This window comes from Phyllostomus hastatus, unplaced genomic scaffold (assembly GCF_019186645.2).
Source record: "Phyllostomus hastatus isolate PE091 unplaced genomic scaffold, TTU_PhHast_1.1 phas_scaffold_345, whole genome shotgun sequence".
Taxonomy (NCBI): Eukaryota; Metazoa; Chordata; class Mammalia; order Chiroptera; family Phyllostomidae; genus Phyllostomus; species Phyllostomus hastatus.
This window is the reverse complement of record NW_025334024.1, coordinates 4,240,867-4,349,294: the sequence shown is the minus strand read 5'-3', so window position 1 is coordinate 4,349,294 and position 108,428 is coordinate 4,240,867. Positions and strand designations below refer to the sequence as shown.

The 108,428-nt window shown below is 50.3% G+C and overlaps 1 protein-coding gene across 1 annotated transcript; it reads left to right on the top strand.

Annotated features, from left to right (window-relative positions):
* Positions 1-36,175: 36,175 nt before the first annotated feature.
* Positions 36,176-100,248, top strand: CRISPLD2 (cysteine rich secretory protein LCCL domain containing 2). Its single transcript, XM_045819112.1, has 15 exons — positions 36,176-36,339; positions 54,622-54,935; positions 58,229-58,347; positions 60,966-61,098; positions 61,547-61,662; positions 67,269-67,369; positions 73,021-73,155; positions 74,781-74,841; positions 77,823-77,889; positions 78,360-78,490; positions 80,287-80,330; positions 81,558-81,630; positions 84,061-84,136; positions 89,644-89,777; positions 97,728-100,248. Exons 2-15 carry the CDS (start codon positions 54,696-54,698, stop codon positions 97,780-97,782), a joined length of 1,485 nt encoding a protein of 494 aa, XP_045675068.1. The 5' UTR covers positions 36,176-36,339; positions 54,622-54,695; the 3' UTR covers positions 97,783-100,248.
* The last annotated feature ends 8,180 nt before the right edge of the window (positions 100,249-108,428 follow it).

Below are 108,428 nucleotides of genomic sequence, written 5' to 3'. Positions count from 1 at the left end.
AGAAGAGGTGGGGAGGAGACGCAGGCACACTCGGGTCAGGCCACCCCCAGTGGCTCTTGTGCCACTGGGCCCTGTGCAGACGATTCATAGAAATGTCCTTGGACCCCCAGAGAGGCAGCTGTACATGGTCCGAGTCTGTCTCCTGAGCTCTTCCCCTTCCCACCCGGTGTTCCCAGTTGTACCCCGTACCTGCCACTGCCAGCCCTCTCTCCCCCACCCACACGCTCAGAGCTCGCTTTTAAATCACTGTCCTGTCCATTACCCCGCTCATTCCGTTGTTACCCTACTCCGATTCACTTGCCTGGCTTACCAGCCGTGTTACAATTAGCTTCTCATTAGAATTACGTACGATTCTTTTGGAAGATGTGGTGCTTGGAAGCTGAACTACCTTTGGAGGAAGCAGCCCACCCCAGCAGCAACCCGGCTGAAGGTGAAGTGAAACCCTGTTCTGAAGCGCTGCACTGAGCTCAGGGCTGTCATGCTGTGAGCCCTGTCCTGCCTCTTCCGCTGGGCATGGCTTCTCTGTCCTGAGTGTGCCACTCGGCCTCCGGAACTGGCGTTGGTCGTTGGCACCCAGCAGGATCAAGTGGCTTTTATTATTTAAAGTTATTCAAGTGTCTCCTGTGAGTCAGTCTCACACTCTCTCAGCAACAAGGCGCTCCGTTCCCAAGTGCCTCTCACAGGAATCGGACAGGAGGCCAGGCAGTGCTGTCGTTGGTACCCTGACCTGCTTCCAAGTCTTTAAAGCGCATCCAGCATCTTTAGATGAGAAGTGTTTCCGTCAGATCCCATTCAGGTGTTTCTCCATAATCTTTAAATTGTCCAGCCCAAAATGCATGGGAAATGACAGATACTGAGAAACTTCCTTTGAAAGATCACCCAAGTTTCTGTCAAAAGTGGAGAGATTAAATCCAGTGGGACATTCGGGTGTCTTGGTCAATGTGTACTGTGTGATACTGGTCCACCCTTGAGTTGCTATCATCCGTGGTACGCCCGGACCTATTAATTCAGTCGTGTAATAGCCCGCAAAGGGCTCCACTGTTCCCTGCAGGTGAGGGTGCTCGGTCTGAAAGGTGGGAGCGAGCTTTGCTTGAAAGAGAGCCTGCATAACCCCATAGCACCGAGCAACTCCAGTTGTGTGTGTGACAGACGGAGCTTCCCAGTTTTGTTGGACCAGCACGCCTGGGTCAGCAGACAGAAGGGCCTGACTCAGGAAGGGACAGAATATGTAGCACGAAGAAGCCAGCCTGCAGTTACGAATCGTCTGCACTTGGCCCTTGGAGTGAAGCATTGGATCATTCCAGTAAATCCAGCATTTTCTGGGGTCCCAGGTGAATTGTGGGCTTCTCTATGTTATCTGTTCTTGAGACTTTGAACTCAATGTTTAGTATTTTGTGCTGCAATGTTTAGGGGTTGTTTTTGTTTTTTGTAAATTTCATAGACTGTTTCTCTGGCTTTAGTTAATTTATGGAATAGAACTGTGCCCATTAACAACTTGGTGGTGTTGATATAAACTTTGAGTGAGTTTTCTTTATTAGCATTTGATATGTCTTTATAGATGACTCAAACTAATGTGAACACTGAGTTATTGTCAGAAGTTTATTACAGGGAGGTTTTTCTTTAATGTGTCAGTTATTGTAAGACTTGGACGTTCTCTTCCAGGGAAGAATGGGATGAGTACAGTGTCTGTTGGCCCAGGAGCCAGGAAGGTCGTTGCACGAGCCACTGCAGGTTTGGCTGTGTCTCCTGCTGTACACTGATCATATTCAGGGATAATTTGCCACATACCCATTTGCCCAGCGTGTTGTCAGGTGGTCTTTCTGTGGAAACGACCGGAGGTCAGCTTTTGAATCACTGTCTTTGCATTCAAGGGAACTGCCCGATCCTGGTGGCTGTGGCACTCGTGAAGTGTTTTTTTTACTAGGATTTCATACTGACATAAATCTTAAGATGGTTTCATTTTTTTTTTGTGAACTCTGTTTTGTCATAGACTCCCTCTTAAGTGCTTGCTTTTAATTAGTCTTATTTATTATTGGGAAAGGATTGTTTGTTTTCTAACAAGTGAAATATTAAGGTAGCTTTGTCTAGTCCACTGCATCAAGCCAATAAAGTATGTGTCTGTGCGTTTGAGGAGTTCCTGGGTGGATGTCCTGCGCATTTGGGAACCAGATAAACCTCAACCCTAAGTTTCTGGGTTTTGTTGTTGTTTTTCTTAACACCTAAACCCATCCGGACTGTGTTTTGTTTTGTTTTATGTTGTCGGCCATCTGCGTGGCTTTCAAAGCATTGGTGGCCCTGGGTTGAAGGGGTTGGGTCTGGTGAACCTGACCTTGGGTTTCCCACCTGTGCTTCAAAGAAAGCAAATCTCTTCACATGTTTTCTGATTATTTTGGGATTCTCTGTGTGATTTAAGAAAAAAATTATTGCTGTGCTTTAAAAACATGATTGAGCCCTGGCTGGTGTGGCTCAGTAGATTGAGCACCAGCCTGTGAACCAAAGGTTCGCCAGTTCGATTCCCAGTCAGGGCACATGCCTGGGTTGCAGGCCAGGTCCCCAGTAGGTCCCCACAGGTCCCCAATGCACTGATGTTTCTCTCCCTCTCTCCCTCCCTTCCCCTCTGTCTAAAAATAAATAAAATCTTTTTTAAAAAAGAAGATTTAAAAAATGAAAGTCATGTAAGATATGGATATACTTCTTTACTTCCGGCCAAGATGGAGATGTAGGTAGATACACTTTACCTCCTCACAAAACCAAGGAAGATCAACAACAAATTTAAAAACAAAAAATAACCAGAACTGTCAGAAAATTGAATTGTATGGAAGTCCGATAGCCAAGGAGTTAAAGAAACATTCACTCAGATGGTATGAGAAATGGAGACAGGCAGCCAGGCGGAGAGGACTCTCGGCAAGGTGGCGGCTGGAGGACCGAGGTGGGCCAGGCAGCGCTGACAGGGCAGGTGGTCCCACATTTGTGTGTGGATAGACTGGGAGGAACAACTGGGGAGCGAGACAGACTGCACAACCCAGGGTGCCAGTGCAGGGAAATGAAGCCTCAAAACCTCTGACTGAGAAAATCTGTGGGGGATGCAGCGGCAGGAGAAATCCTCAGCCTCACATGAGAGTTCGTTGGAGAGACCCACAGGGTCCTAGAACATACACAAAACCACCCATATGGGAATCAGCATCAGAAGGGCCCAATTTGCTTGTGGGTAGCAGAGAAGGTGACTGGGAGCTGAATGAGAGCTGAGCAAGTGGCATTGTTCCCTCTTGGGCCCCTCCCCCACCCACAGCGACACAATGCAGCCACATGGGTTGCCCCGCCCTGGCAAATACTGTAGGCTCCACCCCTTACTACATAACAGACATGCTGAGATTTAAAAAAATAATATATATATATATATAGCCCAAATGAACAGCTCAAAGCTTCAGAAAAAAATACAACAAAATGATGAAGAGATAGCCAACCTATCAGATGGAGAGTTCAAAACACTGGTGGTCAGGATGCTCACAGAAATTGTTGAGTATGGTTGCAAAATAGAAGAAAAAGTGAAGGCTATGAAAAGTGAAATAAAGGAAAATGTACAGGGAACCAACAGTGAAGGGGAGGAAACCAGAACTCACATCAACGGTTTGAAGCAGAAGGAAGAAATAAACATTCACTGAAACAGAATGAAGAAACAAGAATTCAAAAAAAATGAGAAGCTTAGGAATCTCTGGAACAACTTTAAATAATCCAACAGCCGAATCATTGGGGGTCCCAGAAGGAGAAGAGGAGCAAGAAATTGAAAACTTACTTAAAAACATAATGAAGAAAAACTTACCTAATCTGGCAAAGGAAATAGACTTTCAGGAAGTCCAGGAAGCTCAGAGATTCCCAAAGAAGCTGGACCCAAGGAAGCACACACCAAGTCACATCTTACACTACCCAAGATTTAAGAGAGAGAGTCTTAAAAGCAGCAAGAGAAAAGGAGACAGTTACCTGCAAAGGAGTTTCCATGAGATTATCAGCTGATTTCTCAAAAGAAACCTTGCCTAGAAGGCACTGGGAAGAAGTATTCCAAGTCATGAAAGTCAAGGACCTACATCCAAGATTGCTCTATCCAGAAAAGCTATCATTTAGAATGGAAGGGCAGATAAAGTGCTTTCCAGATAAGGTCAAGTTAAAGGAGCTCATCATCACCAAGCTCTTTTTATATGAAATGTTAAAGGGACTTACCTAAGACAAAGAAGATAAAAAGTATGAACAGTAAAATGACAAACTCACAACTATCAACAACTGAATCTAAAACAAAAACAAAAACAAAAATGAGCTAAGCAAGCAACGAGAAAAGAATAGATTCAGAGAAATAGAGATCACATGGAGGGTTATCAGTGGGGAGGGGGAGGGGGGGAGAACAGGGGAAACGGTACGAGGAATAATCATAAATGGTAGGTACGAAACAGAGAAGGCAGGTTAAGAATAGTATAGGAAATGGAGAAGCCAAAGAAATTATATGTACAACCGTGGGCATGAACTAAGGTGGGAGAATGATGGTGGGAGGCGGGGTACAGGGTAGAGGGAAGTGAAAGGGAGAAAAAAAAATGACAACTGTAATAGCATAATCAAATACATTTTTAAAAATATGGATATACTTCTTGGTCTGAGAATTGACTCTTCATCCTCATTCATTCCCTGTTTTCATCCGTGGGACTGGCTCTGGGCTCTTGGAGCTGTTGCTATGTATGCCTGTCTTAACAGGCAACCACTAAGCAGCTTCTGAGACCCATAGGGCTGGATTCGCTTTCCTGCCTATCTTACCACATGCAGCCTGAAGCAGTCAGCACACTCCTGTGCCTCAGCTTTCCAGCAATGACCCACCTGTGACATCCAAGGTCAGCAAGTGGGTCCTCCTAGGGGGTCATGCAGAAACATGAAATTTATTCCGTTTTTGAAAAGGGGCACTGATTAACTTTGCAGTGAGTAGCATTGCCTTTCTAGGAAGACATCTGGGCATCTGTGGCTGCAAGTGCTCCTGCCTCCCGCTGAGAGAAACACAGACTCCGGTGGAACCCTCTACCCAGGCTCGTGACCTGGAGCATGGCCGCGGGTGTTGGGACCAGCGACTCAGCAGTGGCCACTCTTGGGGTGCTCCTGCTTGCCGGCCCCTCCCCTCTCCAGGACACAGGGACATCGTTTCTGCTTTAGCTTAGGGCTTGGCATGTGTTCTTTTGAAGGTGCTCACAGTGGCTGAGACCAGGCCCACTTCTGAGCTCTATAGGATTTTGGCCCTCGGACAGCCCGTGAGTACCTTCTCTGCACAGTGTGCCGCTGGGGAGTCGGCGCCGGCTTCAGTCTGCTCGCAGCCCCTGTGTGCCGGTGCTCGCCCTGCATCCACGTGGCCTGCCTTCTCACCCAGTTCGGCTGTTGGCACGTGGGCACACACCGGAATGGCAGACAGAGGCTGGTAACATTGCAGAGAAAGAGGAAGGGCAAGCCTGGATGAACTCGCAACGCTTTTAGCATTAAAACAAAAACTAGAGTAATGACATGATTAAAAACTGCCCGCAGAAGCCACAACAGCCTGTGTTCCAAACTCACCCTGCAGTAGTCAGCCATGTGACCTTGGGGAGCCGGCCCAGTGTCTGTGAAAGGGCTGGAGGTGGCGCTGCCACGCAGGACCAGGGACAGGATTAGGCGAGGTGGCAGGTGTGATGTTAGCACAGTGCTGGGGCTCAGTGAGCTCTGGAACCTGGCGGGTCCTTCTGGTGTCATCACGGGGGCTGGGGCCCTATTTCTGGCAACTTGCCTTTTGAATTTCCATCTTTTACCTGTGTTGACCTTTGACCTTGCCTGTCCATCTCCTCATTTGAGTTCCTGCCATCTTGCTGGATCTGGATGTTTCTTTTCAATTCAGACAGCTGGGCTTTGCCTCTTGCCTGGTCAGGGCCCATCAGAGTAAAGAGCTATTTGGAGCTGGCTGAATTTTCACTAAAAAGTGCGTGTTTCTGGGTAGTGGGCAACCCAGTCCAGGACTGCCCCATGGGTGGGGATCCCGAACAGCTCAATGGAAAAGTTCATTACTCCCACTGTCATCTTCGATACAGCGTGCAGCCGAGGGCTGGCTGTGCATACATGCCTTGCATTTTTCTGTTACTACTCCTTTACAGCTATAATGGGACTTTTATTAAAAACTAAAATTCACCAGTGCACAGGACAAATAAAGCAGTCAAACACAGGTCCAACCTAAGATTTGCATCTAACTAAGATTGGGAGCAGCCTAAGATTGTTTTCAAAGAAATGAAAATATAAAACTTCAACTCACCCACAATACAACTAAGAAGAAAGCTTGCAGTTCATTTAATAAACACAACCAACAACTTAAAATTGCGCTTTAATCCTGTATCACGACCAGTTAAGGGCACAGGAGGGCCGAGGCTGTGGGGAGGTAAAGGAGCTGGCGGAGAGGAGGGCGGGCTGCGGCAGGGAGCGCTTTGGTCTCGCTGGTCCTCCCTGGAGGGAGGACAGACAGACGGCGTCCGGGCCCTGGGCTGGCCTTGGTGCCCCCCAGCTGCTGGACATCTTTAGCACCCCTCACCTCTACAGAGTAGTTATCTCTCTTCCGGAAACGTTTACTCTGCAATTCAGAAGATCTCAACTTCGATATGGTTTGCATTTTAGAAATTCGTTTTGGAAACTTGGGGCCGTCCGTCTGCTTGGCCTGCGATGCTCACGGGCGGGCTGGCTGCCTCCCTTCTCTGGGTAGGTCCCCGGTGCTTGAAGGGTGCACTGTCAACCCACATTTATGCTGATTTCTGCGTCTTGTTCTCCTGAAACCAAATCTGTTTCAGAGTTTTGGTTGTGTTAGTCCTAATGGCGACAGGACATAATATGAATCAAAGGGAAAATAAAATTCACTGAAAGAAAAATAGAATACATCGGGGGACATTCCTTTACGGCTTGGCTCAAAGCCTCAGAGCTCACTCTTCCCGGAGCCGGAGCCACGGCAAGTTGCCTCGCAGGCCCTGGCTGGAGCATCACTTTGACGCAGTCCTGGAGGCAATTAAGTCATGGCTCCAAACTTCAGCACCAGCCAGCTCAGCCCCTGGCCCACTGGGCAGGTGACCCAACCCACTGGGTCTTCAGACACCCCACAATGCTGACACCCCCAGAAGGTTTGCAGCTGGTTGAGCAAGAAGCAGTAGGCCAGGCCCAGCCCGCTTTTCACGGAAGTGATGAGCTCTCCGAGTTGGAGTATCAGAGTGATAAAACCTGGGAGTGGGCTGGGACTGTAAACCAGCTGCTGCGTGCTCTCGCTCGCTGCGACGACGGTGGTTTGGAAAATATTGTGAAAGAATGGAGTGGCTACCAGGAGTCTGCACGTTCATATGGTTCACATTTGACTGGGAATACCCAAAACCAAACCCTTTAATTTCCCTTGAGTAAAAGTGGTACATTGACTAAAATGTCTCGTTCTACTTAAGTGAGAGCCGCAGCAAGGACGTGATATAAAACACTTAATTGGAAACCATGACTGTGCTGCAGCGCGGGCTGGGTTTGGATATGAGAGGGGAAGCATGACTTGACGAAGTGCACAGACTGTGAACGGTCAGCTCAGTGGGCTCTGTGGAGTCACACGCCCACGGAAATGCATGGTGCATTTCCAGCACTCCGGGGCCCCCGTTCCCTCCCTGTCACCCCCATCTCAGCACCAGCACCTGGCGTCTGCTGTACACCAGTTTCCTGCCCTCAGCACCGTGGACATCAGCAGCCAGTAATTCTATGTGTCGGGGGCTGTTCTGTGGGCTGTGGGGTGTTAGGAGCTCCACCCACTGGATGTTGGTAACACTCCCTGTCTGATTGTGATAACCGAAAGTGACTCGGTACACTGCAGATGTCTCCTGGAAGACAAAACCAGCCCTGGCTGAGAACAAGTGCCAAAGATCCCTTTGACTGTCTGGGACTTCACGTGAATGGCACCACACAAGATGCACGCTATTTTTCATGAAATAGTATTTCTCTGAAATTCACCCACGTGGCGATTGTCCCGTGTTTTGTTGTTTTTCATTGCCAAGTGGAATTGTGTTACATGGGTAGACTGCGGTGTGTCGGCACATTCTGTTGGTGGATAGCCTGTCGTGCGAGGCGGCTAATACTACGAAGGTTCTCCTACCTGTCTCCTTTTGGTGCGCGTGTGCACTTCTCTTGGGTGCACAGTGGTAGACACTCACACAGCTGCCAGAGTAGCCATATCAGTTTCCACTCCTACCAGCCAGGTCGGGGATGCCCGGCCTGGGGCCCTGGTCCGGATTTTAAGTGCACTCACTGCAGGATGAACGCAGTCCTTGTGATGGGTTCCAGGTCACTCTGTACTGAAATCCACAAGAATGAGATTCAAGCTCACAGAAACACATCTATAGAGTTTGCCACTTGTAGTAACAGTGTATGCACTAATAAATTATTCTCAAAATGATCATTTCAACAGTTGATCCACCTTACAGCTCACCTTTCGTAGTTCAGAATGGTTTAAACCCCTTTTGCTTCCTGATTACCATTTATTAAACGCCAGGCAGGTAACACTGAGTCTTTGCACAATATCTTCCTAGTCCTCGCCAGAATCTTAGGAGGGGGTGGGATTGGTTCCATTTATAACAAGGAAAGGGAAGCTTAGCTAGTAGTTGTTCGTGAAGTCACCATGTTTTATCCACCACGGCACAGTCCTATCTCCCCTAACTTGCTCCCACTCCACAACCTCTGAGACAGATACAGAGCCAGTGCCCACGTTCTCTGGAGGAAGTTGGTTTGAGTGACAGGTGCATGGGGCAGGAATCCTGATCCTGGTCTCCAGGTCCCTGCTGCTGGCTTACCGCCGCCCCTCACCAGCTGCCCGTCAGGAGGGCCACCCAGTCCGTCTCAGGCCTAAAGCTTTTTACCTGAGGGGCCAACAGCCGATTCATCTCACAGCTCCCCCTTTCATTTCAGGCACACACCTGCCCCCTTGAATCCAACTCCCAGAGCCCAGGACAGAAAAAGCCGAAAGGAAACACCGTTATCCAAAATATCACCAGGGCTTGTCTTTGTAGGTTGCATATTTTTTTCTTTCAATCTTCCTATTTGTGTGTTTCAATTTTTCTACAATGGGCATTTTCCCCCTAAATTTAGAAATATTTTCTTGCCTGTGTCTCCCATGCTTGGTGTTGCCAGCCCAGGGCTCCCACGCTGGAGCCCCTCCCATCCCCCACCAAGGGCCCCAGGTTCTCAAGACCCACAGTTTGGTCGTGTTGACACTCAACGAAGGGGCCCATCTTGATTCCAATAACTAGGGGATACGTCTGCCAAGTCTGTTCCCCCTTGGAATTCAAGCGCTGGTTTGAGAATGTGAGATTCAGTTGCGTGCACCCGGAATGCAAGTATCTAATTCCCTTTTTAAAATACAGAGAGTGCAGACCGCCGTGGCACCGTGCGCCGTTCCATCGGGGTGAGCTCATCACAGACAGATCCTAAACCTAAGGATTAAATTCTCTTTTAAATATGTACGGGTTTCCAACTTCTGGGAAAATATGCCCTGGAGAAATGTCTTTGGGGTTTCATCAAACACTTGGAAAATAATCTGAAAACATTTTCCCAAACCCTGACTGGCTCCTGCCTGAGTCCTAATTGACACTTAATAACTATGGCTATAGGGACGTTCTCAGTCTGTTTTTATTGCTGTAAACAGCGAAGGATACCCCTCTCCATGCTGAGAATTCATACTGTGCAAGCGGGGATCCCTGGGAACACTGTTGTAGCTGATCTGTCTCCACCGTCACAGAACAGCCTTTTTCCCCCGTTGCAGACATACTTGCCCAAAGTTTGCAATTAGTCTTGACCAGAATCAGATCATGGGTCAATTTCAAGTGCATTTATTCATTCACTAGACTGCTATTGAGCATCGGCTTAGTGCCAGGTTTTTCTTGTAATTATAGGGAGATGAAAAACGAAAGGAGGTGAGGATTTTGACAACTCCAATGGAGTTCACGGTCAGTGTGAGAAAGCAGGACCCGGGCACTGGAATAATGTGGTGAGCCCTTGAGCTACAGAACATACAAAATAAAACATACAGTTCATATAAGAGTTTTGTTAGATTTATACCTAAGTATTACATTTGGGGGCAGCTGCAGTAACCAGTGTTGTTATTATTTTTTAAAGATTTTATTTATTTACTTTTAGAGGGGGAGGGAGAGAGGGGGGGAGGGAGAGACTTCAGTGTGTGAGAGATACGTGGATCAGTTGCCTCTCACATGCCTCCAACGGGGGACCTGGCCCGCAACCCAGGCATGCGCTCTGACTGGGAATCGAACCGGCAATCCTTTGGTTCACAGGCCAGCACTCAGTCCACTGAGCCACACCAGCCAGGGCTGTAACCAGTATTATTTTTTAATTTGCAGTTATTGTCTATTGCTAGTATGTAGAAACATGATTGATTTTTGTATGTGACCTTGTATCCTGCGACCTGGCTAAACTCACTGTTTCTATAAGCTTCTTGCACAGGTTCCGGAGGGTTTTCTGCACAGACAGTAGCACGTGCGAAAGGGCAGCCCTGTGCCAGCCCTGCTGCCTGTGATTCCTTTTTCTGCAACATCTCACTCTCAACAAAATGTGGTATTGGAATGGGAAGAATGTGTGTATTTGCCTTGTTTCTGATCCTAAGGGAAGGCATTCAGTCTTGCACCATTGAATAGAATGCTAGCTGTGGAATTTTTATAGATATCTTTTATCAGATTAAGGAAGTTCCCGTCTATGCTCAGTTTTTTAGTTTTTATTGTGAATGGGTGTTACCTTTTGTCAAATGTTTTTCTGTACCACTTAATACACTCATGTTTTTTTAATCTTTTTCAGTCCATTAATATGATGGGTGACATCAATTCATTTTTAAAAATACTCCGTCAGCCTTGCATTCCTGGGCTGCACTCCATTTAGACATGGTGTGATATTTTTTAAATGGTGCTGGTGCTGGACTCAATCTGCTGATATTTGTTGGCGATTTTTGGATCTGTGACGATGTGTGATGTGCTCTGGTCTGTGCGCATGTCTTGTACTGTCTTCATCTGGTTTGGGTCTCGGGAGGACACTGGCCTCAGAAAAGGAATCAGGAGGCATCCCTTCCCCTTTTATTTTCTGAGAGACACTATGTGCGTTTGCGGTTATTTCTTTAAACGTTTGGTAGAATTCACCCATGAAAGTGTCTGAGCCTGAGGATTTGGGGAGGGGGGATGTTTAACTATAAATTCACTTTCTTTAGTAGATAAAGGGCTCTGGGATCATCTCTTTCATCCTGGGTGAACGTCGGTCATCTGCCTTCTCAGGAAAAGTTCATCTAAACTGCCGAGTTTGCATGCACGGAGATGCTCGAGTGTCCCTCGCCCTTTTACGTCCGTGTGGGCTCCCTCCCTCCGGGGACAGCTCCTGTTTACTCGGGATAGCGGTCATCTGTGTCCTCTCTCTGTCAGTCTTGCTAGGTTTGTCAAATTTCATTGGTCTTTTTAAAGTACCAGCTTCTGGTTTCATTGATTTCCTCTCTTTTTCTGTTCTCAGTGTCATTGATTGTTGCTTTTTATTATTTCCTTTCTTCTCTCTGCTTTGGGTTTATTTTACTCTTATTGTTCTGGGTTCTCAAAGTGGGATTGCGAATTAAGATTTAATTGGAGGCTTAGCTGGTTGGAGCATTGTCCCATTGTCCTGTAAGGTTGCTGGTTCGATCCCCAGTCGAGGCTTGCCCAAGAGATAACCAGTTGATGTTTCTCTGTCACATCCACGTCTCTCTGTCTCTCTCTCAAGTCAATAAACATATCTTTGGATAATGATTTAAAGAAAAAGAGTTAATTGGGGGTTAAGATTTCATTGGGGAGACGTATTTTTTTCGATTGCATGAATTTCCCTCTAAGCATGGCTTTAACTGCATCCCACCAATTCTGATACTTGGTGTTTTCATGTTCAGCTCAAAACCCTTTCCTAATATTGCTTGAGACTTTCATGCATGTGCAGCTCAGGGACGAGCCTGGGAGCTTGTATACACTTCCTGGGGTTGCTGTCTTGAGCTCCTCCCCATCCCCATCTTCCCTAACAGGGGTCATCCTAAGCCCTGCAGTGGCCAGAGGGTAGGGCACTGGTTCCTCGTCCTGCTGTGTTCCCCCTGCCACTGTTTGCCTCCAGGACCACGTGGAGAGGACCAGTGAGGGAAAAGCTACAGAGACCTGCACTTCCTGGGGCCACAGACCTTCTGATCAGAGAGGAGCCTTTTCCATTTCGGAGTTTCAGGTGCCTGCCCCGTTGTCTCCCTGCTGCATTCCCTCTGGGGCTGGCCCAGGAGCCGGTGGAAGAAACACGACGAAGGGAAAACAACCCAGGGCATCCCTTCTCCGACTCTTCAGAATCTCCCTTTGGCGCTGCTTGGTGCAGAAACAGAGGGGTTCTGTGGGGCTCTCACTGCCTCCTGTGGTGCACAGTTCACATCCAGAAGAGCATGGTGGGCAGGAGAAAAATGGCAATGCTCTGCCTCAGCTCAGTGCCGTGGCCCTGGGGGTGCTTTGAGTTCTGGTTCCTTCCCTGTGTGTCTGCCTCCACCTGCTTCTCGTGCCTGCAGGGGTTGCCGCTGTGTTCAGTGGGAGAGCGGGAGGGACAGTGCTGGGCGCTCGTGTTTGTCCATTTGGGCAATGCAGTTTTGTTTTTAATAACAATAGACTGTGGGAACCAGCGGCAGCTGAGCGTCTTGTGGATCTCAGCATGTCCTGGCCTCCCAGGGACCCAGGAAGTCAGTCCCACTTAAACTGAGAAAGCCATTTTCCTTCACAAAAGTGCAAGTTTCCACCGACTTCAACTTTTCTGGGCACACGTGTGTTCCTCAGCTTGACTGTGCACTTTGCACATTGGGCTGAATTTTGGCCTCTTCACAGGAAAAGTGGAGACGGACAGGGTGGAAGAGTTCTTGGGGAGCTTGTCAAGCCCTGCCACATTACAAACGGAGAAAGCACAGTGCAAGGAGGCGGCAGAGCTGAGCATCCCACCGCATCTCCTGCCTCCCGGGGCCATGCTGCCATGACTCTGGGCGGTGGTGTGCACGCGTCCCAGCTGACCTGAAGTACGCTGACAGGGGTGCCTGGGGTCTTGACTGACGGCTGCGAGTGTGACTCATCTAGGGAGTGAATGTTCTCGGGCCAAGTGAACACACCACCCAAAGTCTGTATTTTAAATATGAATGGTACAAACTGCCATTTATTCCATACCGTTAACAACAGTTATTACTCCTCTCATTTATCTTGACGTGGCCCTATGAGCTAGATCATGCCTAGCACCCTCATGCAGAGGTGAGAGGACGGCGGCCCAGAGAAGGGAAGTGACTTTCCCAAGGGCACACAGCAAGGACGTGCTGTGGCAAGGATTCGAACCCAGGCCCATGTTTATGGTGTGTTTTAGCCAGAATAAATTGAAAAATAAAATTCTGAAGACACATCTTCCAGGTAAATGCAGGGGCCTGGCTTATCTTTTTATGCTGAGCTTTCAGAATCTCAGTCTTCTGCCGATCACAGCTTTCCTGACGAGAAGCCACCGGCAGATCGGCCAGTGTGTCAGCCAAGGCTCCTCGCAGAGGCTCAGCAAGTGGCTAACAGTCAGTGCTCTCCCAGATGACTTTAATTTATTGGCGGGAAGTGTTAGCAGAGAACAGTAACCCTTGAAAACTGTGTTTGTGGTGTTCTGTTTTGATTAAGAATTCTGGGAAGCCAGAGACGTCTTTCTGCGTAGAGAGCTGCCATTTCCCTGCCAAACTTGGCTCCTTCTACAGATGGAGCAAGAGCACGTCACTCACGGGGACTTTATGACCTTCTGTTCCGCTGACCTGTTCTGGTCTCGGTCAGCAGGACTGACTCAGAAGTCCGAATTCCCACCCCTTCCTTAGGGCTTGTGAGAAGGTGGAATCCCCCCAACTACCCATCATTTTGATTAATCTCAGAAACAGGCCACAGGGGAGCTGCCCTGTGACCCCATTCGGGCCGTGGGTGGATGCCAGAGACACGTCATCCCTGTCGGTGCTGGCATGCTTGCACAGCCGCGAGAGGTAGATTTGGTGGCAATTTTCAGTTAATAAACAAGTAGCAACACGCTTCCGTCTGCCCTCAGCGCATAATGAGTACAGACCATTCGGCCACAGGTGTGGACTGTTGAACAGGTATATTTCTTCTTCTCCAAGTTCACATCCGAGTTCAGGATGTCCTGCTCTTCCAAGTCACCTGGCAGCCACTGTCCCCAAGGCAGGGGAAAGCCGCTGGCTTACAAGTGCCGGGCAACCCCCTCCTCTCTCCCTCCACAGGATTCTCTGCCAAGTGCTTCTGCTTCCTCCTCGTGCCCTTCCTCATTTCTTTTTTCCTTCCTCTTCCCTCTCATGTTTCTTCTCATTTTCCTGTTTTGCACATTTTCCCCTAAAGTAACATGCATGCTCACTCTAAACATTTTTGTTAGGCATGGGACAGGGAAAAGAAAAACCCATCATCTCATCACTCACATTTGTGCATATTTCTCTCTGGCCTTTTAATGTTTTTTTCTTTCTTTATATATTCAGGATTGTACCTTTGGCGCGATGCTGCTTGCCTCGGTGTTTGCTCAGTATGTTTCCCCAGGCCATGGGAAACATCATCACTTTTGGTGGTTGTTCTAGAGCTTGCTGTGTGCACCTTTTAACTTATCACAACCTACTTAGGGTTAATATTCAATTACTTCAGGAAAATAAAGGACCCTTGCCACAGCATATGTCCATTTACCCCTCCCCATGCTTAATGCTGTTGTACTCACATGTATCATTTCCCTATACATTGTAATCCCAGCAGTTCAGTCTTATAATATTTGCTTTAAACAATTCAGTATATCAATTTGTTCTTTTATAGATTATGCTTTTGACATTGGTGTTGTTGTTGTTTTTATCCTCACCTGAGGACACGCTTATTGATTTTACAGAGAGGGGAAGGAAGGGAGGGAGGGAGAGAGAGAGAGAGAGAGAAACATCAATTGGTTGCCTCTTGCACATCCCCCCACCGGGGACCGGGCCCACAACCCATGCATGTGCCCCAACCAGGAATTGAACCGGTGACCCTTTGCTTTGCGGGATGATGCCCAACCAACTGAGCCACACCAGTCAGGGCTGGTGTAGACTTCATAAGTGCCCATTGTTATGCTGAGGCGGTTTTCTTCTATTTCTAGCTTCCTGAGAGTTTTTACCATGCTCGAATGTTGAATTTTGTCAAATGCTTTATCTGTTGAAATGATCATCTGGTTTTTCTTCTCTTCTGTTGATGTCATGAATCACACTGATTGACTTTAATAAGTTTTTAACTTGGAATGATTTTTAGATTTTACAGAAAAATTGAAAGATAGTGCAGAGAGTTCCTCTCTACTCTTTGGATTATAATCCAATACTGTATAATTTTGTTGTTCATATCATTACAGCTTTGGTCAAAAAGTCTTTGAGATTCTGTGTGCCTTGTGGCCACGCCCCTGTCCTTCTTTCCCCTTCCTGACGCTGCAGCGTGCTCCAGGCTCAGCTGGGGTTTCCCTCCCGCAGCCCCGGGGTCAGCCCCGTCTCCGAGGAGCCCTGGCTCCTTTTACTGGAGAACCGGACATGGAAACCGAGGTCTGGGTGCTGGGAGGGCTCTTTCTATGTTGCTGGATTTGGTTTGCTAATATTTTGCTGAGGACTTTCACACCTATTCTTGTGTCAGTTATTGGTCTGCAGTGTTCTCTTTTCTTGTAATAATACCCTGGTCCGGTTTGGGTATCAGGGCAATGCTGGCTTCTTAAATGAGAAGTGTTTCTTCCTCTTGTGTCTTCTGGAAGTGTTGGTGTTAGAATTGGTATGATTGTTTCCTAAAGGTTTTGTTGGATTTATCAGTGAGCCACATGAGCCATGAGTTTTCTTTGTAGAACTGGTTTGGACCACAAACTCAGTTGCTTTAAGTGCCGTGGGGCCGTTAGGGTTGCCCGTTTCTTCCTGAGTGAGCTTCGGTAGTTTGGGGGTGAGCTTCCAAGGAATTCGTTCATCTCATCTAGGCTACCAAATTGATTGCCATAAAATTGTTCACATTATTCTCTTATTATCCTTTTAATGTTTTTAGGATCTCTGGTAATGTTCTGTCTTTCATTACATTGGTCTGTATTTTCACTTTTTTATCTTGAGTAGGCTGGGTAGAAATGTGTCCATTTCACTGAGATTTTTGAAGAACCAGCTGTTGGCTTTTTTGGTTTTCTCTGTTATTATTTTGTTTTCAATTTCATGACTATTACTTCCTTTTTTCTTACTCGACATTTAGTGTGCTCTTCTTTTTCTAGTTTTATAAGAGAGAAATTTAGGCAGCTTATTTGAGACCTTTCTTTTTCCCCAAATATAAGCATTTAATGTCAGTTTCTAAGAGCTGCTTTAGTTGTGCGCCACAGATTTTGACGTGCTGTGTTTTAATTTTCATTCAGTTAAAATACTTGATATTGTCCCTTATGATTTCTTCATTGACCCATGAATTAATTTTCAAGTATTTGGGGATTTTTAAGTTTTTTAAATTGATTTTTTTTAAGTTTAATTCCATGGTGGTCAAAGAACATATTTTGTAAGTTTTCAATCTTTTAAAATTTGTGGAGATACAGATTTTGAGTTATATTATGATCTACTTTAGTGAATATTTTATGTTCTCAAAAATGTGTACCTGCTGTGTTTGGGTGGAGAGTTCTTATAGTATTAATTCGCCGGTTAGTTGATAATTTTGTTCAAGCTTTCCGTAACCTTTCTCTCTTCTCTCTGCTTCCCTTAGTCAGCGCAAGGGGAGTGTTATAGTTTCTAACTGTGATTTGGATTTATCTATTTTCCCTTTTAGTTCTATAAGTTTGTGCTTTATGTACTTTAAAGACCTATTATTTGGCACATACATATTTAGGAATTTTATATATTCTTGATGAATTGGCCTTTTTATCATTATGATAAATTCCTCTTTATCCTTGGAAATATTCCTTGTTCTGAAGTCTGCTTTGGTACTGTTGTCGCCACTACAGCTTTCTTTTGATTAGTGTATGTTGGATCGTGCACATTTTTGCATCCTTTTACTTTTAATACATCTACACCTTTGTGTCTAAGATAGTTGGGCCTTGCTTTTTTATACCATCTGAAAGCCTCTGCATTTTAATTGGAGTGTTTAGACCATTTACGTTTAATATAAATATCAGTATAACTGGGTTAAAACCAATTATTTTGTAATTTGTTTTCAATCTTTTTATCTCTTCTTTCCCCACCCCATTCTTCTTGTCTCCTTTCAGATTGATTGCGCAGTTTGTCTTGTCACTGGCGAGGGACCAGGACTGGGGTGGGCCTGCCCAGCAGGGTCTGGAACATGTCAACCGCTTGCTCCTGAGTATCCTCTGTTAGGACAGATAAGACCCTGTGATTTATTATCTGGCTGTCAATTGTGCAGTTTGTTAAATATGTCTCAGTTTTCCTCATTCCACTTGGCAAGGAATTTTCCTATCCTGCATCAGTCTGATTCCAACTTATCTTTTATTATTTGTTTGCAGGTATTTAAAAAGTGAAATTTTCATTAGGGATATATAGAAAGTGGAGGTTTTCCCTAAAATAAAGGTAGCAATCATGAGATGACTGGTTAAGGAAAAACTCAGGAATAATAATGCATTTAGATGTACCTCTGTTTACCACTAGGAGACCGAATAAACCTACACCAGTTTATTTCCTAAGTTCACAGTTGCATAGTCTATGATTTCAGTCATCAAAGGAGTAAAGTGGAAAGTTCTAGAAATGTGGGAGAAATGCAGTAATGGGCTACCAGCCCGGCCATCTGGAATGACGTGCTCACCTCTGCTCCTCTTGCCTGTGGTCCTCCTTCCTTCTCTCACACTAAGCCTCTCTCTCTGGAGCCGCATATTCCGTGCTCCAAAACTTTCCTAGCCCCAGAACACCTCCCTTTAGTGTTTTCTATTCTTATCTTTGTTAAGAACAGTCCTTGGGTGAGCTTGCATGTCTCTCCAATGTATCAATTTTAGATAGCATTTTGGAGGGGCTAACAGTGCGCAAGGCACCATACTCAGATTACCTCCATTAGTTCACCCAGTCCTCCCAACAGTACTGTAAGGTTCCCACTATTGTTAGCCCTGCTTTATAGCTGATGGGACAGAGGCTCAGGACTCTAAGGAAGCTGCTGGAATTCAAGCTGGGCTGTGCAGAGATCAGGACCCATACTCTTGACCCCTGAGCTGTCCCAGAGAAAGCCCATCATGCTTGGATCTCCTCTCCCTGTCTTTTCTTCCCCCTGGCTGAAATGAACAGTATGTTATTGCACAAGACTTCTGAAACATCTTCCCCTTCAGATGTCAGCCCTGTGCCTGTACTGGGGAGACAGAGGGAGTGAGACATGGTTTCTGTCTTATAGATGCTTATCATTAAAAAAGGTGATGAAACCATTGTAACAGTTAGCTATTGCCACAGTGATGCTGAGTCACCAACCACCTATGACTGGCTCCCATGTCCGCAGGTCAGCTGGGGGTGAGGGGAGTGGGGCTACCTGATCTATGCCAGGTCCAGCTGGGCTGGCCTCCAAGCTGCAGGCTGTTTCCAATTCTATTCCCCACATCTTCATTCTGTGCCTGGGTTTCCAAGTGTGCCTGGCCATGGCAGAAGCTTATTGGTCAAAGCCAGTCACATGGCCAAAGTTGAGAGGAGACCGAAGAGGAGAGGAAGTACTCTGCCCACCATGAGGCTATGGGAAGCCCCAAGGCCATTGAGCATAGAACTGGTCTTCTGGCAGAGTGAAGAATTGGGACCAATAATTCAATTTGCCTCATTCATTTTGACAAGTGAAAAAAGTAATTTACATGATAAATGAAAAAAACAAGGAAGCAAAATATGCCATTAAGGAAGACAGAGATAAAGCAACTGTGACCTGCCAACCACACATCTTCTCAGAGGAGGTCGCATTCATGCTGGGTCTCCAAAGGTGGGGTGGCCTTTCCCCGATTGAGGGGGTAGAGCATGTGCAAAGGCCCAGGGGCACAGAAGGCCCTTGTGAGCATGGAGGGCCATGAGGCTGGCACTTAGGGTGGGTGGGGCAGAGAGTTGGGGTAATGGAAAGAGCTGACCCCAGAAAGCAGCCAGTACAGAAGCTAATGAGATGTCTTGGTCAGGCTTGTGTTTTCAGATGATAATTTCGGCTTCAAATTGGAGAACAGAGAGTAGGCACAATAATGACTATCATTTGTAGGTTTTTAAGTAAGTGCCTGGCACTTAATACCCCTAATTGCATTTGAATCTCACAAGAACCTATTGAAATAATACCTATTGAAATAGGTATTATTTTTTAACACACAGATCAGTGCATTTTAATTTTTTTAAGATTTTATTTATTTGTTTTTTTAGAGACAGGGGAAGAGAATGAGAAAGAGAGAAAGAAACATCAAAGTATGGTTGCCTCTTATGTGCCCCCCACAGGGGACCTGGCCCACAACCTAGGCATGTGCCCTGACTGGGAATCAAACCCGTGATCCTTTGGTTTGCAGGCCCGCACTCAATCCACTGAGCTACACCAGCCATGGCCATTTTTATTTATTTAAACATATTTCCTCATTGTAAAGCTTGTTGAGCTGGAGAATTGAATGTGCTCTCCTGTAGGGAAAGGGAAGGAAGGGTCAAGAGTAACTCTTACCATGCTGGATGATTAATTACCATTAATGTGCTGTTCTTGAAGTGGCAAGGCAAAGAAGGGGGTGTGGGAGGAGTATGGGAATGAGAGAGGCATGAGGGTTGACCTGGGAGGGGTCTGAGGTGGTGGAAACATTCTATAGAGTGACTGTGGTTAAGCTGGTGTAGATGTTTGTCAGAGCTCATGAGGCTGTGCGTACTTTATTGTATATAAAGTCGACCAACCACCACAAGTTTGACTTAAAAACTGCCTCTGAAGCCTCCTGCTGTTGAGATTGGGTTAGAGTGGGTGCCATTAGTCAATGGAGGTGGATTGTGTTTTTACAACACGTGCATATGTTTTCCTCTTTTATTTTGGAGAATGTGACCTTTTCCCTCATCTGCCTTGGGGGAGACTAGGAATGCTTAGCAAAAGCGAAGCAAGAAAGACATTCACCCTGGCTGGTGTGGCTCAGTTGGTTGAAGCATCATCCTATAAACCAGAAGGTCACAGGTTCCATTCCCAGTCGGGGCACATGCCTGGGTTGTGGGCCCTGTCGGGGCATGTACCAGAGGCAACCAATCAATGTCTTTCTCCCTCTCTCTCCTTTCCTTCCCCCTTCTTTGAAATTCATGAGTGTGTCCTCAGATGAGAATTTAAAAAAAGAAGCAGGAGTTTGAATTTAGCTTTGAGAGTTCTTTTGGGATGATAGCCCAAAAGATAAAAAGGGTTTTCTAAATTCTTTTAGCTCTCACTTATGCATCAAGAGTCATGCCTGTTGTCCTTGACCTTCAAGCTATCAGCCAAAAGGGAAATCAAATGCAGTACTTCATGAAAGGGGTACCTTTGCAACAAAAGAAGGGGAGAAATCCTTTCATCTAGCTGGGTAGGGGGGAGATGGATATTAAAGAGAGATGCGGAGAGGCAACATGCCCTGAGCTGGCCCCCCTGCATCTGAATCCTGGAGTTGAGGGAGGCAGCGGAAGGCCGAAAGCAAAAGGCTAAGAGCCGCCCCCCAGTGCAATGTGAAGGGAAGACCCGCATGAGTGGTGCTCCAGCTCCAGCACAGGTGGCACAGAAGCCCAGGCTGCTGGCGTGGCCTGATGTGGCCTGGAGAGAATGACCAGACTGAGCCCGAGCTTGATGAAGAGTATTGGAGGGGGGCCACTAACGTAACATGTCCAAGTGCTGATCCCCAGAACATGTGACTGTGACCCCGTCAGAGAAGACATTCTGCGCATGTGATCAGGTAGCAGATTTCAACATGAATCATCTTGGGTTCCCTGGGTGGGCTCTGAACGCAATGACCAGTGTCCTTGTAAGAGGAGAAGGCCACGTGAGGATGGAGGCAGAGCCTGGGTGATGCAGCCACAGGGGCCCCCGGACCCCCGGAGCCCCCAGGAGCTGGAAGAGGCAGGAAGGGCCTCCAGGCCCTTCGGGGGGAGCGGGCCCTGCTGACACTTTGATTTCAGATTTCAGGTCTCCAGACGCAGGAGAAAGTAAGTCCCTGTTAAGACCCCTGTTTGCGGTCATTTGTTATGGCAGCCCTAGGAAACTAATGTTGGCTCCTGTGTCTTGTAGAAGGATCTGGGGGTAGGGGTGAGCTCCCCTCCCCCGCCGCCACCATGTAGATCCTAAACTTTCCTCCCCACCGGATGGCCTCTCAGGAAGGGAGAGTGGAGGAAGACACTGCTGCGAGAGGCTCCAGATGACACGTCTGGGGAGTAGTTACCTGAGACTTTTCAAATGTGCAGAGATGATGCCAGAGAGAAACTGAGACGCTGCTCATTGTCAAGTTCCAGTGAGGTACGGGCCCCCACACCACCTTCCAGCCGCCCTGTTAGAGAAAACAAACGCACATCCCCAGGTAGACCTGGGTGTAAAGGCAGCTGCGGTCCACAGGAATGAGACGTGCCCCAGGTGGTGGGGGAGGACAGCTCGGGGAACCTCTAGGGTGCACTGGGCTCTCTGCCCATGGCCTCGGCCACTTGTGGGTGTGGCCTGGTCAAATATTCTGCAGGCGTTTCCGGGCTCCCCTGCTCGGAGGCCGGGCAGCCGCTGCCCACCAGGACACGCAGGCTCTGAGGGCACTGGCGATGCTGTGACGGTCTCCCAGGCTAAAGTACCCACCCGAGGGGCCCTGTGTGGACCCCCAGACCTCACAAAGTCTGAGACTGGCCACTGTCCAACTTGTGCATCTGGAAAGTGTTACTTGATCGCTCGAAAAATAATCAGGGCAAACCCAGGGCATTTCTGGTAAAGAGGCTGGAAGGAGGGGCCTCTCGGAGCCAGATGACTAAGGGCCCTGCCGAGCGCTGTGTGGTCTGTGAGCCGGCGGCTGCTTGGAAGCGTTCATGCGCGCTGTCTGATTCACGGCGGTTTCCCCTTTGAGGGGCAGCGCAGAAGCCTGCGGCCCAGCTCCGCAGCCACCCTCTACGTTTTTGCAAACACAACCAGTCATGGATCTGTGTTAGCGTCTTGTGGCTGCTGTAACAAGTGACCATAATCTTAGCGACTTAACACGAATTTACTGCCTTACAGCTCCGGAGGTCAGAAGTCCAAAACCGGGTCTTACCAGGCTGACATCAAGGCGTCGGCAGGGCTGGTTCTGTCTAGGGGCTCCAGGAGAGAAGACATTTCTTTGCCTTTTTCAGCTTCTAGAGCAATGGTCCCCAACCCCCGGGGCCACAGACCAGTCAGTATCCATCTGCAGCCTGTTAGGAACCCGGCTGCGAATGAAGCTCACCTGGCTTCCACCTCCTGACCCCCAGTCTTCCACAAAACTGGTCCCTGGTGCCAAAAACGTTGGGGACCACTGTTCCAGAGGCCATCTGCTTTCCTTGGCTTATAGCTCCTTCCTCTGCCTTCAGTGGGCGTCACTCCAGCCCCTGCATCCATTGTCACATCTCCTTGTCTGACTCTGCCTCCCTGCCTCCCTCTTACAAGGACCCTTGTGATCACCTTGGCCCCACAGGATAATTCAGAATAACCTCCTCATTTCAAGATCCGTCATTTAAACATAATAGCAAAGTCCCTTTTACAATGCATAGCGGATCAATAGTGTCCCCCCTAGCCAAACTCATGTCCAGTTGGACCCTCAGAATGTGGCCTTATTTGGAAATAGGGTCTTTGTAGATGTCATCAAGTTGATGCCATACTGGGTTAGAGAGGGCCCTAATCTACAGCTGGTGTCTTTGTAAGAAGAGGGGACTTTGGGCACAGTCACAGGGAAGAAGGCCACGCAGACAGAGGCAGAAACTGAAGCGGTGTGGCCACAGGCCAAGGAATGCCAATGATCACCAGCGGCCAGCAGGAGCTGAGAGACAGGCAGGGGATCAGTCTTTTCTAGAGCCTTCAGGGGGAGCAAGGCCCTGTCGATGCCCTGATTTTGGACTCCTGGCCTCCAGAACTGTAACAGCGCACGTTTCTGCTGTGTTAAGCCACCCCATTTGTTGTCCTGAGTTACAGCAGCCCCAGGAAGCTAATGTACCACGTAAAGTTCTAGGGATCAGGATGGGGGACATTATTCAGCTGACCTCCATGGGGGAAAACCTCCATGCTGGGAGGACCCGGAATGCTGGATGCTGGGATGTGGGAGGAGGCGTGGCTGGGGCTTCGAGTCCCAGCCCTCCACTTAGCTGTGTGCACGTGGGGAGGTGGGGCAGCCCCTCTGGGCCTCAGCTCCTTCCCCAGGGAGAGAGGGACAAAAATAACACATACCCCTGCAGAAAGTGTGAGGATTGCCCGGAAGACTATGAGGGCTCAGCATATTGTAAGTTCTTATTTAACTAGTGTTAAGTGAGTGCCAGGAGTGCCCGGTGAGCTTGGGACTGGAGGCCCATTTTGGCCCTTGGGGAAGGGAAATGGTCCCCTCTCCTGAGATGACAAAGCAGGAGCTGAATAAGCTCAGTGCAGACTTCCAGCTCCGAGATGTGTGGAGGCGGAGGCAGCCCTCAGCCTGAGCTGCTGGGACATTGTATCAGCTTGCTCGGGCTGCCGTAACACGTACCACGGACTGTGGGCCTCGACCAAGAGAGAGAGTTTTCTCACTGTTCTAGAGATTACAGGTGCAGGATCAAGGTGCCAGCAGGGATGGTTTCCCATGAGTCCTCTCCCCTCGGCCCATCGACGGCCGTTTTGTCCCTGCGCCCTCACGTGGTCTTCCCTCTGTGCATATCTGTGTCCTGAGGACACCAGTCATGTTGGGTTGGAATTCACCCTGATGGCCTCCTTTTCCCTTAGTCACCTTTTGAAAGATCTGTCTCCAAGTACAGCCACATTCTGAGGCGCTGGAGGTCAGGACCTCAACATAGGGCTTTGGGGGACACCATTCAGCCCATGACAGAAGGATGAAGTATTCTCAGAATTTTTCCCTGGACAGTTGGCTGTTCAGAGGGAAACATATAGCTTTCTCTCTCTGACAAGGTTTACTGTTCCATGTCTGTTAGTCTTCGCTGTGGAACGAAGCATCCCAAACTATACAGGATCCAAACAGTGACAGTGTACTGTTCTCATGGTCTCAGGGTGGCAGTCGGTCGTCCCTCTGTGGTCTCACTGGGGCTCACTCATGCAGCTGTGGGTGACTGACAGCTTTACCAGGACTGAGGGTCCAGGGCTGCTCACTCCTGCTCGGTGGTTGGTGCTGGCTGTCAGCTCAGGCACCGTGGTTGGCCTCCGTGGGTCCCCCCCCCACCCCCCAGTAGGCTGGACTTGGCTTCTCTACAGCATCTCATCTCTAGGTCTGAGAGCATGAGTGTAGAAACGGCAGACCTCTTGAGTCTCAAGCTTGGAACACATGCCCATCACTTCCACCATAATCTGCTGGCCAAAGCAAATGGCATGGCCAACCCAGGTGCATGGGTGCAGGGACCTAGACACCACCTCTTGATAAGATGAGGGGCAATATCACATTGCAACAGGGTGAGGGCACGGAGGCAGGGGTCACTGGGAGCCATCATGATAATGATTTAACATGTCATTGTTCTGCCGAAGAGACATGTTTAGCTTTGGCTTTGGTTGAAAGCAGGACCCGGTGAACAAATATCCCAATTATCCAATGGATGACAATGATGTGGAGTATGTGCACGCAAGATGAGATCATTCCTGCAATTGTCTTCAGGTAGAAGCACCCGCTAGGACTTGCACATCTACCAGCCGCATGGACTCACGTACACACCCCACCAGAGCCTGCCAATGATTCCGGATGCGCTGTTCCCCATTAGGGGCCAGCACCACCTGTTTAACAGGAACACTGAAGCTACCCCGTTGTGTGAAAATAAACATCTCAATTTATCTTGCTGTGCTCAAGAAGGACAGAGCCTGGCATGTTCTGTGTAATAGATCACTGGGCGTCCATGACTTTTGTTGTCACCATTGTTGAGCAGTTTCTAGGGAGTCAGAGATGGTTCTGTCCCGGTCGGCAAACACTTGGCGAGCACCTGCTGTGTGCCCAGCACCGACATAACAGCAAGGAACTAATTGATCATACCTCATCCTGTTACCTTTTGCTGCATGAGAAACCACCCCAAATTTTAGTGGCTTAGAACATTAGCAATGATTTCTTTTGCTCACATATCAGCTGGGTCTGGAGGACCCATTCTGGATGGTTCACCCTCACAACTGCAGGTTGGTGCTGGCTGTTGGCCTCTTTCCACACGGCAGCTTGGGCTTCCAAGAGGAAGAAGTGGGAGCTGCCAGTATCTTAAGGCATAGCACAGCATCTTTTCCTCCATATTCTTGGTCACACAATTCAAAGTCAAGGGAATAGTGTCTTCCCAAAATTCATGTCCACCTGGAACCTCCAGATGTGCCCTTATTTGGAAATAGGGCCCTGTAGATACAATAAGTTAAGATGAGGTCATACTGGATTAGTGGCCGCCCTGATTCATTAGGACGTGTCCCTGTAATGAAGAGGATTCAGGAACAGATCAGAAGCTGGAAAGGCAGCAAGGATCCTGCCCCGCAGGCCACAGAGGGCACTGTGAGAGAGCAGATTTCTGCTGCGTTAGGCCCCACAGGTTGTAGCCATTCGTTCCGGCAGCCCCAGGACACTAATGCTCTCATTTACCCTGCTTTTCAAACTTCGACCACAAACTGTACTTGATTGCTTTCTGGGGTGGGGGTTATAGGGGAGGGTGTCCCTCAGTGCTCAGGCTCATCAGGACAGTATTTCTAGAAAGAGGAGAGGTGAGATCTTGGAGAACAAAGATAGAAGGGATGATACGGACTAAGAATTCTCAACAGTTGACTCGTCTGCTACAAATGCACTATGAGGTGGGTCTGCTATTATTCCCATTTTACAGAGGAAGAGACTGAGGGGCAGAGGAGTCAAGGCACCTGTCCAAGGTCTCAGGCCAGGAAGTGATGAGCTTGGATTCAAGGCCCCACAGGGGATCTGGAAGCTCAGTGCCCTGAGATGTGTGAGGGCCCCTCTGCAGCAGGAGGGGTGGGGGGAGCTGTGATACCCTTGCTGGGGACTGGGAAGAAGACCAGTTTCCACTCTGGGAGCCCTCCTCTCCCCCAGGCTGGCATGGAGGGATCCAGCTCACGCCCTGGGGACACCACCTGTGGGAGAGGCGTGGTTTCTTTCCAGGCTGACAGAAAGCTTTAGAATCTTTCGGAAACACCACACCCTAGGCGTGAAAGCCGGGGCTCAGCCTCATCTGGAAAAGTTTGATTGTCACCCAGGGAGAAACCAATCACCCTGGCAGCATTTGCCAAAAGAGCTGAAGTTTCTGAGGAATTCCCAAGCATGGTCATCAGTGTTCTCTGACTCTTCCGCTGGGTTATTCCAGGGAGGCCAGGGGATGCGAGTGGGAACCCAGGCGTGTTTCAGACATGGGTTTGGCTGTTCCGGGTTAAGGACTTCAAAGGGTGAGAGCAAGGAGCCTCATAAAATTGTGAAATGGAGTCTCCCCATTTTTGTAAGGAGATCATCATACTTCCATTTTATCATCCCCCCCCACCCCAAAATGAAGAGTTGCCAGACGGGTGATTCAAAGGAGACAAAAAAAATTTTAATCAAACATCAGAGGAAATCCCTGGCAGAGCCTCCTGCTCTGACAGATGTGACATGTGCTTTTGTAGCACATCTCTTTTCACTTTTAAACATGTTATCAGGATTAGAGACTATGAAGAACAAAGACCACACCTGTCCTTTCCACATAAATAGGAATAGAAATTACTTCTCTTTTATGTAAAAGAAGTCTGATCCAGGTAGTGGGACTGATGTAGAGACCTACAGAGTCATGGACTTAGGTGCCAACATTTATGCTTTCTGTTCCCAAGGTACCTCATAGTTCTAACTGGCTGCTGCACTCCAGCCATCACACCCTTATTCCAGGCAGGAATGAAGAAGAACAATGAAAGGTAAATCTTCCCCACCCTTTAGGGTGACTTCCTTGAAGCCACACATAACTCTTTGGCTGACATGTAGTTCCGTGGATAGGAGTAGCTGCCAGGCAGGCTGGGGAGTCTAGTGTTCTAGCTGGGTGACATGTACTCAGTTAGAATTCAAGAAGCTTTCTGTTTCTTCTAAGAAAGAGAAGAGATAAGGTATCAGGAGGCAACTTGAGCAGTTGGTGCCACTGCTGGAGAATTTGGTGGCAAAAGGGATCTGGCACAGAGATGGAGAGCTGGGAAGCCGGCACTATTGTCCCAAGGTGGCCACCAACCGTGTCGCCCCAGGTGTTGATGATTTGGCATCACTTTTTATAAACTTTCCCTCGGCCAAGGAAGAAGGGTTTGTGAACATTCCAGGATAGTTGCTTATACTTCAAAGCCATAAAAGTGTTTTCATCCCAAGTCCCATGACAACCAGCTCCCTGAATGTTCTAGTACTTTCTAATCAAAGAATTCAATAGGATACCCTCCTGACTGCCCCATCCCCTCAGCAGAGATCCCTTACTAGGTGAAAGCTCACAATTGGAATCCAGGACCCAAATAGATTCAGAAAGAGGAGGGGAGAGAGGGACAGACCTGCATCGGACCTATTAACACTTAATACACAAATAACAAAATTACTCAAAGCTCAGGTTTTAGAGTCCACTGGGTTCACAGCCTCTGTACTTCTTGCTGTGCGATCCATCCCGGGTAACTTACTTATGCATGTGAACCTCGTTTTCTTCTTGGTGTGGTGGGGACGCCATAGCTCCCACCTCACAGCGCTGGCCTAAGGCTGGAATGCAGGATTACCATCCAGTGCTCAGCAGACGATGAACTTGGAGTTCCTAGTTCCCTCCGGAGAGCTCAGGCCAGGGCTCACCCCAGTGCCAACGGGAAGCGAGCTGTTCTGGGGGCTACGGCTGACCGTTCTTGTTTTGCTGCCAGGAGCTCTCCCCCAAAACATTCATTTCATCTCCCCACCACAGGCCACCCCCCCCAGATTTGGAAGGCTTGCCTTTTGGGGGCTCCCAACTCTCGTCCTCCAGGTTGAAGTCTGCTTTGCTTAGCAGGCTTCTCTAAGGCTCTCACCTCCCCACTGTGATCCCTGCTGGCATGTGCCGGGGTTCATGCTTCTGGTTTTTGCATGCGCTGCCCTCTGCCTAGAGAGCCCTGACCTGTCTCCTGTTCACCTAGATCCATCCATCTTGGCTGTCTCTCGGCCTAGCCCCCTTTCCCTGGGGCAGATGCCCCGCCCCTGCTCCGATCACAGGCTGCCCTGGCCACTGAGGGAGCCAGGTTAGCCCATCCTGAGGCCCCATTTCCCACCCGCGACAATGGCTGGGTATCTTGCCTTGGGTTCCTTTCAACAGACTCTGTGACAGGACAGGATGTGAGTACGGGTAGTTTCTTGGAGGGGAGGATTCCAGGAAATACCAGGAGGGTGAGGAAGCGAGACAGGGACAGGAAGAAGTGAGTGGCCAATGGCTGTTCCCCGGCTAGCACTGTGGCCCCTGGAGTGCAGTCCCCTGGGGTCTCTGGGAGCCGGCGTTGTCCTGCCTGAGAGAGGACGCAGCTGGGGTGTCTGGGCTGCGGTTCTTATTAAACTATTGGTGGGTGCCACTCAGAGGCGTGGAATTCCACGTCGATGTAGGCCTGCCGGGATGTCCTGTGCCGGAGTAAACTCGGAGGCAAAGGACTGCACGCACTGGACCCCCGGGTGGCGCACGCCAAGGCCGTTGTGGTCGGAGGGCCAGGGCCCGGCATGACATCTGCCAGGGTGGGCCTGTGGCCTGGGTCTGGCCAGTCGTGTCTTTCCCTGGGATTTTATTTCTCTGTTTGCAGCCAGGTGGGAGGTGCCAGCCTGTTGGGTCTCAGAGTCGGACAGGGTTGAGTTGTAGCTGTCAGGGGCCACCTTCTCTACCTCGTAGAGGAACAAGAGGGAGCCAGGCCGAGCCCAGAGAGGAGCAGGGAGGTCAGGGGAGAAGGAGGAGGGAGACATGACCCTCTTGTTTGAGGTCCTGGACCCAGGTGTGCCTGAAGTTCCCTCTTAACTTCCCACTTATAAAAATCGAGACATTACCTCTTTTTCTTCCTTCAGTCTATCCTAGTTAAGCTTCTGTAACAAGCAACAAAAGGGCCTAGTTAATGCACTGGCCCTGCATCACACCTGTGACGCCTCAGTCCACCCCTGGGTCCAGACACCCGCCCATCTCCCGGGCTCCTTGGAGCCCTCTGGACGCCTCCGCTACTGCGCTCAGCACAGAGGACTGCATTGAGCACTCACCCGGGGCCTCCGTTAAACGCCTCGTCTGATGTCTGCCTTATTCCTGTCTTTTGCCCCAATGCCTGGTCCAAAGAAAGTCCTCAGTAAATGTCATCAAACAGAATAAAAAATGAACTCCAGCATTCATTTATTTTTTAAGAAAGTCTATTTAAATTTTCTGCTTGTATTACTTCTTGTGGGGTAGCTGAAGTTGGGTAAATTTGCTATTCAGTGTTGGATGAAGAATCCCTTTAATTTGCCTGAAACCACTTCTCTCACACTTTAAGGGGATGCCCATCATATTCTGGGATTTGGTGTCCACTTTTCCTGCATGAGTCATAGTTTTTATATGGTTAAATTGCCCCGCAGCTAAGCCTTGGCTTTTCAAACTCTTGTAAAAAGCCTTCCTGTCTTTATATGGCTGTTCAGTCCTCCTCAGTTCTTTCCTATTTTACTCCTATATTTGTCAGCGTATTCTGTGGCATGTAGTAGATGCTCAGTAAGTACTCAATGGTCAGATGATGAATGCACAGGGATCTGAGGAGAATAGAGGGACTCTGGGGACTTTCTCCCCAAACTTTGGGGTCCTTGTCTTAGTTTTAATTCCTAGAAACAGACCCTGACCTGAGGATTTGAGGGCGGGCGGGTTATATGAAAGGTGCATGGAATAGAGAAAAGAGGTGGGTTAGTGAGACTGGAAGAGAAGGAACCTGATACATTTGCATCATTAAGCCAGCTACTATGTGGCCAACCAGAGAATATTTTTGGGGGGGAAACACTCACCTCTGAAGCTTTTCAGCTGAGAGCATGGCACCTGGGTATTTATATCCACGACTCTATTAGCGATTGTTAGCCAATGCCCCAGGGGCATTAAATCCTAGGCACTTTAGGGCCCCATGCTTGTGGGCTCCCTGGGTTCTGATAGCTCAGGGGCTGCCCTGCACAGACGCAGGTGTGGCTTTCGGAAGTCAAGTGGGCGTGCACCGAAATGGCTGGGGATCCCAGGGACGGGAATGGGATGCTGCTAAAGTCTGCTCCAGCCTTCTAGGTAGAGTTTTTACCCCCAGCTACCGGTCCCCTGAATCCTGGGCCTTTTTCTGGCTGTATCCATAGGCTGTGCTGTGGATCATCCCCATCCATCTGGCCTCTCACTGTCAAGTTCATATTTTCTCACGATGTTCCCTTGGTCTCATTTGCTTGGCCAGGAATAGGCATCTGCTCTTCACGGGGCCGATTAGATTCTTCTGTTAGAAAGTTAGAACTGGGGTATGGTTGGACACAGCCTCAGCTGGTCCCTGCAGCAAGGGAGATGTGAACTCCCACTTGGTGGGATGGTCCTGTCCACAAGGAATAGGGAAGGCCTGGCTGTGGAGTTCTCCAAAAGGGACCCCTGTACTGAGTAGGGGAAATGCATGGTGCTGCCCAGATACCTGATACCCTTCCGGGACTAATTCGAGTTCTTTGAAGGTCTTGACTGTTCTTAGGTTCCACAATAACCCAGGATCCCACTTAGAAGTCCCTTCCTCTGCTTGCACTAACTTGAGTGTGTTTTCCTTACTCGTAACTTTAGTCCATCAATATCTCGGCCCAGATCTTCCCTCCAGCAGGTCCTGCACTGCCCCCAGGAGTTGCCTGCCAGTGGAAGATGTAGAACTCACTTTGTGACCAGACACGGGCCTGGCTTTGAGCGGGGCTGCCCAGGTTCAGCTGGAGAGTGTGGGTTCAGCTGCAGCTTGACTTGGTGTAGGAGAGGTTTCACAACGTGATTCCAGGTGGCTGTGAGGGCACGTTTATTAAAGCTTTGGACAGTGAAACACGGAAGGGCTTAGCATGGAGGAAGCAACAGGAGAGCCCAGGCTGGGCTGCCTCAGCTCACTGGGCAGTCAGAGAAGGGAGGTTTGGGGGACAGGTTCAGGGGATCAGCCTGGGACAAGCTGCCACCGCCCACTTCCTAGAGTTTAGGAGACCCGTGCCTGTGGGGGAAGAAGCGGGGGAAGAGAAAGGGAGAGGAAATGGTGCAGGCTGCTCCCAGAGGGAGAGCGTGTGTGCTAGGTCCTTCGTCTTGAGGTTTTTATTTCTCTCTTGCAGGCGGGAATCTTAGGGGAGGTCTCAGGGAAGGGTTTCATCATTTTTCCAGGTGTGTTCTTTCAGGGTCATGGTCTCCACTGATTGGTCAGTGACAGGGCAGGGGGTCTTCAGTCATTGCAGTTGGTTCTGACATTGCCAACCTGGTTTTGCTGCTCTTCTGGGCCTGGAGCTGAAATATAACTGAGGTCTAGATGTTATCTCCAGGGAGGAAAGGCCAGGGGAGGAAAGGTCACCCTGGGGGTGAGGTCCTTGTGAGTTTTCCCCCTGCCTGGCAGCGCTCAGGGCCTTCCGCCCTAGTGACCATCTGCACCTGGCTGTAAATTGCTTGGCCACTTTCTTCAGCTATCTGTCTCAGTTTTTCTATTCTACTTGCCAACGAATTTTCCTAGCTTCCTACTATCCTGTCTCAGCCCTTACACCCTTCCTTTCCAATAAGCCAAGCAAATCCTTCCCACTGAGATCCCGGATGACTACATGATTGGCACCTGTCAGCACAGAGTTGTCGCCATCTTTCTTTGCCTTGTGGTTCCTCTTTCTAAGCTGTGCCCATCACAGAACAGGGCCCGAGCGTCTCCCTGGCTCACATCATTAGTGGTCTTTGATGCCAATATGTGGCTTAGTGACATCCTGCAGCTGCTGAATGGGTGTGTCAGGAGCAAGGGAGAAGCTGAAACTCCCGGCCTTGGCACTTAATGTCTAAGCTCGAGACTCCAGTGAAAACGTGTGGTGTGAGTTCAAGACCCCTCAGCCCTGTGACAATCACATTGAGATAAGAAAGAAAGACCTTGATCTTTGCTTTGAATGATTAAACCTTCAGACCACCTGGTGCGACTCCACCATTCTGCTCTCACGTGTGTGGTCCCACCATCCGCCCACCTGGGTTTCAAGAGCGCAGCTGGACAGAGGTGTGGAACCTCTCCGGGACGGCATGACCAGGCCCACATGCTCCAGCTTCAGGTTGGGCTTCATTACGGTTATTCGGGAGGACCTCTTCCTTGGTCCAAACTCTCCATTACTTAACTCTTGCCTGGGTAGCAACCAGGATCTTTTGCTGGGATTTCCAAGGATATCATGGCCAGTCCCTTCCCACAAGGACTCTTGGGTGCGCCTTGGTCCCTTCCCACTCGGGACCTCCCAGAAGCCAATGTTGCCCATGACACACCGTCTTATTTAAGGTCAAATGTTAATTGTTGGAAATTTTTTGGAAATCTAAGATTATACAATGATGGAAAAATTGATCAAAATTAAGCTTTTCTGTCTCTTTGTTGACTTAATTACCAATAATATTAACTAATGCTTGCTATGTGCAAGTATTCTAATTATTTCCTATATAGTAACCATTTACTATTTTAATAATAGTAAAAATGTTACTATATTTTTAGCCCGAGGGGAGAGAGAGGCCATTGTCATTGCCTCCATCACATAGACAGGGAGCTGAACACGAGGCCAGCAGCATGGAAGTACAGGAGCTGGGGTTGGAACCCAGCCTGACTGGTTCCGGACAATGACACCAGCCAGCAAGCTACTGACTCAGTCTGCCCTGAGGGTGATCCAGCCTGGGAGGTAACTGTAGCTCAGAGAGGTCAGGCCACTGAATAAAGACACACAGCTGGTGCCTGGTGGCGTTAGGGTTCAGACTCATCTGTCTAGATGCAGACAAGGCGCTCCTCCCACTGGGCTAAGTTAGACCCCTATGAAGGACGAATTGTCTTGTTGAGTGCTCAGTACCAGGCACTGACCTGTGTGTCTTTACGTATCTTGTCTGCAAAGTCTCTGAGCTCTGCCCACTGGGAAGTGTGCTCCATGTCCCTTCTCCCTGATCCTAGGTAGACTCTGATTTGACCAAGGGTATGGCAGAGTGATGCTCCATGACTTCCAGTGACAGTCCATAAAAGGTCATGCACCTTCTGCCTGGTTCTCTTGGGAGGCTTGCTCTTGGGGAAGAGAAAAGTCTGGCTTCCCAGAGACTGTCTTCCTGGACAGGCCACGTGCAGGCACTTCAGTCGACAGCCACAGCCGAGCTCTCCCACATGGGTGAACCAGCTTCGATGTCCAGCTCAATCCAGGCCACACGTGTCTGCAGCCCCAGCCAACATCTGACTACAACCACGCGACAGACCCCCGAGGAAGAACCATCCAACTGGGCCTGTTGCAGATTCCTGACCTACAGAGTTATGAGCAAAATAGAGTGATTGAAGCCACTATGTGTTGGGATACTGTCTGACACAGCAGTAGTAAGTATAACATTCCTTTGAGAAATGTTAGCCTGACTGGGCTATTGAAGAGAAATATGAAGTAGCTCAGAAACGGCCAGTGGGTTCACACTGCAGCAAACCTGAGCTCCCTAGTCCCTTCTGGTCACCTGGCTTAGAGACCCAGGTTATGAGCTCTGGGCTTGGAGTGCCTAAGCTGGAGTCTCAGCTGCATCACTTAGTAGCCAGGTGAACCTGTACAAGCATTTCACTTACCTGAGCCTCAGTTTCCCCATCTATGAAACAAGGCCAACAATAGCCCCTTCCCTCATTGGTTTGTGAGAGGCTGATGCTGGTGAAGCCTCGGGTGCAGCACCTGGCCCATGGAGGCACCTGCTGGAAGCCAGCAGGCAGGGTGGACACGGTCAGATGCCAGGCCAGGGAGGCTCAGTGGGGTCGACAAGAAGCAGTGGGACAGATGAGAAGAGTGCAGGCAGAGAGGAAAGCAGAAACTGAAGGAGAAGGGGGTGGTGAGGGTCTGGAAGTTTCTGTTGTGTGCAGGGTGCTGGGACAGGGGCTGCCAGGCCAGGTGGGCTTTGGGAGCCCAGTTGGGGAATGACATTGTTAAGGTGCCCTCAGGTGGCAGCTCTGCTGACGATGCTCCTGGAATACTTGGGCTAGGAAGAGTGTCCACACAGCTGTCCTGGATGAGCAAGGAGCCTGAAGAGTTGCCCTAAAAAGCATCATTAAGAAGGTGGAGTTCTGAGTTAGAGTGGCGAGCATTTTCGTATTAACCACCCCCACCCCCACCCCCACTCACATGCTGGGCCATGAGAAATTCCATCCTGCTTAGCTTTCCTTCCCCTCTGCTGGGCTGGGGACCCAGTGTATTCCACTCCCCTGTACCCAAGGTATAATGGTACACAAAGTGGTGGCAGCTGAGTGGGCAAGAACATGAGTTCAAAACCCAGTTCCTCCACTGAGGAGCTGTGTGGCCTGGGGAAAGCTACTTACACTCTCTGTGCCCTGTTTCATAATGATTACAGCAGCAGTCTCAGAGGATTGTTGTGGGTGAACAGGATGATGTGTGTGCAGCTGGGTACCTGAGAGGTATCTGTTAATAATACAAGTCTTCTCCATTTGGGTTTGCCCTTTGTCAAAGTGAGGATTGTTGGTCTGGAACAAGTTGGTTCACCTCTGAATACTTCAGTACTTGGAATAGAGCCCACTACGTAGGTGCTTAATGAGTATTGAATGAATGAATGTTGAGCTGAGAATGATATGCTTCAAGAACTGAGAGAAGAGAGAAAAAGAAAAGAAATGAAAAGAGGCAAAAGAGAATGTGTACATTATTCTTTATCCGTATTTGAGCTGCATCAAAATCTGGGGAGTTTCTGGTTTTCTGAATCCATGCTCCACTGCACCGAGGGATCATCTTCTCTCATCCCTGCCCTGAGCATTCTCCATCTTTATTCCCACAAATGCTCTCACCTGTCCGGGTACTCCAGGCCCTGAGGTCCTAGAGGGGGCTTGTCTGAGCCTGCTTACCACTGCATAGCACAGGGCCTGATTGTGTGAAGGAATGAATGATGAATGAGCTGATTCCTATGTCTTCATGCAGCAGGAGGACAGGCTCCTCCTGCATGTGCTGGCACATAGTAGGTCCACACTATGTGACTGAATGGGAAGCACAGGAAGTCCTTTAGCTCCTCCCACCTTGGTTTCTTCACCTACCGGCATGGTCCTTAGGTTTACATGTTTCAAAGGCTATTCCTTCTGGCTCTAAATTGGTTTGTTACAGATGCTAACTGCCTGCAGGCAAAATGTAGCTAAAGCAAGGTTTGAACCTGTGCTGCTGCCCACTAGCTGTGGGGACTCCCTTCTCCAGGCCTCAGTTCCCCAGTCTGTGAGATGGGATTATTTCCATCTCACTGGATTGGATAACAAAGATAAAGATGCTTCACCTGGATCGCGCCTGGTTTTACTGCCCTCATCCAGTATAATCTCCTAGTTTTCATCTGCACAGTGAGAAGAGAAAAAAAGGGAGGGAAGGAGGGCAGGAGAAAGGGAGGGAGCGGGAGAGAGAGAGATAGGAGAAGGAGAGATTAAGTCAGGTGGCAAGAGTGAATTTTCTACCCACGTGCAGAGGATGAGAATAAATTTAGCAAGTGCGTATTTTGCGCCAGTTTACGTGCCCACGCCCTTCCCGATTTTATTTCTTAGAATCCTGGGAAGACACCTCCTTATTCCCATTTTCCATTTGAGCCGCAGAAACGGGATTTGGTAAATTTGCAAACCCCTGGTGGAAAGTACTTGGCACCGTGCCAGGCAACTGGTAAGCGCTCAATGGAACTGATACTTTTATGGTCAAGATGAGGAAACGGAGTGCGTCCTTCTAGTAGGATGCGGGTGGTCCTGGCCGCTCTCGGGGCTCGAGGGCCAGGGCGGGGCGGAGAGGGGCGGGGTGAGCCAAGGGGGGCGGGTCCTGAGGGGCGGGGCAGAACAGGGGCCGCGACTGCGCGGCCCTATCAGCTCCGCCGGTTCCCGGGGGGCGTGGCCTATGGGCTAAGGGGGGAGCATACAAGAAGAGGAGCATCGAGCCCCCGGATTCACTGCTTCCTTCGGCGGCTCTGCTGTCTGGTATCCTGCTACCGTCCTGTCCCGCTGAGCCAGTGCTGCCGCTGCTACCGACACCTCCGCTGCACAACGCGGGAGACGCCAGCGAGCTGGTGATTGGAGCCTTGTAAGTGTGACTTAGATTCCTTTACTCTCTCCGAGCTTTGATCCATTCCCATAATCTCCGAGGAGCTGAAGTAACCAGGGCAGAGGCCAGCTCTTGGGGCTTACTGTGTGCAAGCACTAAACTGAGCGCCCACTTGCATCTCAAAACTGGGCTCAGCAGCCAGCCGGTTCACAGCGGGAGAAACCGAGACTTCCAGGGCAACTCAGTTGCTCAAGACAACAGCCAGGAAGGGAGGGAGCCAGGACTGAAAGCCAGTCTGACTGCGGAGCCGTACTCCTGAAGGCTGTGTACTCTTGCCTTCCTGTGCAGTTTGCTAGCGTCTGTTGTGTTTCTGTGTACACGCTGGGTGTCAATCAATGGAAAGCTGATGGTGTGGATGTGGCATGAGTTTGAATTTGTCTACCCACATGTGGCTGGCCAGTTCGTTTGCAACACACCTGCCAGGTAGCCTTCCTCTTCCCATGTTTCAGATGAAGACACGGGATTAGAGAGGTGAAGCGAGTTGTCCAGGCAGAGCTGGGGCTGAAACCCACCTCTGTCTGTCTCCGAAGCTCCAGATGGCCGTGGATGTGTCCGGGCCTGGGGCACCAGAGTTCTTGCAGGTTCGGGAACATGTTCCTGGGTATCTTCAATTGGAGTGGACATTTGCATAAACTCATGGGGCAAGAATTGTGCTGGGAGCTGAGGGCTTGGTTCTGCAGTCCTGAGGAGATGGGCTACCTTCACGTGGGGCAGACCCAGAACCTCCTTTGCCAAATGCTAGGATGGTGGACAGGCTGGAGAGGGTTTAGCTGATACTTGCTGATTGAAGTCTAACTTGAATCAGGCATCTTTCAGCCGAAAGGTGAGTTGCTGCTCAAGAGAAGCAGATGGGGGCCTGTGCAAATGCCCAGCTTGCCCTGCAACCTAGAGCAGGTTTGTGAGTTTTCACCTCAAACATTTGGGCCCCTGATTCTGGCAGAATAGGGGGAGCTACTGTTTCCAGCTGGGCCAGGGCATCTAGGGTCTAGAGACTGACAGGTGAAAGACTAGGGTCCTGTGGAAAAGGACAAAGGGCAGGTTCCCTTCCCCAAATAGGCTGAGAAGGGACCTTCCAAGGGCTCTTTGTGTTTTGTGCACCTGCTCTTCTGCTTCTGATCTGGCCGTTTGCACGTGGGGGAGGAGCAGGAGTTGGGGGGGCTATCCTGCTGGTGTGGCAGGTGTGAGGCCCTGTGCCATGCACTGTACCTGCATTATTATCCCTAAAACACATCTGGGCAGCAGGCCTCCTGATCCCCATTTCAAAGAGGTGAAGTGCATGTCAGGGTCCCCTAGCTGGTGTGCCATGCTGTCACTCCCAGGTTTGTCTGGCTACGGACCCTGCACTTAACTGCTAAGCCCTTTAGACAGTTCTCTGCCCAGCCACTAACTCCACCTCTGAATCTGACCTTCACACAACGTGTCTGAGGTGTTGTTTTGTCTGAGAGGGGCTCCAGGTAAAACTGCTATCAGCAGAATTGATCCCAAGCCCCAAGTTTTCAACCATGTATCCTGGGAGGACAATAAAGAGGGTCACTTTCATTTTTACAGAGTCTCTTAAGATATAGGAGTTGGAGTAGTAATGATAACATTTGTAATCATACCAGCCTGACATTTACTTAGCACTTAGTATGGGTCAGCCTTGCCCAGGATTTTACATGGATGACCTCACTGACTTTTTTATGGAATGGGCACTGGCCTGTCCTTCTTTCTACAAGGAGGGAATTTGAGGCTTGGAGTGACGAAAGCATGTACCCAGCATGACACAGCCAGGGCAGGGGAGATCTACCCTCCTGGCTGGGTCCTGTCCCACATCCTGGAAGAAAGTACTCATGCAACAGCGAGCCACTTAACTGTCACAGCAGAGCTTGCTGGGGGAAGTCGAGGCTTCCCATACCCTGTGGGATCTAGGTCCCTGGCCTGGGTTAGGGGTGGACCTGCAAAGGGGATGCACTGACATGGGGGCTTGGGCCCCACTCCGCCAACAGGTACTGGTATCAAGGCAGAGAGCCCTGTCCCAGGACCCAGATCCATGCTGGCTTCTGGAGTCCCGTTCCCAGACTGGCGAGAAGAGCTGGCTGGCTGGGGGCAGGAATGGAGCCCCTGCAGAAGAGCACGGGGCCTCTGAAAGACCCCACATTTCATCTCCCTCAAAGACCTCATGTTGGCTGTCTGGCCTTCGGTCAGTTGCCTTTAGTCAGCTGCATTTGAAAACTGGCTTTTAGAGGTGGGACCCCCAACACTGACCTCTTCAGCCTTGTGGGAGCTGGAACATTTCTTCTCTCTGTCACCAGTGTAATTTACTATGTATGGGAGGTGCCTCTGTGTCTGCTTGCTCCTGACCTATGAGGCTTTTTCTTTTTTCTTTTGCAAACTCACTGGTTTTTGATCAGTCCCAGATGTGCAAACCCAACATCAGTCAAAGGGGCTGATGGCTTGTCAAGGAAGGAAACTACGACACAGGCATCATTTTGTTCCATCTTCAGTTCATGGAGCTGAATAGATCCTCAGACCTTCGTGGGGCGGGGGTCCAGAGCCCCTCAGAAAGTCCCAAATGGAGCATGCTTTGTTCTGGGACAGGGAGGGTTGGGTGGTTGGTAGGGCCAGCCATGCCCCCCTTTTTTTCCTTGGAAAGAAAAAAGTTTTATGTGGTAAAATATGCATAGGCATAATGTTGGCCTTTTTAACTATTTTAAAATGTACAGTTCAGGGACAGTTAGGACATTCACAGTGTTGTGCAGCCGTCACCACTGTCTGAGTCCAGAACGTTTTCACCCTTTCAGAAGGGGGCCCTGTCCGCATCACAAGGAGTCACTCCCCTTTGTCTCCTCCCCAGCCTCTGGCAATGACTAAGCCACTTTCTGTCTCTATGGATTCACTCTTCTTGACATTTCATATAAATGGAGTCACACATGTGTGGCCTTTTGTGTCTGGCTTCTTTCATCTGGTCTGATGTTTTCAAGGTTCATCCATGTGTTAGAGCTCCAGTCCTTTTGATGGTTCAGTAATGTTCCGTTATATGAATTGACTACATTTCACTTATCCATCCTTCCATTGACGAAAATTTGGATAGTTCCTCATTCTGCCTATTGTGAATAATGCTGCCATTAACATTTGTGTACATGTTTTTTGTTTAAACACCTAGTTTCAATTGCTTTGGGCCTATACCAGGAGCGGAATTACCAGGTCACATTAACCTATTGAGGAACCGTGTTCTCTTCTTGACTCCCTTCTGAAAGAAACATCAAGTCAGGTCATCTCATTTCAGAATCGGCCAAGGCCCTCTGCTCTGGGTGCAGGGAAGTCTGGCATCTGGGGGTTCTGGGGGAGGCGTTGGCATTCCCCCCAGGGTCCCAGCAGCAACAGGCAGCGAATCCTGACTGAGATGTTGCCCTGGAGGGGCTGCGCTTTGTCCCGCAGTCTGTGCAACTGTGGGCACCGGCAGGCAGACGCCCCCCTTTCAAGGCTGTGAGGACAGACAGTTTCTCGTGGTTGAGGCTGAAGGAGATTTATCTTCTCCGTTGTCTCCAGTGCTGTGTCAGCTTAGACAGAAGCCACAGATTCGGGGGGAAAGGAGAGGATTATGCAACTGCTGGATCATCATTTAAAAAATATTATAAATTATGAAATCCTACATTTTCAATCTGAATTTCTGGAATGTACTCCATTATGAATGCAGAGTGACACTATCTCAGCAGGAAAAAGAATCAAGCTTCTGTCTCACTTGCAGTCAAGTGGTCCTGGAACTGACCCTGGCCCCAAGTTCTTTTGGATTGGTCAAAGCCCCCCCGGAACTCTCTAGGAGTGGCTACTTGCATCCTGCCGATATCTGCTGAGACTGGCTTGAGAAGAACCTGAGAAATCCTTCTGGAGCAAAGAGGCAGTGTTTTCTGGCAGGGAAAGGTGATCGAGGGTGGGGTGTTTGCAAGGGCTCACCGAGTGGAGGCACCACGTGTGCGTGCAAAGGCCTGGAGGTAGGAAGGGGCCTGACACTCACGGAGAAAGACAAGAAAGTTCCGTGTGGCTGGAGTTTACTTTAGGGGTCAGATTCAGGAACATCAAGGGTCTGCGGTGCAGGTGCGGTGAGCCCTGCTGAGTTTGGATTCCCTGCTACGGGCTGGGCTGCGGGGCTCAGGAGTATAACAGGGTGGTGCTTTCACTTGAGAACAGATCACTGTGGAATGAGCAGTGTCCCCCAAATTGTGGGGAGTCCATCCCTGCTGGTCTCCTAGATGACTGAGTGTTAGCACAGACACAGCAGCAGCAAAGCCCACCAGCCCAGGGGCTTTTTCCTCCGTCTGCCTATGGCGGGGCCAGCGTTTCAGGTGGTAGTCAGTCCCTCATGTTGCTCCCGCACCCCACCCCCACCTCCCCTACAACAAAGAGAGCACTTTCTGCAACGAAGCCTCTGGCCAGTTTCGGGACCCAGCTGGGAGGTCCTCGCTTGGTTCTGTTTTCATTGTGTTTAATTCTATTCCGGCCCCTATTCAAGGTGGAGGTGATCAAGTTCTCTGCAAATGGTGGTAATGGAAAGTTACCTCTTAAAAGTAAAATTTTCTGAGCCCTCAGACTGGGCCAGCTCGAACAAAAATACAAAATACGCGCTAGTCCACGTAGGCGGTGAAGCTGGACGAAACTGGGGAGGGGCTGTGCCAAGGACTGAAGATGGGGAAATGCCGGGTTGAGGTGGGGAACGAGATTTGAGCGGCTGTTACCACCTGGAGCAGCGGTTCTCAAAGTGGGGTTTCACTGAAACCTGGGGGATGATGCACAGCAGCCCCTGGGAACTCATTAGAAATGTAGATTCTCAGGCCCCTCCCCAGACTTCCTGAATCAGGAGCTGTGGGAGTGGGGCCAGCCATCTGCCTTAATGAGGCTTCCAGCACTTTCTGGCGGAAGTCCATCCGCCAGACCTACTCAAATGTGAGACCTACTGCCCTAGAAAGCCGATGAAGCCTCACCCTGGGCCCTGACGCAGAAGGGGTGGGGGCCCTGGTGAGTGGGGGTAGATGGGAAGCTGTGTGGAAGGTTCTGCATACAGGACCTGGTGTGACCAGGCAGAGTCACATGGCAAGAGTGGCTCAGGAGCTAAAATGACCGCCAGGGTCAGAAGCCGGCTGAGAGTCGGTTGTTGGTGTGTCCGTGAGTCTGTCTTCCGGGAGAATGCTCAGCTGGTTGGCACTCTTGTTCTGGGCCCAGGCAAGTGTCCTGAGCATTCCAGCACCTTCCTTCAGAGCATGTTTAGTGTCCCTATATGGCCAGGAACTTGCGAAGGACATCTGTTTGTAACCCCAAAATGTCCCCTTGGAAACCATGAGTCGTTTCCGGGATAACATTTAAAATACATCTGCATGTGTATGTATTATCTGCTACCAACCCCTCTCTCCCTCCTGCCCCAGACTGGCTCCCAACACAGCCAGTCTGTTCTCCCAGGGAGAAGCACCCGGCTGCTGAAAACACTGTTTTATTCCCAGAAACCTTCAAGACCTGGGCTTCCCTGGGACTGGAGATATTTTCAGCCTTGGCATCGTTGGACAAAGTGCCCTCTCAGACGCGGGATGAACCGGGCCCTGTCTGGGAGAGCCGGTGTCTGGTCCAAGTGGGAGGCCCCAGCCAGCCGCAGGGCTTTATCTGGGCTCCGACTCGAAAGTGCGCTTTGAAGCGCTGTCCGAGCCCAGGCTCCAGCCTTGTCTTAGTCCTGGGCCCCCTGGGGAGAGAGCCCTTGAGGATTTTCTCTTGCGTAATGGTGTTCCCCGTGTAGCCACTCATGCTTCTCCCGGTCCATCCTTCAAACAGGAGCCAGAGAGATTTCAAAGTTTTATTAAAGTTGAACGTCCTAGAGGGGACTGCACACTCACTCGCGCACTGGCAGATACGTTTTCTCCAAGTGCTCGTGTGCATGCTAGGACCCCGGGCAGCTGCAGGACCTGGCCAGTCCCCCTGGGGCCTGTCCCATCCCTCCCCCAGTGGGTAACCGTTTCCGGACTTCTAATAGCACAGATTGGTTTTTCCTGGTTTTGAACTTTGCATAAACAGCACCGTGCATGTTTAATCACTGGAGTCTGGCTTCTTTAGTTCAGTGTTATGTCTGTGAGCTTTGTCTGCTCGTTGCATGCTGACAGGCTTTCAAAGCATAAATCAGACCCCATCACCGTCAGCTTCACTTTCCCACCCGCATGTTTGTTTTTGCTTTTAGAGTAAAACCATGACTCCTTGGTGTGGCTTCCAAGGCCCCTGACCACCTCGCCCTCCCTGCCTCTGTGACCCTATTTCTCCCTCTTTCCACTGGCTTTGCCCCTGTCCTGGGTCATGCTGGGACAGTGACCCTCTCTAAGCCTTTGTGCTTACTGTTCCTGCTGCCTTTCTTCTCCTTGGGATCTCAGCGGGACTCCACTGTCCATCCTGGCTAGAGTGGTCCCACCCCGACCACCGCTCAGCTTCCCCATCCTGTTCCCAGGGGTGCTTTCCTCATGCCGTCTGTCTTTAGTTGCTGCTACGTCTCCTTCCCTTCCATTCCCAAGAGTGGACTGTCTAGTCCCCTTGCATATCCCAAGGACTCTGTGGCCACTTGAGGATTTGCACTGGGGATTTTCATCAGCAAAGCAATGTGGAGATTCCATAGCCGGGTGCTAGAGAATTTCTGAGCTGGTGTCTTTGAGCTTGGTTCAAAATCAGGGATTGTCACTCAACCTGGCAGATACCACCTAGTACCAGTGAATCATGCAATTCAGGCAGGAGGCTGGTCCAGGTGCGGCCAGCCCTGAAGCCTGGAGCAGAGGTGATCTGAGATGCCTGAATTCACCCAGGGGGACAAGGGAAAGAAACAGCCATTAAACACCGCTAGCTCTTAGGACTTTGCTGCTGGGCTTTTTAGAACCACTAACTTTGTAATCTTCATATCTCTCCTTCATCCCTGGGGGAAATTCACTGAAGCCCTGGGGGTGGGGGGCTTTAGCGTGCCCCTTAGGAATTGGAGACACTGAGAGGTAAAGGGTCTTTCTGTGTAGGGTCTCTCTCTACATGGTGGAGGCAGGATTTGAACCTGGGTCTGACTCAATGCCCATGCTTTTCCACACGCCTTCTGGCAGGCCTTGATGTCTTGCCCTTTGGAGATGGCTGTCTCCTGCTGTTCACCTAAAGCTTTGCTGAGAACATTGGACCCAAGGAAACATTCAAACATTTGTAAGAAAAAAGAAAAGGGCCCCAGGAGTTATGTGCAAAGTATTTTTTTCAAAATTTTTAAAAAAAAATCCTTACCTGAGGAAATATTTATTGATTTGAGAGAGAGAGGAAGGAGAAGAGAAAGAGAGAGAAACATCAGTGTGAGAGAAGCATCAATCTGTTGCCTCCAATATGCACCCTGATTGGAGCCAGACCTGCAACCTAGGTACATGTCCTGACCAGGGATCAAACCTGCAGCCGTTTGGCATACAAGATGGTGCTCCAACCAATGGAGCCACGTTGGCCATGGCTGTGCTGGGAATTCCAAGCCCATGTTAATTTATTATCCAGTCCCTTGAGAGTGGCTTCTTTGTTACATTCTCTTGGCTCACGTTGAATGCACCTGGTTTTAGTTCTTTTTTTTTTTTTTTTTGCACAAAGGAGATTACGTGTCTGTTGAATGAGGCTTTTTTTGTTGTTGTTCAGAATTTTGTGTATTCTCTGTGTGATACTTAAAAATGGAATGAGTTTGTATATTATACTTGTTCAGTGTATATCCCACAAGAGCATGCCTTCTGCCAAGGGCACAGGAGGAAAGAAGGGGCCGTGGGGTGGGCATTTCTCGTAAGCCAAGTGGACTGCTGGCCAGCCAGCCTGGGTTGTGGGGAATCCAAGGTGTCTGTTTCCTCCCTGTCCAGCCCCAATCCTGTGGGGAAGGGTTTAAGGAAAACCGACACGATCGCCTGCCATCCCCACCCCTTGGTGTCTGGTACTGACCCAGACACTCTTCCTGAGAGGTTCTGCCGAGTCCTGGCATCTGCCCAAGACGTGCCTGCTGGGGAGTCTTCTTCTCTCTTCCCATATCCACCACTCCATTCCTGGAATTTGTGGGTGGTTTGTGGTACGACTCTGATCCGTGCCTGGCCTCGCTCATATGTCAAATTCTCCTTTGTGCTTCTGAGGAAGAGCAAAGCCCAAAGCACCCAGGTCTTAGCTGCTGTCCAGTGGGTGGGGTGACTAACTGAGTGAGTGGGGCTGACATGGGGCTAGAAGTCCGAATAGCCCTGACGTTTTGGGGAACCACTGCCTGGATGAGCCAGGACTGCTAAGCAGACGGAGTGTGGTGGATGCATCGGCATCATCCACAGGCCTGTGTGACTGTGAGCAAGTTGCTTCTCCATTTGAGCCTCAGTCTCCTCCACTGTACAACAGGGCTCGTAATCACAGTGGCCCCATCTGTCTGTGGAGAGGATGAATATGCAATGCTAGGAGTAGGGCCCAGCTGTTTGGTCCACACTCATCTCTCTTTGGCCGGGTTATCGGTGATGACTATTCATTGAGCATTGAATCCCCACTGGGGTCTGAAGTCAAACAAGCTCAGTGGCAGCCAGTGGTGTACCGGGGCTGGCTCCCTAGCTCACGTTTCAGAAAGATCATGAGCCAGTTAAGTGCAACCATCCTTAAACATTAAATTATGTATGTTTACAGTTAAATAAGTCATATTTTAAACAAAGGTAATAACCACTCAAGACTCATCATGCCCTAATTTTTTATTGCACTTTACTTTTATCTCTGCTCTTGAGGTTATTGGTATGCTAGCACAAGTCTTTCCAGAACCCCGTGTTCAGTACCTCATGTTGTGTGCTTGAAATTGGCCACGGTGGAGTATTTACACCAGGGAAATTGGCAAACACTACAAATAAGGGTGGGCTTAAAAATTTTTTTTGAGTGTTGGTTATTAAACATTTACCAGCACATCACTGATTTAAGCCCTCAAGAAGCACATAGTCTACCTGGCGAGGCAAATAGTACGAACAGATGCAATGCAGGCTGGTGAGTTCTAGGACATCCAGGGGCCAGTCCACTCAGCTCAGACTGAGCCCTAGAAGGACATAGTGCTCCATGGCAGCCATGGCGTCTGAGCTGGGTCATTGTCATCAGTGTGAATTGCCATGCACATCTGCACAGATGGCTCCTGGACTATTGGTCAGCTTTAGTGCTCTAGATCTGATTCATGACATCTCAGCACCTTCTTCCCCATAAGGTGGGAGAAAGTGGCCGCAGTTCAAGCCATGTGCTGAATAAAGTGTGTTTTATTTTATTTTTAAATATATCTTATTGATTATGCTATTACAGTTGGCCTAATTTATCCCCCTTTGCCCCCCTTCACCTGGTACCCCCCATTCCCTCTGGAAATCTCCCCCCTTAGTTCATGTCCATAGGTCATGCATAAAAGTACTTTGGCTACTCCATCTCCTATATTGTTATCAAGATCCCCGTCTACTCTGTACCTACCAATCTGTACCTCTTAATCCCTGCACCTTTTTTTCCCTTCTCTTCCTTCTCCCTCCCAACTGATAATCCTCCAACTGATCTCACTATCTATGATTCTGTTTCTATTTTGCTTGTTTGCTTAGTTTTTTTTAATTCAATTGTTGATCATTGTGAATGATTGGCATTTTAATGTTCATAGCTTTGATCTTCTTTTTCTTAAATAAGTCCCTTTAACATTTCATGTAATAACGACTTGGTGATGATGAATTCCTTTAGCTTGACCTTGTCTGGAAAGCACTTTATGTGCCCTTTGGTTCTAAATGATAGCTTTGATGGATAGAGTAATCTTGGTTGTAGGTCCTTGCTTTTCATCACTTTGAATACTTCTTGCCAATCCCTTCTTGCTTGGAAAGTTTCTTTTGAGAAATCAGCTGATAGCCTAATGGGAACTCCTTTGTAGGTAACTCTCTGTTTTTCTCTTGCTGCTTTTAAGATTCTTTCTTTATCTTTAACCTTTGGCATTTGAATTATGATGTGTCGTGATGTGGTCTTCTTTGTGTCTATCGTGTTTGGGATTCTCTGTGCTTCCTGGACTTGTATGTCTATTTCCTTCACTAAATTAGGGAAGTTTTCTTTCATTATTTTTTCAGATAAGTTTTCAATTTCTTGCTCTTTCTCTCCTCCTTCTGGCACTCCTATAATTCGAATGTTGGTATGCTTGAAGTTTTCCCAGAGGCTCCTTAGCCTATCCTCATTTTTTCTTCTTGCTGTCCTAATTGAATGTGGGTTTTTTTCCTTATGTTCCAAATCATTGATTTGATTCTTGGCTTCATCCACTCCACTGTTGATTCCCTGTAAATTTTTCTTTATTTCATCTAGTATAACCTTTATTTCTGCCTGGATCTTTTTTATGCTGTTAAGGTACCCAAATGAGTTCCTTGAGCATCCTAAAAACCTGAGTTTTGAACTCTGTATCTTATAGATTGCTTATCACCATTTTGTTTAGTTCTTTTTCTGGAGTTCTGTTCTGTTCTTTTATCTGGGTCATGTTTCTTTGTCTCCTCATTTTGGCAGCCTCACTGTGATTGTTTCTATGTGTTAGGTAGAGCTGCTTTGATGCCCTGTCTTAGTAGTGTGCCCTATTGTAGAAAAGTACACCAGTAAGTTGGGTGGGGTTGGGTCTTGGGTAATCACCAGGGTGGGGCAACCTGTGTGAACCAGGTTGATGGAGTTTCTTACATGATGTTCAAGCTCTGTGGCTCTGTGTGGGGAAGGGCTCAGAAAGGGGACAATGGCTGTGGCCTGGCCTCTGGAGTTTTGTCCAGGAGGAGACTATTCCCTGGCACTTGCCCTGATGCCAGACACTTCAGTTTCTCCCCATCTGCCACTGGTGCCCTTTCAGCTGCTACCTCGGTCCTGGAGCCCAGAGGGAGTGAATCTGCGTAAGTCTCTTATGGGCCCTTTGAGAGGACATGCCTGAGAACCCCGCAGTTTCTTCCATTGCTCCACCCCTCATTGGTTTTTACAGCCAGAAGTTATGGGAACTTATCTTCCTGGTTCTGGGACCCTAGACTGGGGGATCTGGTGTGGGGCTGGGATCTTTTGCTCCCGAGGTATACCTCTGAATTTTTATCTACCACACGTGGGTGTGGGGACACCCGTTCCATGTCTCCATGTCTCTGCCCCTCCTGCCCATCTGGACGAATGTGCTTCTTTAATTCCTTGGTTGTTGGACTTCCCATATAGCTCAATTTTCTGATAATTCTGGATGATGGTTGTTTTGTAGTTTAGTTGTAATTTTTGCTGTGGTTGGACAAGGAAGCCCTCTGTGTTTACCTGTGCCTCCATCTTGATAAGAAGCCCCTAAAGCAGGTTTTAAATTTAAGAGAAGGTTCTTCCCTCTCCTCCTTAAACATTAGACATTTATTAGGATTTTTAAAAGTTAAATCTCATCTCAAGGCAGAGATGAGCCTTTGAAATAATGTGGTGAAGAGAGAAGAGTCTTCTTTACTGCATTCCCCATTATTAACACCAGCCTTCTGAGAGTCCCTTCAAACAATGAGTCTGTAGGGCATTCAGCAGCAGCATCATTATTATAATAGCTAACACTGTATAGTTGTACACTACATAGCTAACATGGTCATGTTTACTCCCTCCTTCATTCCTTACTCCATAGCTCATCCCTAGACCCTAACCTGCCCCTCCCCTGGGCCAGCCTGGGTAGATTAATCCAAGCTCATTGGTGAAGATTCAGCTGAAGAGTTACTACCTCCCTGATGCCTTCGGGAGCTTAATCATGCCTGTAGACCTGCTGGTCTTGTTCACCAATGTCTGACAAGTGCTATAATTCCCTTCTCCCTTACAGATACTTACACTGGAGCCCAGAGTAGCCACATGCCATGTCCAAGGATGCTGCCCCTCACTAGCTACATACAACTGGTGTGGGGCAGTGTCACAGATTAAACCCAGATTTCTATTCCCTGAGGGTCCAAGCTTCAGGCCATAATAAAGAAGCCAACATCACATGTATTTTTTTATACAGCTCTTCTGATCTAGGGAGGAGGAAGAGAGTCACACATCCATTCTATGAATATTTATTGAACACCAACTTGGCAGACATGGGTGATTCAACTGTGAATGAGCCTGACAGATCTGCAGGCATGAATAAGCAGCGATCCCAGAGTTGAGTCTTAAGTGAGGAGCAGGAATTAATCTGCCTACCCTGGGCCAGCGGGGTGGGGGGAGGGTAGCTCAGGTTCATAGGATGAGCTGTGGGAACAGCATGTGCAAAAGCAGAGAGTTTGGCACAGCCTTGGAGCCAATGGCTGACAGGCTCAGTCCTAAGATTCATCTTTCTGGCAGACTTTCCTAAACACAGGCAAAGGCAGCCGGGTGAGATGACGCATCGAACTTAAGCAAACCATGTGCCCTTTCTCTTGCTCGCTCCTGAAGGCTGAGTTTGGTGGCAGCATCTCCCAGGAGGTGACCATCAAGAAGACCCCTTGCTAGACTGGGAACCTGAGGATCTGCTGACCTGCTATGGACCCACAGAGCCTTGGCCAGAGGAGGGGGCAGTTGTAGCAGGTTGAAAGTTCCCAAGCTTTCAGAAAGACTTGGTTCCATTAGCTGCACAACCCCACAAATACCAGGCAGGTCTCCTGGACTGAGTTTTATTTTCTGTAAAATGGGGTTGAAAGCAACAACCTCCCTGAGAGATCAAAGCCCATAGAAGCTTTGGGCAAGGCTGCAGTAATTTAACTCCTGTGACTTTCACTCACCAGGCTTGGGTCTCCCTGTTGACCCTGGGGTTTGAAAGCCCAGGGACCTTGTAGGTCCCTTCCCACCTCTCCATTGGCCTGGTATCTGGTGTATTCCCATGAGACCTTGCTGACTTTACCATATTTGTGGTCTGCTTAATCATGCCTGCAGGCCTGTTAGGCTTGGTTTTGCAACTTTGGCAAAGAAGAACAACATCTTTCAGAGAGCATTTCTGCTGTGTTATAGAGCCATCCACAGCAGATGTTTCAAGCTGTTGATAAGAGGCCAGGGGTGACAGAGCTGAAGAGAGCTCCTCTGGAAAATGCCCACCTCTTAAGCCACCTTGACAACCCTAGGAGAATTGGGGAGCAGGAGTACAGAGCCAAAGAGTGTGGGCCTCACTGTCTGGGTGTGATGTGTGAGCTCCTCCAGGATGTTGGGTAAACAGCCAGAACCCCAGCAGCTGGAGAGTGCTCTGTACAGAGCACCCATCAACGCCAGGGTATGAGAGGTCAGCGGGTCACATTTGAGTCAAAGGCGCATTGGCAGATGGAGATTGGAGGGGTGTCAAGCCCAGTAACAGGGGCATGTTTGGGTGAAATGTCACCATGATGTAAAGGTTTCGGTCCCATGGGGTGACACATTGGTGCCTGCTCATCCACAGAGCCACCATCTGACCCCAGGGGGCCAGTGCCTCAGCTCCACTGAGCCCGGCAGTCTTACCAAGAGGCAGAGGAGGGTAAAGAAGATTGCAGAGGGAGATGGGGTTGTTGGTGGGGGCCCATCCCTGCGTGGGTGGTGACAGGAAATCCATGGGGTAGCAGTGCGAAAGGGCTGGGAGGTCAGATGAAGCTGTGTTTCCACCTGGGGTGGAATCTTGGGCAGGTTTCTTAAACAACAGAGGCCTCAGTCTCCTCCCCTGTGAAATGCGAGAGTGGAACCCAAACCCCTGGGTCACTGGGACGTGAATTGAGAAATGCAGCGACTGGCACACAGTAGGTCTCCCACAGTGTACACCCCCGCCAGCCTCCCTGGGGGGAGCATGTACTTGTCATTGGAAAGCTTCGGGCAGCCTTGGGCAGTGTATATGTCTCATTTGTAAGAAGTTTTTGCTTTTTATTGTAATGGAAAAGGGACCAAAGTACTTTGGCCTTAAGCTCTGAATGAGCCGTTTGGGTGGCAGAGGCTGAATGGTCTGAGCAGGTGAGGGTGCTGGCATTGGCCATGAAGTGGGCCCAGCCAGTGGGCTTGCTGCTTTGACAGAGCACCGACTGTCACTGCTAGGTCCCGGCTGGAGCCTTGCCTCCGCCTCTTACCTCCTAATTTGCCTCTCTGCTTCCACCTTGCCTCCTTCCAGATAGTGCCCAGTGGGATGTTTGGAACATAACCCTGTTCGCCCACTTACCTGATGCATGTATCAGTGTGGTAGGGCCGCTGCAACCAAGGACTGCAGGCTGGGTGGCTTAAAGAACAAACAGTTTTGCCCCACAGCTCTGGAGGCTGAAGTCTGAGATCAAGGTGTCAGCAGGGCTGGTTCCCTCTAGCACCCCTCTCCTTGGCTCGTAGACAGCTGTCTTCACCCTGCATCCTCACATGGTGTTCCCTCTCTGTGTGTCTGTGTCCTAATCTCCTCTTCTTATAAGGACAGCAGTTGTATTGGATTAGGGCCCACCCCGTGACCTCATTTAACTCAATCACATCTTTAAAGGCCTGATCTCCAAATACAGTCACACTCAGAGGTGCTAAGGGTTGGGGCTTCCACATATGAATTTAGGAGAGACACACACGCTCAGCCCAGAGCCCTGGGCTGGTTCCCCTGTGCCAGCACCATGCTGGGCTCTGGGAATGCAGATGTGAGTGAGACACAAGCCCTATCATTGCTATGATTCTGCTTCAGTCTTCAGTGCTCTGCTGCTTAGACTTAGCAGGAACATCAAGACCTGGGCCTTGCCCCTCGCCAGCATGGGCCCCCAGGCACCCTAAGCTCCAGTCAGACCACCCACTTGCAGACTCAACAGAATACTGGACGTGCCGCCCAGCATGGTGCTGCAAATGGGGTGACCCAGGGCAAGCCTGTGTGTCCCAGGCCAGCGATTGGCGCAGATCAGAGAAGGTCTCAAAGAAACTTTTTCTCTTCCCTCCTTTCACGGTGTTTTCTCCCAATGGGAGGTTCCAGGAAACCCCATGGTTCTCCCAACTCTAAAACTCCCACTAAGGCTTTTTCAGGTCCCTTTGGAACCTTCTAGGGAAGGACAGTCTATAGGCCCTGGAGTGTGGGGCTCCTTTAATGTTCAGTGTGAATGAAGATGGCTTCACTTTGGAATAAGGTCACACTTGTTCGGGGGAACATGCCAGAAGGATACGCTTGGGACCCGCAGTTGTTTCACTGCCCTTTCACACGTTGGCATTTTGCTTTGTTTTAAAGTGGACAAGTATGAAGGACAGGGTGCATTCACCACCTAGGTCCAGACTCAGAGGACACCCTCACTGGCTACAGCGTGGTGTAACTGCTTCGCAGTTTCTGCCAACTCAGCCTGTCTGCCTAGCTAAGGTGAACAGGAGTTGACACTTCCAAATGTGTTTGCAATTTTAAAGTAGAAATAACATTCTCCTTCCCAGTTCCACTGTCCTCAGCCCCTGGAGTCAACCATCACCATGAACTTATTCTGATTCAGTCCTGGATTTACCATACAAACACACACATACACAAGTGTGTGCAAACACAAAGATACAGACATGCGTATATGCATATATATGTAATATATGCATATAACATATACATATAGATGTTTGTATATACATGGACATGCATATCCAAAAATATACAAAATATTTACATGTTTTAAAATGTATATAAATAATACAATTAGCATAATATCCTACAACTTGCTTTTTTAACCCAACACAGTATTTGAGTTTTATGCTGACACCCACACAGCTCTAGCTCATCCCTTTTGCCTGCTGTATAATGTTCTACCTCGTGCCTGCCCAACGACTTATTTACTGATTATCCCTACTGATAGTTGTTTGAGTTGTGCCCATTGGCAGTATAAATCAAGCCCAGGTTTTAGTCTGGCTGAGCCACAGTTGAGTTATATAAGCAGTTCACATCTCACATTTGCGGGTGCCCCTCCCTTCCAGCTGCATAAGCGTAAAGAGCAAGTTGAGTGTGGTCATGATGCCAGTGTGGACGATCTGTGATGTCAGTCCTCGCTCACTTCGTCTCGAATCTTGATCCAGCGTCAGTATGTTTGGCATTGCTTTCAGCCTGGCCTTCTGCAGCTGGGAAATGCTCATATATGGTGGTGTGACTAACCTGAGAGAGAAACGGGGGACCCCGAGGGGTTCTGCATTACTGGGTTGATTCCCAGTGGGGCGAGTGAGCACGCAGAAGTCCTCCCCGCCGTCCCCGGGGCCCTGCCCCAAAGGGAACTCCGTGGCAGGAAGGCCACATGCAGCCCATGCCAAAGAGAGCCCGGCCTCCCCTCTGGATGGCGGCTATTTTTATCTGAAGCGCGGGCTCAGTCAGGACCCTGGAGAGTTTCCAGGGTCGGAGATGGGAACTGCCTCTTTCCCATAGCTCCTCGGCTCTGCCCAGCCTCCTGGGATTCCCGGCTCTGCTCCTCTGCTCTTTCAGGCGACTCGTTCCCTCCCTGCCCTGCTGTGTCTTGCCCCTGAGGATGTGCTCTCCTGGCTGCCATCTTTCAGTCCCAGCTAGCCTGACTGGTGAGCACTGGTGAACACTAATGTGGATGAAGACCAGGATCGAGGCTCCCAGGATTCTGAGTGGGTCAGCTTGGAGGCACGGCTGCCACCCTTCCCACCCAGGGAGCCCCCTCCTCCAGCTCCCTGTAATTTCTTCAGTCATCTCTCACCCACTGGCTGGGGACTGTGGCTCTTCTCACCTGTCTCCTCAGGGTCTAACACACAATCAGTGCCCAGTAACGGTCATCGGGTGACTGACCGACTCTCCCTTGGGAGTAAAGCAGAGGCGAGAGATATAAATGAACACACTCAAGCCCTGCCTGGATCAGCTGACAGCCAAGAGGAGGACCACAGCTGGTGGCCCTATAGTGGAGGTGAGACCCCTCGGAGCTGTCACACCTGCATTCCAGTCCTAGCATCTGTGCCTACCAGTACAGAGCCTGGTGCCTGTGGTGTCACTACTCCAAGACTCAGCTTTCGCATCCGTGAAACAGGAGTGAAGGCAGGCCGATCCCTGGGTTGTCCTGCGATTGGGGATGGTGTGAATGATGTGACCGGCCCACGTAGATGCCCAGGAAAGATTTTTAGAATGAATAAAAGGCACAGTGAAAGCTCATCTAATCCCGGCCCTTGGAATTTTCAAGTGAGTAGGTGTATTCAAAGACTAATGTAGCTCTTCCTCAGTTGAGTGCCGGGGAAGAAATGTTAGTAAGAGGATTATTTGGGGACTTGCAGAGCAAAGGCAAGGAAAGGCCATCAAGACCCTTGAGAAAGAAAGTGAGAGCACTTTCTTTCCTGCAGTTGGCACCATGGATCTCTGGGACAGTGAATCCCACCAATGCGACCCCACAGCCCCACAGCCCCACAGCCCTGACAGATGTCAGGGCTGGGCTTCCAGGGACGCACTTCAGGAAGCATGGCTCCAAGATGAGGCCCTGAAGGTCTGGGAGTTCCAGCCCACCCTCTTCTTCTGTCCCCTGCAACTGCTGTTGGCTTTGTCAACCAACAGGAAGTAACCATCCTGATGCGTTTGTTGGGAACTGATTACCCACACAAACTGCTAACTGAGTAGCCAAAAGGGAAGCACCTGCCAAGTGTCTGGAATGGGCTCATCATCAGACAGGAGCGGTGAAGGGAGGCCACGTGCTTGGTTGGTGAGTGGGTTTGCCAGGCAGGTTCGAGGGTGAGACTGGGGGACATGGCACCCCTTGGAGGTCTTCCCTCTTTCCCCTGTCACTTCCTCCAAGGGTCAAGTCAACAGGTGCCTTGTTGCTCGGTGGAGCACGCAGCTGGGTGGGGCCCTGGCTGGGCCTGGTGGTGCGCTGGAGTGTGTGACTACTATGGGGGTGGGGCTGGTGGAAGGGCTGTGATAAGAGGAGCCTTGTGCAGCCATGAGTCTGGGGATGCCTGTTAGGTAACATGGTAAACCACCTTAGGTAAACTGAGTCTCACTTCACGGGGACCGGGAAGTTGGCTACCAACGTTTGTTCAGGGCAGGTCCTTTGGGGATGTGAAATGACCGCATCAATGTCCTTTGGGAGCAGGGGACAGAACTTAACTCAGGCTGTAGGCCCGCCTGAGTCCTGAATGAGTAGAAACGCTGGCTCGAGATGACAGAAGATGGTGATGGGAGAAACGGGGTTCAGGAGAGACTGTGGCAAGATGTCCTTTGTGGAGTCCAGCAGCTAGCCTCACTGGAAGCCCTTCCTGTCAGTGGGACTTTGGTTACTGAGCTCCCATGAGCCTCAGTTTCCACATCTGCAAAGAGGGAAGAACGTTGCCTACTCCATTCACTGCTGAAGCCATCGCGAGAGCTGGTCTAATACTGGCTGATGTTTTCTCCCGCTGCCCTCTGCTTCCTTCCAGAGCTCCCGAGCACCCAGCTCTGCCCCCGGAACCCAGGCTGCCGTCCCTCCTGTTCTTGCTGCCAGAGAGGAGCCATGAGCTGCACCCTGAATGGCCTCATCCCCTTGGGGCTGCTGGTGCTGGTCTGTGGGGCCCGAGGCTTTTTCCTGCCCAATGTCACACGCTTAGAGAAGCTGCTCAGTAAGTACCAGCAGGACGAGCCCCAGGCCCGGGTCCGCAGGGCCATCCCCAGGTCGGACCAGGAGGAGATCCTCATGTTGCACAATAAGCTGCGGGGCCAGGTGCACCCTCCGGCCTCCAACATGGAGTACATGGTGAGTGCTGGCTCCCCAACCGGGGCGGGAGGCCCGAGCTCTATCTGTCCTGTCCGCAGTCACTGGGTATGTGGCAGGCTTGGGGGCTTGGGCGGCAGAGGGCCCTTTGCCCCTGTTCTTGACCCCCCACCGAAACAGCACCTGTGAGTTCCCCAGCAGAGGCTGCTTCGTGGCCAGCTCCCCGTGGCACCCCTCTGGGGCTCAGCCCCCAAACCCACCCTGAGCCTTCTACCAGGCCCTCCAGGAGGTGGGTGAGGAGAGTCTCAGGGCTGGGCTCTGCCACCTCCTAGTGGTGTGGCCTGGGCATCGGCCAGTCTGAGCTTCAGTTTCCACCTTGAGGGTATGTCCTGTCACAGTTCCTGCGACAACAGAGCACAGACCCCCTTCAACGGCACCTTCTCTGTGAGAAGCGAGTGTGGCCGAGTCTGAGATGAGGCGTCTGTAGGAAAGGAAAAGGCACAGAAGGCCCAGTGGGGTGCCCTTGGACCTGGAGAAATCCCACTGAGGAACAGAGGGGACAGGCAGCTCTTCCAGGTCCGGATCTCCCGCCCTGTCTTTGCTCACGTGTTTCCATCCCCATCAGCACCTGTTCTCATCCCCTGCCCCAGGAAGTGGGCGGGGTTATTTTGCCCATTTAATGGGTTAGGAAACTGAGGCCCAAGGCCACACGGCTGGCAGTGCCAGAGCCAGAGTCAAACCTGGGTCCAGCTGGCTCCAGGACCTGTGCCCTCAGCCACCACTCTGCACCCAGTGAAGCACCCCTCCCACCAGTTATCATTCCTTTCCAACCCATCTTCCCATCCTGCTCTGGTCTCACCTTGATTAATGGGACAGCCTCAGCGCTGGGGGAGGGGGTTGCCACCCCTCATTCTGAATCCTGCCGTCACGTTACGCTCCCTGAATCTTCATTTTTTCCGCTCTTTCTCCAGCTCAGGAGCTTCCAGGGCCCTCTGTGCCCAAAACGAGGCCTGGGTGCTGCTTGCCTGGCATCCGAGGCTTCTAGCAGGAGCTCCGTCTCTTCATGACCTGTTTCCCTCCCTCCCCTTTGGCCAGAGAGGTCTTCTGGGTGTCCTCTGATGATACTGTGTGCGCAGCCACTGCCCCCTCCCCCGCAAGAGCACTTTCCCACCATCGTTTTCCTCGTCCTGCTCCTCTGCAGCCCTCCCCACCGGCCACACTCCTCCCTGTCCCCTGGACTAAGCTGTCCCTTTTCACGTTGCCGTGTGCCCCGGCATGGGTAGTGCCCATGGTTGGGGAATGTCCCATGTGTCTCTGAGCCCCTCACTGTCCCTGCATGTGCCCACACTAGGTGGCCCGTCACCAGCTGTAGGGAAGAAGAATGGGCCATTCTCCTGGGCAGAGCCCTGCTAGTAAGGTTTTGGGAACTCGTGACAAAACATTCTTTCCCCCCCTCAAGAAAATTGGCCAGGCATTTATTCTAAAGGGGCTGTGCTAATTTTAGGAGGAAGAAGGGGTGACCTTTCTAAATGCATGGGCAGCTTATGGAGACCTTTTTAGGGGTAGAGTTGTAGGAAATTAGGGTAGATTTCTTTGCAGCTTTGGAAAGAGACTTCTTCCCCGTCCTTCCCTGGACATGATGCTTTGGCCTTGGTCTCCATGGGGAAAGGACGCTCTGTACCTTTCTCTGCATGGGTCATCCTGCACCCTGTGCCCTTCCACCCTGGGGCCCGAGGGGTGCCCCTAGGGAGCATGTACTTTCCCCAGCCCGAAGCTCACAGAACCCCAAAGTCCCAGGGTCCTGGCTGCCTCCCACCTCTGCTGGAACGGGCTGGGTTTCTGCTGGTCTTCTGGTGGCACTGAGCTTATTGAGAGGTTGTACGAAAGATTGGGGCAAGTGAAGGGAGCTTAGGTGGGCAGCAGGCGAGCTTGGGCTTCCAGGACAGCCCATGACGAGCCTGTTTACTTCTCTGTGTTTACTTCATGGTGTTTCAGGATTAGAGTTGGGACCTGGGTCCTTAGGTCTAAATAACCCGCCTGTCAGGGACACTGGGCCTTCAGGGCCATTGTCAGGGTCGCCTCCCTGCAGGGCCATTCAGCAGGGAAGGTGGTCAAGGCTCAGCCCTTCCACCCCAGCATGTAAGGCCCAGTGTTGACCCCTCCCCACTCCTCCATTCAGGCTTTTCTCGGACACTGGAGAGATCCCAGGCAGCAGTAGTCCAGGGCTTGGTGGGCACAGAAGGTGCGTGCCGTCGGGGGGGATGAGTGTGAGCATACCACTAGGTCCACTGCAGCTCAACGGGAGGTGGGTCGGGGTGTGAACAGGTCCTCGGGGGCTTTGCCCAAGGGTAGGACCTGCCCTGGGGTGTTGAGGAGTCTTGGTTCTCTTGCTGGGGAGAGGCAGGAGGAGGACAGGGAAACAGGCAGCTTCATGACACTCCATCCTGGGGTCTCACGGCTGGTTTACCCAGCCTCCTATTCCTGGATGGGTCCCAGGGCTCTGCCCAGACAGCCTGTCATTGGGCACCTACTGTGTGCCAGGGGCCGGGGCTACCCAGAGCGGGGACGGCCCCTGCCTGCCCGTGAGCTGGAGCATCTGTCCCGTGACTCTGGGAGGAGGCGTCGCAGCAGCTGGTTTGCAGTCGGCTCCGTGGGCCGCTTGGCATCTGTTCCTCTGCAGAAGAGGAATGACCCCGCTTGCTTTGTTCTCTCTCCGTGTTCTTTCCTGAGGAGTTATGTGTGTTCCCCAGGCCAGCTGGGAGGCGGGACCAGCTGCAGAGCTGTCTTCAGATTCTTTGGCCCAGCCCCCTGCCCAAGGCCCCTGATTTGGGGTGGGCATGATGCCAGAGGGGAGCAGTGCTGGGCAAGTTAAAAGCATTTGTTGCTACTTATTTTTGAAAATAATGGTAAAATATACATAACATAAAATTTACCATCTGAACCATTTTTAAATACACCGTTCCGTAGCATTGGGTACATTCACGTTGGTACGTAACCGTCACCACCATCTGTCTCTAGGACTTACACATCCTCCCATTTCACAGGTGAAGAGACTGAGGCTGAGAGGACAGGGACTTACCAAGGTCACTGGCAAGTTAGAGGCGGAGCAGGAGCTCTGAGGACGGCCTTGGAGACAGGCTCCTCTGAGTTCTTTGCCGACCTTCCACTTCCCACTTGCTGAGCTAGGGGCTCAGCCATCATATGCACATGACCCAGTGCCGTAGGAGCTGAACCCAGCCCCTGGTCTACCAGGAGCCACAGTGGGAGGCGACAGTGTTTTTGGTTCTTATACCCATCCTTGACTCTGAAGGTGCTCGCTTCTCCTCCCCCTGCAGACCTGGGATGAAGAGCTGGCGAGGTCGGCGGCAGCATGGGCCCACGAGTGCATCTGGGAGCACGGGCCCACCAGTCTGCTGGTGTCCATTGGGCAGAACCTGGCTATCCACTGGGGCAGGTAAGAGCCGTGTGGTCCCCTTGACTTGTGAACTGGCTGCCAAGGCTGAGCACCTACTGTGTGCTGGACTTGGTGCTCAATGTCCATGATCACATTTAGCCCTCATGATCACCCACTAAGAGAGAGAGACCTCCTGTGTCATTTACGGGTGGGGAAAACTGAGGCTCTGGGCCCCAGAACACTTCCGAGTAATTGGTGAAATGGGCGTGAGCCTGGGTGCCGACTCCAGACACTGATCATTGACTTGGGGTTTCTAGGCTGTGAGCTTTCCATTCCATTTCCTTGAAAGGGTTCGTGAGTCAGTCGCAGCTGGCCAGGAAGGAGCTGGCTAGGCAGGCTGGGAGGATGGGAATGTTTGCTCCTTCAGCGGCGGGTCAGTGCTCTCTTCTCCATCCCGGCACGTCCAGGTTCTGCTCACTCTTTAAGGCCAGGCCAGGTCCCACCTCCTCTGGGAGGTGCCCCTCCTCCCCTTCTTGTCTGGCCACAGTGGGGCTCGTTCACACCGCTGAACCTCCGAGGCCTCCTGGCCCTGCAGCGCCTTTGTCCCCTTGCCTGTGGGAGGCACTCGGCAGTGGTCAGTTAAATGTCATTGCCTGGCCTTCCCCAAAGTCAACTGGGTAACGTACCCGCGCAGCCTGCCTGGCTGAAAGTCCCCTTCAGCCTCGGGGCTCGCTTCATTAGAGGAGGTAGAGAAGATGACCTCTGACCAGTTAAGACTTACTAACCCGCGGTCAGCGTGCAGTGCCCACAAGTCCTCTGCATCGGGACCCAGTGGTGGCCAGGGTCTCAGGGGCCGCTTTCCTTTTGTCCTATTCATCAGAAAGTCAGACTGGACTTGAAATATCCCCCCAAAATACAGGCCAGAGTCTGTGTGACTCTAACCCAGATGTCTCCCAGCTCTGGACGCTCTGGAGTGGAGTCTGGCCACGAGCAGCTGCACCTCCCACAGGGCAGTTCCTTTTCAGGGCCATACCTGGGCCGACGTCACGGGGGATCGAAAGAGATATGACTTCCTAGAAGCAAACTGACACAGTATTGCTCTCCTCTGGTGAATTCTGCTTTTTATAAAATCAGTCTGCGATAGCATGAGACGAAACTGTCTGCGGGGGAAGAAATCCATCATTGCACTGTTCTGGTTCCCCGGCTTTCGTTTTCTGGGCTCCTGTGTAGCATTTGGCTGCGGGCCGGAATATTTTTACATAGTTGTAACTGTGGCCAGGACAGCTTTTAATTCATTTTTTTCCTTCTCATATAATACCAAACAGTTTTTCTATTACATAATCATTGTGGTTATCGTCTCCTAAAGGCTGCCTATGGGCTATCGAGCGGACAGGCCAGAATGTAGTCATTCTATCCTCACAGCCTGCTTTTTTTTGTTGTCGTTGGCTCGTTTGAATTATTTTATTAGGATAACTCTGAGGAGTGGCACTCACGTGGCACCAAGGTTTCCCCCTTCTGGGCGAAAGCTGCTCACTGGCTTTCCCTGGAGGCCCCCATTCTCAGGGCCCCCACGGCACCCGCCTGTCCCGAATCTCTGGAGCTTCTTCCCTCAGCTGGCTGCAGGCAGACAGGCTGGTTCCCCGGCCACGTCACTGACCACTGCCGCTCGCCCTGGGCCCTGACAGTAATTGTTACAAGCCCTCTAAGTGCCCATTCACTGCAGCGCTCTTAGGCACGGCCAGTCCCCCTCGCCGCCTTTCTCTTTACTGAAACCGCTTTGTTTACACTTACTGGAGAGGGCGACCTGGGATTTGCACCCAGTTTATTTTCTTTCCTAAGAAAATAACCAGTGCCAGCCTGGTGGATGGGGCCGAAGCGAGGGGCAGCGGCCACCAACGATGATGGCCCTGGGCCCTCCTCACTGCTGGGGCGAGGGAGGCTCAGTGAGAAATCCTAAATAGGAAGTTTTCTAAAGGGTTTGCACACTAGACTGCAGAGCTCTGCATACCTACAGGTTTCCATGCCCTAAATGAGTTTCCTGCCTTGCATTTGAGTCTTTGGGTGCCCCCACACTGGTGGCCAAGGAACAAAGCTGGTCATGACCATCCGTTGGTGGGTGACGGGGGCCCATCGGCCTGGCCCCCATAGCCAGCCACTCCCCAGCTTCCACACCCTTCCCTGCCTGCCATGCTGGGTGTCTCATCTGTGCGTCACCTGTTCAACTATTTATTCAATTTTTTTCTACATTGGCTTTGAATGGATTCATGTCTTAAATCGTTTTGTCTTAAGCAATAATACCTTTGGAATATGGGGTTCTTGGGCCGCATACATTTTCTCAAATGCACATGAAAATAAGCACATAATTGTGTTCAATTGTTTATTTTCAGTGAGTCAAAAAGGACTCATTGGGGGTCAGGTAAAAGTCTCCTGAACACACAGGTGGCATGTGGGACACCTGAGGGACACTCCTGGAACCCAGGAAGATTCCAGGGATGCCCACAGAAGCTCCTTGGCAATTTGGGTTGTAAGCATTTTTAACAGGTGCTCGGTGAGATTTGGGGCTATTGTCCCTGAAGGAGCCCCTCCTCCAGTCTACCCCCCGGGTGGTGGTGCCAGCTGTGGTCTCCATTGTTGGGTGTGTGGTGGCCAGGACATAACAAGCTGGTCTCTCCCCACAGGTATCGCTCTCCCGGGTTCCATGTGCAGTCCTGGTATGACGAGGTGAAGGACTACACCTACCCCTATCCCCATGAGTGCAACCCCTGGTGCCCAGAGAGGTGCTCTGGGGCCATGTGCACCCACTACACACAGGTAACTCGGGAGGAGTGGACCTTGGACTCAGTCCAGCATCCCCAGACCCAGGCGCTCTTTGGCCCTGCAGGACGGTTGCCCAGTAGGAAAACCTCTACTGTCATTGCCTTAGTATTTTCCTTTAATTTGGTGCTGTTCGAAGTATAGCTGGTGGATCGCGTGGTTTGTGACCGATTCACAGCTAGAACACTGAAACTAAGCTCTAGAAACTTCTATGGCACTTTTACACACTGGGACATTTTCCTCATGTGTGGTTTGTTTGTTCTGTTTTTTGTTTTGTTTATTTTTAAACAAATGTATAAATCTTCAGTGGGCTGGGGGGAAATCTGGCCCTCCATCCCTTCACCACATACCCCTTTACCACCAGCACCCTACAGATCCAGGCCAGGTTATGACACCCTGGTGTGCCTTGCCCCTTAGTTCTGATGAATGCATGTTGCCTTTCCAGATCGTTTGGGCCACCACCAACAAGGTCGGCTGTGCTGTGAACACCTGCCGGAGGATGAACGTCTGGGGGGACGTTTGGGAGAACGCGGTCTACCTTGTCTGCAATTACTCTCCAAAGTAAGTACAAGTTGCCGTGGTGGTCTGGGGTGGGATGTTTTTGCCAGCTGTGGAGGACCCAACTAAGCCTGTCTGACACAGTAAATCTCTTCATTATTTCACATAACAAGGAGTCTAGAGGTTGTGTTTCAGGGTAAGCTTAAGAGATCAGCAGTGTCAACCAGGACTCAGACTCCTTTCATCTTCCTGCTGTACTATCCTCTCCTCATTGGTGTCAAAGTGGCTGCCAGGCACTGTGCATCATGTCTTCCCAAGCAGCAGGAGGGAGAATGGTAGAAAAGAGCTCTCTCCTTGGGTCTTTCTCACCCCTGGCCCACTTTCTCCTTATGTCATTGGCTAGAACTCAACCACTTGCAGACAAGGGGGAAACAAGATTGGCCCATTTGGCTTTGACCAATGGAATTGCCCCGGATGACTTTGCAGGTCTCCTCTGGGACCACCTGAACAAATCAGAAGCAGCAATAGCTCTGACTGGGCAACAAGTGGGGTCTGTCAGTGGTATTACTCTTATTTCTTTCTCTGAAAATATGCAGCAGATAGCACTCTAGAAAGCAGGTAGTATTCATGTAGACTGAGTTTTTGCATCTTTATATGTCCCCCTCTCTGAAGGGACCACATCAAGTCTTTATATGTCATAGCCCTTCTTCCTCCTTACACAGCCTGGTGCCATTGGTGTGTCACTTATCCCTTTGCTCATTCGCCTCCATCACTCATCAGACAAATATGTGCCGGTTCTCGCAGAACTGCTCGCCTGGCTAATGGCCTGCGGTTAGCACGCTGGCCTCCCTCCGAGCACCATGCCCTGCACGCTGTGGGCCCTCGAGGTGTACTTGCTCAGTGACTGCATAAAATGGCAATGACTTCATTTATTTGGTTTGGGCCATGAGTGGCTATGAGAAGGGGCGATGCAGGGGAATCGCTGAGCTTGGAGGAAAATGGAACTCTCTGTCCACCATCTGCCTGCCTGTGGCGGCAGTGTCTCAGCAGCCCACGGGGACAAGGGGCTGCGTCACCGATGGGGAGGGATGCAGCCCATGGAAGAGCAATCAACTGGTCCACCGTGGTGGAATTCCTCGCAGGGTGGCAGGTGGGGAGTAGGAATAATTCAATTTGGCTCTTTATATAAAAAATGCACCGGAGCCCTGGCTGGTGTGGCTCAGTGGATTGAGCGTCGGCCTGGGAACCGAAAGGTGGCCAGTTTTATTCCCATTCGGGCACGTGTCTGGGTTGCGGGCCAGGTGCCCAGTTGGGGGTGTGCGAGAGGGACAACCAATCAACGTTATCTCTCACACAGTGCTGTTTCTCTCCCTCTTTTTTTTCCATCCCTTCCTCTCTCTTTAAAAATAAATAAATAAAATCTTTAAAAATATACTAAAAGACCCTATCAAAAATACAATCCTTTCCTTCTTTAGCCCCCACTCCTTTTCTTGAAAAAGGAATAACCTATGATAGTAAAATACACTAATCTTAAGTGCACAGCTCGATAATTTTCACAGCTACATACATGTATTTGTCTGTTCTGGCTGCCATACCAAAACACCAGAAGCTGCGCACTTAAACAACAGACACTTTTTCTCATAGTTCTAGAGGCTGGGGGTCACAGATCCCAGTTCAGCAGGGCCGGTTTCTAGTGAGAACTCTCTCCCTGGCTTGTAGGTGGCTGCCTTTTCCTTGGCTCCTTACCTGGTGCATGCACTCAGTGGGGGCAGGGGGAGGAGAGGGAGAGCCAGTGAGCTGTCAGTGTCTCTTCTTGTAAAGACACTCTCATCCGAGGCCCCGCCCTTTTGACCACATTTAACCTGTATTCCGTCCAGAGAGGTCCTATCTCCACCTAAGCCATAAGGGAGGTTAGGGCTTCCGCATGTGGATTTCAGGGCACACACGATTTAGTCCATATAGTATCTGTATACCCGTGTAACTACCACCTGGGTCAAAATAAGAATGTTTCCAGTGCCCCAGGATATCCCCCAGAAGTGGCCAGTGCACTGACATCTCTCCCTGTCTGCAGTCTGTCTGTTTTAGACCCTCACAGGAAAGGCATGGACGGACATGCCCTCATGTACACCATAGCTTCCTCTCAGTACCGTGTCTGTGAGGTTTGCCTGTGGTATCGTGTGTTCGATGGGCCGTTTTTTTTTTTTAATCATTGTATGTATACCATGGCCTCTTCCTTGAACGTGAGCCCCTGGCCTTGCAGTGGGCAGTGGCTGAGCGGGTAGGCCCCGGGGTAGTGTCTAAGCTCCATCCTTGTGGGTGGGGGTGGAGGGTCTTGTACCTTGGTGACCCTGAGCATTAGGAGAGGACACTTACTTCATGGGCTGTTGGAAGAGTAAAGAGCCTGTCCACATACGGGACGTCGGTGTGGAGCCTGAGCCCTAGCCGGCCCTCCATGAATGCTAACTTGAGTGTTATTATTCCCGGACCATCAGAGGTGTGGTTTGCCTTTGAGGAGATACGAAGCCTTTGACAGGCCAGTGATCTGAGCCTGGTGACAGTGATGGACCCTTCTGGGGGCTCACACAGTCTGAAGAAACTTACTGAGTCTAACCTGGCAACAGGACAGGCTCTCAGGCCCTTGGTCTGCCTGGTGGTGTTCTGTCTGGGGGAGTCATTGCAAAGGCCCCCACGAATCCCCAGCCAGCCTTGCATGTCTGAGTGGAGGTGGTCAGCAGAATGGGGTCTGTGGCATGGTTAGGACGCTACCACTTGTCACCCGTGGTGTGCAAGGATTGAAGTGATGGACATATTATAATGGGCCCCCTGCCCTCCATCCCCAAGCCTGATGCCCACACAGCCCTGGGTGATGCCATCCCGCTATTTTGAGCCGTCGGAGGTTACACAGAGAGGGTGCTTTTTGCAGTTTGTCTTCCAGCCAACACCAGCAGGGCCCCTCCCTGGCCTCCTTGGAAAGCTGTCAGGAGCATCACCTGGAGAAGCTTGCTGGTTTTGGAGGTGCACAGAGCGTGTGACCTTCACCCTGGGCCGGGCCCTGGTCTGAGGGTTCCATGTGGTCACTCACTCACTTCACCCTCACAGCAGCCTCCTGTCGTTACCCCCAGTACAGAGCAATGGGCTCAGGGCTGGGGAAGTTGGGGTCACCCAGCTGGCAGGGCTGGGGTCAAAGCCAGGGCACCTGCTCTTCACCACTCAGTGGGAGGAGGCAGGGCCCAAGGGGGCCTAGCAGTGAGGCCCAAAAGCCTTCGCTGGGTGAACAGATGGATGGCTGGGCGACCATGAAGGAAGTTTCTTCCCTCCCTCCTTTCCTCCCTTCTTTCCTCCCTCCCTTTCTTCCTTCCTGAGGGACTGGTTCTTTCATTTTAAATGACATTTGTCAAGTTTCAGTATCAAAATAGTTGCACTATTGGTTTCTCTTTCTCCCAATCGGCCCTCAGAGACCACACCAGGGGAGAATCCTTTTTAAGCCAGGAAGCTGCAGATGCACACCTAACAGACCTCACAGAAACCTCAGCAATAAGGGGGCCCCAGGTAGGGAGAGGACCCTCGAGATCAGCACACCGCCAGCCAGAGCTTTCACAGCCAGACGGGGTGGCCAGTGTGCCCCAACCCCAAAGAAGCAAAGTCTCAGAATAATATACAATTTAAAAGCAGTTTTGTACATGAACTATTCAAGATTTCTCCGGCACTAACTGATACGAAGCACAATGAGAGGGCACTTTCAGAGACAGCAGTTTCAGACCCGGAAAAGGGTGATGAGATGACTTCCTGTGGCGAAATCAGTGGCAAAGCCACTATTTTCTTTCTTTCAAGGAAGCAGGAGAGGGAGTAACTGGTCACTTCAACATAAGGGACATGTGGTCCATTTAGTGAACCACTGAGAAGGGAGTAGAGATGGGACAAGGATTTGGTCGCAGAGAGGTCTCACCATTTTCATTTATTTGGTCACTTCTTTCCTTTTTCAAGTGTATTTTATTGGTTATCCTATAGAAGTTGTCCTGATTTCTTCCCCTTTGCTTACCTCTGCCCAATACCCCGCTTTTCCCCCACCTTAGCTCATGTCCCCGGGTCATGCATGTAAGTTCTTTGGCTTCTCCATTTCCATGCTGTTCTTAACAGCCCTCTGTCTGTTTTGTTCCTACCAATTATGCTTCTTAGTCTCTGTACCTTTTCCCCCCATTCTCCCCTCCCCGCTCCCAGCTGGTAACCCTCCAAATGATCTCCATATCTGTGATTCTGTTTGTGTTCTGGTTGTTTGCTTAGTTGGTTTTTGTTTTTTTAGATTCAGTTGTTGATAGTTGTGAGTTTGTTGTCATTTTAATATTCATAGGTTTGATCTTCTTCTTTTTCTTAAATAAGTCCCTCTAATATTTCGTATAATCATGGCTTGGTGATGATGAACTCCTTGAACTTACCCTTCTCTGGGAAGCACTTGATCTGCCCTTCCATTCTAAATGATAGCTTTGCTGGATAGAGCAATCTTGGATGGAGGCCCTTGCCTTTTATGACTTGGAATACTTCTTTCCAGCCCCTTCTTGCCTGCAAGGTTTCTTTTGAGAAATCAGCTGATAGTCTTATGGGAACTCCTTTTTGTAGGTAACTGTCTCCTTTTCTCTTACTGCTTTTAAGATTCTCTATCTTTCAACTTTGGCATTTTAATTGTGATGTGTCTTGGTGTTTGGTCACTTCTGATTTTTTTAAAAATTACACAAAAATATACCTTAAAGCTGAAACCTGAACATCATCATCATTATCATTTATTTGTCTATTTTTGGCTAACTCCTCCTGGAATCACCGTCCTGGTCCGCCTGGCGCTCTGCACACGGCGATGACCCCCCACAGTGGGGTCTTCCTCTGGGCTCTGCTTGGCTCCCAGTGAGGCAGGCCCATACCTCTCTCCGTCCTCTGTGGGGAAGGAAATATGGATTAGGCTGAAAAAATTATCTCATGAAGAAAAGTTCCAGAACCAATTACAGAGCCTGGTCCTTGGTCACTGATGGCTCCAGTTTGTATTGCCAAAGACCCAGGTGCTGTGAGGACGTAGAATTCCACTTGCCACCTGCTCCCTGGCCCCTGGAGAAATCTCGCTGAGCAGGAACTTCAGAGGGAGGCAGATGGTGCCCGGGATGCTCAGAGGGACCTTAGTCTCAGTCCCAAGAGCAGAGTGTGGTCGGAGGCCCCGAGCCCCACAGCCTGGGTTCAGATCTCGCGGTGTGACCTCGAGCAAGTCACAGAGCCTCTCTGAACCTCAGTTTCTTTCCGGGCAGAGGGGTGCTGGACGGATGGAGTGACCTGGGCTGGGTCTGTGGTCCAGACTTGGTAAATGTGAGGTGCTCCATGAGCACACTGACTTTTACTCATTTGGAAAAGCTTAAAGGGGGCATCCTGGAAGCTCTCAGTACAAAGGCGTTCGGGCTGGGTGGGGCCGGACGATGGCCGGAGTTGTGTGAGGGGAGCAACAGGGGTAAATGTGGGCCAGTGGGGTGCGAGGCATGTGCTCAGGAGGGGCCCAGGGCAGCTCCTCTTTCCCTTTACACAATCCCCACCTTCCTCCCTCCACGACTGTGTTCCACCCGAGTGGGACCAGGAAAGGCATGACTCTGGGCCCTTGAGTGGCGGCCTCACCTGACAGCGTTTCTGGTTGTCTTCAGGGGAAACTGGATCGGAGAGGCCCCATACAAAACCGGCCGGCCCTGCTCCGCGTGCCCGCCCAGCTACGGAGGAGGCTGCAGGAACAACTTGTGCTACCGAGGTAGGAGATGACTTCACAGGGCGCCTTACGCAAACCACAAACCGGGAGAAGTGAACGGTGGGTCCCAGGGGCACCCCCAGCCCTGTTGCAGCCGCCCTCACGCTCCCTGCCTTCCTCTCTCCTTCCTCCCACCTGTGCATGAGAAGACTCGGGGTTCAACTCCCAGCTCCCTGGGGAACCACAACCTCCCTGGGGTGCCCCCTAGGGAGCATCTCCCACAGCCAGGTTCTGAGCTGGTCTTGGACTGCAGCTTCTACTCAGACGTGTCCACGTCCGTGTGTCTGTTGGCTGGTGCTCACAGTTCGATATAAAACAGACAACAAACAAGGAATTAAAAACAAATAACTAGACTGTGATGTCCCAGGCTAGGCAGGGTTGTCTCTCAAGGGTATGTTTCCCATCCTTGTCCCCGCCGCCGGCCACCCACCCACCCACATTCCCGTCTTGTCCATCCTTCCCCGGCCTGTCATAAACATTTACATTTGCCTTCTTCCGGCACACCTGGAGCTTCCACAGGCTTCCACAGGCTTCCACAGGCTGTGCAGTTTCCCGCTTCTCCCCCATGTGTTTATTGTGGCCACTCAGAACATTTCCACTGGCCCGGCTACTATAAACAATGCACATTTTTCATCCCTAAAGTGGTCCTCACATTTCAGTGTTTCCTCGGGCTCCCTCCCAGGAGAGGTACAGCTAGGCCGAAGGGACTATCTGTGTTTTCGCAGTGAAGATGAGTTTTTCACATGCCCCCTTCACAGGCCTTGTGATGGCTCAGAGGGCCGTGTCAGGAGGTCTGGGCACACAAGGGAGAGCCACCCTCTGTGCTGGGAGCAGGGGACGCAGGGTCAGTCCCATGGGCTCTGGGGTGAAGAAACAGGTGGGCTAGGGTGGGGTTCCCACACCCTCTCGGGGGTTGGGGTATTCTGTTGTTCTGGCCAGCTGTTTACTGCTGATTCTGCCCATTGGGGAAGTGGCGGGGGGCAGGAAAGGTGACAAACCTGGTTTTGAGGCTGGCGCTCAACCACACGATCATATCAGCGACATGGGTGTGGTAACGCCATTCTTTCGTAACGTCTCTCAGGCTCAGACAGGGGTCCATGCCTGCGGTGTGAATGTGTTGGGCACCTGCTGGGCGCTAGGATGTTGCTGGGTGATGTCAGTGGGATAACTATGGGGACCAGACAGTTACAGACCTGCCCTCAGGAAGCTGAGGTCCAGCGGGGTCACCGCCATAAGGACTGATCTGCATCTTCCAAGGGAAGTAACTGGATGCCCCGGAGTTTATAGCAGGAACATTGGCTGTTGTCTAACAGGGTCAGAGAAGGGTTCCCAGAGCAGGTGCCCTTAAGGAAGAAGACGTAGTCTAGAAATGAGAGAAGGGAAAGGTGTTTCTGGCAGGGGGAACAGCATGTGCAAAGGCCTGGAGGCATGGGGCAGGCAGAATGGTCATGAGAGAAAGACGAACAACCCCAGGCAGTGGGGTCTCTGCTAGTGTCTGTTAAACAGAATCTCTCCCGCCTCCCCATTTCCTCTCAGCCACACTCCTTGCCTGTCTCCGCATGCCTGTCTCGTGTGTACTGTCCCCTGATATCCCCCCGCCAATTCCCGGATTGTGAGACAAGCACGGGTTTAGGGGCCAGCACACCTGCTTTGAGAATACCAACCCTGCCATGTTCCCGCACTGGGGCCCTGGACGGGTCACCTCATCTGGCCGAGCCTCAGTCTTCCTGTCCGAGAAGAGGAATAGCTGTGTCGAGTGTTGCAGGCATGGAGGGGCTCAGAGAAGAACGTGCCCTGGCCGGTGTGGCTCAGCTGGGGCATTGTCCCATACGCCAAAAGGCTGCGGGTTGATTCCCAGTCAGGGCACATGTCTGGGCTGCAGGTTTGATCCCAGGTTGGGGCACATACAGGAGGCAACCGATTGGTGTTTCTCTCTCACGTGGATGTTTCTCTCCCTCTCTCTCTCACCCTCCCTTTCCCCTGTCTCTAAAATCAACAAGCATGTCTTCTGGTAAGGATTAAAAAAATGAAAAATATAAAAGAGATGAATGCAGGTGAAGGTCAAATTCAGGGACATCAGCTCCCATCTTCATAGTCCTACTCAGGCAGGTCCTGTGGCCGCTTCCTGTCACCCGGAGGAGTCACGTCACTGTCAGATTTGGGGACCGTGAGGGAAGAATTCCCATGAGGGCTCCTCTGGAGTCTCCCCTCGTGAAGGGTCTCTGTGTGTGCATGGCTCAGAGCTGTCCGATTAAGGCAGAGCAGGGTCATCTTCACCGTCGCAGGCTGCGCATGCAGGTGTCAGCCTCAGTTTTCCCATCTGTAACCGTGGTGATATGGTCCCGTAAATTTCAGCCACAGCAAAGCAGAGAGATGCTATTTACATTGGCCTGAGCAGCCTTCTTAGAGATGGACTGATGCACATCTCTGCCAGGGGACCCCTTTGGACCTCTACTGCATGTGCTGCTGTCACCCTCCGATGTCTGTGGACCAGAGTTGGAAACCCCTGCCTCCCGCTCTCCCCCAGTGAAAGCAATGAGAGGGATGTGAGTTGCTAGCACAGCAACCTGCACATAGTCAGCGCTTAATAAACACAGCTGGTAGGCATCTTAAAGTAGGAAGTATGGCTGCATTTATACCTGCATGGGGTCCTTCATCACCTGGTGAGGAAGGTTGGCCCTCTCCTAGCCTGTGGGTCTTATACATCTCTGGAACCTGGCAGATGCCTTCTCCTCCTTGGAAACATAGCTCTTGTGTCACACCTCCTCCAGGGAGCCTTCCCTGACCACATAGACAGGCAGTGCATGTGCCTTCTTGCTCTTACTGTAGCCAGACTCTCCCTGAACCTTGACCACCTGTAGTTACAACTGCTGGTCCACTCCAGGGCCTCCAGGGGCACGGAGCAGGTGTGCTCTGCCTGCCATCTCCATTCACATACCCCCTAAGCCCATAGAGATGTTTTCCAAGAACAAATACAGGCAAAGATACCTTAGATGCTGGTTTACCCACCCAATGAAGCCTCTGTACTTGTTTCTTTATTTTTGGTGGAAAATATCCAAATTCTCTTGGCAGGCTTGCCAATTTTCTTAGCTAACCATGAAGAAAGTCTCCAGCAAAGTGATCGATCTGCATAAGCTACTTAGTTGGGCATGCGTGGGTAGGGCCTAGACCTATAATGGAGATGGAGCAGGGACAAAGATAGACCGTCAGAGGGTTTTGCACCCCACTAGCCTGGCCAAGTGTGGTGATAAAGGACGTGGGCTTCGGGGAAAGGCAGTTTGACTCGCAGCTGTGTGAGCTTGGGCAAGTCACTTAGCCTCTCTGAGCCTCAGTTCCTCTGTCTGAAATGAGGCTTATCATGTCTTAGGGACCTTAGGTCAATGAGAGGATATTGCAGGAGTGTGCCAGGGGATTCGTGTTCAGTCAACATTACTGTGGGCTTTGTTACCACTAGTAGACCCAGGTGGGAATTTACAGAGTGATGTAAGCAACGCTCTGTGCTCCAAGACCCCCGGTTCGGAGCTGGATGGATGGTACATGCAGTAACCTCGTCGTGAACTCGGGCGTGGAATTTCCCCAGGCCTGCGCTGGTCCACACAGGGGATCTTAATTAGGATGTGCTCAAATAGAGCCGGTCCTCTGGGCAAGCATTCCACTTTTCATGTGTGTGTCTGAGGGCAAGGACTGTCTGCCCATTTTCTTAAATAGTGAGCCCTCAAATGCTTTAGACTGCTTCACCAAACTATATTCAGCTAAATAAAGCCGCGATTATGAGGTATAAAAAATCCTAAAGGCCAGTGGAAGAAAACCTGGCTTATTCCTGAGACAGCTCTGGCTTTCAGTGAAGGGCAAACTTGAGTGGCCACACTGACGGGAAGGCAGACCAGAGGCGGCTGCTCGTGCCAAATGGCATGGCAAACCTGGTGTCTTCATAAAGATTTTACCTAATGGTTTTTGGCTACAAATGATACTTTCAGAATTCCCTTCCTAAATGTCTTTAAACTTCACTGGGAATATATATATTTCAAAGGAATGCAAAGATGGTATTCTGTGGGAGTTTTAATTCTCTTTCATTCAGCAAATTTTGTTGAGCAACTACTGTGTGCTGGGAGCTGGGTGTCTAGAGAGCTGTGCGACAGGCTGACTTCAGCCCTTAGGGAACAGAAGGAGTGTGGGGAAGGCAAGTGTCAGTGAAATCGCAGCTGTGAGCCAGCTGCGCAGAAGCAGCACTGGAGGCCCATGAGCTCCGACAGAACGGACTGGGACTCAAGACTGCAGTTCACCTCCCAGTTCAAATCCCATCCATTCTCTCGGGACTAGATTTGCCTGGGGTGGCGGTTATGCAGAAGGGAATTGGCCTATGAAACAGAAGCAAAGAATTCCAGTCTCGAAAAACACTGGAGAACCACTTATCTGCCCTTCATTAGGATGTTTGTCTTGTATAGACACGAAAAACTTAGTCTGCCCTTGGGAGAAGAGAGGTCATTGCTCTTAAGGAGAAGTGGAAAAAAGGCTGGGGATTGATAAACCCTTGATAGGACTTGAATTTTAATCCAATGACAGGAATAGGCCAAGAGGGAGCTTCATTCCTCCTCCTGGAAATCGTTCTTACCCAAAGGCATCTGTCGTCTCTTTCATTGAGGGAGAGCAAGCGGCAGGGGTGTCCAAGGCTGGCCCACGGACATCGGAGGGGGCGGGGGTGCATGCCGTAAGGGTGCCAAGGGGTCCCCCGGCAGAGGTGCACTTTAATTCATCTTTGACAAGGACACTCAAGCAAATGCAAATAGCAACTCTCCGCTTTGCTTTGGCTAAAATTTATAGTCTGGTATCCTGGCGGCGTGATTTGAGATTCTGGTCAGTAGTTAATAGTTGTCTTGTGTGATGAAAACTGGAAGATAAATAAACTGATGTTTATAGGAAATGCAATTTGTTCAGTTAATTAAAATGTTTTAAAATATGGAGGTCATGACCATTGTTGGAGAAATAATAATGTTTGGGTAGAGAAAAGATTAGGGCCCAATGAACTGACTTTTTTTTTTTAAACCAGGAGTTGGTTCTCACTGGCTCATCCTGTGTGATGGGCTCAACCGTATCGGATAACAAAATTTCAGTGCAGAGAAAAGAGTTGAGTTTGGCTAAGTGCCCTTGACCCACAGGGGTAGAGAAGGAAACAGGATGTGCTGGTGATGAGGGGCCGTGGGGCCCAAGGCCACTGACATGAGTCTTCATGCACCATATTGGGCATGTTCACGAGGAAGACTCCTTTCCCAATGAAAACTTGGGGCCAGGGGGACCTTGGGGAGGTGGCTATGGTTTGGGGTCAGAGGATGCGCTTCCTTGGGTGACTGATGGTGCAGGAGGAGCTGGAGCAAGAAAACATTAGGATAACCCAGGCGTGGGGCCACTGGGGCCTCCTCGCCTCTGGTCAGCCCCGCTGCTCTTGTGTCCAGAGCATACACAGCAAGCACAGCCGGTCCCTCTCCTCTTGGCTGGTAGGATTCCACCTGGCCAGGTCTGTTCCGAAATACCACTGAAATGATTCTTTGTCAAACTAAACCTCAAACAGGTTTCGTTTCCAAGATTTTTTTTTTTGCAAAGTGCATTTTTGTTGAATCTCAGCATTTATTTTTTTTTCCTCCGTCTTCACTATGAAGAAGGGAGTTACGACCAGAAACCCGAGACGGATGAGATGAATGAGGTGGAGACAGCTCCGGTTCCTGAAGAGAAACATGACTGGATCCAGCCGAGGGTGATCAGACCCAAGAAAACATCTGCTGTGAACTACATGAGTGAGTCGGGCTCCACCTCTGCCCTGGGCCACCCCCGGAAGGGGGCCGTTTTCTTTGGGGAAAATGGAGGAGGGGAGCGGGTGGGTCTCGAGTCCACAGACAGCAGGAGCAGGGCAGCGTGCAGCTCCCAAGAGCACAACCCTAAGATATTTCTTTTGAAAAGTGATATTTTTAATTCGTTTCAAAAGTGAGATTTATAGGAGCTGTGCCCGAGTGACACTTTTCCCTGGGGGAGGTATTTGAAGGTTAGACCCGATCCTTTCACAGAAGACCTGGGCTGAAATTGGGTTCCTCTTGGAAGCACAGGGCACCGCAAGGGAAAGCATAGATGTGCAAGGGGGAGGCTATCTCCTGTGAGCTCATCCTGCACCATGCCACTCGACTCTCTGAGACTTGATTTGCTCATCCATAAAATGGGACAATCCTATGAGGTTACTATGAGGATTACTCTCAGCACTATGTGCCGCCGTGTCAGCAGAGAGCTCCCTGTGGTTTGAGATCATCGAGCCTCTTCAAACAGCCCCTTGGGCAGGAGTTGAGTGCTTTCCCCCAGACACCCAGAAGTGCCCTGGACACTCATGCTTACCTCTGTTGTGCCTTCCCGTCCCCTGGTTCCCAGGGCACCTCACCTCCCAAGACTTTTCTTCTTCCTTCTCTCTCTGCCCTGGCTAGAGCTCGGTGTGCTGAGCCCCCGACACTGCAGCCGGGCACTTGTGTACCTGGCGCCTTCACTGCAGGTTTAGGGCCCTTTCTTACAGACACGACCACAGGCGCAGGCTCACTGCCTGCGGCTCTGGTTCTCCGATTCTCCCCTGAGCCTTGAACAGCACAAAACTGGACTCATCCTTGAGTAGGGCCCTCCTCGTGCCTGTCTTGCTCAGAAACTGTCCCCTATATTTTCAACTACTCTCTGCCCTGCCCCCACCGGTCACTCTGTCTCCTTGGGCTTCAAGTGCCTTTTCCCTGGACTTCCTGCCTGTTTAACCATCCTGTGGCTTCTTTGACCAGGAAATATGCTGGTGCCCTTTTCTTTCCAGAAGCCCGAAACAGTTCCATTGGCTTTTTTTTTATCATGTAAAGTTATAATGTATGTCTTTTTGCCCAACTATAACTCTATTCCAAGATTTCAGTATGTCCTTATAAAATAAACAAAAAAACGAAAGCTTGGCTGAGTCATCTTGGCCATAGGGCAGACATCACAGGTCGGAATGCCTGGGTCCTCACTTCCCAGGCTGGATAAGGTGTGGAAGGCCTATTCTCTGGGTCCCTGAGGGTCTAGAGGGCACTTAGCGTGCTCCAGGCTCGCTTCAAGGCTCCACATTCTTGCTCATTCAGTGCTCACAGGACCAGTACCCACTGTTCCTATGTCCATTACTCACAAGCGGAAATTGAACCTCAGAGAGGAAGTAACATGTCCAAGGTGACGTGACCACTATAAACTGTCAGGTCTGGGATTTGAGCCTCACCACTGAGGCCTGCAGCCATTAGGCAATGCTGCTGTTCTCGTATGGCATGGATTCCAGAATGTTCCAGAAAGTTCCTCAGAGTGGGGGGGTGAGGTTTTCTAAGTCAGACTCATCCTCTGGATCCTTGCAGTGATGTTTGTCCCTGCATTTCTCTCCTAGCCCAAGTCGTCAGGTGTGACACCAAGATGAAGGACAAGTGCAAAGGGTCCACGTGTAACAGGTAAGGTCTGGGCTGGGTCCCTCTCTCACCGCTCCCCAGAGCCCTTTGAAGTGCCTGCTGGGGTTTTGGGTCACGTCATGATCGGCCAGCTCATGGCCACCCAAACCAAGCTGGGTAGAAACTCATAAAAAGTGGCATTCTCTACTTTTAGCAGCAACGGTGTACACCAAAGTTTGAGTGGGGAGGTGACTCAGCTTGCTGTGTGTCACAAATTAGACTGGCCAGAGTCCCCGCTGAATGCCACCCTTTATTAAGAGCTTGGCACACAAAGATGATCCATCTCTGGCAACCTAGAGCAGAGCTCCTCAGCCTTGGCACTACTGACATCAGGGCCAGATAACCTGTTGTGGTGGGGGCTATTTTGTGCAGTCTAGGGAGTCGAACAGCATCCCTGGCTCTACCCATTAGATGCCAGGAGCCCCTCTTTTGTTATGATCACCAAAAATGTCCAGAAATTGCCAATGTCCCCCGAGGAGTAAGATCACCCCTAATTGTTAACCTTTGACCTAGAGCTCAGGTGGCAAACACAAGGCCCAAGGGCCGAATCCGGCCTGACACCTTGTTTCTACCCTGCAGCAGTGCCGAGCTCTCACTTAACAGTTAAGGAGTAGTTACATTCATGCAGTCCTAAGCTTACATTCGGCCCTTTGAAGGCGACTGTGAGGCTGATGTGGCCCCTGTGAAAATGAGTTTGACACCCCTGACCCAGAGGTTCAAGTTCTGGGTCTTCTCCTGCATGGATGTACATTGCAGTTAAGTGTCTCATCCCTAGTGGGGAGGAGCTGTTCAGATTACAGATGCTCTGAGTTATTGTTTCAAAAGGCATTTCCGAACTATAGAAATGCCAGATCGGCACAGAGCAGATGTGCTACAGGCGTGACGATCTTGATCAACGTTTTTGAGCAGTTGGGGTCTCCATACCATCCCTCTCTGCGTGGGGGCCCCAGGGCGGCCCGGAGTTCTGTGCGGGGAGGATTGGGCTGGGCGTTGTTAGGACACGTGTGGGCTGGCTGTGCCTTGGCAACAGGGATCCGGCAAGCCTGCCGCAGAACCTGAGTAGGCCTGCTTCCTGATGGGTCCCCCTGGAATGGAGAGCTGCTGCCAGTGTAGCCTGGGTAGTTGAATGAATGCATGTAGCTGTGGGAGCCATTGAGTATTGTCCATTCGGAGGCTGGAGAATGTCTGCCAAGAAGGAGTTTGGTTTTGGCAGTGCAGCTGCTGGGCTGCACTCTCTGGCAGTGAACGGCCAACAGGTGCAGCGGCCTCGCGCAGAACCTCAGGTCCGCAGTAGGAAAACCACGTCATTGGTGGAGGGGTCCTTACTTGACTTCCTATGGACTCCGGCACTCATTCCTCTGAAGCTGAATTGCACCACTAAGCACATGCTAAAGAGAGAAGGTAGCGGGTCCCATTTTATACCACAGGGATTTGGACTTTGGTTTGCTAGAATGTTTGGCTCGGCCTTTGGCGGGAGTGTTAGGAAATAGACTTTGAGCAACCCGGAGGAGGTAGTTCAGGAGGCCCAGACGTCGTCCCCTGAGTGGGGGAAACACGCCAGCAAGGACTGCGAAAGTAAACAGTCAGGTTGTTGGTGAGATGAGCAAGATGTGGCAATGATAAGTGGTGCAATAACTGTCCCTGTGCTGTGTCGGAGGCATCTGCACGTCTCTGTGTGCTGGGTGAACTGGGCAGGAAGCGCTCCGAGTCTGGAGGGCACATCTACTCTGCAAGCTCATGGTTCTAGGATTTTGGGGACGTCCCTGAGTTGTCCCTTTGTGATGATGTGACTTTCTGTCCCACAAGCTCATTGTGATAGCATCAGGCCTGAGTACTCAATGGAAAAGAATGACAAGGTTTAAAGACTATCCTTTGTGAGATAGCAAGGTCCCAGAGTCAGGAGCAGATGGGATCCTGCCTGGCAGGGAAAAGGCGAGGGCCTGCCCACGCCAGGACTGTTAGAGACCTCCAGGCAAGAAACGCAGCACCCCACCTGCAAATGCCAGGACTGTTAGAAACCTCCAGGCAAGAAACGCAGCACCCCACCTGCCACTACCTGGCACGTCCCTCTTCTGTACCTGGTGCTTTTACAAAAGTTATGTTTATTGGGCTTATTTTCCGACTTTAAAAACAATCCTTGTTTGTGTAAGTAATCAGGAAAACGCCCACCACAACAAAGTATAGAGAAAAAAAAATGTATCCAGAAACTTCTCCATGTCAGCAGCAATTCAATGTAGTCCCAATCTTGCTTTATGTACTGATTAGACTGGTGTTGCTCGTGGGGTCTCATGCGTCACTGTTTGCACTTGTGATTTTCCAAAGTCAGAAGACATTCCTGAAAAGACCTCATCTCTGGTGGCTGCATAGCACTCTGACACGTGCCACACGCGTGCCCGGCCGCTCCTCTGGCACTTGCTGGCTCGCTCCCCGTTTTTCTCAGTTATAAACAGTTGGAATAACATGTGGTTCTGACTTTCTGACTTTTTTCTTGGGATATACCCTCACAGGGAAATTCAAGAATCAACAGATTTTTGGCTTTCTGGGAAGATTAATTCATACTTTTTCATGAACACAAACACCATCACTGAGTGTTATTCTATTTAAAAAACAACCTTGCAATCTGACACCTAGAAATGGCAAAGTTTGCCTTCTTTAATGACTGATGTTTGAGGATTTTTTTTTTTTAGTGTCTGGGTGCCACTTGTCTTTCTTCTGTGAATTGTCCATCTGTTCACATCTCTGCCCTAAACCCAGATTGTAAGCCCATGAACATCGTCCTTAAGAAGGTCAAATGGAATCTTGTAATTGTGTTCGTGTGACTCTCAAGTTCGGGTGACGTGTGACTTGCCGGAAAACAATGGATTCTAGATCACTGACACTTTTCTCTGTGCAATAACAGAGGTGTTGAAGAAAAAGAAATAATAATTCAAGGTGATATTGAGCCATTTTTGTCTGTGAAGGTCATTTTCCTTCTTCCCCACCAGGTACCAGTGCCCAGCAGGCTGCTTGAACAACAAAGCAAAGGTGTTTGGAACTCTCTTTTACGAAAGTGTAAGTGTGACCAGCGTTTCTTTAAATGGCTGTGTGCAATGCTGTCGTGGGTTTTTAAAGGTTCCCTTTCTCCTCCCTCGCCCAGCCTCAGGTGTGTCAAGACGACCTGTGAGCCTTCACGGGCTCACAAACCCGGGAAGCCACTACTGGGCCCCGGGACCAACCCTCGTGAACCCGAGTCTCCAGTTCAGACGGAGCTTTAACATGCTCCACTGCGTGGGGAGAAAGGGCTGCTTGTCACTCTCCTTAGTTTGTAAAGCACCTAGGGTGGTTTTTTTTTTTTTTAAGATAAGCCACCCCAGGAACAAAGACGCGTTCTAGAGAGAGGCAGTCAGAGGTGGGGTGAACTTTGGCCCAACTTTTTGGCTGCTTGAGGGTAGAAGACAAACACCGTGGGTGTTGCTGATAAAGACAGCTCACAGAGATTACTGCAGATCTGTTTACCGTCCTCCTCCCCACCCCGCCCCCAGTCCTCCAGCATATGCCGCGCGGCCATCCACTACGGGATCCTGGACAACAGGGGAGGCCTGGTGGACGTCACCAGGAACGGGAGGGTCCCCTTCTTCGTCAAGTCTGAGAGGAACGCTGTGGAGTCTTTGAGGTAACTATTCTGTTACTGGTCTGTTTGGGTCAGGGTTCCTTAGCAGTTTTTCCCATTGTAAAAGTATTGCTGAAACTTTGAAAAGTACTGAACAAGATAAAGAGCCAGGGGAGAAGATAGAGCTGACCTTAATCCTGCAACTCAGAAATTGCCCCATAGGTAATTCAGCATACTTCCTTCTGGTGGTTCTCTCTCCCCTCCTCCCCCCGCCCACACCCCCCTCTAATGTGGTTGAATTTCAGCTTCTGCTCTGTCTTCCTTTCTAGTCTCTGAGAACTCACCAGACACATTATCAGTAACAGTTGATAGCAACTTTGAGTTTCTGGCCAATTCTGGATTAGCACTTTCCCTTACTTACTAAGAACGAGGCTTTTCATTTTTTAAACATACTAGTTTTTTTTACAAGATAATGTTTTTCATATAAGGCATGTGGCTGGTTGATGGGCCAGGCGGTCCTTGCCATTCTGACTTTTGGGGGAGCGGTGAGTAGGCCATGCCCTGACCTGTCTATGCAGTCAGAGGCTAAAGTAGCCTGGGATCATACAGCCCAATGGGGGTCATGGGGTCAAACAGACCTGCCTCTGCCTCTTCCTGGTGCACGACCTTGGGCCCATTTCTGCATCCCTTCTGGGTAGCAGTGCCCTCGTTTGTAAATGAGTAGCATAACAGGACGTGGTGCTGACTCCCAGCAAACCCACGACAGCACGGCGTGTCAGGATCCCCGTGTCAGTGCCTTCCCCAGGGTCCGGGACAAGGGAAACACTGAGCAAATGCTCCTGTGATTGTTCTGAGACAGCACGTCCCATCCGAACTGTGAGGCCACTCCAAATGTTTCAAAAACAACATGAGTCACTCCCCTCTGAAAGGCCTGGCTCTTCTTGGAGCGCTGGAGCACTCCCTGTCCGTCCTAGGCGGGGGCAAATCTGGGGGTTATGCAAGCAAACAAGCAAACAAGCAAACAAGCAAACAAGCAAACAAAGAGCAGGGAATTGTAAACCTAAGTGAAGAAGATGCTCACAGAGATATACCGCTTGGGTGACCTCAGCACCAGCCATGCTCAGGACTCAGCACAGGCAGGACGGAGCTGTGGGCTTGGCCAGGTTCAGACCCTGCGTTGCTGGGGACACTTGTCCTAGAGCCACTTCTGGTCCATTTCAAGACCCAGCTTTGCACCTAGTGTGGGCTCTTCGGGTTTTAGAGTTCAGAGAATCTGCAAACATCGACATAAAGCAAATTAAGGCTGTATTTTCACTAATCCCTGACTGAAATGTGACATTTCCTTCCATTCAGAATGTTGGCCCCAAACCAGCGTAGCATCTGCAGGGCCGGGGATGCTCGCACTGGTGGACACCAGCGAGCTGCACGCACCTGCAAACGCTGTCCCTTCCGTCCTGGCCCTGAAATGACAGCAGCCACCAGACCCACCCCTAGACTATTTTTAGTGCAACTATTCCTCGAGCGCTTATTTATTTTAATACCTTGATAGTGATATTAATAGTAACTGATTATCTTTTAGTCTTTCCTTTTTTCACATACATTTTAAAGTTGTCACTCTGAGGAGGAGTCCGTAGGCTTCATCAGGCTGCCAGAGGAGCCCTCGGCACGGAGAAGTTGATGAGCTGAGCCCTAGAAAGTCCTCATTCTAGATCCTGCTCTGGGTGCTCTAAGGGCTTTCGGGCTGGTGGGAGACAAGCAGAAAAACGCTAACTTGAGGCTGTAAATAAAATAAATGCAGGAGCAAGTGCGCACTTGTCGAAGCCATTCTGTTTACATTTACCTAATGTTTCCTTTTATAGTAAATACAAGGCGTCCAGCTCATTCACGGTGTCAAAAGTAAAAGGTAAGCTGGTGGCCTTTTTTTTTTTTTTTTATGTGACCATAATATGTGAGCTATCTTGGGTTTCCCTGGAAATGTTTTTGCTGTAATGTTTATCTTGCCTGCTAACATTGCTGTTCTAACATGGTAAAGGCTTTTTAAAGAGGTTCCTGAGGAGGCCGACTCTCTAACTAGTTCCTAAACATATCTGAACTTGGCATTGGCCCTCCCTAGAGTGCTAAATCAGAAACACAGGCCTGGCGCTCCAGCTGACTGTCACAGAAACACCAACTCCTGGATCTCCAGCAGCCAATAGGTGGCATAGGGAGGTGGCATTTCTATTGATTGACAGTGGCTGCCTGGAACAGCATGTTGGGATGGATGCTGAGGCCTCATTCTGGGCTCAGCAGAAAACAGAGCCTGATAGATTACTAATGTCTGCCGTGGACAAGAGGGCAATGGGTATGCTCGTTTGGTAGGGTGGGGTGCACCCATGGGGGAGCACGCTGTAGTCACTACCTCCTTCAGACCAAGCCCTTCCTTCCTGCGGCTGTCCGTGTAAACCCAGTTTTATTGGCACACAGCTATGCCCCTTCACGTGTGCATCTGTGGCCGGTTTCTCCGCAGCAGAGACCGTCGGGCCCACCAAACTGGAAATATTTACTCTCTGTTCTTTTAAGAAAGAGTTTGCCCCCACTCTGGACTAGATGAGGACATGCTGTCAGAGACAACAGGTGGTCAGCATTAGAGCCACTTTCTCACATCTGTTGTTCAAACAGAACGCGTGACTTTTAAGAGTCACCAGGCTCCTTCGGAAGAGCTCTAGGCTGGGAGTTGGAAACCGGGGTCCTCACCCAGGTCTCAGCTATTCTGAGCCTCAGTTCTCTCATCTGTATAATTAGAATAAGACCTGCCACGAGGCTCTGACCTGGTGAAGTAGGAGAAATGTTTCAAAATCAAAAAGCACCATGCAAGTAAAAAGGGTTGTCAACCCACAGAGAAGCTTTGCGACTGGCAGATTCCTTGGCCAGTAAACACACGCAGGCACGGGTTTTGTCTCACCCCTCGAGTGGTGATAGGTGGAATGCCCGGAGCACTGGGGCTGACACCTGCAGGGCTCTCACCCCAGCTCTACTGGCGGCTCAGTGAACCCCCAGGACCCAGTTGTCTAGCAGCCTGATGCACGGGCCAGTCGTTCGAGGCCCAGGCTTGCCCATCCCCTAACCCCTTCCTGATGGCTTCTGCTCACAGTGCAAGACCTGGACTGCTATGCCACCGTCGCTCAGCTCTGCCCATTTGAGAAGCCAGGGACCCACTGCCCAAGGTAAGCCTCACTGGCATCTGGCTTTGCAAACATGGGGACTGAGGGAAGAAGGCACCGTGCTGGGTTGCAGGTCATCTTTTGGCAGTGAAGTCCAATGGAATTCCAGATATAGCCCTTGTATGTATACACCCAGGAAATCAGTCGATTCATGTTCAAAGTCAAGGGTCCACTAGACCTTCCCTGAGGCCGCTGGTTCTCAACCCTGGCTGCACATTGGAATAGCCTGAGGGACATTAAAAGCACAAATTCCTGGGGACCACTGAAAGCTGAATCTTCAGGAGTGGGCCAGAGACAACCAGCTTGTTTAGATGCTCCGGGGTGAGCCCAGTGGGCGGCTGGTCCCCGGAACCCTGCTCCGGGAACTTAGCTGAGAAGGACTCTGTCCTCTTGATGTTGCCCCCACTCACTGGACAGAGCCCTTACCCTTGCAGGACTGACTTCATTCACCACGCAGCTCCTCCCAAGCCCCTCAGACCGACCTCGAGACTCGTCACTTTTTGGTCTCGTAGATCAGTCCTGAACTCCGGAAGCTTTGTGCTGCTTGTCCAGTTTAAATCAGCTCATTGATTCTTCTACCAGATCTGTGACATTTTCTATGGCTAACTTTAGGAGTAGCTCATTAAAACCCAGTTTTTGAGGTATCATTTGCACACAATAAAATTCACCCACTATACACGTATGTTTACAAATCAACATGTTTTGACAAATGCACACAGTCAGGCAGCCACAGCCACAAGCAAGGTGGAGAGCATTCTCTTCACCCTAGAACATTCCCTGCAGTCAGTCCCTTCCCCTCCACCCCCACCCACATCCTCGCCAACCACCGATCTGCTTTCTGTCCCTCTGATTTTGCCTTTTCTGGAATTTTGTATAAATGGAGCCATCACAGTATGTAGACTTTCCTGCTGGGCTCCTTTCTCCCTGCATGCCTTCAAGATTCATTCATGTTGTGGAGCGTACCTGTTTCATTCTTTCATGTCACTGTGTGGTGTTTCGTTCTGTGGAAGTACCACCATTTGTTTAAAGACTAAGTTTCACATGCATCTTTCGAAACTTACTTGGCTGATTTTAGAGGACGATGCATCATAACATAAAATAAAGAGTGTCCTCATAGCATTTGTCTCCGAAGTAGCCATTAAGTCCTCTCAGAAGCTGGGTGAGGTATGTAGCACCCTGTGAACCCTAATCCTGGGTCTGGAAGCTTCTAGATTCTCCAAGGGAAAGATTGACCTTAAAGCTAACAGGTGGAAACCTCGGAGGTGTGAGCAGATAATAGCCCCAAGGAGGAGCCCATAAAGGGGAGGAAACTGTACAGGGTGTCCCTGACACCCTTCTGCTACTTGCCTTCATCTGGGAGCACCGTCTCCCCAGCCCCTACCCCCTAACCCCCACCCCCCACCCCTGCCATGACTACCACCACCGCCTCGCTGACCCCTCCCAAATGTTCGAGTGCAGATAGCAATCTTTTAGTAGATTTCCCCAAATATTAAAGAGAAGCTGAAGGAAATGATTTCAACAAAAACAAACATAAAGAAAAACTTGACATAGTACTAGTATCTAAAATCTAGGTTTTTGACCTGCCATTCTAGAACATCTAGGAAACAATGTTCATTCTTACCTAAGTTTCGTTTCCTTTTTTTTTTCTTCTTAATTTCTCACACACACATTCTCTTTCTTTCTGCTCACCCCTGCCCCCTCCCTGTACCACTTCCATTTCTCAATCCTTCCGTCTGGCTTTCTTCCCTCCCCAAATCCTGCCTGTCTCGGGGCCAGATGGCTTCCGGGTGCCATTTTGGTTCCGTGATCCCTGGGCTGCGGCCCGCGGGGTACTGTTCCAGATGAAGACAAAAGACCTTTTCTTCGGTAGAGTTCATGCCTTTTCCTGGGCCCACCCACTTCCAGTTTGAGGCATTCCTCTCATCTCCCTGATGCCGATGGCGGGGATGTGGGGACTGACACAGCAGGGATCTAACCCCTTCCCACCCCAGGTTATCAGCTCCCTCTCCCTGGAATATTCGGTGACTCACCGAGGTGAGGGCCCTCCACCCTTTCCTCCCCCCGCACAGGGCAGTGGCCTTCCCAAAAGTCTATTGATTATAATCTCCGTAATACATCCACAGGATGAACTGGCCCACACCCAAGAACGGGAGGTGCAACATTTTACAATCCCACACTCACTTCTCAGATATTTATTCCCCTTCACCTTGTTGTTTGCTTGTGTGTTCTTGTGTGGTGTGTAAAAATTCGATATTAACTATTTAAGAAGAGGAAAAATATCTTTACCACTGCTAGAATGGGAGAATTTTTTTTTTCTTAAAGCATAAACAGCGTGGTAGGTTTCCTTTCATCTAAGAACTTAAATCTTGAAACTCAAATAAAGAGGGCCAGCTGCTTCTCATAACCGTCACACAAATGCTCCCTGTTTTCCAGAGTTCATTGTCCGGCGCACTGCAAAGACGAGCCGTCCTACTGGGCTCCTGTTTTTGGAAGCAACATCTACGCAGACGTGAGTATGCTGGCACTTTCAATGACCACCTCTCAAAGCCTGTTAAGACCTCAGAAACCACGTCCCAAGGTCTGGATACCAGAAACCCGAGATCTCATTCCTGTCCCTCCAACTAAATTTAGACCAGTTATTTCTGCAACTATTGCCCTAGATTCCCATTTATAGAACTATTTGTACTACTACCTATGTATGCGTATGAATACAGAGGCAGGTGTGCCTCATCTTATGCAAACATTTTCATAGTTCGGTAAGTTGAATCCTGCTTCCCCACTGACATGAGTTTTTAATGTGAAAACTTTCATGTGTCACATACCTCATTTCCCCAGATATTTAATGACCTTTCCAGCTCTCCCGATGCATTTAAAGATACTGGTCCAATCTACTCACTGCATTTCTTTTAGGTTATGTATATACTTAGCTACAAGGACATAGAAGAAAATATAAATCACACAAATTTTCTTCTTGTTAATAACCATTCTTATTAAATTGGAGCCTGCTCTTCCATAGTTCCCTCCTAACTTTAGCAAGGAAGCTTTAGCCTGATTTTCCTTAAGTAAATCCTCCAGAACATAGTCTGTTCCCTTCAGCGCCCCAGGGTTGAGGGACGCGGAGACCCAGAAGATGTGAACGTGGTCGCTGCTCTGCCCAACAGTCTGTGTGATCTCGCCAAGTCATGTTCTTCACTGTTAAATGAGTCAGCTGGGCTTTTCTGATTTCCTAGTCCAGGGAACCTTCTGGATCTAAATTTCCATGATTAGATTAGCATCGCTCATCCCTAGCTGGCATTTTTACTCCACCTGTTCTCCTCTTTGTTTTTGTGGCTTATCTCACTCACCGTCACCACCTTTGCCTCCATCTGCCTTCCTTTGTTCCAGATTCCTGTCAACGTGAGAGCATCGGGTTCTGTGAGGTCAGAGCGCCCTCATGGCTAACCTTTTTCCCCCTCTTTTTTTTTTCCTCTTTAAATGAGTCATTTTTTTCCCTCAAAAGCTGTTTAGCCAAAATTGAGTTCTAAAAGTTTAATAAAGGAGTAAAGTTATATCAGTTGCAATACTAAATGTTTGAAGCAAAGTCTGCTATTAACAGACAGAAACTTGGACTTCTAAATGATTTAAAAATAAAGGGGTGGATCAAGTGATTCCAGCCAAATACAAAGAAGCAAACAAATAAAGTAGGAGTGGCAATACTTCTGCCTTACAAAGTGGAATCGAAGGTTAAGCATACTGAATGGAACAACAATTAATTATGCAATGGGACGAAAGTATCATATCTATAAAGATATGAAAACTAAATCTATATGCACCAAACAACATAGCAGCTAAATATATAAAACAATTCCCCCCAAAAGTTAGAAATGCAAGAACTTGATGGATATTTAGTAATAACATAAACCTGCCTTTCACTATGTTTTAGATTCTTTTCAAATACCATCTCTAGGTTTTGTTATCCCCATCTTACAGAAAAGGAAAGTAAGGCTCCAAATAACCTGCCCCAAATCACACAAGCTAGTACATGGCAAAGGTGAGATGCCAGTGAAGGTGTGTCTGTCTTGCCTTGGGCTCTGTTCATTCTGTACTCTATCATGCCTTGCTTGAATGTACCTGCTCTCATAGTTACACCCATGTGAATAGGCACGTGGGTGAAAAGCTGTGTGAAGTCTTTAACTAACTCATTCTCCTGGGTTTTGAGGTTTTGGAACCACGGTGCTCATGACAGGGCCTGGCACACAACAAGTGTTCAATTAACATTTGTTGAAAGAATAAATAAATGAAGATACTACAGCAGTCAGTGCTTAAACACTCTTCAGAAAGTAAAAGAAGGAAGGAAGGAAGGGAGAAAGAAAAAGAGAAGAGGAGACAGGCAGGGGGAAGAAGGAAGGAGGGAAAAGAAGAAAGCTACCTCCGTTACAGAGGTTCTTTTCTGGCTTTGGTTTCTAGGTCACTCTGTATTCTGGGAAATGATGATGCCTTTTGGAAAATGTCTGTTTAGCTAAGAAATTTATTTTGGGAGAGTTGTCTCCAGATCTTCGAAGGTCCTAATAGTGCTGTAATCCTTGCCTGCTCACCCAGAGTGCATTACTTGGCAGACCCCTCATTTTGTGGTGAGCTGCAGGCAGGGGAAGCATTAGGGCGTAGCCCAAAGAGCAAAGTCTGGGTCAGAAGACAGGAGTTCAAGCCCCACCTGTGACATTTACCAAGCTGGAGGATGGTAGGCAAGTCCTACCTCCCCCAAACCTCAGTTTTCATCTCTGTCCTTCCTGTCTTCCTTGGTGGCCGGACTCATTCTCACAGCTGTATATGCATCAGAACCCCCTGTGGGACTTATTCAAACAGACTTCCAGGCCCATCCTCAGCACTTCTGACTCAGTGGGTCTGGGGTAGGGCCTGAGCATCCACATTTCCCACAAGGTCCCGGTGATGCCCACGTTACTGGTCTGGGACTACACTTTGAGGACCACTGGCTTAGAGATGGCATTTCCTTGAGAGCTTTTAATAGTGGTGACAGTGACAGTGATGATTATGGCAGTGGTATTTGTTTTGTTAACTAACATCCCTCGAGCACTTACTGTGCGCAAGCCTGCAAACCCAGGGAAGTTCTCACAGACCCTCCAGGCTCCCAGAGTTCTCCCTGCAGCTCCTGGGCCTCGCAGACCCCCTTGGAGGCCACTTCTGGCTCAAGGGCCTCGCCCTCATCTGTTGATTTGTTGCAGAAGTTGAAATGTATTAACGCGGGATTTAAAAAACTGACCTTCAGGTAAATCAGTCATGGAATCTGTCAAGAAATCCAGTTCTCCGACGCTAGTATGAATGGGTGAGCTGGTTCTGAGGCTCTCCACTTTTTACAATTTTTAAAAAGATTTTACTTATTTATTTTTAGCACAGGGGAAGGGAGAGAGAAAGAGAGGGAAAGAAGCATCCATCTGTCGCCTGTCATATGCATCCCGCTTTGCGGGACGCTACCCAACCCACTGAGCCACACGGGTCAGGGCAGAGGCTCTCCACCTTTTTAACAGCAACGTTAACTTTCCAGGGAGCGGCAGGGAGGGCAGTCTTCTGCTAGGAAGCATTTTTCTTCCTGTGCAAAACCAGCACTGCCTGGAATGGCCCTGTGTGCAAAGGGCGCAGCTGGAGGGCGCGTCCCTGGAGAGGGCCCCGTGCAGCTCTCGAACAGGCTGCTGCAGGTTGGTTCTGTGTGGTAACACGCTCAGCGATATTTCAAATTTTCAGAGAGCCCACCTTCTTCCATTTTCTCATGTCTGGTGTTAGGGTCCTGCTAGATGGACTGCTTGTCCCATTCAAAGGGTAGTTCAGGGTACCTCTTCCAAACACAGAGTGGCTGGGGACAGTGGTAAAAGGATAGGGGGACAAAGGAACTTGGAGGGCTGTGCCAGGGGGACAGAGGCTGGCTCACCGCTTTTGGGGCTGCAATGGTTACTTCTAGAAAACATTCTTCTCCAGACTTAGGTATAGCATTCTCCATCTCCCTCTCCCCCCCTCCCTCCCTCCTTCCCTCTCTCCCTCTGTTCCTCTCTCTATCTCTTTCTCTTATTGTGGTAAACTATACGCACCGTAAAACTTCCGCCTTTACCATGTTTAGGTGCACGGTTTCAGCAGTGCTGCATACACTCCCGTTGTTGGGCAATAGGTCTCTGGTTTTTCATCCCGCAGATCTGAGACTCTGCGCCCATGGAACAGCAGCTCCCCGTGCCCCCTCCCTGGCCCCTGTGATTTCCGTCCTGCTTTCTGTTTCTGGGAAGTCGACTCCTCTCAATTCCTCCTGTGAGTGGAATCCTATAGGACTTGTCTTCTTCACTCTCTCGCTGTCTTCATGAAGGAGGTGCTAGCTTGGTTAACCAGCTGTTGGGAGCTTAGCTGCCCCACTATGCAGAGGGGTGACGTGAAGAGACAGCAAAGTCCAGCCCCGCCCTCCTGCTGAGTGGCCCATGCCTTGGTGGTGTTTCAGTTTTCCCAGTCAGGACGCAGTTGGCAGAGGCCTCTGTCCCCTGTTCCATGCACCAGACAGGATAACACAAAGCACAGCTAACCTGCCCTGTCCACCCTGTCCACCCTCCACACACACGGAGCCCACTGGCAAAGCCCCCTGTGATGGCCACAGGTCACTAGGTCGTGAGTGAAGGCGGGACTGGAGCCAGTCCTCCCGCCCTGGACATATCGGGTCTGACTTTGTCTTTAAGTTGGCAAATTGCTGGACTAGACTCAGCAGCTGACTCAGTGAGTCTGGTTGAGCCCATCGTTGGGTGTCTCTGAGGCCATTCGGTGGGTGACTCTATTTTCTGTAAACAGGTATCCCCCACTTTCCAAAAGTTCACATAACGTTTAAAATACTGAGACCTGAGCTTTGGCCCAGAGCAACTGAATTCGGTGGGGTTGGGAGGGCAGGGGGATCTCGGCATTGTCATCAGATGCTGCAGGTGGCTGAGTCGCTGTGAGGGTGGGGACCCACTGGCAAGGCTGGAGTGGGGTAGTAGCGCAGGCCAGATGACAGGATCGCAGAAGAGGCACGAGGGTGCGACCTCCCTGGGCCTGCGCCTTGAGTTCGCACCAGGCCACAGGGCCCCCCGTCCGGGGAGACTGAATCCGTAGGCCAGGGTGGGGCCCGGAGCCCGAGTCTTCAGCAAACACCAGCCACCCTGCCCCTGAATGAACTTGAGAAATGTCGATTCATTACTCTCAGACAGCCCAGCCCATTTTTCTATTGGATAAGTTAAGGTCCTAATGACTGTTTAACTCAAGGGTTTTATTATCCAGGAATGGGACTATGTGATGAATTGAGAAAATAGCATGTCCTGCCCCTGCTTGAAACCCAGCAGCTCCCTTGCTACCTAGAATAAATTTGGTCCCCAGCTATGGTCCTCACAGCCCCACATGACTGGCCCCTGCTCACGTCTCCCACCGCTCCCGCCACTTTCTGCTGACTCATCCTCCCCGGGCCTCTTTCTATTCCTTGGACGGGGCCCCAGGGCCTTTGCACAAGCTGCTTCCTCGGCCTGGGATGTTCTGCCACCCAAAGACATTGCCATGGCTGTGGCCAGTTCCTTTTGGTAACTCAAATCTAAGTTCAAATGTTACATCAAGAGCAACCTTCCCCGATTAGCTGCTCTAACATTGCCCCTCCACTCAGCTGTTTTATCCATGATCTGACCTGTGTTTTCATGGCCTGAGTTACTTGTTTTGGCGTCTGTCTACTTGTCTGTCTCCCTCCACTCTGTGAGGACAAGGTCTTCATTTTGTTCCCTGTGGAATCCCCCTGCATCCAGGACAGTGCCCAGCACATAGTGGGTGCTCAGAAAATATTTGTTGAAAAATGAAGGAATGAATGAAGTCAGGTCTTTCTGGAGAGACCACTGAGGAACCAAGGTGGGGACGGTTGTGTCCTTGGGGTTGCGTGGCCAACACCCTGCCGACCTGGCCACCAAGCAGGAGGCCGACTGCCCTGCAGCGGCCTGACTTCCTTGTCATTGACCACAGCCCTTCCTGTGCTTTCAGACCTCTAGCATCTGCAAGACCGCAGTGCACGCGGGTGTCATCAGGGACGAGAGTGGGGGCTACGTGGACGTGATGCCCGTCGATAAAAAGAAGACGTACGTGGGCTCGCTCAGGAACGGGGTCCAGTCTGAGAGGTAGGGCTGTGTTCTCCGGTGCTCGGAACTCAAGGCTGGTGGGGGCGGGGCCAGGGTGGGGTGGGGTGGGGGTGGGGTAGGGGCTAGCAGGAAGGCCCTTGACGGGGCCCTTTAAAATGAAACTTGGGCAGACTCACGTTGATTCTTATGCAGCACAAGCCTATTCCCTCCTCTTCCTTTCCTTTTTCAAAATAAGAACTTTTTTCTTTCTATTGCCGATACATGATTTTTTAGAAAATTTAGAAACATCAGATGAGTCCATAGAAAAACAATCATCCATAACCTGTCGACTGGGGGAGTTACCGTCAGAATTGCTGTCTGTCCCTCTGGTCCCTTTTCTGTGTGCGTGCGTGCCTGCCTCCCCCCACTTCCCAGAGCCCCCCGCCTCCCCCCACAAAACAGTGGGGTCAAATTGTAGTTAACGGGGTTATATATGGCTACATAATAATGTAGTTACACATCATCACATACATAAGAGCAGAGGGTCAGGAGCCCAACAGACCCGGGCGCCGTGTCCTGCCAGCTCCGTGACTTGAGCGAGCAGCCGATTCCTCTGAGCCTCGGTTATCTCCCCTGAGACGTGGGGATGAGGGAGCGTCTACCTCACAGGGTGGGTGGGGTAATTGAGATGATGCCCAGCTCCTCGTATGAGGACACCTGTCCTACTGGGTCAGGGCACACCCTCGTGGCCTCATGGTAATTTAATCACCTCTTCGGAGGCCCCGTCTCTCCAAACACCGCCATGCTCTGAGGGTCTGGGGGCTGGGACTTCAGAGTGTGAACTGGGGAGGGGCGCCGTTCGGCCCATAACAGAGGGGAATGCCGAAGGCGACATCTGAGGGGCCCTCTTTAGGGAAGGCATAGAGTCAAGGACACAGAACGTGCCGAGGCCCCTTGAAGCTTCAGCTTTCGTGGTTCCGTGGAGCTTGGCACCTGCCCCCACCTTCTCATCCTCCCAGAGCACTTGGGAGCCTCCGGAAGGTGTGAAGGCCTGGAAAAATCTAGGGACGCTAGTCACACGCGTTTCTTCCCAGGGGCCCCTGCGCTGTCACTGCCGCAACCCCGGACAGAGAACCGCTAGCGCGAACCGCTCATGCAATTTCTCGCTCAACATTTGCAGCCTTTGTTTGGGAGAATCTTAATGAAGGGAAATTCCATTGATTTAATGGGAGGGAAATGAAGCAGCTGATGAGGTGGAATTTCCTGGCCGGGCTGGAAAGAAATCCCTGGGCACCAATCTGCTGAGCATGTTAAGAGAAACAGTCGTGGTAGGTCGGCCTTTGTTCCCTGCCTGCACTGTCCTTGAGGACGTGCCAGCGGCTCCCAGGGCTGCGACAAGGGCTTATTGTGCAGCCCCCACAGGTGGGTGTCTGGGAGAGCAGGGGGCAGAGAGGGGGTCCCGAAATTGAAATCGGCTTCTTTCCCACTGTTACGCAACCCTCCACCCCAAGGAGGCCCATCTTTCTTCCCAAGGGACCTGCTGCATCGCCACTGTCATTAGGAGTCTCCTCCAGGCAGCCTTTCCCAGGCCGATGGGGCTGCTGCCTGCCAGTGTATTCAGAGAGGGGCGAGTTTCAGAGCGGTGAGAGTTGTGCAGCGTTGCCACAACAGATGCTGCTTGAGCGTGTTACTCCATCTTTCTGTGCCTCAGTTTCCTCACCTGTAAAGGGGAAGATGATAGCTTCTGCCCCCCAGGTGGTGGTACGGTTTGGAGGATCCCAGTGTGGGCCCTCCAGGCTAACAGCATCTCAGTCAACCAGGGGCTTGTTAGAAAAGCAGATTCTGGGGCCACCTCAGACCTGCTGAGTCAGGACTCCCGGAGTGGGCTCAGCCGGCTGTGTGTGGCACGCCCTCCAGAGTCCTGATTCAGATATTTTGCAATTAAGAGTCATTCACATACTGCATACGGTGTGCCAGGCCCTGCGCCGGCACCCACAGCCCCGAGATGACAGAATCCACCCACACATGCAGCGGGGAGAGGCCAGGCCAGGCGGGCACACAGGGCTGATGGCATCTGGCCCCTGCTGCACTCTTTGTTGTTGGGTAGGCAGTGTCCTCGAGCCCCAGTTCCTCCTCTAGCGAATGGTTGCCATGACACTGAAATGAGACAGCATGTGCAAAGTGCCTCCTGGTGACACATGGTGAGTATCCCATAAAATTGGTGGCCCTTCCTTCTGTGGCATAACTCCTAAGGTCTGTTGCAAACCACACAGGTTCAAATAACTTGATCGTAAGAAACAACCTGCATGGAGTTGCTTTCAGGACAAGGAGGAAGGCAGCTCACAGGAATTCATTCATTCCTCCTTATGTCCACCCTTCCAACATGCACTCACCCATTGGACGCATTGCACTTGGTGAGGCCTTACCGTGTCCCGGACACCAAGACCCAGCAGGAAACCTGGCCTGACCTTGGCCCGCATGGAGCTTAGTCAGGGGTCCTACGATGCAGAAAGGATGGTAGCAGCAGGGCTCAGAGCGCAGGGCGCTCCTGTTGTGGAGGGAGGTGCAGAGAGCAGAGCACATCAAGCAGGACCCTGACTTGATATCCAGAGGTGCCTCCTTGGTCACATGGCTGCAGCGAATGTGTGGACATCTGGCTGTGGCTATGCCCCATCTTCCCTTTGCTTAGGGGGACCCCCAGCCACCCTCTGCACAGAGCCCAGGGCTGAGAAATTTCCCTGGAGCCTATTCCCATGAGGGATTGTGGGAATCAACCAGGGACCAGAGGGTGCCTCTGTCCCCAGTGTCTGCTGGGACCCTAGAGTGGTCACTGTCAGTCCCAAGGGAGGTAGGGGCTCTGGCCATACACAGCAAACTGCGTTTTGGATTCAGGGAATCCTTCAGTCTATCAAACAAACCAGCGAACTCTCCTGAACAGAATGGTGAGCACGTGGCCCTAAGTTGGTTCTGCTTCAAAGCAGTATTGTTTAGGCAATGTCTTTTTCTACGGTAGAAGAGGATTTCCTGAAAGTTTTGAAAAGTGACCACACAGAATTGGGACAACGTCAGAGGACAGGCCCCTTCCCTGTCTCACACGGGCACATGAAGGACAGCAGAGGAAGGAAGGGGCATCAGGAAGAGCTTTTATGTTGGGACTGGGCTTTGTCTGAGTGGTCTCAGGAAGAAGCTGGACTTTATGGATACCAGTTCAGGATTTTTTTTCTTAGACCAGGACCATTTTTTAAGACAGATTTCACAAGGAGATTGGGAAATGTACCAACAATGACACGGACAGCTGCTTGGTCCCTCCCAGGACATGTCACCCTGCTCCGGGAGCTGCCAGCTGTGCTCTGTCTTTAACCCAGTGTCTGCGGTGTGGTGGCCAGTGGTGATCAGTTCCTCCCCGAGTCCTGCGTGCTGGCGGCACTGGGTCCCAAGTCACGGACCTGCAGGCCCCTGCCTCCCGAGGGGCTCCCAGCATCCGAGGCCCCCACTGCGATCTGGGTTAGCCAATGGCATCTTCAGAATGGCCTGGCCATAGTCCGTCCATTCAGGATAATGGCTAGAAAGGGGGCCCAGAGCCTTGACAGACCCAAGTCTGCATCCCAGTTGCACCTGGAACAGGTATTGCATTTGGAGCAATTTGTGTCACCTCCCAGAGCCTTGATTCCCTTCTGTAAGTGGGAAGCACCTTAGAGATCTCATGCAGTTACTGCCAGGTTGGATGGGTAGGGCCACGTTGTAGAGGACTGAGGCAGCATCTCTTTGAAGTGAGGAGCGTGTGTGCTGGGCAGAGCTGTGGGCACGGAGGGAGTGTCGGCACCTGGGACGGGGAGAATGGCCCTCAGAAGTTGGAAACCATTAACCAGGGCTGAGATTGGGACCCCACCTGAGGCTACAGACACATTTCCCATGGTGCCCTTGTCACAGCTTGTCTAGTAGATCAGAGCTTCCTCGTGAACTGAGTCAACCAAAGGGAACTTCTCCAAAGCTTCCCAGGCCAATTTAGTTTCCTCCCAAGTTATACAGGGGAATTTCTAGGTTGGTTTTCCCTCCTTCTTTCTCCCCTCCCTCCCTCCCTCCCTCTCTCCCTTCCTTCCTTCCTTCTTTCCTTTCTTTCTTCCTTCTTTCCTTCTTCTCTCTTCCTCCCCCTCTTCTCCTTCCTTTTTTTCCTTCTTTTTAAAATAAGATTAGAGAAATTTAAAAAGCAATGTAGTTAATTTTAAGAAGTTACTATCCCTGAAACTCCAAAACCCACAAAGAACTACTATACACAGTCTGCTGTTTCCTTCCAATTTTTTCTGATTACACTCCAACACCGTACTTCTAATTTCTTTATAAAATGAGATCATACCATCTGTATCATCCTGTAATTGGTTTTTTCAGCCAGCCACAGAGCATGGCTGTCTTTCCAAGTCCTGTTCAGTGTGGCCACAGTGTCTCAGGGGCTGACACTGTCCCTTGTGTGGACAGACCATGGTTTCTTTACCCAGTTGGTGGGCATTGTGTTGTTTCCTCTTTTATTTACCATGATAAACAACACTGCAAAGAACATCTTTGCACAAGCCCTTGTCTTTATCAACACTTTCTTTAGGTAACTTCCCATTGGTAGAATAGGCACAGCTGCCAAACTGACCTCTTTATGTAATGCACAGTATGTCTGTCTTCTGTTTGAGCCTTGCCCCTGATGGCTTTCCATTGCAATGAGAACCAAATCCCATCCCCTGACCACACAGGGCCATACCTGGTGCCAGCCCCGCCCACTTCTGCACCCCTCCTGGTGCACTGCTCCTCCTCATTGCAGCCCTCCACCTTGCCAGCCCTCTCCCTGTTCCCGGAGCACGCCAAAATCACTCTCACCTCAGGGCCTTTGCACGTGCTTTATCCAACCCTGGATGCTCCCACTCCTGTATATTCCTGTGGCGGGGTCCCCCTTGTCATTCAGACCCACACACAAATGCCACCTCCCTGAGGAAGCATTCGCCTACCAGTGAGTCTACAGTCTCCCTCCTCCTCCCAGATCTGATGTGATCCCTCTGCCCTGGATTTTATTTTCCTCCCAGGGCCCACCACCCTCTGAAATTATTGCATACATGTATTTGGCTGTTTATCTCCCACACCCTAGACTGTAAGCTCCAGGAAGTCAAGAACCCCCCTCAGCTCTGTAACCCATGTCACCAATACCTAGGCCAGTGCCCAGCACATAGTAGGCACTCAACACTGTTGAATGGCAGACAAACTGCTGAGTTTGTTCAGAACTGATTGAGGGATTTTTAATACCATTTATGAAAATTATTTAATACCCTTTATTAAAATTGTTCAATACATTTTATGAAAATTGCCCAGAAATGTGCCAATTTACACTTGCTTCACATATGCATGGAAGTTACAAACTAATCCAAAACAGAATCAGAGGGCAAGATTTAGAAAAATTGGTTATTTTGTAATTTCTCAAATCACACTTGTTTCAAACATGCACAACTGTCAGCTCACCTGGAGGGACTGGTGCTTAGCAAGTATTTGAGGCGTGAACAAATGGACTCTCTGAAGGCTTTTCCAGCGACCCAAACGTGGGGGATCCCTTGCCTGAGGCAGTGCATGGGACCACCACCTGGCATCGTCACACTGACCCCTTTGGCAGCCTCGGCACAGTGTGTGACGTGTTAAGAAATACACGCCCAGGTTAGCGGGCCTGCTCTTGCCTCCCAGGTGGGCAAGTTGTTCAGTAGGGCTGCTCGGTAAATCCAGGCAAGACCTCCATGTAGCTCAAGGTACCTGTCTAGATGACAGCCTGAATGGCCCCGGTCACTGCATCATTTGGGGCCCTGGGAATGGTAGAACCCACTGCCCCATCCATAGAATTTGTAGTCGTACGTAAGTCAGAGGAGACACAAATCCTGGTAATTTTCCCCAGTGTGGTTGGTCTACCATGCGGAAGAGCCAAGTGCCTTGTGGCTCTGGGTGGTTCTCCCAGACTATTCATTTAGGCAAAGAATCTGGGGAAATCTTGCCGCCTGGCGGGCTGAGGAGGGCCTAGGACCTGAGCTTTCCAGAAACCAGCTGGGCAGACACAGTAAATCCAGCCCCCGCATGGTCCGGCAGGGACAGCTGACACCGAGGCCACCAGGCCAAACATTCTGCTGTTTCTGGGCCCCTGGCCTTTCCTCACAGCTCCATCTCGCCAAGGGCTCCTATCTGATCCATGTTTCAAAAGTTCAATCCCAGGGTAGCCAAAAGCCTGAGGCTGTCATGGGAAGGGTGGGGGGACAGGAATTCCCAGCAGTGTGTTCCCCGAGGATTTCTGACCTTAGCAAGCAGCCTGAGAGGGCAAGGCCATCTGTCCAGCCCAGCAGTGTCCAGCCTGGATCCCTCTTGTCTGGATAGGGAGTTCTAAGGAAATGTTGCTTAAATCGCGGTTGGGCTTTCATCTTATACTCAAACTCATTCCTAATGAGCAAAATGCAAATTAAAACTGTATTTGGATGCCATTCCTAGTTTAGATTGGCTGAGAACAAAAAGCCAGATGACATGCTGTGCTGGCAAGCCCGCGGGTTCCTCGGGCTGCCTCACGCGTGGTTGACGGGAGATGTCAGTGGGTGCAGGCTTCACGGAGGGTGATTTGGCGAGCTGTGCAGCCTGCGAGTGCCCGCACCCCTCCGTCCAACTATTTCACCTCTTTGAGAACCCGTCCTTGGGCGCTCTCGCACGTTTGCAAAAAGTCTCGGACAAGGCTGTTCTCTGTAGCATTGTTTGCAGAAACAAGAGCTTAGAAATAACTAAGTGTCTATTTAAAAGGACTCAGTTAAGTATAATACTTTAATACAATAGAATACCGTGCAGTTGAACAAAAAGCCTAAGAAACGCATCCGTGCACAGAAAGCTGCAACCAGTGGCCACGACCAGTGGCCGTGACGCAGTAACAAATGTTTGGAGGGGTGTGAAGACACAGGAACCCCTCGGGCACAGCCGCTGGGGATGTAAAGTGGTGCAGCAGCTGTGGAAAACAGCATGGCGGTTAAAAAGAATTAAACAGGCATTTAATATACAGCCAAGCAATTCTGCATCCAGGTCTCCACCCAAAAGAACTGTAAAATGAATGTCCATACATACACTTGCACAACAATGCTCACAGCAGCATTATTTGTAACAGCCGAAGGTGGAAACAGTCTAAATGCCTATCAGCTGAAGAATGGGTAAATAAACTATGGTGTATCCTCATCACAGAATATCATTTAGCAATAAAAAGGCATGAAGTATTGGTCATGCTACTGCAACACTGAACCTCAAAAACTTCACGCTAGGTGAAATAAGCCAGCCAGAAAAGGCCACATAGTGTAGAATTCCATTTACTTGAAATGCCCAGAATGGGCTAATCTATAGAGACAGAAGTTGTCAGGGCCTGGAAGGAGGGGAATTGATTATAAATGGGCATGAAAGATCTTTTGGGGGTGGTCGCAATGATTTAAAGCTGGATCATGGGGATGATCGCACAATCTCCTTGCCAGTAAAATGGGAAGCTTAACAGCACCTACCTGGAGGGAAGGTAAAAGGCATTTACAGAGCACTTTGCACAGTACTCGGCATAAAATCTGAGCGCAGTCGAAGTGCCCGTTTTAATCACGGCAGCAATGCATTATTGTTATAACACCATCCTATTAATCGGTCAGCCAGATGGCCACTATTTGGGTTGACAGGTGTTAGCAAAAATCAGGCAGAAGTCTTGGAGGGTGAATTCAATTCAGACAGACTGGGGCCAGTAAATCCCAGAGTTTAAAGAAAATAACTTAACAACCCTGACCTAGATTCAGACCCAGGCAGAGAGAATGGAATTTGCCAGCTGCTCCTGGCCGGGGCAGACTCTCTTTCCAGCAGCTGTGGGGAAGTGTCCCTCCCTCAGCCCTGGTTCTTCCACCGTGGGGACCGGAGGGGCGCCCGGCGCTTCCTTCCCAGCTCGAGTGCCTACAGAAAGTCCTCTTTCTGCAGATAACATGCCTCTCCCTTCCTTTGCAGCTTGAGGACCCCTCGAGACGGAAAGGCCTTCCGGATCTTTGCTGTCAGGCCGTGAACTTCCAGTGCTGGGGAGAAGGGGGGTCTTCCAGAGGGCTTCTGGGTTTCGCTTTTTATTTTTATTTTATCATGTTGGGGTGGGCTGGGGACGTGGAGTGGCAGGAAACTTCCTCTGAGTGGCGTTCAGTGTCACATCCTCCATGCCTTGTCTCTCCTCTGTGCGGGGAGAGACAGCATCTCCCGGAGCCTGGCCGGACAGTGGGTGACCGGTCCTGCTGAGGCCTGGGGGCTCCCTCTGATGCCCCCTCTGCACACACATGGTCACCCAAGAGGGCCCTTCCCATGTGTTCTTCGGTGGGGGGAGAGGATTCCAAATCCTCAGAGGGAGCACCAGGCACGGAGCTCACAGTGCAAGGCCATCTGGGGCACAGGAGGCGGCACACTGAGCACACACAGGGGAGTTTCAGGAATGGGGTAGAAGGTAGTTATTTAAAAAATGTAAAAGCACAGTCCATCCCTACCAATGGAGAAAAACGAGTTTAATGTTTGCTGGTCAGACAAATGGGCCACTCGGGGGCTGGGGAAGTGAGGCTCAGGCTCCGCCCTGGCCCCCCGTCCTGGCTGGCGCCCTGCCCCGAGCAGGCTGGCTCTCTACACAGCAGTGCTGGTTTTTTTAGAGTTCTGTAGTAACTCCGGAGATTTATCTTGTCTTTGTCCTTCCGTTTGTCCACGTGGCCCGTCTGTTCGCTGCGGTGACGTTTGGTCTCGTTGAGGACTAATGAACCAGGATCCTTTCTTCGCCCCCTGCCCACTGTGGCTCACCTCCAGCCCGGGCTGGTTTGTGTGTCATAGTTCACACCAGGGTCTTTGCTTCGCGAGTGATTCTGTTTGGAGCCCACTTAAAAAAAAAACAAAAACAACTCTTAGTCTCTGTTGGTTTCACTGAGGTGTCTAAGAACAGCCCGAGAAGAGCTGTTCAGTTGCTGTTTTTTTGACAATGACAATTAAATGTGCAGATTGCCCCTCTGTTTGGACGACCTGGTTTTCAGCAGAGGGAGGAATGGATTCCTTAGTGCCTTCTTCGCCGAGGTTAGCAGCTCTGGGAAGAGGAACAGTCTGTGGTTATGAAATCGTCCTGCGGCGTAATAACCACAAGAGAGGGCAACACTCTAGAAGGATTTCTCTTCCTGTTTGTGTGGAACGACTCTTGCCAAATGTTCCCGAGGCTCCGAGGAGTGTGGTGCTCTCTGGCTCCCATCACTTTATAAAAGTTCTTCATAAGCCCAGACCAAAACCCACAGTGAAATAAAATACCCTTTTGTAAATAGCGTTTCTTTACAGAAGGTAAAATTCCACCCTCCAGCACCAGGCTGGCTGATAGATCGCTTTTGCGAGTGCCAGTTTCGAATTCGATTTCACTCTTCATCAAAATATTTCGGAGGCAAAGGAATCAGCAGGGGCGGGGTAACATGGTGCATTCTTGAGTGCATTCCTAATCAATGCAAAAACTGAAGGTAAAGAGCTTCTCCCCTCCCACTTCAGGGAGTCTGCATCAGCAGTGGAGCTCCTTGCTGGGCAGATCTGAAATGAGTGGGCTGGTGCTTTCGCTGTGTGCCTTGTGGGTCTGCAGTAATTCACAGGTTCTGACTGTTCAACCCAAATGTCAGAGCGAAGGAGTCTGGTCAGCTTGTCAGACATCGTGTCTGGTTGCCTACAAAGCTCTGAGGCACTTGGAAACTTCCAGATATTATGTGTTGGACTTCTGCTGGTCACCAGCCTTTTGTGGCTGCGGCCGTGCCTGCATCGAGCCTGCAGTGAGCCTGCAGTGTGGGGTTTGGGAATTAGTGACCGTCCCGGGGGATGTCAGTGGGCTTGCTTTTGCCGCCTCCCACCCGTGCCAGAGTCTGGCGTTTCCAGAGCGAGCGGACCCCCTCATTTTAAATTACGTTCCCGGCTTCCTGCCTGTCTCAGTACGTGGGCCCATCGCCGGGACAGAAAGTCCTCTCCCAGAGCCAGATTTGTGTCTTTTTCATCCTCACAAACATTTTGAAACTGGAAACATTTTTCTGTGGGAAATGAAAACTAAGACTAAAATTATAAGCCCTGTAATCAGGGGCCACCCCTAATTTTGTGTTTAACGGGGCCCGTTGTGCCGTTAGCACTTAACCCGTAAAAAGATGGCCCGTCGGGCCGGCGGCATCTCTGGGTCTCCTGCCCCCAAGGGACGAGTATCAGTTGGCTCCAGATTCCTGTCCCATCCTGTTCTGACATTTCGCAGTGTCTGCAGGCTCACTCAGCCCGCAGCTTACATGTGTGCTTTTTTTCTATGAAAAATGACATATTTTACTACTTCCTATGAACAAACGTTTATTGTAAAAAAAACCAAAACATTGTGCTTTGCATGAACAGGGACCACATTGCTGTTGTTTCAATAAAACTGGTTTCATTTCTAAAACATTTCTGTGATGTATCTTTTATGGACAAATCTGAAGAGTTTGTGCAATAAAACCTTTGAAACCTCCTCGCAGGCTGTTAGTTTGTTCACACCACTTCCACCGGGAAGGACCATGGCACACGGGCGCGGAGACCCAAATCACTGCTGCTATTTCCGGAGCCTTCGGGGACCTCCACCTGATAAACAGGAAAAGATGTTGCTTCAAGTGTGTAACACAGGGTGGGAGGCACCTGTCAAAATGCAGATTCTGGTTCAGCAGGTCTGCTGTGGGGCCCAAGAGTCTGCGTTTCTCAGGAGCTCATGGTGATGCTGACACTGTGGGTCCCCACATCCTATCACAGTGGTGAGTGGTGACAGGCTCAACCTCATTCTGTCACCGTCTGCATCAGCTTGGGGTGTCATAACAGAAGAGCACAGACTCGGGCTTACACAACAGAATTGTATTCCAGGTCTGGAGGCTGGAAGTCCAAGACCAAGATGGCGGCAGGGCCGGTTTCCCCTGGGGCCTCTCTCCTTGGCCGCTGGACGGCCACCTTCTCAGTGGCATTCCTTTCCTGTGGGCATGCACCCCTGATGTCTCTTCTTCTCATAAGGCCACCAGTCCTACTGGGTCAGGGTCCCATGCTTATGACCTCAGTTAACCTCAATCACCTCCTTGAGGGCACCATCTGCAAATACAGTCACAGTGGGGGGTTAGGGCTTTAACATGTGCACTAGAGGAGGGGCACACAACCCAATCTATGACAGTCACCTTCTTCCCAGGCAGCCACCCCCGTTCCATGGACTTGAGATCACGTGTCCCCCGTGTTCTAACTCACTGCAGCCCACCAGGGATTTTGGGGGGCACCTCATATAGTCCCGCTGTTTATGACAAGTGCTACTCTTCCTCATTGACGGCAGGGAGAGCTTCCCTCTACAATAAATATGGCTAAAGCATTTCAGATGGTAATTTTAAAATATTAAGTAAGCAATTGTGTAGCTGGGTTGCCAAAATCACAGAGGTTGGATAATATTTGCCTGATGTTTGGGGAACTCTGATTTCTGACAAAAGCGTTGTCAAGTTCATAGAAAGGCCCCCTGTGGGCCACTACCCCGGGGTGCTGGAAAGCCTGTCTTCCCAGCCCTCCTCCCTCAGAATCTGCGCGCAGCCTTCCTCAGCCTTCTCATGTCCTGACGTCCCAGGATGCACCATCCTGTGCCTCAGCCCCTCGGCCCCAGGCCTCCAGTGCGGAGAAGCTGCAGTGGCTCCTGGGGGAGGTCATGGTGGTGAGGGCAGGGCTGCCGCTTCCTTTCCGCAGATCTCATCCGAGACAAGACGAAGGCCTGTGGAAGCTGTGTGACTTCAGGCTGGGCTCTGTGGGGCCCTAAGCCCAAGCTGCACTGCCTGGGGACCCACTGACAGAGCGTGCTCTGACACACAGCGACACAGGTACAGGGAGCCAGACCTGGGAACCCTCTTACCAGCTGCAGGACCTCCAGCAAGTCAGCTTGCCTCTTTGGGCCTCGGGCTGGTCATCCAGAAAATAGAAATTTACCACTGCCACCTCATAGCCATGTGAAGATGAAATGTGGTGAGCTGTCGGTTAAAAAGTGCTCAAGGCGCATGCTCGGGGCATGGTGACTATTTGTCCCAGTTGGAATGCTTTTGGCTGCAGGTAACAGAAACCTCATCTAATGGCCCCAGGACTTGTTCAAAATGCGGGTTCTCAGGCCCCAGCCCAGACCCACTGAGTCAGAACCTCTGGAGGGCGCCCAGCACCCAGGTGTTCAATAGCCTCCAGGGGAGTCTGATACTTGTTCTGGTGGGAGAATCATCACTCTACAGACACCCAGATATCTCAGCACAGGAGTAGCGGGGGAATGATTCAGGGGCTTCCTCTTGGTGACGCCAGCACACCTGGGTGGCATCTCTACAAGCCTTTCTCCGCTCCTCTGTGGTCATGACAGTGCCATGCCACAGGCTGTCCCCACACTCTGCGTTTGAGACAGGAGGAAGGTGAGGGCGGAGGACTGCTTCCCACAGTGTTCTCTCTTGTGTCGGGGAAGAAAATCTGGGGTCGCAGCAGGCCTGTGTTTAGGTCCCTTTCGTCATACACGGCCAAATCCAAGGTCTGTCACAAGCACTTGTAGAAAGAACAGAGAGATTTAGAGTGGGGAGGGGATGACCAGGGGGCCATGAGATCTGCCTTTAATACGTAAAGGTGTGCTGCCATAGGAGGCAGCGTGTGTGAGAGTAAGGGACAGAGTAGGACAAGCCTCATTTGAATCCCAGCTCAGCGCTTTACCGGCTGTGTGATGCCAGCCAAGTTGCTGAACCTCTCTGAGCACCAGCAGCCTCCTCCACAAAAGGGTGATAATAACAGTGTCTGCCCACAGGGTGGTTATGTGGATTAAATGAGGTCAAACTTGAGACATGCTCGGCACTTGGTATGCACACACAGCTGCCACAGAGGGTTACTTGCATTGTTTTGCAGAGCAGAACTAATGCCCATGGGAGCACGTCACAGGGAGACAGGTTTCCACCAAATACCATAAACGACCTTATTGTAGTAGGCTTTAGAGGGGTGATAGCAGAGCAGGGATGATGGGCCAGGTGCAGAGGGTCCCCAGGCTGGAGAGCCCCAGGTGCCTAGCAACAGGCAAAACTACAAGTCCTCACGGGACCACTCCCTTAAGCAGTAACCCCTGGAGATGGCATCCTGGCCTCAGCTGTATTTCAGCTCCAGGCCCAGAAAAGCAGCAAAACCAGGGAGAGGGGTGCCTTGGCTGACCTTGGGACCAGCTGCACTGACTGATGACCCCCTACCCTGGTGCCCACCAGTCAGTGGTGACCACAACCCTGAGGAGACACTCCTGGAAAAGCCGATGAATATTCTATTGAGATCCTCCTCTGACACCTCCAGATAAAAGCCCTCAGGTTGGAGGAGTGTGGCTCTCTTTGGAGCAAGCCTGTGCCTTTCCCCATCCCTGTCTTTCCCCAGGGCATTCTCTTCTCTTCCCTTCCCTTCCCTTCCCTTCCCTTCCTCTCCTTTTCCCCCTCCCCCTGCCCCCCCCCTTCCTGTCTCTCCTGAGCTCCAAGGGTCCTTCTTTCTCTGTAACTTGTTCTCTGAGCCCATTTCTTCTATGGCTTGCTTCTTCTGCTTCTGTGACTTCCTAAATAAACTCTCTTTTATCATTTGAATCTTGGCTGTGGATTTTTCTCTCAGCTCAGTTCAACAAACTGAAGACCTGAGGCTGTTGAACCAAGGTTAACACCTGGTACCATTTTTCTGCTGCTAACATTATAACTGGCAGAAGTGTCCAAACATGAAATGGCCCATGTGAATAGGGAGTGAGCTCCCCATCCCTGGAAGAATATAAAGCAGAAGGTGGAAGAATCTTGGACTAGGTTGACTTTAAGGAGTTGCCTCATCAGCCCTGCCCAGAGGGGCCTGGGGACCCAGGGAAGGGGAGACATGGAACTGTTGAATCCTGGACCCTCAATCCATGGCAACTTCACTCTATAAGAGAAAAAATAACCCCACAGCCACGTAGGTGGCCCCAAAATCATTATGTTTTATTGGGTTGATTTTTGTTTGTTCGTTTACCCATCTTCCTTCCAATTTTTCACACCAAGCCAAAGCCTGTCCTAGACTGCCACTAGGGCTTAAAAAATCTTTTAGACCCTTAAAAAAATAAATCTGGTGCCAAAGGCGCAGGTTTTGAAAACCTCATGACATTCCTTTTACTCTTTCATCTTGGCCAACTGAGTGGGTAGCAGCCTTCAGCCAAGAAGCAGGAAGACGGGCCCTTAAGCCAATTCCCTCTGTCAGCGCCTGGCCTGGCTCCGCGGTGGGCAGGAGGCCTCCCTGGGTGCCCTTGTGGCCACCACGCTGGACGGGAACGGGCCAGCTCGTCTGCAGGCACGCTCCCAGCTCACCTGCTTTCACCTTCTTTCACCCCTAGTGCTGCGGTCCCGAGGGTGTTTCCTCCGTGCCCCACTGCCCCTGCACCCGTGTCTGACCAGGAAGATGGCAAAGAAATTCACTTGTGCCAAAGTGCGCCAGGAGGGGCACCGAGCTTGTGCTATCCCATTTAATAAGCCCACATGTCTTTCAAGGGCTTGCTTATTTAATTATGTTTGTCGAATATAATTCAGGTGCTTTTTGGTTTTAGTTGTCCAAGTGTCATTTAGAAATGCATTTAGCTGCACGTAACAGAGCCCCACTCACAGAGGAAGGGAGGAGGCCCAGGGGTCAGTGCTCTGGAAGTTCTGATGACCAGATTCCTTCCCACTTCCTGCTCTGCCATCCTCCGCGTGCCCTGGGTCCTCCTGGTTGAAAGGTGACCAACGGACAGCTTCACCTCTGGCCGGTCGTGCATTCTGGGAAAGAGGAACAATGGACAAAGGAAAAGCAATATGGCAGCTCCTTCCATCCCTTTGATTTCAGAAAATTAATCAAGTATAGAATGTCTAATTGGTTCTTTTTCCAATTGTCTGCAATAGTTCTCTCTCTTTCAATTTTTTGAAGATTTTCTCCTTTTAGACTTCAGCATAGGTATGCAGCAACTCGTACCTGCACCTGGGTCACCGTGGGGCCAGTCACTGTTGATTGTCTGTTTGCTTGAGCAGAAGCTGGTCAACTTGCCCCTTCTCCACATTGGAATTGGGTCCAGAGTGCCTTATCCCACTTTCTCTTTTCAGGCTGTCATAGTTTGAACTTTTGAATCTTCCCAGTATGACTTTCTGAAGGGCAGGAGAGGAACCTGGAGCCCGCAGATTTGAGTTCAAATCCCGACTCTACCACAAGGTTTCCAGAAAACCTTGGAAGCGTTGCTCAGCCTCTGTGCCTCAGTTTCCTCACATATACAATGGGGATGGGGGTAGCAGCTACTTCATAGGGTTGTTAGGAGGCTCAAACAAATGAATGTAGTTTTTTAAAAAGTGCTTGGAAGTCTGGCACATAATAAATGCCACAAATATGGGAGTTGTTACAGCTACTCATGCCATTACTCTGGCTTCTCCCTCGGGGGAGGGGAGACCACAGCAGAACAGCAGAGCAAAGGGGTCTGTGTCAGCTTCTGAGTTTCTAAACTGGCTTTTTTGGATTTTTTAGCTTTTCATTTTGACATAATTTCAGACTAGGCGTAAGAGTTTCAGGAATACTGTAAAGAATTCCCATATACGCTTCATTCAGAATCCCTAGGCATTAGCATTTCCAGCCTTTACTTGATTATTTTCTTCTCTAAGTTACTTAAGAGAAAGTTGCAGACATGAGACCCTCTTTATCTCTAAATACCTTAGTGTGTATTTTCTTAAGGGGAAGGACATTCTCTGAGTAATAAGGAGACATTATCCTGTGTTTTCTGGTGTAATTATCTATATTGGGTAATTAACATGGATGCATCAGGTGATCTAATCTGCATACTTTCTTCAGATTTCACCGATTATCCCGGGAATGTCTCCTATGGCAAAAGGAAATCTCAGACCATGAGTCACATTAAGTTTTCAGCTCTTTGTGGTGTCCTTGAATCTGAACAAGCTCCTCTCTTTATGTTCTTCTTTTATGGTGTTGACATTTTTAAAAACATTATGGCCAGATATTTTGTAAATTGAGTTTATCCAGTGTTCCCCCATTATTAGAGGCAAGTTACACGTTTCTGGGGGGCCTCCCACAGAAGGGCCGTGGCGTGCTTCCCAGGGCACCTGGCAGGGGGTGCGTGCATGTTTGCCCCGGCGACGTGAACTCTGACCCCTGGGTGAAGGCGTCGCCTGCCAGATTTCTCCACTGCAAAGTCCCCATCTTTTCTGTAAGAAATAATGACCTTATGGAGAGATATATGCAATACCCCATAACATGTTTCTCACAAGATTAAGCCTCAATGGATGATTCTTGTCTAAACAAATTATTTCATCATGGCTGCCAAGTAGTGACTTCTATAATTTCATTGTGCTTCCTGCCTTTCTTTATCACTGCCCTATAAGGAAAGGTTTTCCTTTTTCCATTTGTTTATTCACATACACGTGTATTTTATAAATATGCTATATAATTATATGCAATTTATATATTATATCACATATGTATGTATATATACATGCAACTGATTACAGATCCATTAATTCTCTGCGGTGGGTCTCAATGCTTTACTATCATTTTTGATGTCGATGCTCCAGCCACCCTAGATTTGAGGTCTTCCATGTGCGTTGGTGTGGCCCCACCCATTCTGGCACAACGTCCTGGCACAGCAAGCTGTTCCCGGCTCATCTTGTACTTTCCTTGTCCCAGCCTTGGAGAACCAACCATTTCTCCAAGGAGCCCTCGTTCCTTTTAGTGGAAATTATAGCTAAATAGACATAAAACTCCCTGGCAGAGAAAAATAAACTGAGGGGAAAGAGGCCTGCATCTCAGAAACCAAATCTCTCGGAATGCACAGCCGATTGTGGAAGAGTCTGGCTCATCCCCACTCCCAGGCTCTCTGGACCACAGGAGAGCAGAGGCCTGAAACCACGTGCTGCTGGCAGTCAGAGGGGCCCCTCAGTTTCCTGCGACGGAGCCTCTCCTACTGTAGAAGCTTAGAGTGTCTGACACTTGCTTTCCCAGATTCCCTTGCAGCTAGAGTGCCTGCACGTGACGTTTTTCTGACGTTAGATTGGGAGACCCTGGTGCGTGCAAGTGTGTGTCCAGAGACGTCTCTCAGAGGAGTAGTGGGGGCTTCAGGGGTAGCAAATAGGTCTCATCCCAGGCCAGTCTGACCCTGAGCTGACTCCCAGATCTGCCTTGCCCACGGAGCACCTTTGCTGTCAAGCTTCCTTCCAACTCGAGTTGCCTCTGGCTTGCCTTTGCATTCTGTGGGATTTGAAAATCAAACGGAAATTACCAAAAGCCCAACCCTCCTTCCACCTGCCGGTACCACCCCACCCTCCCTGTTGGGGTTGGCCTGGACCACTCGCTCTGTCCAAATGCGTTGATTGAAACAGAGGTATGTACTGATGGGCGTGGACACCTGCTAAGTGGCTTTGCCCCAAAATAAGATGGCCTTGTCATGCAGGGGTGTGTGTGGGCACAAGTGTCCAAGGACATTCGCAATGCCCCAGAGAGGCCTCTGGCTGGGATCTGTGAGGAGTGTCTTCCTCCCCTGGCTGGCCTGGTGGCCCGGGCAGGCGTGGAGCTGGTGTGATGGTCAAGAACTACCTTCCCTGGCTCCCAAGGCCGCTGGGATGCCCTGCCCACTTCCGGCGGAGGCTGGCCAAGCCATGAGACGTCTGATCCTAAATGGAAAATTGAAACCACGCTTCTCCGTCACTAGAGCCATTTGTCACTGGACGAGGACACATATAAACAGCTTAATTCAAACCATACTGCCACCCTCCACCCCTCCGTTCTTTCCCGGCTCACTTCGGGAAGGTAACACATGAAGTGCAATGTCAAAATGAAGGGCTGCCTGCGGCTCCCGATGGAACCGGGCCTGTGGAAACCTGGTACCTGCCTTTACAACAACCCAAGACAGAAGGACTGTTATTCTGCCTGTTCGTCAGCTGAGGGAACTGAAGCTTGAATTAAATCATTTGGCCCAGGTAATGTAGACAAGAGGCAGAACCAAATCCTGCCCAAGGCTTCCCACAGACCCAGCAGCCCTTTGTGCACTTGACCTTATCCTGGAGACACACGGCTCTGGCTTGCACAGCACCCAGATGCACAGCAAGAACCCCAAAACCTGCACTGTGGCCCAGCTCCGTCCTTGACTTGCTGAGTGTGGTCAGTCATTGCGTTCTCTCTCAGACCCAGCGGGAGGCTCACCTGCCTCAGAGACTTGGCACACGCTGAAAGGTGCTAGAGATAGGCTCCCCGACCCCGAGGAGTGTGCAGCGTCTCTGATGCTTCCCCCACCATCTCGCAAACCCCTGCACCTCCCCCTTCCGAGGATGTCATACCCAGGTCCTTCAGCTTTCATCGTCGGCCCACTCTGGACTCTTTCTCATCCCCAGCATCATCCTCAGGAGCCCACAGGTTAGAGTCCTGGTCTGGTCCCTTCTAGCTGTGTGACCTTGAGCAAACACCTTAACCTCTCTGTGCCTCCATTTCCTTATCTACACAAGGGGGATGATTGCAGCACCTGTCTCATAGAGTAGTTATGAGGAATCAGTGAGACAGTGTGTGTAAAGTGGTTAAAACAGCACCTGGACTGCTTAATAAAGGCCGACTAATAATATAATAACAGAGAGCACTGCAAATGTGTTTGCTAATGTCACAGTGATGGGCCAACAGTTA

What these genes read in the sequence shown, in the direction of transcription:
- CRISPLD2 (XM_045819112.1), top strand. Translation starts at nt 54,696, where the DNA reads ATGAGCTGCACCCTGAATGGCCTCATCCCCTTGGGGCTGCTGGTGCTG. An exon ending in AAAGGGTCCACGTGTAACAG is followed by an intron (nt 74,842 to 77,822) that starts GTAAGGTCTGGG and finishes CTTCCCCACCAG; the next exon opens with GTACCAGTGCCCAGCAGGCT. An exon ending in AACGGGGTCCAGTCTGAGAG is followed by an intron (nt 89,778 to 97,727) that starts GTAGGGCTGTGT and finishes CTTCCTTTGCAG; the next exon opens with CTTGAGGACCCCTCGAGACG.